The 144,179-nt window shown below is 42.2% G+C and overlaps 1 protein-coding gene across 1 annotated transcript; it reads right to left on the reverse strand.

The window, feature by feature from the left end:
- Nucleotides 1-37,985: 37,985 nt before the first annotated feature.
- Nucleotides 37,986-97,439, reverse strand: LOC124560007 (leucine-rich repeat-containing protein 15-like). The gene is made up of 3 exons (XM_047130916.1): nucleotides 97,151-97,439; nucleotides 49,733-50,157; nucleotides 37,986-39,783 (listed from the first exon to the last, which is right to left on the reverse strand). The coding sequence occupies exons 2-3, from the start codon at nucleotides 50,134-50,136 to the stop codon at nucleotides 37,986-37,988; spliced, it is 2,202 nt and encodes a 733-aa protein (XP_046986872.1). The 5' UTR covers nucleotides 50,137-50,157; nucleotides 97,151-97,439.
- Nucleotides 97,440-144,179: the final 46,740 nt, after the last annotated feature.

Here is a 144,179-nt window from a genome sequence, read left to right on the forward strand (position 1 = left end):
TTTTTGCACTGCCTCCCCCCCCCTCCCCGCACCTTCCACTACCCCTCCCTGCCACTCCCCCCTCCACAACAGACCCCTCCCCTCTGCTGCACGGCCAACGCCTCTACGACCGCAGCTAATTGCCAGCAGCTGGGCAGGTGACCTCGGCCCGACGTCCGCTTCCTATATAACTCCCGACACTTCTGCTGATTGCGTGGAGGTGAACTCGTGTACCCGTGTGTGTGCGACATAATGTGGTAGCAACTTTGACTCCGGACATTAGCGTCTCAAAAAAATCTGTAATGTACTTTCATCTCCTTGAAGCTGGATGTCGAACTTGCAAATTCGCATAAATACAATGAATGACGTAATTAGGTCTATGAAGGAAATGACAGCAAAAAGAAAAAGAGAGCCAGCTAGTCCCACTGGCACACGCTGCTCAGAGGGACATAGTACTTTGGAATGGACATAGACAAGCACATGCATAGGTGTGCACATCTGTTGTTGAGTTTTTATCATTATTTTGGAGAGAGAGGTGGAATCATTATTCTTCTGATTGACTTGCTGCGGTCCGCCACAAATTCCTAACTTGTCCCAACTGCTTCACCTCAGAGTAGTATTTACACCCTACATCCTCAATATTTGAAGGATATATGCTAAAGTGTGTACCGTTATTCATTTCATGTTTTTTACTATGCTTTTTATTATATAGCTGTGGGAAGAGAAGTACGATGTAAATTCAAACGTTTGTAAAATGGATGTTGGCCTCTGTATGGAGTTGCCAAAAGAGTTATACACTCGTGTACGATAAGTGAGAATGTCAGAAGTGTAGCTGTGTGTGATACGAGAAATTTTGAGAAGTCGATAAAACAAAATCTGTCTTTTTACAAGACGTGGAAAGTCAGCAGTGCAACACACGAGCATTTGCATTATAATAAGGTGTGTGATCTGAGAATAATAAGTGGTGGACTACATATAAATATTTTTAGGGAAGGAAATTATTTTATTGTTCAAACAAATTTCGGGCTTGCAGCCGGTCGTCGTTCAATACTTAGTGCGATTGAACGACGACCGGCTGCAAGCCCGAAATTTGTTTGAACAGTCAATTCGCCGGGAAAATTTTAAAATTCACAATTATTTTATTAATTAGAATCTGTAGCAGTTCAATTGTTTTAGTCTGAGAACGAGAAACAAGAAGAAAATATTGGTAAAAGGCAAGAGATGTTTGTAGTTGTGCACCTTCACTAAAAATTTGGAACCATTCTAGGATCCACTTGTGGCGGGTGTTCGTTTTTCATTTGACTGCCCCTCATTCTACGCCAGCCTGAGTTCAGCGCCTGCCAGAGAGAAGTTAGCGCTAATATTAGTCAGTTTCTGTTATATTGCATTCGAGTATATGATGAGGAAAAATGACTGCTGTATTCCTCCTTACATATTGCAGTCTCTCTTTATTTAATTTCTCAAGACCCCTACATGACATTTAAAATGGAGGCAGCAGCATTGTTGCACGGTATACCTCGAATACTGGTTCTCTAAATGTAGCCAACACTATTTCTTTTTTACAAAAGTCCCCATTTGAGTTCCCTCCGCATGTGCAACATCCATTTCATTTCCCTGAGTACTACACATTCGCATAGACTAACTGGTCTGCTAGGATCATACCTCCGTGTTTCTGAATTCCATCGAAGCCTGCTGTCAGGCTTGGTTGATAAGGGCTACGAACGTTAGAAAGGCAGTCCGCCTTCTTAGCTGAATGGTAACGTGCTTGTCTCCCATGCAGCGGCCCGGGTTCGATTCCCGGCTGCATTGGAGTTTCTCTCCGCTGCTGAACTTGGTGTTGTGTTGTCCCCATCATCATTTCATCCTCATCACCGGCAAGCGAGTCGCTCAATGTGGCGTCGATGGCAAGAAGACACGCACTCGGCGGCAGAACTTCCGCGGACGGGGCCTCCCGGCCAGCAATGACATACGCTCATTTCATTGGAAAGGCAATTTTCTAGGACAGAACGATTAAAATGATATTTAAGATTTCCTTAGCAGATATGCAGAACACTTTCTCTTAATATTTAGAACATATATTTGTCTTCGGTTTGCATTAAAATGGTATTCAGGGTTTCATTATTAACGGATGTGTACAATACTTTCTGTTTATAATTCCAACATCTCTTTGTCTTCTGTTTGCCCTCTCTGAATCACTACATACCCTCATTGTATTTTTCTTTGATGTATAAATAATGTGAGATATATTACACATTTCCCGTAGTCTTAGTATAGAATCGGGTTATTTCTCATGTTTAGCATCAATGTCTTATTGATTTCCTTACGGAAAGAATTGTCATTCATTACACGAACTGGAAAGGCTATTCATGTTGTTCTGCACTTCCCTAAAATCATCCTGCAATCATACTTCAAACAACAGAGTGTAGTCCTGAAACAACCTGAGAACACTGCTAACTGGATCTGATAGACCATTTGGTGTCTGGATATAGGTTAATTAACGTTCTATTATGCATTATTGAAGGACGCATACATTCTATTTTTGTTTTTTCCACAGTCTATGTGTACTGCCTAGTGCGATCACAGAGGCTGTCTTCTTAAAAAATTGATTTCATTATATACTCCCACTCTGAGGTTGTACAAATAGTATTAACAGTTTAGGCTTCTTAGAAAGACATTATCAGATGATCTACATGCTTGTAATAATCTTTATATATATATGTACGTACACTCATCAGAAAAAACTGGATCACTGTAGACAAAACAGCAGAAAAATCAGACTATTAGCAATAGAAACATAAAAATCGAACCAGGGTGTGACGTCAGATAGAGGAAGTGGGTAGTTAATTGAGGAAATGCAAAATGTCCGACGTTCACTCTGTACTCGCCTATGTTCCGTGTGCTAAAGTTTGCTTAATTTACGATACAGATTATGGAACTGACTGAATGTTATGAATAGCAGCGATAGCAGCAGACTTGGGGCACGGAGGCTATAGAAGTTTTAAGAATATGCTTACAATAGTTCACTATCTACCGTTGAGACTTACTAAGAATAAAAGACCTATTTTACCAACAAGGCTGTTTTTTTTTTCAAAAATTGCTCATATTCCTTTTTTGCAAGTTGAAATGATAACTTCGCACGTTTTAGAATGAAGATAAAATCCACAAAATTACGTTCGAGGAGCATATGGACTTAAGTGCCCATGGTGAGCGCTCTGATGTCTGTTCGTTCTGTGTTGGATGTCTGAGTTTTTCCGTTCTTTTAACCAATCCGTATTTTGTGTGCATGACTTGTATATTGTTGTTCTTTCTTTCCATATATTGTGTGTTTCTCGTATGATATCTGTAATACCGTTTTAGCAGAGACTTCATGTAAATATTCCAGGACTTCGTGAGCTTCTTCTCTGTTGTTGCTGAGTATTGCCACGTCATCTGCAAGTGCTAGGAATTTTATGATTGTCTTGTTTGCACGCTTCTTCCTAACTCAATTTCTTTTACTTTTTCTTCCCACTGCTTGATAATTTTGTCCAAGACTATGTCGAATACTAGTCTGACTCCTGTATCTATCTCAAATGGCTCTGAGGTTTCTCCCATAGATTTTATTTTGGATGTGGTGTCTGTTCTATCAGTCCACTAGTTTTTTCTGTCTAGTCCCTATTCGTCTAGTGTGTCAAAGAGATTCTGCCTGTCAGTGGATAGGCCTTTTTAAAGTCCACAAATGTAACTACAGTGTTGTTCGCCTGTCTGACCTTCAAGAGTGTTCGCAGATTCAATACAGTATCTTTTCTTTCTGAACCCTGCCTGGTATTCACCTATCTTTGTATTCACTTGTGGTTCCAGTCTGTTCATTAACATCTTGTACCGAATTCTTTTAGTGACCGATATAATGAGATCCCTCTGTAATTTTTAGGGCCTGTCATGTCTCCCTTTTTGGCGAGTGGCTGAATCAGAGCGCATTTCCATTCCCGTGCAATTTTCTCTATACTCCATATTTCCAAGAGAATTTTATGAATATTCTTTTTAATGTTTTGGTCTGTGAGTTTCCAGATCTCGGCAATAATACCATCTTCCCCTGGGGGCTCCGTTGTTCTTTAATTGTTTTATAATCTCCTCTACCTCTGTGATTGTAGGCGGCTTCCGGTGGTCTAGCAAAGGCGATTTTAGCTGAAAGACGGAAACATGAAAGGAAAAATAACATAGAAACCAAATATGCTGGAATAGCATGGAATGTGGTCTGGAAAAACATCAGTAGTGATGTTCTTTCGTCTGACGCGAGAATAGCGTGGTACAAGGTAGTCAATAACATCATCAGCACTAATGAGCGTCTCTTTGCCATCGGTTTAAGTGACACAAACCTCTGCAGCAAATGCAACCTCGTTGATAGTGTGCCTCATTGTTACACTTGTGGAGATCGGATTATCAACTGGAGGTGGACCAGGGAGAAAATTGCTCAAATAACAAGAACTTCAGCAAACAATGTACCGACTAACATTTTCTTCAGACCAGAGGAAAGTTACTACCCTCAGGCAAAAAATAACGCAGTGATTTGGTTAATGGGCAAATATATAAGTTATGTTTTTAAAAATATTGGGAGCGATGAACATATTGAATACAAGATGTATATGGAAAATGAATTCGAGAAAATACTCAAATATCAGAATCACAATAAGAAATATGGTAACATGCTCCGAATTGTCTTCAACCGAATGGGTATAGGTTAGAAACTGGATTCCTAGTAGAGAGGGAATGGATTGGGTCACGTTCCCGACCCTAACCTCACCTGCAAGTCACACATGAAAAATAAATCAGCAGTACAGCAGATACAAGAATATGGCGAGAAACATCTGGTGTCTGATATAAAGGAAGATCTTGAACTCCCTATAGATGCGTTTAGAAGGTTGGAACTGACAAAAATAACAAGGCAGTGAAATATTTTGCGATGTCGCTGTTCCGGACTTCTCTTCTGTCCATGTAATTTACCTGGATGGAACACACATCAAGGATTTACTGAATGATTAATTTGGGTCTGGGAAATGATGATGAGGAACCGGCTGCAGAAGAAGAAAATGTGCATGCTGATCTGCCACCAGTTGAAGGTGACAGTGAAGGTGCTAAATTGTGCTACTGTTAAAGACTCATTTTTTGAATGCTGTAATTTATGACTGCAATTATCTGTCACCTTATTTATGTCATTTCATTGTAGCCATTTTTGTTACTGTTTTTGGTGAAAAAAAAAAGCGGTTCAGGCGCTCAGTCCGGAACCGCGCGACTACTACGGTCGCAGGTTCGAATCCTGCCTCGGGCATGGATGTGTGTGATGTCCTTAGGTTAGTTAGGTTTAAGTAGTTCTAAGTTCTAGGGGACTGATGACCACAGATGTTAAGTCCCATAGTGCTCAGAGCCATTTTTTGTAGGCGGCTTCGAGTCTGGGTTAGGTAGTGTTTTCGTGAAGTGAAATTTTTCTTTGGGCTTCTCACAGTTGAGGAGTTTATCAAAGTATCCTTTAAGAATATTGCAATTTTGTTTAGTGTTTATTTCTAGAGATCCACTTGTTCTTCTGAAGCAGATATTTGGAGGCTGATAATCCATTATATTTCCCATGAATATTCTGTAGAAATTTCTCGTATTATTTTTCTTGAAGTCTTCCTCGATTTCATTTAGTCTATTTTTGTCTTATGCCCTTTTCACTGTTCTAATACCTTTTGAGGATTGTTTTCGGACTTTGTGGAAATCCTTCCATGTTTCTGTTGTTCTGTTGATGCTAAATTTCTTCCACGCCGTAACTCATCGTTCAACTGCCTGATCACAAGTCCCATTCCAACACCTATGTCTGCGTTTCCTGGGAGGCTGTCCCGAGCGCATTGCCTTCTGAGTTGTCTTCGCCAGGTCTGTCCAATTCTCTATTGTATTCTGATTAATTTCTTCGATAATTATGTCTTTGTTTATCTTTATGTATTCTGGATATGGTTTTATAATTTTGTTCTGTGTTGTCTTTCTATTTCTTGGAATTGACCTAATCTTTCCTTGTAGCAAGTGATGGTCGGACTCGAAGAATCCTTTGCGAGTTCTCACCTTAGAATTTCACTTGTATTTTTACTTGTTATGGCTACATGGTGTATTTTGAATTCTCCCCATATGTTTTGGGGCGTTTTCCACGCTATGAGTTATCGTCTTGTTTGGCTGAAATTGTGTCGACATAATTTTTAAATTAAAATTTAGACAGTACTTTATGAAATGCCCCCCATTCTTGTTTGTGCATTTTTTGTGATGTATGTGGGGCTGTGAATGGCTTGTATTTCTTTGCCTAGCTGTGCATTGAAATTTCCAAGTAAAATTTTGACATGTCTTTCTGGTATTTTGTTTGTCATTTCTTTCATGTCTTCCCAAAAGTCTTCGGCTTCTTGTGGTCTCTTCCTGTTGTGATCATTTGTATGTGCGTGTGCGTTGATGATTGTGTATCTTTTGTTTCCTGATTTGAAGGTTATTGTGGAGATTCTTTCTGATCCTGAACTGAAATCTATGATGCTGTCTATGACAGATTTGTGTCCTGCAAATCATGTGCCAAACAGTGTTGGTGATCCCCGCCTGACAGCAGGTTTTCCTTTGTATATCCTGTAGTATCCTTTGTATATCCTGTAGTTTTGCGTGTTGATATGGTTCTCGGCAGTAAAACGCGTCTCTTGCAGTGCGAGGATTTTGATGTGAAATTTTTCGGGGACAACAGTAAGCTGTTTAAGTTAGCTAATCTTAATCGTTGTCTTGATCTTGGATGTGCCAAATAAATGTTTGCGAAGAGGTTTCGAGAAGCTCCAACTCTTCTCTGTTTCATGATGTTCCTGGTCCTCCAGAATCTGACGGCCAGGAAAAAACAGTAAATTCGTGGGGCCTGGGGTAGTGGGTATGTTTCCCGTTGTTCTATCATGCGTTTTTCAAGCTGAAGGTGGTTGTGGTGAGCCCTGTTGGAGGTCACAATTGTTAAAGACGTTATTGTTGGGATCAGGACGTATTTGTAGCAGCCGCACCAATTAGGTGAACAGACGCTGCATGCCGGAACAGACACTAATGGGTTTAGGCCTGTGTTAGTATTTGGTCCGCCCTGGTTATTTCATTTCCCCAGCACCACCCATATCTGGGATGCTTTCCCCTGTCCGCCACCTGGGGAGGCGCCGGATGGGGGATCTAACAATCCCACACGGGCATTTTTTGATTATTTATACGAATTTTCCATAATGAAAACGGCAGCGACATATAAGACAACGCTTACTCAAATTATGGAGTAATGACGTAGTGGATCTTACTGCACGTCGAATTCCCTATAATTCAAATATTTTTCTTCAAGTAGCAAAAGTCCCCGTGAGATTAGGTGTGTTTCATTTCCTGTGACTGTCGGAACTTTCTTGCGTGGAACACATCCCTAGCTCAGATTCTTTATGACATTGTGGTGTTTTAGTTAGCAGTTAAGCGGAGTCAGTTAAATTGAGACTGATAGCGATGTATGTTTCCGGTTCAGTGCGAGAAATTTGGAAGTTAACGTAACGTATTGACGTTGCTACGGAGGTGATAGCGGGAAGTGTGTGGTACCGCTTTTATTCTCCTGTCGCGGGCTAAGGCGAGGCTGGTGCCGCTTCACTAAACTGTTTCGGTAATACTCAAATGTTGGCAACTGATCTGAGTCTGCTGATAAATTTTTCCCGTGGTTGTATAATTTCCTAGTGCAGTGAGTCTGCATATCTTATCTCCCTGAGACTGCGATGATGATCTTCACCACGACCAAGAGCTACGAAAGTAAGATACTCTCTACGGCGTGTCTTAGGTGTTCTTTCGACATTTAGGGGCAAATAAACAGAAAAACTAACACCTGCAATGAACGTGCTTAGGTGCCTAAATGTTTAAGCTATTCCGCTCTCGTATGATTTAAAACAGTTGCTTTAGCATTGTAGAGCACACCACGACGACAAGCACAGTGGCAGTGTGCATGAGTATCCCGTGGCATGTACAATTCTGTGTGTTGCAACAAACAATCCTGTCGGAGGAACATCTGCAACTGAGCATTATCGCAGAGGTTGAAAATACTGCTTCAGTTGCTTCTTTTTATTTAGATCACCACCGGTTTCGGGCTCGTAGAAGCCCATCATCAGCGCTCGCTGGCGATACATCGCGTCCCTTAACTCGTTCACCATGGTGCTCGGGGTCACAGCACACACCTGATGATGGCTATATTAAGAGCCCGAAACCGGCCGTGTTCTAAATAAAAAGAACCTTGCAACTGAAGCAGTATTTGCAACTTCAGCTCTACGTGTTGTGTTATTCTTTGTTTTTCAACTTAGTTTAGTATTCCATGCTGCACGTGTTAGGGAACCTGACGTACCTATACATGCGAGTATTAATGCAATGTAATATGTGGAAGTAAATCACTAACTCCTAGAAATTTTGGTGACACCAATGTGATATTATGTCAGTACAACCGCGCCGTATCGCATCCCAGCACACAGGCTCGTTTCTTCCGCGCCAGCCGCGTCGCGTTTCTTTTCACACTCGTAACGACAGACCCAACGATAAATGTGGAACCAGTTGCAAGCAGCGGGATCAGCAGAATCGCGATGAAACCCCCACCGTTCCAGCAATTTTTTTCTTTCGAGTTGGTTTGGTGAGGCCCACCACGAATTCCTCTTGTGTCAACCTCTCCATCTCAGAGTAGCACTTGCAACCCACGTCCTCAATTATTTGCCGGATGAATTCCAGTCTCTGTCTTCCTCTACAGTTTTTGTCCTCCACCACTTCCATTAGCACCATGCAAGTTAATCCCTGATGTCTTAATAGATGTCCTATGATCCTGTCCCTTCTCCGTATCAGTGTTTTCCACATACTCTTATCCTCTTCGATTCTGTGCAGAACCTCCTCATACCTTATCATACCAGTCCACCTAATTTTCAACATTCGCTTGTAGCATCACATCTCAAAAGCTTCTATTCTCTTATGTTCCGGTTTTCTCACGATCCATGTGTCACACCCATGCTGTGCTCCAAATTCTCAGAAATTTCTTGCTCAAATTAAGGCCTATGTTTGATACTAATAGACTTCTCTTGGCTAGGAGTGCACTTTTATGCCATAGCTAATCTGCTTTTATGTCCTCCTTGCTACGACCGTCATTCGTAATATCGCTGCTTAGGTAGTAGAGTTCCTTAACTTCGTCTGCTTCGTGACTATCAATCCTGTTGTTAAGTTTCTTGCTGCTCTCATTTCTGCTGCTTCTCATTATTTTCATCTCTTTTCGATTTACTCTCAATCCGTATTCTGTACTCAATACACTGTTCGTTCCATTCAGCAGATAATATAATTCTTCTTCACTTCACTTAAGATAACAATGTCATCAGTGAATCGTATCATTGATATCTCATCATCTTGAATTTTAATTCCACTCCTGAACCTATCTTTTATTTCCATCATTGCTTGATCGATGTATATACTGAACAGTAGGGGTGAAAGACTACATCCCTGTCTTACATCCTTTTTAATCCGAGCACTTCGTTCTTCGTCGTGCACTCTTATTATTCCCTCTGGGCTCTTGTACATATTGTATATTACCCGTCTCTCCCTATAGCCTACCCCTGATTTTCTCGGAATTTCGAACATATTACAACATTTTACATTGTCGAACGCTCTTTTCCAGGTCGAAAAATCCTATGAATATGTCTTTATATTTCTTTAGTCTTTTTTTCCATTATGAACCGCAACTTCAGAATAGCCTCTCTGGTGCCTTTACCTTTTCTAAAGCCAAACTGGTCCACATTTAACACATCTTCAGTTTTCTTTTCCATTCTTCAGTGTATTATTCTTGTCAGCAACTTGGATGCATGAGCTATTAAACTGATTGTGTGATGATTCTCGCACTTGTCATCTCTTACAGTCTTCGGAATTATGTGGATGATATTTCTCCACAAGTCAGATGGTATGTCACCAGACTCATACATTGTGCACACCAATGTGAATAGTCGCTTTGTTGCCACTTCTCCCACTGATTATAGAAATTCTGATGGAAAGTTACCTATCCCTTCTGCCTTATTTGATCTTAAGTCCTCCAAATATTCCCCGTCATAGAGGCCTTCAAGGTACTCTTTCCACCTGTCCGCTCTCTCCTCTGCATTCCCGTTGCACTCTTTTATGTTACCACCCTTGCTTTTAATTTCACCGAATATTGTATTGACTTTCCTATATGCTGAGTCAGTCCTTCCGACAGTCATTTCTTTTTCAATTTCTTCACATTTTTCCTACAGCCATTTCGTCTTAGCTTCCTGCACTTCCTATTTTTATTTCATTCCTCGGCGACTTGTGTTTCTGTATTCCTGAATTTCCCTGAACATATTTGCACTTCCTTATTTCATCGATCAACTGTAGTATTTATTCTGTTACCCATGGTTCCTTCTCGGTTACCTTCTTTGCACCTATGATTTTCTTTCAGACTTCTGTGATTGCTCTTTTTAGGTATGTCCATTCCTCTTCAACTGTACTGCCATCTGCTGAGCTATTCCGTATGGCTTTATCTACAGCCTTAGAGACTTGAAGCGTATCTCGTCTTTCCTTAGTACTTCCGTATCCCTCTTCTTTGCGTATTGATTCTTCCTAACTAATCTCTTAAACTTCAGCCTACTCTTCATTACTAACTACCACATTGTGATCTGAGTCTATATCTGCTCCTAGGCACTCGTTACAATCCAGTATCTGATTTCAGGATCTCTGTCTCACCATGATGTGATCTAATTGAAATCTTTCCGTATCACCCAGCCTTTTCCAAGTATACCTCCTCCTCTTGTGATTAATCAACAGAGTGTTCGCAATTACTAGTTGAAATTTATGATAGAATTCAATTAGTCTTTCTCCTCTCTCATTCCTTGACCCAAGCCCATTGTCTCCAGTAACCGTTTCTTCTACTCCTTCTCCTACAACTGCATTCCAGTCCCCCATGACTATTAGATTTTCGTCTACCTTTGCGTACTGTATTACTCTTTCAATATCCTCATACACTTTGTCTATCTCTTCATCTTGTGACGTCGGCATGTATATCTGAACTATCGTGGTCGGTGTTGGGTTGCTCTTGATTCTGATGGGAACACCCTATCACTGAACTGTTCGCAGTAACACACTCTCTGTCCTATCTTCCTATTCATCCGTTATATCAATTTCTGCTCCTTTTGATATTACCTTATACTCATCTGACCAGAAATCCTTGTCTTTTCTCCATTTTACTTCTCTGCTCGTTGCTATACTTGGACTGAGCCTTTGCATTTCCCTTTTCCGATGCTCTAGTTTCGCTACATCGTTTAAGCTTCTGACGTCCCAGCCCCAACTCGTAGAACGTTATCCTCTCGTTGGTTATTCAGTCTTTTTCTCATGATCACCTCCCCTTTGGCAGTCCCCTCACGGAGACCCGAAGGGGGAACTATTGCGGAATCTTTTGCCAATGGAGAGATCATCATGACACTTTTTCAATTACAGGCCACATGTCCTAAGGATACACGTTATGTGTCTTTAAATGCAGTGGTTTCCATTGCCTTCTGCAACCTCATGCCTTTGATCATTGCTGATTCTTACGCATTTAGGGGCAATTTCCGACCGCAAGGACAAGAGAGTGCCCCGAACCTATGTCCGCTCCTCCGCCCTCTTTGACAAGGCCGTTGGTAGAATGACAGTGGCTTCTTATGCCGGAAGTCTTCGGGCGCCAACGCTGATTATTAATCAAAATTTAAACGGTGGCGGGTTTCGAACCTGGGAGCAAGAACGTTATGATTACTAATCAAAGACGCTATCCCTTAGCCCATTGGCGCAGGTGACCACATAACCCTATATTATTATTCGCACAATTGGAAATCCAGTTCGCGTCAGCTCAGATATCGTCAGATGAAACCAAATACAGCTATGTCGTCGCAGCACTAAATGAAGAGCTAGCTGCGGAAGTGCAAGACATCCTCGCTGCACAGCAGAACATCGAACTGTATGCGTCTATTCAAAACGATTTAGTGACACGCCTATCCCAATCACATGTTTGATTTGGGGAGAGGGAACCAAACAGCGAAATCGTCAGTCCTATCGAGTTAGGGAAGGGAAGGAAGTCGGCCGTGCCCTTTTTTCCAATTGAACCATCCCGGAATTTGCCTGATGAAATCACGGAAAACCTAAAATAAGTAGGCTGTTTAGGTTTTTATGTTGGTAACGCCACGTAGAGCTCTGTATGAAAATCACTGACTGTGCTGTGCGCAATATGTGGCTGGTTGGCATTTTTGGAATATTTGCTGTTGTAGTGTTAGGCAGTTGGATGTGAAAAGTGCGTAGTAGAGATGGGCAAACTGAAACACATAACTGTTTCGAAGCAAATGAAATAGTACAATGTAATGTTCGAAACGCTATTTCGAAACATTGAAACAGTTTGTGTTTTGTAATGGTAGAGGCCTTCACATTATATCATCTTGAGTGTCTACTGTATAAATATTGTCATAAAAACACAAATGAGGTGCGAGATTGCCAGTTATATCGCAGACAGTATGAAACTTTCACTTGGGCGTCTTTGCAGTTCCATATTTCCTGTAGTAAATGCGCTGCTTTCGTGTCATGTGACTTTCATACTTCCCAATTGGCCGAGGTCAGACTAAATATGTTTGACATAACAGATTTTGCCAAACTCGTTTCCCTGTATTCTAGTGCATAATTATGATAGGTTTTATAAGTGATAATCTGTATGTGCTCTTGAAAAGGCAAACCATGAGATATAATTTATTGAGATAACATTCTGGGAAGCGAGACACTGAATTAACATTTATGAGTGTGCCACTCACATTTTTACTACTCACAGTTAAATTTTCCATTGTTTGTCACACAGAGCAGGATGCAAAGTGACTGATGCACACAGGTCAAAAAATTACCGTAACAGACTGGAGGATATAGCACAATGGTGAAGTACGGTAGTTTCTCATCAAACATTCACAAGTTACCTGGATATATCTCATAGTACGTACACTTGATAGAATTGGAAAACATTTCAAGGTAACTGAAATGCAGAGATAGATATGTTTCTTTAAAGTATAAAATTCAGACTAAAATTTAAAGCAATTCATACAGAGTAATCCCTTTGTGATACCTATATCATGGCAGATCTGCCTCTACACCACTTATAGTTCTTGCTAAAGAAGTTTGTTTGAGGTACAGGTACATGGAGTTCCCTCAAGTACTCACAGCAAGCAGATGTATTACCATTTTATTATAAACTTCCCCAGGAAATCAGAGATGAAGTTACGTTGCTGTTGAAATGCAATTATTATCACAGTATCTGAACGCCAAAACCAAAAGTATCGAAGTACCATTGTTGATTTGCCTGAGAATTATTTATCGTACACAAGTATCAAGATGCCTATAGTGTCATAACCAAACACAGCACATTTACAAAAATAAACACACAAACATATACATACACAAATTAGATAATTATTCTCAAACACGTAAATGAATAAATAACATACTAAAAAAAAATTAAACTCATTGAATGGTGAGCAAAAACGTGTCATCTATGTGCAACAAATTTGAGAAAAATGTTCTTGTGAGGTAGCTACATGCACAATTTAGTTGACTAAACAAAATACAATCATACATAAATTCAGTGCACTCGGTCCAGAGAAGAACAAAATCAACTGAAATTTTACTGTTTCATTTCTGAGTAGATCTGCTGTACCTATTCTAAGTTGTAGTTTAGAAATATCATTTTCGATACTTTTTCGCTTGAAAGACGGGATCGTCTGTCTGTTATTGTTTGCCCCTGCTTTGAAAATATGCGCTCACATGGAACAGAGGTGGCCATAATACAAAGACGTCGTTTCATTATTTCAAACAGTGTAGGAAACAACACATGATTTTCTTTCCACCACATCAATGGATCTGTGTATCAGTGGCATCTTCATGTATTTATCAAGCTCGACTATACTTGCAGCATGTGGATTGTCTACACTTTGTATCAAGCCACCTACAGCTTGGTCAAAATCTTGCCAAATGTTGCCACTGCTAGAGGTGAATGTGCTCACCATAACTGGTTTGGCTGGTGGTGGATTTTCTGTAGAACACCAAGTGGGTTTCAGTCGTATTGCACAGCTTTTGTTAATTATGGCATCTTTTGTTTCTTTTAATCGATGCCCAATTTTTGGAAAACCATGCTCCCTGAAGCGAGGATCCAATAATGTTGCTTCACAAGCAATTGTTTTATCTGCAAACTTTTGAACGAGGCGTGTACAGATTCCGTCCTCAAGTTTAGCAATTACTGTATTAGTGGCTTCATTGCTGTGATCTGAGTTTTTCAGTCTCAGACAACGACTTTGTAAACCTTTGCTTAATAAGACAACTTTTGACAAGGTTACATTTCTTTCACTGCTAATTTCTGTTGTGACTTGTTCAAAACGAGATAGTATTTCACAAGATTTTTCAATAACTGACCAGTCTTCATTGGACAGTTTTGTTTGTGAATCCACACTGAGGATGGAGACAGTGCTTTGCAAAGGCTCTTTGATTTACATTTCATACGTGGAATTCCATCTCGTAGGGCAATCTTGTTTCGGTGTTAAAATAGGGAAGCCCATTTGCTTCTGAATATTATGTAATTTCTCAAGTGCTTGAGGACTTCTTTTGAAAAATTCCACTATTGACTTCACTTTTGCCCTTGTGTCTGTAATTGGTTCAAGACTTGCTTGCACAATTAAATTCAGTGTATGTGCAAAACAAGGTGCATGCCACCATTTGCACATCAACACTGCCTTCACCTTATTAGGTGCATTATCTGTAGTGCAAGCTACAATTTTATTGGTAATACGACAAGTTGAAGTCACATTTTGTAATTCACTGGAAATGTTTTCTGCTGTATGCTTGTCATGGAATTTAAAACTGTTGTTGTTGTGGTCTTCAGTCTGAGACTGGTTTGATGCAGCTTTCCATGCTACTCTATCTTCATCTCCCAGTACCTACTGCAACCTACATCCTTCTGAATCTGCTTGGTGTATTCATCTCTTGGTCTTCCTCTACGATTTTTACCCTCCATGCTACCCTCCAATACTAAATTGGTGATCCCTTGATGCCTCAGAACATGTCGTACCAACCGATCCCTTTTTCTAGTCAAGTTGTGCCACAAACGTCTCTTTTCCCCAATCCTATTTAGCACCTCCTCATTAGTTATGTGATCTACCCATCTAATCTTCAACATTCTTCTGTAGCACCACATTTCGAAAGCTTCTATTCTCTTCTTATCTAAACTATTTATCGTCCATGTTTCACTTCCATACATGGCTACACTCCATACAAATACTTTCAGAAACCACTTCCTGACACTTAAATCTCTACTCGATGTTAACAAATTTCTCTTCTTCAGAAACGCTTTCCTTCCCATTGCCAGTCTACATTTTATATCCTCTCCACTTCAACCATCATCAGTTATTTTGCTCCCCAAATAGCAAAACTCCTTTACTGCTTTAAGTGTCTCATTTCCTAATCTAATACCCTCAACATCACCCGACTTAATTTGACTACATTCCATTATCCTCGATTTGCTTTTGTTGATTTTCATCTTATATCCTCCCTTCAAGACACTATCCATTCCGTTCAACTGCTCTTCCAAGACCTTTGCTCTCTCTGGCAGAATTACAATGTCATCGGCGAACCTCAAAGTTTTTATTTCTTCTCCATGGATTTTAATACCTACTCCGAATTTTTCTTTTGTTTCCTTCACTGCTTGCTCAATATACAGATTGAATAACATCGGGGAGAGGCTACAACCCTGTCTCACTCCCTTCCTAACCACTGCTTCCCTCTCATGCCCCTCGACTCTTATAACTGCCATCTGGTTTCTGTACAAATTGTAAATAGCCTTTCGCTCCCTGTATTATACCCCTGCCACCTTTATAATTTGAAAGAGAGTATTCCAGTCAACATTATCAAAAGCTTTCTCTAAGTCTACAAATGCTAGAATCGTAGGTTTGCCTTTCCTTAATGTAGCTTCTAACGTAAGTCGTAGAGTCAGTATTGCCTCACGTGTTCCACTATTTCTACGGAATCCAAACTGATCTTCCCCGAGGTCGGCTTGTACCAGTTTTTCCATTCGTCTGTAAAGAATTCGAGTTAGTATTTTGCAGCCGTGACTTATTAAACTGATAGTTCGGTAATTTTCACATCTGTCAACACCTGCTTTCTTTGGGATTGGAATTATTATATTCTTCTTGAAGTCTGAGGGTATTTCGCCTGTCTCATACATCTTGCTTACCAGATTGTAGAGTTTTGTCAGGACTGGTTCTCCCAAGGCTGTCAGTAGTTCTAATGGAATGTTGTCTACTCCCGGGGCCTTGTTTCGACTCAGATCTTTCAGTGCTCTGTCAAACTCTTCACGCAGTATCATGTCTCTGATTTCATCTTCATCTACATCCTCTTCCATTTCCATAATATTGTCCTCAAGTACATCGCTCTTGTATAGATTCTCTATATACGCCTTCCGCCTTTCTGCTTTCCCTTCTTTGCGTAGAACTGGGTTTCCATCTGAGCTCTTGATATTCATACAAGTGGTTCTCTTTTCTCCAAAGGTCTCTTTAATTTTCCTATAGGCGGTATCTATCTTACCCCTAGTGAGATAAGCCTCTAAATCCTTACATTTGTCCTCTAGCCATCCCTGCTTAGCCATTTTGCACTTCCTGTCGATAACATTTTTGAGACGTTTGTATTCCTTTTTGCCTACTTCATTTACTGCATTTTTATATTTTCTCCTTTCATCGATTAAATTCAATATTTATTCTGTTACCCAAGGGTTTCTACTAGTCCTCGTCTTTTTACCTATTTGATCCTCTGCTGCCTTCACTATTTCATCCCTCAAAGCTACCCATTCTTCTTCAACTGTATTTATTTCCCCCATTCCTGTCAATTGTTCCCTTATGCTCTCCCTGAAACTTTGTACAACCTCTGGTTCTTTCAGTTTATCCAGGTTCCATCTCCTTAAATTCCCACCTTTTTGCAGTTTCTTCAGTTTTAATCTACAGTTCATGACCAATAGATTGTGGTCAGAGTCCACATCTGCCCCTGGAAGTGTCTTACAATTTAAAACCTGGTTCCTAAATCTCTGTCGTACCATTATATAATCTATCTGATACCTTTTAATATCTCCAGGGTTCTTCCATGTATACAACCTTCTTTCATGATTCTTGAACCAAGTGTTAGCTATGATTAAGTTGTGCTCTGAGCAAAATTCTATCAGGCGGCTTCCTCGTTCATTTCTTAGCCCCAATCCATATTCACCTAGTCCATTTCCTTCTCTCCCTTTTCCTGCTACCGAATTCCAGTCACCCATGACTATTAAATTTTCGTCTCCCTTCACTATCTGAATAATTTCTTTTTTTCATCATACATTTCTTCAATTACTTCGTCATCTGCAGAGCTAGTTGGCATATAAACTTGTACTACTGTCGCAGGCGTGGGCTTCGTGTCTATCTTGGCCACAATATTGCGTTCACTATGTTGTTTGTAGTAGCTTACCCGCATTCGTATTTTTTTATTCATTATTAAACCTACTAATGCATTACCCCTACTTGACTTTGTATTTATAACCCTGTACTCGCCTGACCAAAAGTCTTGTTCCTCCTGCCACCGAACTTCACTAATTCCCACTATATCTAACCTTAACCTATCCATTTCCCGTTTTAAATTTTCTAACCTACCTGCCCGATTAAGGGATCTGACATTCCACGCTCCGATCCGTAGAATGCCAGTTTTCTTTCTCTTGATAACGACGTCCTCTTGAGTAGTCCCCGCCCGGAGATCCGAATGGGGGACTATTTTACCTCCGGAATATTTTACCCAAGAGGACGCCATCATCATTAACCATACAGTAAAGCTGCATGCCGTCGGGAAAAATTACTGCTGTAGCTTCCCCTTGCTTTCAACCGTTCGCAGTACCAGCACAGCAAGGCCGTTTTGGTAAGTGTTACAAGGCCAGATCAGTCAATCATCCAGACTGTAGCCCCTGCAACTACTGAAAAGGCTGCTGCCCCTCTTCAGGAACCACGCGTTTGTCTGGCCTCTAAACAGATACCCCTCCGTTGTGGTTGCACCTACGGTACGGCTATCTGTATCGCTGAGGCACGGAAGCCTGCCCACCAACGGCAAGGTCCATGGTTTATGGGGGGAGGGGGGAGGAATTTAAAACTGGATAACAAATATGACTTCAGATTGCAGTTTTCATCAATGAAGTGAGCAGTCACTGCAATATAATTCTCATTTTTCACAGATGTCCATCCATCAGTTGTAATGCAGATGTAGGATGCAGCTTGCACTGCAGATCTTCCTCGTACTAGTGTGCTGTCGAACACTTGAGAGAGTAAACTGTGGGAGAGTGTTTTTCTACTGGGAGGTACATAGTTTTCATTTAATAAATAAGTCATTTTTCTAAACTCTACACTCTCAACTACATTAAATGGAAGGTATTCTTTCAGAACAAGTCTTGAAATCTGTTCGTCTATTTTGGCTCGTTTGCATGAAGTCACTGGTCTTGATGCAAATCCAGTAATCTTTGTTTGTCTACCACACCTACCCAGAACTGAACTGGTGGAAGTGCTGAGTATTTCTTGTACAGATTGTTCATCTTGACGCACAGGCACTGCCTGCTAATATCCATGCACACAAAAGAAATCATTGTGGAGAATAGTCACATTGACTATAGACTCATGAATAAAGCCACATAATTAAAAAAAAAACTAAATATAAGAGAAAAAATTTTTTGTCCCTCAAGGTGTTTCAAATCATTACTATAAATCCACCGTGCTTCCCAGCCCTTCCCGTTCACTATTACATCATCAATGATGCGTCAATCACATTGCTTGAAAGTACATCCAATTTGCGTATATGCCTAAAAACTGTCACTCTACGCCTTTTTTAATTCAAAATGTTATAGGTTTACTTGCGTTTTTATTAAAAAACGATTACTGTACATGAACAGAGAAGCATATGTTATAGGAGATGTGTAACTTAACTGAATGTTTTTCACACTTTTATTATTTTGAATGCGAATGGTGTGCTTTATTTTATTGTTCGTTAGTATTTATAAAGCATATATTACGCCATTTCGGAATGGAGCAGTCAATTAGAAACGAAGCTTTATTTTCGGAAATCTTAAACGTCATGCTGTTATGTGTCAAAAAGATTTCGACAGTCTTGAAAGAGTTTGATGAAGTAGTATATTAAACGTATTTCCGTATCTGTGCCGTGCCCGAATCTCGTCCGAGACAAAGTGAAATGAAACATCACTGTTTCGATACAATTAGTCCGTTCCAAGCACAAGTGGACTGAAACAGCGTTATTTTGAAACAACGATACGGTTCTGTGGCTGACTCGAGATCGAATCTGGTCCCGTTATCCGACACAGAGCGGAATGAAACACCACTACTTCGAAACAGTGAAACATAGCAGTTTCGAAACACTGAAACAGTTCCACGTATCGATACACTGTATCGAAACATAGAAACAGTGGCCAAGTCTAGTGCGTAGCGTTGTGCAGTTGTAGGTGAGCCGCCAGCAGTGGTGGATGTGGGGAGAGAGATGGCAGAGTTTTGATAGCGGACGGTCTGGACGTGTGTCCGTCAGGAAAACGAAATTTTTAAGACCGGATGTCATGAACTGATATATATATATATATATATATATATATATATAATGATTTTTGAACACTATTAAGGTAAATACATTGTTTGTACTCCATCAAAATTTTTCATTTGCTAACTATGCCTATCAGTAGTTAGTGCCTTCAGTAGTTAGAATCTTTTATTTAGCTGGCAGTATTGGCGCACGTTTTATTGCAGTAGTTTGAGTAACGAAGATTTTTGTGAAGTAAGTGATTCATGAAAGGTATAGCTTATTGTCAGCCAGGGCCATTCTTTTGTAGGGATTGTTGAAAGTCAGACTGCGTTGCGCTAAAAATAGTGTGTCAGTTTACTGTTGATCAGAATACGTAAAGAGAGAAATGTCTGAGCACGTTCAGTTTTGCTCAGTTGTTTGAAAATCAAATAACGTAAGAGGTTTACCAGCACTGTCCTTCATAATTTTTGTAAGTGGATGTTTCACTAAGTCAGGAAGGCCGAGTTGCTGTAGAAATACACCACTGGTCTAAATGACGTCAAATTGCAACGGAATATTATCGGAGAAAGGGGGGGGGGGCGCATGGCAGAAAAAAATAGTGTGGAAATTGATCAACAGATGGCGCTGTATGTGTCAGAATACGTAAATGAAAACACTTGTCATGGGCATGACCCACTGAAGTTGGTATCAACACGCCGGGTACACGGCTTTTCCTCTTTTCGCGCCTGCGACGTTCGCCATGACTGTCTCAATGCAGGATCGCGCTCTGCTTGTAAAGCTGTATTACAAGAACGATGACTGTGCACACGTCGCTCTACAGAAGTTCCGGACACTGAAGGGTTTGAAAAAAGGCGTTGCTCCGATGACTGCCTTGAGTCTTGAGAAAATGATTCGGAAATTCAAAAAGACAGGTTCTTTTGATGTGCAATCTGATAGAGGAAGGAAACGAATTAATTCGACGTCAGTGGAAGGAGTGGTCACAGCAATGGAGCAGAGGAGACGCGTGGTCGGGTGCAAATGTGTAGTGCACGGAGAATTGCCCGAACATTGGAGATGCCCGTGAGCACGGTGCGTAAAATCCTACGAAACATCCTTCTTTGCTGTCCATTCAAAATTACCCATGTGCACGAGTTGCTTCCTGTTGAACTGCCAGCGAGAGAGACCTTTCCTTTAGAATTTCATGTGCACATGGAAGGGACAATGATTGGCCGTGGAAGATTTTGTGGACAGAGGAAGCCCACTTCCATCTGACAGGATATGTCAATACAGAGACCTGTCGAATATGGGCAACGGAAAATCCGCACGCAAATCAACCACTACCACTTCATCCGGAAAGTGTCACTGTCTGGTGCGGGTTTACGGCATCATTTATCATAGGCCATATTTTTTCGAAGAGACAGGTGATTCCAGTCCTGTTACCTGTACCGTCACTTGTAAGTGCTATGAGTGTCTTTTGCGCAATCACGTCATTCCAGCACTCCAACAGCGTGGATGTGTAGATTTTTATGCAAGATGGCGCACCTCCGCACATTGAAAATCCAGTTAACTAGCTGTTGAAGCGCCATTGCGGAAATGCTAGAATTACCAGTCGCCATTTCCCTACAGCATGGCCGTCCCGATCACCTGTGCAAACTTATTTGTATTGAAGGCACGCATTGCGCTACACATTCTGAACGTGATCCTGGAGACACTTCGATCAGTTGTGGAACATGCTGTTTCTCAATTTTAACATGTTGCAGAAAACGATGGACAGGTTACTGAACATGTTCTGCGCCAGTCACACGTAAATTAATAATCCGATTTGATTTTGATTGACACTTTTTGTGCAGTTTTTGGCCTCAGGACCGATCAATTAAAACCCGACTTTTCCCATCCGATGTGATATGACCTTGCCGTGGTGGATGGGCTTACGTAATTAACAGTATCACACATGTACACCCATGAACACTAAGTAGTACAGTTTGTTTAACGTCAAACATACACCTGAGGCGTTGTTGTATGATTCATTTGTCATTTGTAGTCAACCAATATTAAATTGTGATGCTTACAGCGCCATCTGTTGCTACATTTTGTAACTATTTATTTTTCTTCTGCCATACGGTTTCCGCCTTCTTCGACAATATTCCGTTGTAATTTGACGTCATTCTGACCAGTAGTGTTATTTCTAAAGCGGTTTGAAAGTTTAACTTTAATTATAATCACCCTATACAATTTGTCTTATGAACATTAAAATAGATCAAGGACGCCAATTTGAGGTTTACCTATTCAAAGCGTTGACCAACTTGTTGGGCTCTAAGCGCATTCGAATTGCTGCTTATATCCAGCAGCGAATGGAATAGTAGAACTCCTGCATCGCGAACTCAAGTCAGCCCTTCGGTGTGGTGTCACACCACATAAATTGGATAGAGACATAACCTATTGTGCTCTTTGGTCTCCGTACATGATTTAAGAGCGACCTGAAAGCTACAGCAGCTGAATTAGTTAAGGACAAACACTGCGCCTACCAGGGGAGTTCATGCACAATGCGACGAATGATGCGGCAGAGTTTGTAACCAAATTACGATTGCGCATCCGACAACTCGGGCCAGTGACACTTATCAAAGTGGACGACACCTGTTCATATTCAAAGATCTCTCCAGCTGCAACCATGAATTCATACGGAAGGGCACGGTGCGCAAGCCACTGCAGCCGTCTTAGGATGGGCCATTTCAAGTTCTCGGGAGAAGCAATAACACTTTTAAGATAGACATCAGAGATGTGCCCATCACCGTATCGACCGAAAGACGCAAACTGCCTTCTACGATATACAAGATGCAACGAAGACGGCCGGCTCCGCGACCACCAAAGATAAAGATGTATTACCTGAAATTACACATGTCCAACAGGATGCCGACTAGATAGACAGCCAACGGACGCTGTAACGAAGAAAGTGGCGCCGAGTGCAGTTACCCCATGAAAAGCTGGTATCACCGAGTACATTAATAAAATACCTGCTTTCTGCCATGTCCGATTCAAACTCAGATACCGTTGCCGTTGACACTTGTGGAGAAATGGGGGGGGGAGTCATGTTGAGCATCACACCACGACGACAAGCACAGTGGCAGTGTGCGTAAATATTCCATGACATGTGCAATTCTATGTATTGTGTTACTCTTTGCTTTTCAATTTAGTTTAGTATTCCATGCTTCATGTATTACGGAACCTGAAGGAACTATACATGCGAGTATTAATGTAATGTAATATGTGGGATAATCATTAACTCTCGAAGCTAACCAAAGCGTTTTTCGTCTTTTTATTGACTTTATCAAGTTCATGCATGCCAATTATAACTGTGGAGATGCTAATCTCAATATCTATTTACCTTTGCCTTATGTGTTAGTTAAATCACCCACATTTTTCAGTTTAGCAACAGCTGATGAGATTATTCGACTTTACAATAGCCTCCAAGTGTTTTGACTGGGTTAAGGCATGCCAAACACTATATGAGTCAAAATGAAACAATTTCGCTATTTACCGTCAAACATCTCAGCTACGTCTCTACGTCAGAGGGTTTACCTGAAACAGAGAACGATATTTACATAACACAACTTTAGATTACGTCCAGGAACATAATTTACGTCCCACCTACATGCCGGGCGTTGATCATCTGCAACTACTGTTTGTCGTTACCACGGAAAGGTCTTCGTCTGCTACACACGAAATTAAATTGTCTACCTACGTGACAAATCGTTCAGTGCCACTCAGTATTTAATCAAATTATGTATTCACGCAGCGACCTTAGAATCCACAGCTAGTACAGCCATTGCTTCAGAAAAGTGCTCATATTACCACTACGCTCGCGAGTCAGTGCTGCGTTCCATCCTATGTCATTGGCATATGATAGCTAAAAAACATAAATTGCAATGTAAAAGACGGGGATAGTGTGTTTTCTCCGAGGAACTACCTTTCTGGACTCAAAACCATAAATCTAATACCCTATGAAACACCTTACATGAAAACCATTCAGATTATTTAACGTAACTGACAAGAAAATATCAAGTGAATTTTGCAGGGTAACGTCGTGCCACTCCAGTAAGTAACTTGACAATCACAGAGTTGTCAAACATATTAGGCGATGTTGTCAATTTTACTAGCCACAGGAATAATACGTTTACACAACCGATGGTTTCCCTGACTGGGCGTGGAAGTGCAGAATTCAGCCTCTGTCTCAAAGATGCACTGCCAAGTTGACCAAGGCCGAAATATCAACAGCATTAACCAATAGCTCTTGTTCTCATTTCCGTAACTAGTGGTAGGGGCCACAGCGTAGATACTAATAACTCTCACATGCACTGACTGCAGCTGAAAATCTTAAATCAGTTACGGTCTGAGTTAGTATTGTTTTACATTCTTAGCAGATTGCGAACTGGAAAGATCATTCCAAAGAAGTGATTCACTGCTTTGGAGCGTCTACGGGGGTTGTACTGCGAGCGTTATGCGTACTTACACATCTTCTGATCTTGACAGAATTAAAAAAATATTTCTTGAGGGCACTGTCTTTAGTACTACCCCGAAATCAGAGGAACGCAAATGAGAATATAATAACATGGCATTGATTGCAAAACACGAATATACAAAGAGAAATTAAACTACAAGTAATATAAAGCATCACATCATTCAAGTGAACTGTCCAAAAAGAATAAGGAATTTTCACAATTACCGAAAAGACGCTCTGCAAAGGCATACAGAAATAAAAGTAGGAATTGTAAAAAGGAACACAATACGCTGTCAGCACAGTTTTTAATATGTCAGTCTAATGTAAAACTGTCATTCAGTCTATAATGATGAGAAAAATGGAAAGTAACTTCTGCCCATAATGATTACAAAACAGTCATTGCTGGTGCTGTGTTCATAAGAGTGAAAATGTTCTCATGAATAAATTGTTCAGTTTGTAGTGGCCTTACGACGGAAAGAAACGGAAACAGCAATAAGAAAGAGGTTATCTAGTTGAGCGTGGGGCACATTTGCAAAGTAATACCTCGCAGCCAGTGCTTTTTTTTCAGTTATTGCCTCATGTTTTGATACTAAGTTCTCTAGGCCATCACAGTATTTACACGAGAATCAGCGAAGAGCAATTGCTTGAACAGACTACTGTATTATGTGGCAATTTGCGAAATAAGGCAGCACTCATTGTTCGATCTCAATCCTTGAAGCTATCAGCATGTCCCAAAACAGTCATAAAGCCTGTAGACTTGTATGGGTTTAATAACGCCTTCAGCGCATTTAGTTGCTGGAGAAGCAGCTAAGTAGCAAATATTTTAACTGAAAATTTCGGGTAGGCAACTAGTACAAAATCAAAATCGACCAATAGGTATCTAAAATAGCGATTTCCCAAGTGACCTCAGGAAGGAAAAACATGAAAACGTTATTGGAAACTCGTAAAATGAAATTAAAATGTACATCGCTTAACCTCCAACTCCTGCAATGTTATCAGAAACTTCAGCAAAACAAAAAAGCAAGCCAAACCAAATAACATGGTTTATTCCTAGTTTAACCTGCCTAATAACGGCCATAAACTCCAATAGCTAGTTACTTGCTCTATAAGGCTGCCTTCGCTTAGCTACACCATCTTCTTCTTTATCCATAATGTGGAGAACAAAACTGTTGCTCGCCTATCAACCATGGAAGCTCCTTCCGCCGAGTCAAGCGCTAAATAACAACGCCCGCTTTCAGATGTCGGATACTGGTGATGAAACTCGATGCACACACACACACAAACACAACTTACTCTTGTAGTCTTTCCAAATTCGAAATGAACTTGACCAATTCCTGTGGATCCGAAAGCCACGTTCGAGAAACTGACAAACCACCGAGTAATTCTGCGTCCGATTTGCTGCTGAGGCCTCTCTTCTGTCCCCTACGTTCTGCCCCAGGTTCCCAGCCGTCCCTGAAATTTTTAAGTTCCATGCATTTTCGCTAATCGCTACAGTTTGTTTGGCATCTTGTCACATATACGGGCCTATAGGCTAGACTAGCCTCCTGTGTTCCTAAAAGAACATCGCGCTGCATTCTGACCGAAACTCAAGAACTCTCTCACCGTAAACATCAGAAAATTTCTCAAGACGTCACGAGAAACTTTCACAACGAGACCAGGGCTGCCGATAAAAGTGGATTCTCACCATTAATGGCTGTGGACAAACGGAGGCATTCAGCTTGCCAATCAATCTCAGCCCGTAGAGGTGGGAGGGGAAATTAAAGATGAAGAAATACTGGAAGAAATCTTTCACATACTGGGTGATCAAAAAGTCAGTATAAACTTGAAAACTGACTAAATCACGGAATAATGTAGATAGAGAGGTACAAATTGACATACATGCTTGGAATGACATGGGGTTTTATTAGAACCAAAAAAAAAAAAAATGCAAACGTTCAGAAAATGTCCGACAGATGGCGCCTCATCTAATCAAAATAGCAATAATTAGCATAACAAAGTAAGACAAAGCTAAGATGACGTTCTTTACAGGAAATGCTCAATATGTCCACCATCATTCCTCAACAATAGCTGTAGTCGAGGAATAATGTTGTGAACAGCACTGTAAAGCATGGAGGAGGAGAAGGATATTAGTGTTTAACGTCCCGTCGACAACGAGGTCATTAGAGACGGAGCGCAAGCTCGGGTGAGGGAAGGATGGGGAAGGAAATCGGCCGTGCCCTTTCAGAGGAACCATCCCGGCATTTGCCTGAAGCGATTTAGGGAAATCACGGAAAACCTAAATCAGGATGGCCGGAGACGGGATTGAACCGTCGTCCTCCCGAATGCGAGTCCAGTGTGTTAACCACTGCGCCATCTCGCTCGGTATACTGTAAAGCATTTCCGGAGTTATGGTGAGGCATTGGCGTCAGATGTCTTTCAGCATCGCTAGAGATGTCGGTAGATCACGATACACTTGCGACTTCAGGTAACCCCAAAGCCAATAATCGCACGGACTGAGGTCTGGGGACCCGGGAGGGCAAGCATGACGAAAGTGGCGGCTGAGCACCCGATCATCACCAAACGACGTGCGCAAGAGATCTTTCACGCGTCTAGCAATATAGGGTGTTTTTTTTTGTTCTAATAAAACCCCATGTTTCTGTTCCGACACTGACAATGTTGAGTGTTTATGGAAAAAGTTCAAGGCAATCGTAAAATGCGTTTTAGACAGGTACGTGCCGAGTAAAACTGTGAGGGACGGGAAAAACCCACTGTGGTACAACAACAAAGTTAGGAAACTACTGCGAAAGCAAAGAGAGCTCCACTCCAATTTTAAACGCAGCCAAAACCTCTCAGACAAACAGAAGCTAAACGATGTCAAAGTTAGCGTAAGGAGGGCTATGCGTGAAGCGTTCATTGAATTCGAAAGTGAAATTCTATGTACCGACTTGACAGAAAATCCTAGGAAGTTCTGGTCTTACGTTAAATCAGTAAGTGGCTCGAAACAGCATATCCAGGCACTACGGGATGATGATGGCATTGAAACAGAGGATGACACGCGTAAAGCTGAAATACTAAACACCTTTTTCCAAAGCTGTTTCACAGAGGAAGACCGCACTGCAGTTCCTTCTCTAAATCCTCGCACAAACGAAAAAATGGCTGACATCGAAATAAGTGTCCAAGGAATAGAAAAGCAACTGGAATCACTCAATAAAGTCCACTGGACCTGACGGGATACCAATTGGATTCTACACAGAGTACGCGAAAGAACTTGCCCCCCTTCTAACAGCCGTGTACCGCAAGTCTCTAGAGGAACGGAGGGTTCCAAATGATTGGAAAAGAGCACAGATAGTCCCAGTCTTCAAGAAGGGTCGTCGAGCAGATGCGCAAAACTATAGACCTATATCTCTTACGTCGATCTCTTGTAGAATTTTAGAACATGTTTTTTGCTCGCGTATCATGTCATTTCTGGAAACCCAGAATCTACTATGTAGGAATCAACATGGATTCCGGAAACAGCGATCGTGTGAGACCCAACTCGCCTTATTTGTTCATGAGACCCAGAAAATATTAGATACAGGCTCCCAGGTAGATGCTATTTTTTTTGACTTCCGGAAGGCGTTCGATACAGTTCCGCACTGTCGCCTCATAAACAAAGTAAGAGCCTACGGAATATCAGACCAGCTGTGTGGCTGGATTGAAGAGTTTTTAGCAAACAGAACACAGCATGTTGTTATCAATGGAGAGACGTCTACAGACGTTAAAGTAACCTCTGGCGTGCCACAGGGGAGTGTTATGGGACCATTGCTTTTCACAATATATATAAATGACTTAGTAGATAGTGTCGGAAGTTCCATGCGGCTTCTCGCGGATGATGCTGTAGTATACAGAGAAGTTGCAGCATTAGAAAATTGTAGCGAAATGCAGTAAGATCTGCAGCGGATAGGCACTTGGTGCAGGGAGTGGCAACTGACCCTTAACATAGACAAATGTAATGTATTGCGAATACATAGAAAGAAGGATCCTTTATTGTATGATTATATGATAGCGGAACAAACACTGGTAGCAGTTACTTCTGTAAAATATCTGGGAGTATGCGTGCGGAACGATTTGAAGTGGAATGATCATATAAAATTAATTGTTGGTAAGGCGGGTACCAGGTTGAGATTCATTGGGAGAGTGCTTAGAAAATGTAGTCCATCAACAAAGGAGGTGGCTTACAAAACACTTGTTCGACCTATACTTGAGTATTGCTCATCAGTGTGGGATCCGTACCAGATCGGTCTGACGGAGGAGATAGAGAAGATCCAAAGAAGAGCGGCGCGTTTCGTCACAGGGTTATTTGGTAACCGTGACAGCGTTACGGAGATGTTTAATAAACTCAAGTGGCAGACTCTGCAAGAGAGGCGCTCTGCATCGCGGTGTAGCTTGCTCGCCAGGTTTCGAGAGGGTGCGTTTCTGGATGAGGAATCGAATATATTGCTTCCCCCTACTTATACCTCCCGAGGAGATCACGAATGTAAAATTAGAGAGATTAGAGCGCGCACGGAGGCTTTCAGACAGTCGTTCTTCCCGCGAACCATACGCGACTGGAACAGGAAAGGGAGGTAATGACAGTGGCACGTAAAGTGCCCTCCGCCACATACCGTTGGGTGGCTTGCGGAGTATCAATGTAGATGTAGATGTAGATGTCATTCCAATCATGTGTATCAATTTTTACGTCTCTATCTACATTATTTCGTGGTTTATTAAGTTTTCAAATTTATACTGACTTTTTGATCACCCGGTATTTTTGGAAGCTAGCAATAGAGGGCAAGAGACAGATGAACTTAAAGAACAAAAAATTGCCATAAGAAGTCCGTCATAATTTATTTCTTTTTAAGTTTGAAGGCAGAGAGCAAATGTAAGAGAAATTTAACAATTAAAAATTATACTTGAAAGAAACTTCTTTCAATTAAAAAAGTAACTTTAAGGAAAGCTAAGTCGTATTTTATTATCATGGGTTTTCTATTCTTTTGTGTCGTCAGGCGATGTTCCACCGAATGTCTCTGACAGAAATCTGAGCAAAAGAACAAGTAAAGGAGACAAAATTTTTTCTGTGGTCTTATATCTTGTCCAGAATTCCACATTATTTCTGACCTCAATTGTGCATCTTGGCATAGAGTAAATGAGGAGTAGGACGTACTCGCCAGAAGCGACAGCTACCTCCCAGGCTTCAAGAACAGTCTGAAAGAGCGTCAGATGTAGCTAGTTGGTTTCGTGACCAGTTATCTGACAGTCTTCGTGCTACCTCAGCTCATATATTGTCCACTGGGTTCATATCAGCAGCCCGTGACCGTCAGTCCTTGAGGTTGATGCCCATATTGGACGGTTGCTGCTGAACGAATGAGAAATAATGCAAAGGGGAATGATTGTCCTGTAACGCGAATTATCCATCATTGTGTCTGCAGCTCGTCTCGATCACGGGGCCCCGGGTTCGATTCCTGGTCGCGTCGAGGATTTTTTCCGCTCGGTACTGCGTGTTGTGTGTGTGTGTGTGTGTGTGTGTGTGTGTTGCCCCCACAATCGACACCCAATTCGCTAAAATGGCGTCAAGTGAAACAACTTGTACGAGGCGGGAGAGCATCCCAAATGGAATCTCTCTATGAATCATTCCATACACGTATTTAGATTTTTTCTTCAATGTATAGCATTAGGGCTGAAGGAAGCTTCACATTCTTCACCATGTGGTTATAATGCCTGCTTCAGGAGTTCCTCCACTTCTGTGACGTACTCGTGCTTCTACCGCAGAAATTCAATTGCAGCAGGAGACCGATAGCCAACCAGTACTTTTTATTCGTCACGATATGTTGTACCTCGCCTTCTTTAAATCATTCTTGGGACACCGTAGTTCATGGAAATCATTTTCTCGTCAGTGAAAATTACTTTTTTTCTACACCGCGTTCAGATGGAGCTTCACAAATGCCAGGTGGTATAAAATATTTTCCTCTTTGAGTTCCTGCTTCTCAGCGGAACTTCGTGCGCGCAGTCCAGTTTCCCACAGCATTCGGCGAACTGTGTCACTGCAGCCGAGGAAGTCGGTCTCTCACCGCAACTGCTTCGCTTCTAGAAAGGGAAGCTGCCAGGCTCTCTGTCCTCGTGCTTTCTCAATTTCTCTGGTGGTAGTGCCTCTTTAATGTAACTCCTCCAACGTCTCTTTGCAGTGGCAGGTGCCACACGATGCCTCCTGCTACAATCCTAGAATCTCTTGCTGAAAACCTTCCTTCTTCAGTCAGTTCTTCTCGAGCTGAATGCTGTGAGTGAGCAATTGCTAGTGACTGCCCTCGATGAGATTTCTGCTTGCCGTTATTATATTGTTGCCTGGGGAGGAAGTAAACATATTTCCGTCAAAATGAGCGGTAGTTGTGTCAGACTGAGTTCAAATACTCTCGCTGATTTAGGTTTTGCCCTTAAACCAATGTGGCTGCGTCTACTGGAGGACGAACGGGCCAAAATGCTATGACGCTTTTTCGGAGATCATGGGTTCAAATCTCGCCCTTGAGACTGAAGATTTTGTCTTGAGTTTGTGATCGTCCATGTGCATCTGCGTGTGTCCTGTATTTTTGAACTAATTCATAAGAAACTTGCTTGAACTTTTACCAAATAATTGATGGCTACAGTAAATTGCTAAATGCCAGTAGTTAGAGATGTGCCCGAGGCCAGTTTCTTTTGATACACACGTCTAAGTAAAGAGAAAAAGTCCGTCTGACTGACCTCCTGTTACAGATAGAACTAAGGCGGTAAGACGGAGGTCGCTGGTTAATGTATTCCAAGGCATGTTGACTTTCACATGGTGTTTGCGTTGTGCTTTTGCGTACTCATTAAGTGATAGCTATGACGATGAAACACAGTGAGCGGTTCTTTGGCTTGATTGTCGAAGGCCAATTCCGAGAATATGAACCACTAGAAGGCGTATGTGCCCAAGGTCTAAATCCTAAACAAAAGGAAAAATTTGCAGCTTACATGTGGAATACATGTCAGACAGATGCTAGTCTTTTCTGAAAACATGCATTTATGCGTCGCGAGTTCGAGACTAGGAACACACCACTGACATGCAGAGGTTCCAGCCATCGCGCAGGTGGACGTATAACCCTCAGTTCCCAATACACAGGTAACTTCCATTCCCATGGTCATCCTTGAGGTGAACTAGTTAGGCCTTGGATAGTAAATGCTATTGAAACTTAATGGCTGTTGCGTGAGTCCACGGTACCTAGAAACTCAGAAATGTGCTACATATTCGAAACTCGTGTGTGGTAAATCACTATCTGCGTACTGCAGATGTTTGCTAAATTTCGTGCGGTTACAGCCAGGCTCACATTGAAGGACAGGCCGTTTGGGCGAAGAAAACTCCTTTAAATACCTTCACTATCATCAACATGATGACAAAAATAAATATCGGTTCAATATTCTACCTCTGCCGTAAGTCATAAATCCCCTCGATAACACATCCGTTAGTCATCCATCCACAATCAGCACCACGGACGTAATACAGTTAACTGAATGATGATGATGTTTGGTTGCTGCGGCGCCCAACTGCGCGGTCATCAGCGCCCGTACACTTTCCCAATCTGAATACAGTCCAATCTCGCCACTGATATTGATGATGAAATGATAAGGAAAACACAAACGCCCAGTCCCTGGGTGGAGGAAATCACCAGCCCGGCCGGAAATCGAAAACGGGTCCACGTGATACAGAGGTAGCAACGCTAGCCACTAGACCACGAGCTGCAGACAGTTAACTGGAGATAAAAGGTTGGAGTTCAACTCAAGACATGAGTAACACATCCAGTGGTGTGTTAAGTTTCTCTGTGTTTATTTGTTATATTTGTTACTAGCAGTTAGTGTCCTTCGAATGGTCAAAGGCCCCTTCCAACTCTGTCCACCGCTCTGTGTCCCGTGCTGTTGTTGGAATGATGGTTTATCACATGATTGACGCTCATCTCGCCATCTTCTTCCTTGTCTTCCCCTTCTAGTTTTTTCCCTTTAGGGGCGGTTAGCATATTGTCACTTTGTAAATAATCGCAGGGACATCCACACGGTATACAGTGTCCCAGAATTCGCGACCGAGGCATCAACTGTACATGACGAAAACCTAAATAATATTACAAACCCAATGAAGAAATTTGGGACTCTTTTGACACAGAATTGTTTGTGGAACTGAATTTCACGGTGTCGACAAAGCATTGAGTCCTAAGCAAGCATTTTAGTCATGAGAATGGAAATTCAAATAATAGTTCAGACTGATAAAATTTGTAGGTACACTATGTGATCAAATGTATCCAGACTTCTGGCTGAAAATGATTTACAACTTCGTGGCACCCTCCATTGGTAATGCTGGAATTCAGTATGGTGTTGGCTCACCCTTAGCCTGGATGACAGCTTCCACTCTCGCAGGCATACATTCAGTCAGGTGCTGGAAAGTTTCTGAGGGAATGGCAGCCCATTCTTCACGGAGTTCCGCACTGACGAGAGGTATCGATGTCGGTCGGTGAGGCTTGGCACGAAGTCGGCGTTCCAAAGCATCCCAAAGGTGTTCTATAGGATTCAGGTTAGGACTCTGTGCAGGCCAGTCCATTAAATGGATGTTATTGTCGTCTAACTACTCCGCCATTGGCCGTGCATTATGAACAGGTGCTCGATCGTGTTGAAAGATGCAATCACCATCCCCGAACAGTGGGAAACAAAAAGGTGCTTAAAACATCAACGTAGGCCTATGCTGTGATAGTGGCACGCAAAACAACAAGGGGTGCAAGCCCCCTCCATGAAAAACACGACCACACCATAACATCACCGCCTCCGAATTTTACTGTTGGCACTATACACGGTGGCAGATGACGTTTATCGGGCATTAGCCATACGCACACCCCGCCATCGGAACTCCACATTGTGTATCATTCGTCACTCCCCACAACGTTTTCCCACAGTTCAATCGTCCAATGCGAGGCGTTGTTTGGCATTTACCGGCGTGATGTGTGGCTTATGAACAGCCGTTCGATCATGAAATCCAAATTTTCTCACCTCCCGCCTAACTGTCAAAGTACTTGCAGTGGATCCTGATGCAGTATGGAATTCCTGTGTGATTGTCTGGATAGATGTTTGCCTATTACACATTACGACCCTTTTCAGCTGTCTGCTGTCTGTCAGTCAAAAGACGAGATCAGCCTATACGCTTTTGTGCTGCACGTGTCCCTTCATGTTTCCACTTCACTATCACATCTGAAACAGCGGACCTAGGGATGTTTAGGAGTGTGGAAATCTCGCGTACACACGTATGACACAAATGACACCCAATCACCTGACCACGTTCGAAGTCCGTGAGTTCCGCGGAGCGCCCCATTCTGCTCTCTCATGATGTCTGATGACTACTGCGGTCGCTGAAGTGGAGTACCTGGTAGCACAGTGCACCTTACATGAAACAGTATGTTTTTTGGGGGTGTCCGGATACTTTTGATCATATAGTGTGTATATATTGGTGCATTGCGATGCAACGTTTTGCTTAACTAGGTGAGCTACAGGTAGGTACAACGATTTACGACTTTTACTGTTTTCATTCTTTTACCGAGATGTTTTGTTTGTATTTATCGAAGTAATACGGAACTGAAAGCCCATTTATTGCACTTCCCTCATTACTCGATATGCGAACAACTGAATTCAAAGTCTTCTGTAAAATTTCTCATTGTGGGCATAATTTATTTCTATAAGTCGGTAACAAACTTCATATATTACAGTTAATATTTTCTGACAAGTAGGTGATCCAATAATGTTACGTTACTAATTTGATAAAACTGCCCCTTCATGGGAGCTTTAATGGCCGTTTATAGGCGCACTCGGTCGCTGTTGTCCGATGTATTCTATCGTTAATGTATTGGGAAAACGTAATCACTACTTATAAACTTAGGGGTAATAACTATTAGGTGTAGCTGTACGAATTTGCAACATTTCTCGCGCTGAACTAGTAATGATTGCATGTCTGGTTCTATCTTTTGAGAACAGCTCTCCAAAAATTGTTTTCGTGGTTGGATATTTTCTCTGACATAGGCATCACAGCGAAGCCAAATGCAGTTACGCCAGGTATTTCGTTCGCTCGATTCATTGTTTGGGTAAATATAGTCCGGATGCAGTAAATTCGTACAAACAATAAAAAATGGAAAACTGTAGCTTTCAAATCTGCGCCTTCAGATTACCACTGCACTGTTGTGGCCACAACACCATGAGAGACAGACGCCGAAGCACTCTCCATAAACACTATAGTCCATATGCTCGTCGAACGTAACTTTGTAGCTGTTATCTTTATTCCAGAACGTGAGAAGGCATCATTTCAAATTGCAAAAGACGAATACTGGCGATTCTAGAAAAAAAGAAATCCCTTGATGGTGAAACAGGTCTTTCATTCTTAGCTAACCCTGAACGGAATATAGTGAGCCATTATAATCGCATTCTTAAAACTTTTATAGCCTCTGTGCCTCATATCTGCTGTTATCGCTGTCATTTGAACATTCAGTCAGGTCCATAATCTGTGCCATAAAGTAAGGAATCCTTAGCACAAGGGACATCGGTGAATAAGTGAAAGTCGGACACCTGGCATTTCTTTAATCAATGACCTACTTCATCTGTCTGACATCACGTCGTGGCCCGGATTTTGAGCTGTTCTTTCCAAATTCTCTGATTATTCCATTGTTTTGTCTACAGTGCCGTAGGACTTTTGGTGTTGAGAGTAGGCACTACTTACGTATGTATGTATGTACGATCCACATCTCCTTCTAAGCCACTGGACCGATTTCAACGAAACGTGGTGCACATATCACTTACTATGTGGTCAGAAGTGATGTAGGGGTAAGGGATAGGGTCTCCCATACGGATAGGAGTGGAGGTGAAATTTTCTGGTACAGTTTCAACCAAATTTTGCGTATCTACATTTACACATACTGCGACAACACCATATGGCGCATGTCGGAGGGAATCTTGTACCACTACTAGTCATTCCTTTACCTGTTTCACTCGCAAACGAGCCATAATTTCTCTTATCTTACTCTCGTAGTTCTTACGTAAAATGACGTTAGCGGCAGTAGAATAATGCTGCAGTCAACTTCAAATGTCGGTTCTCTAAATTTGCTCAATAGTGTTTTGCGAAAAGAACGGCTCCTTCCCTCCAGGAACTCTGATTTGAGTTTACGAAGCACTCCGTAACACTCGCGTGTTAACCGGACCTACCGATATCAAATCTGGCAGCCTGCCTCTGAACTGCTTCGATGTCTTCCTTCAACCCGACCTGATGCGGATCTCAAACAGCCGAGCAGTACTCAAGAATGGGTCGCATTAGAGTTTTACACGCGGTCCGCTCTAAGGATAAACCATACTTTCCTAAAATTATCCCAATAAACCGAAGTCGACCATTGGGCCTCACTACTATCGTTCTTATGTGCTCGTTCCATTTCATTCTGCTTTACATTATGCTCAGATATCTGATCGACATGACTTTGTTAAGCAGTACGCTACTAATGCTGTATTCGAACATTACGGTATTGTTTTTCCCACTGATGTGTATTAACTTACATTTAGAGCAACTTGCCATTAGTTACACCAACTAAACTTGGAACCTGATCCGTATGCGCCTACCTTCGTTAACAGTATGGAGTGGGATACCGTGTCAAACGCCTTCAGGAAATCTGACATTTGTCTGTTGCTCGACATCCATGATTTGCAGGATATAGTGCGAGAGAAGGGCAAGCTCAGTTTCGCACGTGGGATGCTTCCTAAATACGTGATGATTTGTGTACAGATACTCTGCCGTCACAAGGAAATTTATTATTTTCGAATTGAGAATATGACAAAGAATTCTGCAGCAAACCGATGTTAAGAACATTGGTCTGCAATTTTACGGGTCAGTTCTTTTACCCATCTAATACAGGAGTCGCCAGCGATTTCTTCCAGTCACTTGGGACTTTGCGCTGGGCAGAGATTCCCGATAAATGCAAGTTAAGGAGCCAGTGACGTAGAGTGAAAACCTAATTGGGATTCCATTCGGATCTGGCGACTTACTGATTTCAACTCTTTCAGTTCCGCCTATTACGAGTACTATGCTCTCCATAAAGGACTCGGTGAGACGCTGAAACGACGGTATGTTTTTGGTTTCCTCCTGCACGAATGAGTCCCTAAAAGTGAAATTTAAGACTTTTTTACAGAATTCTATTGCCACAACACATTGGTCAACGAGTGGCTGGCAGAAGCCTTCGACCCCCTTAGTGACTTTAAGTGGGACCAGAATTTTCTCGCGTTCTCGGCAAGATCTTTTCCTACATGACTCATTATTTGTATTATTTGCATAAAAAATTCTGTGGAATAATGTACCCCAACCAACTTTAACGGGTGAGGCTAAGAAGCTGTGATGTATGAAAATATTAGACAACGGCCCATATTGGTATCAAATCCATAGCTTTCAGGGTCGTTAAGCTCAGTAATGGCAATCTCGGTGATGTTTCAATCCTAGGGAGTGGAAAGGGAGAAGCAAAGACATAGACATATCTCTGAGATGCCTGAAGCAATTTCTGTCAAACTCGGAGCAGTGATCATTGTTATCTGGAAAAATATCTATGAAAGTAAGCACTCAGAAATGCCTGGAGCAGTTTCAACAAAGTTTGGTAAACACATGATGCCTCATTATTTGCTTTAATTTGTAATGTGTTGCGACACAAAAAAGGAGCCTGTGTCCACTGGAGAGAGTGCGACAAGTTATCGCAAAATCACAACACACACGTATGTCATACTAACATGTAACATACTAACATGTACTAACATGTTTAAGCCTTCGCCGGCCAGAGTGGCCGAGCGGTTCTAGGCGCTACAGTCTGGAACCGCGCGACGCTGATGTTTTATTCATGCCATTGCAATTGTTCTACACTTTGGCTGTCCGCATCCGTAACGCAGAGGTAGCGTTACCGCCTACCACGCAAGGGGCCTGGGTTTAATTCCGGGCAGGGGACTGGGTGTTGTGTTTTCGTCATCATTGACACGCAAGTCGCCGAAGTGGTGGCAACTGAAAAGACTTGCAATACGGCGGCCGAACCCCTAAGGATATACCATACGAAACTTTTTTTTTTTTTTGCACTTTGGCTAAGAGTCGTAACAGTCTACACAAAGTCTTGACTATTATAAATTTTAGTGGTGTAGGATGAACAGCGGTTTAGCTATCTCTGACGTACTGTAATGGAAATGGCCGATAGGAGTATTTTTGGAAGTACAGGAAAATGATTTTTATGGTTCAAATTAATTGTATACACTCTAGACGTTTATTTATTAAAACAAGTACTCGGTACTTTATTGTCTTATACAAAACGTATAGATCACAGTCATTGGAAACACTTTTGCTAATGTAGTGTTTGTTGAAATAAATTAAGACGGGTCTGTAAATATTTTATTTGTTCTCAGTGCAGTTCAGTAAATATACATTAAATACAAAAATCTCAGGACAATATATGACGAATAACATTTCTGCATAACTGAAACGAAATAAATGCTTAACAGGCAATCAACTTATTCTGCGGTGAAAATATGGAACTTCTTCGAGAAAGAATGAATCGTCCCTCTTGTGTTGTATAGTAATTTATTGAAAACTTTCTCGAGTGTCCATGGCACTTAGAAATGAAAATAAAAGAAAAGAAAGAATGTGTGACACACGGTCATAAATTGTTGTCATTAACGAATCTGAATATGAGAGGACGATAAAAGTGAACACTAAGAAAGTACAACGAACGTAATGTTAACCTAAATAGTCCCGTTTCGTGTGGAGACATTCCTAACGGAACACTGTGAGCTAAAGGAAAAATGTTAAGGCCTCGTACTAGCTACGGGCTGCAGGCAGGGATGCAGAGGCCTGTGGGAGGTGGTGTGTTCAGTGCTTGGCGTGTCGGCGGGACCTGAGGAAGGAGAAGGCGCCGATGCCGGCGGCGAGCCCGAGCAGGGCGGCGGCCGTGGGCAGCGCGAACGCGGGCCTCAGCGCGCCGTGGCCGCCCGCCTGCCTGGCCGAGCGCCTCTCGCGCCGGCCCGCGGGTCCGCGCGCGGGCGGCGTCAGCTCGCAGCCCGCCTCGCGCACGAAGCGCGCCCACGTGCGCTCGTTGCTCAGCTCGCGGTGGCGGATGCGGCTGGCGGCGCGCGGCCGCTGTTTGCCCGGCTCGTAGTGGCACAGCAGGCCCTTACGCCGCGGCTTCGTCTCCGGCGGCACCGTGAACCCTTCCAGGATCGCCAGGTTGCCCTTGCCCACGTTCGCCCAGTTCCACATGTCGGCGATGTAGCAGTCGCACTTCCACGGGTTGCCCGTGAGGCGCAGGGTCGAGAGGTTGGGGCTGTGGGCAAAAGTGCGCGGAGATATTTTGGACAAGTTGCAGTAACTCAAATCCAAAACTTCGAGGCTCGGTATGGTTTCCAGGAAGTCGGCCTTCAGTTCGCCGCCGCTGCGGGAGCCTAGCAAGTTACCTCGGAGGATGAGCGTCGTCAGGTTCGGTGTCGACACGAAGAGATCGCGCGGCAACTGAGTTATATTGCAGCGGCTGATGTCTAGGACTCGTAGCCCGGAGAACTGTCGGGGTAACAGAGGCTCTCCCTCCTCCACAATTAGTGGATTGCCAGCCAGTCGCAGTTCTTGCAGATTCGTGTAAGACTGGTCATTCGAAAACACTTGTGCGTCGGGCGGATGCTGCAAGCCGCAGTCGTTGAGCTCCAGTACCTCGAGTTTGGTCAAATTCTGGAAGAGGCCGTATTCCAAATCAGTAAGTGGGTTGTTAGACAGGACTAGGCGCTTCAGATGCGTCATTTTGGAGAAAGTATTGGCCGAAATATGGGACAGATTACTGTTCGCCATGTTGAGCACCTCCAACGATTCGAGAGGTGAGAGAATCCCCGTAAAGGCGTCATTGAGAGGGTTGGAAGATATGTCCAGTTCGTGAAGCGAGGTTAAGTTGTCGAAAGTATTTTGTGGGAGCTGTGTGAGGCTACAATTACTGAGATAGAGACGTTGAAGTCTGGTCAGCGGCTCGAGCGCCTGTCCGAGTACTTCTGATGACAGGTGGTTCCCTGACAGCATTAGAGTACGCAGCTTCGTCGCGTTAGTAAACGGATTTTCGGCGAGCGGCCCGTGCAGATGACAATTCGTCAGATCTAGAGTGTCGAGGTAGAGTAAACTGTGTCCGAGTGTGGTTCCGACGTCCAGGTCGCGCAACTCGTTTTCCCCCAGTATAAGATTTCGTAAGTATGTGTTGTTGGCAAAGGCGTCTGCAGGCAAGTAAGTGATGGCGGAGCGCCGGAGGATGAGCGTTTCCAGCAGCCGCATCGGCCCCAGCACCAGCGTCCAGTCGACAAGCGTCAGGCGGTTGTAGGACATGTCCAGCGTCTTGAGGTGCGCAAGCTGGGCGAAGGCCGTGTCGGACAGGTGAGACAGGTTGCAGTTGCTGAGGTAGAGCGTCTCCAGCACAGTGAGAGGGTCCAGGATGCCAGGGAGCAGCGTGCCCAGCGGGTTGCCGGACAGGTCGAGGCGGCTCAGCGACGTCAGGTTTGTGAAGAACTGCGGCGACAGTCGAGTCAGGCCGCACTCGCTCAGGTCGAGCGTCATCAGCGTGCGTGACACCAGGAACGGAGAGTCCACCGGCTGCAGCCTGTTTCTACGCAGGTCCAATGTGATGAAGCCGGGACTGTCCCTGTTGGCAGAAGTATAGCAGTGTAATTAACTCTCGCAACTATTTACGGCACTACGTGTGTTAACTGCAGTTAGTTGCGCTTAATATGCTTTATACAACGTTTTTACACAATCTTTGCGTTTTCAAAAAGCTGCCTCAAATGGTACTGAGCACTATAGGACTTAACATCTATGGTCATCAGTCCCCTAGAACTACTTAAACCTAACTAACCGAAGGACAGCACACAACACCCAGTCATCACGAGGCAGAGAAAATCCATGACCCCGCCGGGAATCGAACCCTGGAACCCGAGTGTGAGAAGCGAGAACTCTACCGCACGACCACGAGCTGCGTACTGCGTTTTCAACATTTAGGTCTAGATATCCCTCACGGTGAATTACAGTTAACAACAGCTCGCACAGGTGGATACATATACATGGCAGAGATTACTTATCCTCGGACCTTCAGTTAAGGTTTCTATCAGTTTCTTTAATGTACAGACCCCGCCGTCGGAGGTTCGAGTCCTCCATCGGGCACGGGTGTGTGTGTGTGTGTCGTCCCTAGCGTAACTTAGATTAAGTTAGATTAACTAATGTGTAAGCTTAGGGACCGATGACCTCAGCAATTTGGTCCCATAAGACCTTACCACAAATTTCCAATATTTAATGTACAGAGCATATGATGAATGATTAATTCTATATTTCAAATTTCAATGGTCTTGATGGAAATAAAATGCAATTACAACTAGAAGGTTACCAGCTGCGGGTAGCTAACAACCTTGCTCATATCTAAGGAAACAAACAGAAAAATTGTCTTACAGTAAAATGTGAACACTTAGAATATTTTAAAAAATACACATTTTTTAATAAAAGTGTTAGAACATTAAATTGAATCTTCTCTTTACTTGTTAAAAACATTCAAAAGCCTAGATCGCATAAATACTTCTTTATTTAAGACAACCGGTTTCGACAGGTCCTAAAAAATATTTTTGTTATGAAACGTTTTCATTTTACACTGAACTTCAAGCCAAGTTGTCATTTGTATAAAAATCAGCACATTATAAAAGGTTTGTAAAAACTGAAACATTTGAAAACATAAAGGACCTTGTGGAAAAAGTCCATGTCCAGATATTTGTTACATCGCAAAATCACACTACACATTAGCACATCTCTTTAAAAAAGTGACCTAAACAGTGAAAATCCACTTTAAACACCATATACGGTACAATTGACTCAGTTGAATGAGTCGGTTGTACCTTAGCGCGGATTAAAGTTGACTTGCTCGGTTGTACCTTATGTGCTGATTAAAGTTGACTGAGTCACCTGTACCTTATATGCCGCAGAAATTGGATTTTCGCTGTTTAGATCATGTCCAGCTTATGTAAACACATCTGCGACTGTGTCCTGTGTTTTTGTGACGTAGAAAACATCTGTGAGCGGCTGCACAAGGTGCTTTATGTTTTCAAATATCTTAGTTATGACAGACTCTTTATAATGTGCTGATTTTTATCCAAATGACGAAAACGCGTGAGGTCCAACGTAAAATAAAAACGTTTTATAACAAAAAGATTTTTTAAAACGTGAATATGACATCAAGACTGTCAAAAATAGTTGTCTTAATTAAAGAAGTATTTAGAAGAACTAGGCTTTTGAATGTTTTGCAAACATTAATAATAGGAAGAAACCTACCATTTCGGGCTGTAAGCGGTACCTAAGTTCAGCGTTAACCACAAAAACATCTTTACTAAATGTATGTTGTCAACATTAAAAGGCTGGTCAAAGCAAAACCATGATTTGCCATTTATAACTGACAGGTGGTGCACAAGGACACACAGTTACAAGTTTGAGAAACTAGAAGGACTAATGATATCAATACATTTTTCACTTATTGAGACAAATACAAATACGTACAGGTAACAACTTAGAAATGAAATTCACTGAAATTGTTTCAGAATTAAATAATATCACAATTTATCAGAGAGTAGCAAACAAAACAAAAGGTAAACCAAGAATTATAATTTCTATAATTGGAATAAATGTAAGGACAGTGTTTTAATATCAACATTGTTGTTAGTACACGAAAAATCAGTCTAATCAAAAAGGCCGTAAATTCAACTAAAAACCTAGGTATTACAATTACGAACAACTAAAATTGAAAGGAACACATAGAAAATGTTGTGGGGAAGGCTAACCAAAGACTGTGTTATGTTGGCAGGACACTTGGATACCCGGCCGATGTGGCCGAGCGGTTCTAGGCGCTTCAGTCTGGAACGGCGCGCCGGCTACGGTCGCAGGTTCGAATCTTGCCTCGGGCATGGATGTATGTGTTGTCCTTAGGTTAGTTAGGTTTAAGTAGTTCTGAGTTCTAGGGGACTGATGACCTCAGCTGTTGAGTCCCACAGTGCTCAGAGCCATTTTTGAATACTTGGAAAATGTAACAGATCTACTAAGGAGACTGCCTACACTACGCTTGTTCGTCCTCTTTTAGAATACCGCTGCGCTGTGTGGGATCCGTACCAGATAGGACTGACGGAGTACATCGAAAAAATTCAAAGAAAGGCAACACGTTTTGTATTATTGCGAAATATGGGAGAGAGTGTCACAGAAATGATACAGGATTTGGGCTGGACATCATTAAAAGACAGATGTTTTTCGTTGCGACGGAATCTTCTTATGAAATTCCAATCACCAACTTTCTCCTCCGAATGCGAAAATATGTTGTTGACACCGACCTACATTGGGAGAAACGATCACTACGATAAAATAACGGAAATCAGTGCTCGTACGGAAAGATATAGGTGTTCGTTCTTTCCGTGCGCTATACGGGATTGGAATAATAGAGAATTGTGAAGGTGGTTCGATGAACCCTCTGCCCGGCACTTAAATGTGATTTGCAGAGTATTCATGCAGATGTAGCTGTAGTCTACAATGATCCTTGATTTAGGCACCACCCTCATGCATGCTACCGTAGTACAGCCGATATCGAAGCACGAGCACAGGAGCAATAGGAAGACAGTGAGTCTTTGTTGGCAGTCTTCCGTGTAGAAGACATTCAAGAATTCAAGATTTAGAGTTTCCTGCCTACAGACACATGAATGATATTAAAATATTAAATTTGGACTATTTGAAGTAGGTCATCGAAATACTAAAATAATAGTTCTGAACGAGCGTTGCGTATTGAGTATTTGTTCAGAAGAATTTTTGTTGTAACTATAAATTTCAGTTTCTTCCAATAGATCGAACCGCCTTTCCTTGGGTGTGGTGTGCGGCACTTTCGTATTATGGTTAATACCTTGCAGCAACGAGAGTTCAATCAGAAATATTATTTTAATATTTTCGATCACGTAGTGCAAATTTAGTGTTTTAAAATCATTAACGTGCCAACAGACAGGAAAGTGTAAATCTTGATTGGAAGACTGCCAATACAGACTCGCTGTCTTCCCCATGGCCAACTGTGCTCTTGTTTAAACAATGGCTCTGCTACGTAAGCCTGTACGAGAGTGGAGCTTCAATCGCGATTGGCGTTTAACGACAATTTTAATTTTAATATTAGATTAAATCACTGACTTTATCAATTTTCGTTTACTCCAAACATAGAAATTAGTATTGGTTAAAAACGGTCTTGGTTGCAATTTTAGTTTTTTATTTTTCAACGGCGCGATTCGCCTTATTTAGGTATCTTCAGGATATCTACATAGAAAACAGAGAACAAATACATCTATTTAAGAATCGCGATCACGTTGTGTAGACTTGGATAACCTATAAGCATGTATAAACAGATCAAATATTGAAAGAGCATATACCTTAATTTGGTATTTCTTAGAAGAATCTTTTAGTCAGTGTAGCGAAAGGGCATCGTCGAATATATCAGGCCAACATCGCCTTCGTTAAACTCAGTAAAAACTAGAAACATACAATAGTAAAATCATTACCATTTCTAGATGGACGCGAGAGACACCAAGATCTGCATAACGCGTTCCCGTTCACAGGAGCGAGTACCAGAGTAAGATGGGGGATCAGGTAGTAGTAAGATGTATTTTTGTTCTCTGTTTTCTATGTAGACAACCTGAAGATGCCTAAATAAGGCGAAACGCATCGTTGAAAAATCAAAAATTATGTTCTTCATCTTGATATAACCTTTTTTAATTTCATATTTATGTTGGAATTTTATGTTATCGTGATATCGGTACTTTTTGCCTCTCGAAACTGTGACTGTGTGTCCTTGCGCGCCATCGGTCAGTTGCAACTGGCACACCATTGGGGTCGTGGCCAAGCACGCACACCGATTAATCGTCCACTGGTTTTATACGCTAACGGTTACGCCTTAAGCAGCCTTTTAGTATTGTCAAGTATTGCTGTTTGGCTTGCCTGTGTGACGCTATTACTGCGGCTAAATTGTATTGGTCGAGCGGCAATGGGAATTTAGTAGTATAGTATTAGGTTACCGATTATATACTGAAGCGTCAAAATTTTAGAAAACACAATAGAGATAACAGTGAAACATTCTACAGCTATAACGATGACGCCTCAAAAATGGGAAAAGAATGGCTATACTGACCCATTTGATGAATAGCAGAAATGGAAGCTCCAATAAACTGCAAAACAGGTAGTTCACAGACTAAACTACGAGAAGCCCATAATGACGTAAAATGAATTAAAGGAATAAAAGATTTCTCTGTTATACAGAGAAATGCCAAGCATACTGGCATTTGTTTCCAGAGCAGTAAATCACATTTCCATTGCAATTTAATACATCATCCTGCCTTATCACGCAGAGATGAAAGCTTCCGGGTTAGGAAATGATTTGATGTTACTTCGATGATCACAACAAGTGATCAATATCATTTCCGAACAGTATTGGAGATAAATAATTCAACAGTTTCATTGTAACAATTTAGATGTTGGAGCATTACTGACTTAATAAGTGGATGGTTTAACATGTTACAGCGCCTACAAAATTATTAGTGTCGCAGAGAGTTTCGAAATATACTCCACAGGACAGTGTACAGTGCATAGTGGAGATTACTTTGCATTTATTTCAGTCATTCTTTGCCATATTACGCTCGTATGTGGAGCAAAGGAGAAACTGTTGTATATGTGCCACTTAAGGGACTTGATCTCTCATATACAATAATCACCATCCCTACGAAAGGTATATACTACGGAGAACGTAGAATTTTAAATCTACATCGCATATTGGTTCCTCGAAATTACGCATGACTGGTCCATGAGACGATTTCTCTCTTGCAACGATTAACATTAAAGTTCCTCGAATATCTCTTCTACACTTGCGCGTATGGGCTATGCGACCTGCTGCGATTCTAACAGTGGCTGTGAATTCATTCGATGTCTGCTGTAATATCTGCTTTGGAGACTCCAAACGAGGAGTTATGCTCGAGAATAGGTAACACTAGCGTCTAATGTGGTTTGACTTACAGAGAACTGCACTTCCACAGAATTCTCTCGATAAATCTAAATTTTCCGTTCGCTCTCCCTGTTATAATTGTTCTCCAAATTACTTACTGTAATCTCACACTAATTACGAATAAATGTTTATAGCGGGTTTTAAACGTATGTAATTTTATATCTTCCTATGATCAAAGCAAGTATGTGCCAGGAAAAAGAATGTAGCAGTCTGCCTGATAAAGCGTATTCAGAGAAGAGAAATAAGTTACATTTTAATAATACGAGGAACTACAATTCCTTGAAATATTTGTTGGCCAACCGTTTTTTCAGAAAAGTAGGTCACATAGGATGAGATACTTTGTAATACAGAGCTGAATCTGATGATAGTCACCGGCCGAAATTAATTGTTTTTAAACATTATGCTTGCACTGTAATAAAAACCTACTTAAGTTATCGCCTACACTTTTACATATTTGCGTCTTCACTTGACATATCGCTCACCTTCCAATATGACGTACGTTATGCAATATTGACATGTATTCATCATAATGGAACGAAGGGGTTTTAGGGTTTTCTTGTCATTTTCTTTCTAAGGCGTTCAGAAAAGGCGGGCACTACAAAATACTACTTACCGGTTATCTCTGTGGAAAAGCTAGCGCACTACTGGCCATTAAAATTGCTACACCAAGAAGAAATGCAGACGATAAACGGGTATTGATTGGGCAAATATATTATACTAGAACTGACATGTGATTACATTTTCACGCAATTTGGGAGCATAGATCCTGATAAATCGGTACCCAGAACAACTACCTCTTGCCGTAATAACGGGCTTGATACGCCTGGCCATTGAGTCAAACAGAGCTTGGATGGCATATACAGGTACAGCTGCCCACGCAGCTTCAACACGATACCACAGTTCATCAAGAGTAGTGACTGGCGTATTGTGACGAGTCAGTTGCTCGGCCACCATTGACCAGACGTTTTCAATTGGAGAGACATCTGGAGAATGTGCTGGCCAGGGCAGCAGTCGAACATTTTCTGTATCCAGAAAGGCCCGTACAGGACCTGCAACATGCGGTCGCCCATTATCCTGCTGAAATGTAGGGTTTCGCAGTGATCGAATGAAGGGTAGAGCCACAGGGCGTAACACGTCTGAAATGTAACGTCCACTGTTCAAAGTGCCGCCAATGCGAACAAGAGGTGACCGAGACGTGTAACCAACGGCACCCCATACCATCACGCCGGGTGATACGCCAGCATGGCGATGACGAATACACGCTTCCAATGTGCGTTCACCGCGATGTCGCCAAACACGGATGCGACCATCATGATGCTGTAAACAGAACCTAGATTCACCCGAAAAAGTGACGTTTTGCCATTCGTGCACCCAGGTTGGTCGTTGAGTACACCATCGCAGGCGCTCCTGTCTGTGATGCAGCGTCAAGGGTAACCGCAGCCATGGTCTCCGAGCTGATAGTCCATGCTGCTGCAAACGTCGTCGAACTGTCCGTGCAGATGGTGGCAAACGTCCCCATCTGTTGACTCAGGGATCGAGACGTGGCTGCACGATCCGTTACAGCCATGCGGATAAGATGCCTGTCATCTCGACTACTAGTGATACGAGGTCGTTGGGATGCAGCACGGCATTCCGTATTACCCTCCTGAACCCACCGATTGCATGTTCTGCTGACAGTCATTGGGTCTCGACCAACGCGAGCAGCAATGTCGCGATACGAGAAACCGCAACGGCGATAGGCTACAATCCGGCCTTTATCAAAGTCGGAAACGTGATGGTACGCATTTCTCCACCTTACACGAGGCATCACAACAACGTTTCACCAGGCATCGCGGTCAACTGCTGTTTATGTATGAGAAATCGGTTGGAAACTTTCCTCATGTCAGCACGTTGTAGGTGTCGCCACCGGACCCAACCTTGTGTGAATGCTCTGAAAAGCTTATCATTTGGATATCACAGCATCTTCCTCGTGTCGGTTAAATTTTGCGTCTGTAGCACGTCATCTTCGTGGTGTAGCAATTTTAATGGCCAGTAGTGTATTCAGCACATGAAAAGAATTTTCGGCGTAACATAAGTCGCACTTGTAAATCCAGGGCATAAAAAAAAGACAGATCTCATCAAATTGCATGTGCCACCCGATAACTGTGACTTACAAATCGAGCGACTTGTGCGGCTCAGCTTAAATAATATTAGAATATCCAGCTGAGCCTATCAACAGCCCTCCTATCACGTGTACAGGGCATGAAACACACATATATTTTCCAGTTCAATCGCCAGAACTGGTAATCGCCTCCAACAAAAATCACTAGAGAAGCACTCGACTGGATGTGTACTACCCACTCATATTGGAAAGTGACGGATAGGAGAGCTATACGTTTCAATCACATTAAAGCGACCACCACCTATGTTCGACGTTAACGTGCATTAACGACTCATAGGCGGCAGGTGGCAGCACTAGCAGTGGAGGGTATATAAAAAGTGTAGGGGTGAAGCGGTCAACAGAGTAGTAGTCGTAATACGGAAAGGAGCGATTTATCTGAAGTCCAAATGGGCATGATAATTGGCTTTCGGGCCAAGGGTCGAAGCATTTAAGAAGTTTGTAAACTGTTCGCGTGTAGCATGGTTCAAGTATACGGTGCATGGCGAAATGGCGCTATCCACAACCAGTACAGACACAACTGTGGTGTGGGGTGGAAGACAGCTGCGGAGGTGTGCAACTTTAGAGCAACTAACAGCCCATTTGAACTAAGGGGCTACCAACAGTGTCTCCTCAAGGATCGTTCAGCAATCGCTGCAACGTATGGGCCTCCGCAGCAAGCGCCTGAGTTCTGTTCATCGGCGACAAAGGCTGGAATTTGCGCGACAATATCGCAACTGGACGTCCAACAGCGGCGACAGGTGGCCTTTTCAGATGAATCGCGTTTGATGCTCCAACGGCGTGAAATGTCTGAAAGCAAACACCCTGCAACAATAGTCGGAATGGTCCAACACAGAGGAGGGAGCGTTATGGTCTGAGGACTCTTATCGTGACATTGCATCTACATCCTCATCTACATTTATATTCCGCAAGCCACCCAACGGTGTGGGGCGGAGGGCACTTTGCGTGCCACTGTCATTAACTCCATTTCCTGTTCCAGTGCGCGGGAAGATAGACTGCCGGAAAGCCTCCGTGCGTGCTCCAATCTCTCTAATTTTATATTCGTGATCTCCTCGGGAGGTATACGTAGGGGGAAGCAATATATTCGATACCTCATCCAGAAACGCGCCCTCTCGAAACCTGGACAGCAAGCTACACCGCGATGCAGAGCGCCTCTCTTGCAGAGTCTGCCACTTGAGTTTGCTAAACATCTCCGTAACGCTATCAGGCTTACCAAATAAGCCTGTGACAAAACGCGTCACTCTTCTTTGGATCTTCTCTATCTCCTCCGTCAACTCGACCTGGTACGGATCCCACACTGATGAGCAATACTCAAGTATAGGTCGAACGAGTGTTTTGTAAGCAACCTCCTTTGTTGATGGACTACATTTTCTAAGGACTCTCCCAATGAATCTCAACCTGGCACCCGCCTTACCAACAATTAATTTTATATGAACATTCCATTTATATGATCATTCCGCTTCAAATCGTTCCGTACGCATACTCCCAGACATTTTACAGAAGTAACTGCTACCAGTGTTTGTTCCGCTATCAGATAATCATACAATAAATGATCGGCGATCTCGTCATATCGGAGGCCGCAATGGAACAACATAAGTATGCATCTATCCTTGGGGAGCCATCCGGATTGGCCGTGCTGTTCTAGGAGCTACAGTCTGGAACCGAGCGACCGCTACGGTCGCAGGTTCGAACCCTGCCTCGGGCATGGATGTGTGTGATGTCCTTAGGTTAGTTAGGTTTAATTAGTTCTAAGTTCTAGGCGAACGATGACCTCAGAAGTTAAGTCGCATAGTGCTCAGAGCCATTTGAACCATTTTATCAAAAATGTTCAAATGTGTGTGAAATCTTATGGGACTTAACTGCTAAGGCCATCAGTCCCTAAGCTTACACACTATTTAACCTAAATTATCCTAAGGACAAACACGCACACCCATGCCCGAGGGAGGACTCGAACCTCCGAAACCATTTTATCCTTGGGTATCATATCCACCTCTATAGGCAATATGTCTTTGCTCCGCACGGTGGAATCTACTAGCACGACAATGTGACGAGCGACACCTCTTGCAGTTTACGTGAGTGTTTCGAAGAGCATCAGACACCGCAGCTGACCACGGTACTGGAATCGGCATGGATCCACATCCTTCTCGGTACCTTTCAGAACCTCACTAACTCTCTTCCAGCACGTCCGCGCTGCAAAAGGTGGTCATTCAGGCTTTTGACAGATGGTTACATTACTGTGACTGGACTATGTATAACTAAAAATCCATTTGTTTCTGTAAACTATCGGGCACCTTTTTGGAGAAATCGTTATGAACGTAACACATATTTATTGTCTGGGTTAGAGTATGGAGAAATTATCCAATTGAGGATGAATGACAGTTTACATACCGGAAAGCGTCGGGATCGACTCTGACGATCTTGTTGCTCGAAAAGTCTGCATCCAGCAGGTAGCCAAGCCCCTGGACGTATTCTCTCTTGAGCTCAGTGAGGTTGTTGCCAGCCATCTCGAGCGTGCGTAGCTTGATGCCGGGAGGGAAAGTCTGGACTTCGGACAAGTCGTTGTCGTTCATGTTGAGGATGTAGACATTGATGCTGAGGCCCTCTTCGAGCGTGGGCACGGCGGTGAGGTTGGAGCCGGAGCAGTCGGTGACCCAGTTGATGCGGAAGTAGTGGCAGTCGCACTCCTCGGGGCACTCCAGCTCTGGCAGCTCGCAGCGGCAGGGCACCGCCAACACCGCAAGCAGCGCCAACACGGCAGCCAGCGGCCGCCAACTTCCACTCTGCGTCTTCATCGTCGTGTCAGCTCAGGAGTCCTACGGCAGACGCAATGTGCTCATTCACAAGGGAAGCACTTTGGGTACCCTGAACGTAAATTTTGCAAAATCTCAGGATGAATAAAATACAGGGAGCGAAATGTTATTTGCAGCACATAGAGAAACCAGTACAAGTTTATATGCCAACTAGCTCTGCAGATGACGAGGAAATTGAAGAAATGTATGAGGAGATATAAGAAATTATTCAGATAGTGAAGGGAGACGAAAATTTAATAGTCATGGGAGACTGGAATTCGATAGTAGGAAAAGGAAGAGAAGGAAACGTAGTAGGTGAATATGGATTGGGGGGAAGAAATGAAAGAGGAAGCCGCCTGGTAGAATTTTGCACAGACCATAACTTAATGAAAATAACACTTGGTTCAAGAATCATAAAAGAAGTTTGTATACATGGAAGAAGCCTGGAGATACTGACAGGTTTAAGATAGATTATATAATGCTAAGACAGAGATTTAGGAACCAGGTTTTAAACTGTAAGACATTTCCAGGGGCAGATGTGGACTCTGACCACAATCTATTGGTTATGAACTGTAGATTAAAACTGAAGAAACTGCAAAAAAGTGGGAATTTTAGGAGATGGGACCTGGATAAACTGACTAAACCAGAGGTTGTACAGAGTTTCAGGGAAAGTATAAGGGAAAAATTGACAGGAATGGGGGAAATAAATATAGTAGAAAAAGAATGGGTAGCATTGAAGGATTAAGTAGTGAAGGCAGCAGAGGATCAAGTAGGTAAAAAGACGAGGGCTAGTAGAAATCCTTGGGTAACAGAAGAAATGTTGAATTTAACTGATGAAAGGAGAAAGTATAAAAATGCAATAAATGAAGCAGGCAAAAAGGAATACAAAAGTCTCAAAAATGAGATTGACAGGAAGTGCAAAATGGCTAAGCAGGGATGGCTAGAGGACAAATGTAAGGATGTATAGGCTTATCTCACTAGGGGTAAGATAGATACTGCCTACAGGAAAATTAAAGAGACCTTTGGAGAAAAGAGAGCCACTTATATGAATATCAAGAGCTCAGATGGAAATCCAGTTCTAAGCAAAGAAGGGAAAGCAGAAAGGTGGAAGGAGGGTCTATACAAAAGCGATGTACTTGAGGACAATATTACGGAAATGGAAGAGGATGTAGATGAAGATGAAATGAGAGATATGATACTGCGTGAAGAATTTGACAGAGCACTGAAAGACCTGAGTCGAAACAAGGCCCCGGGAGTAGACAACATTCCATTGGAACTACTGACAGCCTTGCGGGAGCCAGTCCTGACAAAACTCGACCATCTGGTGAGCAAGATGTATGAGACCGGAGAAATACTGTCAGACTTCAAGAAGAATATAATAATTCCAATACCAAAGAAAGCAGGTGCTGACAGATGTGAAAATTACCGAACTATCAGTTTAATAAGTCACAGATCCAAAATACAAACGCGAATTCTTTACAGACGAATGGAAAAACTCGTAGACGCGGACCTCGGGGAAGATCAGTTTGGATTCCGTAGAAATACTGGAACACGTGAGGCAATACTGACCTTACGACACACCTTAGAAGAAAGATTAAGGAAAGGCAAACCTACGTTCCTAGCATTTGTAGACTTAGAGAAAGCCTTTGACAATGGTGACTGGAATACTCTCTTTCAAATTCTGAAGGTGGCAGGGGTAAAATACAGGGAGCGAAAGGCTACTTACAATTTGTACAGAAACGAGATGGCAGTTATAAGAGTCGAGTGGCGTGAAAGGGAAGCAGTGGTTGGGAAGAGAGTGTGACAGGGTTTTAGCCTCTCCCCGATGTTATTCAATCTGTATATTGAGCAAGCAGTAAAGGAAACATAAGAAAAATTCGGAGTAGGTATAAAAAATCCATGGAGAAGAAATAAAAACTTTGGGGTTCGCCGATGTCATTGTAATTCTGTCAGTGACAGCAAAGGACTTGGAAGAGTAGTTGAACGGAATGGACAGTGTCTTGAAAGGAGGATATAAGATGAACATCCACAAAAGCAAAACGAGGATAATGGAATCTAGTCGAATTAAGTCTGGTGATGCTGAGGGAATTAGATTAGGAAATGAGACACTTAGCGTAGTAAAGGAGTTTTGCTGTTTGGGGAGCAAAATAACTGATGATGGTCGAAGTAGAGAGGATATAAAATGTAGACTGGCAATGGCAAGGAAAGCGTTTCTGAAGAAGAGAAATTTGTTAACGTCGAGTATAGATTTAAGTGTCAGGAAGTGGTTTCTGAAAGTATTTGTATGGAGTGTAGCCATGTATGGAAGTGAAACATGGACGATAAATAGTTTGGACAAGAAGAGAATAGAAGCTTTCGAAATGTGGTGCTACAGAAGAATGCTGAAGATTAGATGGGTAGATCACATAACTAATGAGGAGGTATTAAATAGAATTAGAGAGAAGAGAAATTTGTGGCACAACTTGACTAGAAGAAGGGTCCGGTTGGTAGGACATGTTCTGAGGCATCAAGGGATCACCAATTTAGTTTTGGAGGGCAGAGTGGAGGGTAAAAATCGTAGAGGGAGACCAAGAGATGAATACACTAAGCCGATTCAGAAGGATGTAGGTTGCAGTAGGTATTGGGAGATGAAGAAGCTTGCACAGGATAGAGTAGCATGGAGAGCTGCATCAAACCAGTCTCAGGACTGAAGACCACAACAACAACAGAGAAATCAGGCTGCACTTATACGAGTCAAAGAACATGAAAGGCAAGTAGTAGTTGAGATTTGTGTGAAACAAAGTTGTAACCTACCGACGATGTTATTCAGTCTATACAAAGGGCAAGCAGTAAACGACAACAAAGAGAAATCTGGAAAGAGAATTGCAGTTCAGGGAGAAGAAATGAAACATTAGCCATTTGCATATGACATTGCAACTCTATCAGAGAAACAAAGGACTTAAAAGAGCAGCTGAACGGAATGTAATGTGTCTTGAGGCGAAGCTATAAGATGAACATCAACAGAACTAAAACAAGGGTAAGGGAACGTAGTCGAATTAAATCAGGAGATGCTAAGGGAATTAATATAGCAAATAAGACGCTAAAAGGAGTAGATGCGTTTAGCTACTTGGGCAGCAAAATAACTGATATTGGCTGAAGGAGAGAAGATATTAAATGCATATGGTAATAGCAAGAAAGCATTTCTGTAAAAAGATATATTTGTTAAAATTGAAAGTAAATTTAAGTCTCAGAAAGTGTTTTCTGGAGGTGTTCGTCTTTAGTGTAGCCTTGCGCGGAAGTGAAACGTGGCCGATAACAGTTCAGACGTGAATCGAATAGAAGTTTTTAAAATGTGGAGCTAGAGAAGAATATTGAACCTTAGATGGGTAGATGATATAAGTGCTGAGGAGGTAATTTATGGTACATCTTGCCAAAACAAAGAATTTGCTTGACAGGACACTTCAAGTAATTTGGTAATGGAAGGAAGTGTATGGCTAAAAACTATAGTAGTCCAAGGCTGTAGTCCGTAGCTCGTGGTCGTGCGGTAGCATTCTCGCTTCCCACGCCTGGGTTCCCGGGTTCGATTCTCGGCGGGGTCAGGGATTTTCTCTGCCTCGTGATGACTGGGTGTTGTGTGCTGTCCTTAGGTTAGTTAGGTTTAAGTAGTTCTAAGTTCTAGGGGACTGATGACCATAGATGTTAAGTCCCATAGTGCTCAGAGCCATTTGAACCAAGGCTGTAATACGCTAGGAACGTTCAAATGCATATAGATTGCAGTAGTTATACGGACATGGAGAAGCTTGCACAGGATACACTAGAGTGGAGAGAGTTATAAAACCGTTTCCGGACTTAAGTTCACTGCAGCAACAACTTATCGGCAAAGAAAACCAACGTCTACTGAACAGCAGGCCGAAGTGGCCGTGCGGTTAAAGGCGCTGCAGTCTGGAACCGCAAGACCGCTACGGTCGCAGGTTCGAATCCTGCCACGGGCATGGATGTTTGTGATGTCCTTAGGTTAGTTAGGTTTAACTAGTTCTAAGTTCTAGGGGACTAATGACCTCAGCAGTTGAGTCCCATAGTGCTCAGAGCCATTTGAACCATTTTTCTACTGAACACTCTCTGAATATAGAACACGGGATGGACAGCAAATATATCTAACAAGGAGGGACTCCATCGGTGTGATCGACTTTTTGAAAGCATCTGTACGGTGAGATCCCATTTACCCTGGTGGGCCCTCGTTTGCGAGTAATTGACGAAAAAAATTCGTAATTTCACGTGATCCTCAAGAACGTTTAAAAGGTATTGATTTGTAAAATGGTTGCTTGTTGTAATGGATAGTGTAAAGCCTTCACTTGCAGAAGGGTGTGGGTTCGAATCTCGCTGGGTGCTTTCAACATTTTTATTTTTAAATCTTTATCAGTATTTTTATTCAATTAATTGGTGAAAAGAAATAGAATAAAAATTACTTTTAAACAAATTAATTGGATAAAAATGATGATCAAACTCATTTCGATAAAAATTAAAAAAAATTAAAATACGTGATTACAATTGACCCCGCAACCTTCTGCACGTGAAGATCTTATTCTATCCATTACCACACAAAACCAGTAGTTTCGATGCTACTTTTTAACATTATTAAGCTTTATCAAACACTCTGAAATTGTTTTCGTCAATTACTCGCAAAAGAGGGCACAACAAGGCGAATAGCTGCAGGGTGTGATACCTGGAATCTTAACCTACATCACTGTGTAGACGGTTTCAAAAACGTCGATCCCGACGCTGGGAACCTCTCCCTGTTAAGTTCTCTTACTGTCTCCAGTTTCTGTTACCGCCTTCATCGATGAGGCTGACAACGCCCACACAAGTGATACTTTAATAGAGACGCAGATTACAACTTCAAAATTCTCAGGGTCCCTTGTTGATCATGTCAAACTAACTACGATAGATTGAAAGTACAGCATGAGAAATAAAAATCCACAGCTAAGCTTCTTCGGTTGACCAGCCGACGGGCTATTTTCACTGTCTTTCAGTACAGTATGCAATTATCATGGTTCCGGAGAAAAGATGACTGCTAAGTGCCTGTGCAGTTAGTTTCACCTCGACAATTACCACATTACTGGGGTCTGTCACCAACAGTAAACAGGGCTGCCTAAAACTGACGAGCAAGGGCTCCATCGGAATATTGGGAAGTTTTGGCGATAACATCTGATACATCTGACGTAACACCATGGTCTCAAATGCCTATTTTATTGTCAAAACAGCATCGCTAGGTAGTGCCTATCAGGCATCTAGAGTACATTTCTGCACAATCGCAAATACTTAAGACATCCCAGCAGTTCCCTCGGACGCTCGCAAGCCACATGTCTCCTGGAAACCTATGGTATTCCGCGATGTTAGAACAGGATTGGTACTCTTTGGACAGAGCATTGACACATTAGACAAGACTAATTTCGAGTAGAAAACAAGCTCCCAAAGATAATTCAAGCAAAAACGTTGTTGACATGATTAGATATGTCCTGCTGGTTTCAGCATAACTCTTTCTTCAAACTACTGAAATAACATATTCTGAGATGTACTATACGTGTGTTCAGAAAATATCGGGAATTTTCTATTTTTTGAAATAATTTTATTTATTCGCCTACATTAATATTATCTCTTTCAAATTAGTCCCCGTTAGACATTATACACTTATGCAAAAGCTTTTTCCAATCCCCGAAACAATTCTGGAACTCTGTCTTAGAGATAGCAGCAGTTTCCTCTTTCAGCGATGCGGTGTAATTCGCATCTGAACGTGTCACACTACGCCACTCTACGATTCTCTTCATTTTTGTAAACAGAAAAAATTTACAGGGGTCTGGGTCTGCATCTGGCGCGTATGGAGGCATTAACATCAGTAGTGTTGTTTTTCGTCAAAAATTCACGAACAAGCAATGAAGTGTGAGCAGATACATTTTCGTGCGCAAAAGCCACGGATTTTTTCGCCACAAATCGCGACGTTTTTTTCGGATTGCTCCTTAGTGATCGTCTGACCTTTTGGCAAGAAATCATGATGCACTATGCCGTTAAAATCGACGAAACCAGCGAGTAGAACCTTGACATTCGATGACACTTGCGAGATTTTTTCGGTCTTAGCGATCCAGAACGCCGCCACTGGGACGATAGAGCCTTAGTTTTGACATCATACCCCTACGTTCATTTTTCGTCACTTGTTACGACACGTTTCAGTAGTTCTGCATCTTCGTTGACTTCATTTAGCGACCCCTGACCAATTCCCATTCACCGCTGTTTTAGCCCGAAATTCAATACCTTTGGCACAACTTTTGCTATCACTCGTTTTTTAGCCAAAACACCCGTAAAGATTTCATGGAACGAGCCAACTGATACGCCAACATCATCAGCAACTTATCTGATTGTGATTCGGCGATCGTTCATAACCTTTTTTTTTCCAAATGCTTTCATCGATTGTTGGTGTGCTGATGTGTCCAGAACGTTCGTCATCTTCAACTTCTTACACCAATCACAAACGCTTGTTTTACTCATAGCGGACTCACCAAAAGCAATATTCAAAATTTCTAAAACTTTGTTGCATTTTATTTTATTTTATAGCAAAATTTAACGCAAATTCTCTGACCAATTTTTAAAATGAATCAATAAGAGCCACTCATAAGCAAAAATACATGTAGCCTACATGTAGCCTTCTTGACAACTGACGACAGACTAAACCAGGCTTCAATGTGTTTGCCAATATAACAACAAGAAAGCGCGCGAATCGGACTTATTCAAGCCGCGAAATTACCAAATTCCTTATAGGCCTACTTTTTGAACACGGATCTTATTTTCTTGAATGAAAAGAATAAAAAATGTACTAAATGCTTTTAACAGAAATGAAATTCAAACTCAGCGTTATGAACTGAAATTCCATCTGAACTAAAATTCCACATGGCGCTAACAATGATACAAAAATTACACGAATTTTACAACGAGACTACTGCACATACGACATTCTTAAGGATATCTCGTCAACAGAGTACACATTTTATGGATTCTGACCCTCTTCTGAAGAGACAAAGCGTTTCTCTGAATCCGAATTTCTACCGCAATGTTGGCAATGTATGCAGAACTCGCCAATCGTTTATCGTTGCTCTGACGGTCAGGTCTGCCCATTCGATTAGCACGCTCTGGCTGCTTCGCCTTCAAGGCTATCGGAGGTTGCGCTAAACAGCTGGTGCCCTTCTGCACAGCTTGTCCGCGAGCTCAAATTCAAAATGGTTCAAATGTTTCTAAGGACTTTGGGACTTAACATCTGAGGTCATCAGTCCCCTAGACTTAGAACTATGTAAACCTAACTAACCTAAGGACATCACACACATCCATGACCGAGGCAGGATTCGAACCTGCGACCGTAGCAGCTGCGTGGTTCCGGACTGAAGCGCCTAGAACCGCTCGGCCACAACGACCGGCTTGTCCGCGAGCCAACTCGAGAAACATCTAACTCGATAGGACTGAATTATTTGTACATGCCACAATCACTGTCAGGCTTTGGTGGAGACCGCTGTGAAACTGATCTGTTATGGATACTGCATGATTAGTGGTAATTGTTCATACCACTGCCCTAATGGATGCTTTGATGGCAAAAGATGTACTGGCTCTTGATCCTGTTCCATGTAGTATCTGTTGTATTAGGAATAGTAGAAGAAACTGCACTACTGTCATTGTTCTGATGTATATGAAGCTATGACAAACAACTCCCTTCCAACTACTGTAGAGCAAACAACACAACGTGCGCTACAGACAGCTGCACTACCCACTGCATGTATTGTATTGCATTAGGCTGTTCAATGGTAGCTCGTTTTGTTTTTGCGGGTGTGGCATTGAGAAGAATGTCAGTTTTAGCAATTTAGGCTGCGGAAGAGAATAACTGTTAACAAGAAGGCACGACAACAAGAACATTTATTTATTCTAAAGGGAAGAAAGAACACAGAGTCATACAACTCGATTATAATACACAATTCTACTTACTGCCTCAGGACAATCACTGCATGAAAACACAGGTGACAAAATGGTTCGCCAGTGTGTCCTCCGCAGGTGGAACTACAAGCGGGAGTTACGGTAAAAGAGAAGTCAGAGTGTGACGTCTCGTCGATGTCAGCGTCACTAGGGACGAAGCGTTATCTGCCAGCTAACTATGCTAGATAAAATCGGTCGTGGTGCTGAAGAAGCCATACTGGCATTCTTCTTAACGAAGTTACGGAAGATACTGTTACAAATTTATCAGAAATTACGCTTTGGGTGATCATATTAAAAAATCTGCTTTTTAAGTTAGTAGCGATGTTCCTGCTTTAAAAGCCTTATACAATCAACTTTAGGAGACAGTGATAACCTGAACGGGAGTGCAATATAGCAAATCAGGCGGAAGTTTATGTTGTACACAGAGTTGACGGTACTCAAATGGATTCGTACGATAAGAATTTAATTGCAAACAAGTTTGCTATTGACACCATTTATCTTATATTTAGTATCACGTATGTCGACTAGAAATCACGCTGTCTTTAACACAACTAAATATTCGAATGAGGTTTGAGAACTGGGCCTTAGCCAATGTTCCGTCGTATAAGCTAACACTGGGGAAGAAAATCGGCCGTGCCTTTCAAAGAAACCATCCTGGCATTTTCCTTACGCAGTTTAGGGAAATCAGTGAAACTAAGTACGGATGATCAGACGCGTATTTGAAGCGACGTCAACCCGAACACGGGTCAAGGCAACTTTCGTGCACAGCGTACATCGACAGTAACTTCCGTACACAAACTCCAACAAATATATCTTTTAGATGTAATCGACAGAGATAATGCTAAAGGTCTTCCACAGATGATATGCTCTTCTACAGAAAGTATTTATCAACAATGGGTACTGCAGCTATCTGTAGCGCACGTTGTATTTTTTCTCTAATGTGCTTATATATATTTTCCAATGGTGCTAATTTTCATGAGCAACTATTTTATTTAAGTATACCGTCAAAACATCTGAAAATTCACTGGTTTATTTTCAAGTTTTTCGTTTAATATTAAAAATATAAAAATCATGATACAGATTTTGAAGATAAGTGTCCTCTACACAAAAACTGGTTCAAATGGCTCTGAGCACTATGGGACTTAGCTTCTGAGGTCATCAGTCCCCTAGAACTTAGAACTACTTAAACGTAACTAGCCTAAGGACATCACACACACACACGCCCGAGGCAGGATTCGAAACTGCGGCCGTAGCGGTCGTGCGGCTCCAGACTGTAGCGCCTAGAACCGCTCGGCCACCCGGGCGGCTCCTCTACACAAAAGCATATCATACTCTGTAGTAGACCTAATACATTATCTCTGTCAAGTACATCTAAAAGCATCTTTGAAACTGTTTATGTAAGTTACGCTCTACGTATATTTGCACGGAAAACTATGTGCGATGTTTAGGATGGTTGAAACTCTGCACAAGTGGGTCATAAGAAAACTAAGTACGAGATCTTCCAATTTTCGACACTAACTGTTTCAGGGTGTATACGTGGACAAGGAAAAAAAAAATCCCGGATTTTTCGCGGATTTCCCGGTTAAAAATACGTTTTCTCCCGGGTGACAGTATATTTTCCCTTATCAATCCATTGAATGGTTACGGTTTTATACCCGGGCGTACAATATCCCGGCACTTTAAAAAACGAAACTCAGGGAAAAAGACACGTTTTCGAAACATCTTTGATGTGCAGCAATATGTACGCTGCTTATTTTCGTATTACGAAAGAATGCACTGGAATTCCACCAAACACTGCATGTTACTTTCCGAATCATTGAAATCGAGATTTCGATGCGCTTTTGTAGGCCGTACGTAAATCATGTCACGTGATCTCGCCAGCCGATGACAGCGGATTTCAAAGCATAGGACACGTGATGTAGTCAGCCAACAGCAACATCACTGTTAAGTAGCACGAACACAAAAACAGGGAAAGTTAATAGTTTAAATTAATATACGTAGTGTTGCTACTAGAAAAGCAAAGTTTTCACATATAATATTGTTCTCAAGCTGCAAGAGAAGCTAAGCTTTCGCATATACTTTTGATCTTTTTTGCGCGTGTTACACTTAAAGATTGATCACACAAATGTGGCAGTAAAATTTTTAATAATGACGTCAATGTCTGACCTTCAGGGTACGAAATTATTCTAAATGGCGCGTCATCAAAGAGTTAATTTTTAAATGAGAGTCAAACGCTCTGTGATTTAATAAATTCATGGTACATTCCTGCAAATGGTTCAAATGGCTCTGAGCACTATGGGACTTAACATCTATGGTCATCAGTCCCCTAGAACTTAGAACTACTTAAACCTAACTAACCTAAGGACATTACACAATACCCAGTCATCACGAGGCAGAGAAAATCTCTGACCCCGCCGGGAATCAAACCCGGGCGCGGGAAGCGAAAACGCTACCGCACGACCACGAGCTGCGGACACATTCTTGCACATAGTTCAACTTACGTAAAAGGATATTTACTTTGAAAGGAACGCTTTTCAAACCACTATTCGCAATATTTTCCCGCGACCAGTTAGAAATAGGTTCGTTTCAGCAGTTGCCAGAAAGCGCAGATAACAGGCGACACCGAGCTTGGGTAGCTATCACGACGTAGGAAGGCCGTATGTACGTATGTGTAAAACATTGAAAAATCATACATTATGTCATAAAAGAAACAAGACATCAGAGGATACTGCAAGAGCATCGGAATTTCGTGAACAATATTAAAATGTGCACATTTAAAATGCATACTTAAAGTGCAATTCGTATGTCCGGATTCCCAATGAGGTAGATCTCGACCTGATATTAAGCTTTCCAGTGTGGTTTTCGGGTTGTAAATTTTCTTGGAGAACGAGTACTGTATTATATAATGTTTGGTTCTTTATTATGACATAATGCCATCTGTGCTAGAAAATGCAAACGTGCACTTCAAATGCATCGAACAGTTGAAATTAGCCAGTACTGTGGAATTCAACATTTCGTTTCAAATACATTGACTACCTCTGCGGAAAAGGTTAACAAAAGTCAAATTTCTTTAGCAAACAGACAAAAACAACTTCATTGTTCCGTAAGGCGATTAATGCTTGACTGTCAGAAAGGTGGAAACAGAATAAAATCTGTAACTAATGACATATTTTAGCCTTTCGTAATTAGGTGAATGTGTTTTAATTCACTTGTTAGCTCCCGGCCACATATATCCGTTTTGTTTTCATTTGACGTGAGAGTAAACGAAGGGGAAACAGCAAACTCACTAAATGTTAACACGGATCACGTGGAGACAACCCACTATAACTCAGACTGCTCTGCGCATCAGCCCCGGATCTACGACATTTGCAAACCGAGTCAATACTAAAAAAATCGAATTTTCAAAATATGTTCATCTTGTAGCGCACATCTTTCTGAAAAGTCTGAAACATAAAGCATATGTATTCGAGGAAATGTAAGACATATTATTTGGTCTTAAGTACGCAAAAGTGCAGTGCCACGCCTCTTCGTAAAGCATTTTTTACCGCACGTCCAAACTATATTCAGGCGAGTGGAAATTGAAATGTCCTGTGGTGCCTCTCCTGTTCCCAGTCGGCCGGTTTGACAGGCTGCCCCTCTTAAAAAAAATATTGCAATTAATAGCGGATGGGATTATTTGTAATCGAGAGAACAAGAACTCTTCAGAAAATCTGAACTCTTTATTGCCTATTAGTTAATAACATGGTGTTTTGTGTGACATAAAATTAAATATAGAATATATAAACCCAATACTGGCAAGAGATAAGCAAGAAATTACACATTTGTTCAAACCTTAGCTACTAGCGTTTTTTTTTTCTCTCTAATCTTGCTACAGCTTTACATGGCGTGCTTTCCTTTCTGTGAACGAATCTATTACCTCATCAAAATTCGTCAAACGTTTTGCCACATGAAAAATCGAATTGCTATCTAATACTGGAAACGCCGTTAATACAAATAATACCCAAGACTGGTGTGGTTTCTCGATCTGATTACGTCTATTTTGTCACTGTCTGCTACATAAAACAAAATAGGCCCTTCTAATATGGCAGCAATTTTGTAACACACCAAATAAACGAAACTGTTTTGGCACAAATGGCCATTTTTATAACACGACAGAATATAATCCACGAAGTACCAATATCAAATGCCTAGGCCTACCACAAGCAAAAAGCTTTATGTTAGGAAATAGTTTCACATTTCACTCATACGCACTACCTTCTCAAGCATGAGATCGAAAAGTAGTGTTACGAAATTTTTATATAAATATGGAATCGTCTTATTCTTCCATAATTTGTGTCATGTCCCTGTTTCTCCTTCTTCCTCGTTCTGACAATCTTGTCATCACCAATTCTGTAGCTATTGCTGCCATTGTCAAAATTTGTTCGCCAATTAACTTCACTAACCCCGTCAGAATCACAGGTTTAGTTATCCCGCGATTATTTTCCGGTTGGACGTTATTACATGTTCGAACAACATGTTTTCCGCGTTACTTCCAGAATAGAACTTATGCGTCTGCTAGTCGGGGAATGTACAACTGGTCCTTACTAGTGTAGCGATCTGGCCACAAATTTTCTGTCAAAATTTCATTTTTTTGGATACACCGAGTGAATAATACGTAATCTTTCTCACCTGTTATTCCTGTTAAGTCGTTTATTTCCATTCTGGTAGTCTGAATCTATGGATTTCTCTAGTAATTATAACAATGCTGATTATTTGCAAACCCAGTCAACCACATAATCAGAGAGTAATTGGCATTCATCCGTTTACTCCCTCAGCTCGTATTGCCCAGCCCCCTTTTATCTGCGGAAAATATATTTCTAGATGCGATGACGATTCTCCTGATAGACACATCACGTACACTATGCATGCATTCAAGTCAACTTATGATTCATTCAGAAATCAATTGTGTTCAAAAATGTTCAAAAACCAACAGGAAAGCGTTTCAAAATCATATGAATAATCGATAGACAAACGTGCGCTGGATGCTAGGCGCTTTGTGAAACAAGTTTTTTTTCCTCAAGAATATGAATTGGCGCCCCCTTTTTCCGGTAGCATCTAGCTGCTTGCTGCGACTGCTTGCACAGCCAACAGCCACATTCCTGTAGCCAGAAGCGGGAGAAACTGCTACTCAAACGTGACTCAATTGCGCATGCGCGTGAGCCCGCGCGTAACTGCTAAAACAAATCGAATGTAAAAAGTTGCGACTTGACGCTCATTGGACGCAATTTGTTGTTACGAAGCAGTGCATAGTCTTCCTAAAGCCTTTGACACATTTTCAACTGGCAGATTTTCAATTGGCACATTTTCAATTGGCAGACGCTTGCATGAGCACTGTGTGTCGTTGTTGTATATGGCGCATTTCCTTTGCAATTTAAGTTATTTTCGTTTTTTTCTCTCTTTATGTTTTATTGTTGAAGAATTATTCTGCAGTAGCGGGATACAGTAATATCCTTTGTTAGAAATCGGTTCTTACCAGTCAAAATTACAAAAATTTAACTAAAAACTCGAACAATGAAAAATTCCCGGAATTCTACAAATATCCCGGGTTTTTCCCGGTTTTCTCCCGGATGAAAAAATTACCGGGTTTTTCCCGGATCTCCCGGTTGTCCCGGGTCGTACACACCCTGTGTTTATAAAGATCGATAACGAACTAAAAATAGCCGTTTTTTTAATATATATTGCAGTAAAGTCAACAGACCAAAGCAGAACCTTACACATCAAAAACATTACGTAAAAATAGCATAGTAAACAGACAAAAACGCACGTGAAAATGGGAATCATTTCCCGAAACGTGTCATGTAAGATATAAGCAAAATAAAATCATGACTCGTAGTAGTAAAGTTATTTATAAGCAAACCCATTACTTTCACAGTCGGAGTCTTTCACAAACCATTTATAATGAATCAAATTGCTGCGCTCTGCTCGATGGTGTAGCTAAACGTTCAGTTGGTTGTACCGTTGCAATCTAAGTAGCTGTAAGTCATGCAAATTTCTATGGAAGAAAGGTCATCTTCATTAAACCGCATCGCTGTTGGTATGCAATAGCTGTGGCAATATTTCTACGGAGAACAGTGAGTGAATGCGGCGCACCTGAAGTGGTTCGTGTGGCGAAAATCAGTCTCTTCATGAAATTTTGTTTTGCGGGAAAGCGCAAGAGTGTAGATCTAAATCGAATCGGAAGATGCAGTGGATCCCATTTATAGATTTTTTTATGAGTTTAAACATAATCTTGCACGGCCCCTCCCACCAGAGGTTCGAGTCCTCCCTCGGGCACGTGTGTGTGTGTGTGTGTGTGTGTGTGTGTGTGTGTGTGTGTGTGTGTTTTGTTCTTAGAATAAGTTAGTTTAAGTAGTGTGTAAGTCTAGGGACCGATGGACTTAGCAGTTTGGTCCCTTAGGAACTCACACACATTTGAACATTTTTTAAAAACACAATCGCAAAAGTAAGATAACAGACGTCAACGGCTCAAATGAACGAATACGCCACATCAAGCACGAAGACCTATAGATAAAATTTGGATCATGATCATGTTGGCACTTTAGTCCTAACAACAATGAAAACAAAGGCGCTGAACAAAGGTATCGAAGAAAGTGAAAACAATTTTCTCGTTGGTGACGGCTAATGTTCTTTAACGTGTTTTTGTTTAATTTTTTTTCGCAGTAAAATCTTGGCAAATTACTTAAAAAAAAGGAAGAACAGTAATTGGACTGGTTTAAGATTCTTTGTTAGAACTCCTGATGAAGTACTCGCTGAGAAACGACAAAGAACGGCTAATAAAAAAATGCTCTTTCGCCTGACATCGCATTGTTCATACAGCGGCAACCATTGTCTTCCAAGTGCTTTTGTTGAGATTTGAATTGGTTCTTCGTTCTGAGATACCTCTATGCGAGTTCTATTATTCCCCAACTCGAAAACAATGGCGAATGAAATTTTGATCCAATGAGGAAACAATCACTTGCATACATTGAAGTATTTAACATACGTACCACAGCTCTAAGAATACAGGATCAACCAAGGAACGACAGAATCATAAAACATGACGATATTTTACGGAGTAGGACAGAACGTATTATCCGAGGTAACGGATAAAGTGGATCCCCTTTACAGTTATGGAAGTAGAAATGAAGTGTCTTTTTAAGAAAATGGTTGTCTTGCTCCTTCCCCAGTTTTATCAAACTATTCTCGCTATTATAACAAAAAGTAGTCAAATTTTTTAAAATTCAGTTTTTAACAGATAATTTTGTATTGACTAACGCGTTCTAAAACTATGTGTCTTCTTTATGCTTAACAGTATGAGGATATAAACGAACGCCATCGTAATATACAGGAACAACATCAAAGCGAAAGATCAAAACGTAACTAGGTGTATAGAGATATGCAATCCACTATTAGTGTTTCTTGTTAACTGATATGATGATTACTGAAAGTAATTAGGGAAAAAATTCATTTGCTTGTGAATAATTTGTACTTATCGCCAAAGTGACGCATTTTACAGTTACGAGTGTGTAGCGGAAAGCAAAACAAGAAACACGTAAATAATTTCTTTTTTTGTTCTTTCGTGGAATTGGCCACCGATTTCAAAATTCTATTTGGAACTGAAATAGATTTTTAATTCGCTGAGTTAAATTCGTTACGATTGATTCTAGATTGTTTATGAGGGAGTTGTCCAGTGTAATTTTATCCCTATCGTATCACTGGCGTCGTTCCCAATGTTCCTATTAACGCCGCTACATTGCCAATTCATGTGAGAGCAATGCCACGCAATGCATATTTAAATCTTTTCTAATGCACATTTCGATTGATTCTGTAATTCTATTAATCGACAATGATAGTAATGTTATTTCAAAACGGGATTTCATTAAACAGAGTGATTTGCTCGTCTGCATTGCACGAGAGTTGTGATTTTACTCACCTCTACGGAACAAAAAAACATTTTTTGTGTTATGGAGACAATGGGTGACTATGTAAATGAAGTATTATCAACAGTTTTATGAAGTTCCTACAGCTTTTCGCAGACGCTTGCGTATATTGTGTTGGAGCGTGTGTAATGGCATCACTTCCGATGATTGCAACAGATCATAAGCAGAGCACATGCGGCGTAAGTTACTGTACGTTATCACTCGTTATAAAAGCATCCTTCTGTAACAAAGTTTAATACATCTACGTAGTGAATAGTGACATCGCACGGAGCATTTGGAGGTTTCTTTCTTTCTTTCCTTCCATTAGGATAAAATGCATCGTGCAACATGGAAGGCGGGGTGGGAGACAAGGAGAAGACTTCGAGGAAAAAATATTACAGCATTAAGAAACGCAATGAAGATGACAACCAAGTCACACCTCTAAGTAGCCGAAAGTGGGCCACTGAATGATATAAGAAATGAATGTGTTACCGACCATACCCGATGTTAGACGAAACTAGTTCATCCTAAAATCGGGTTTGGCCGGTAACAAATACAATAATTGAGAATCAACACCATGTTACGTAGCAAACTTTGCAATGTGTGTAGTTAGGGCAGGCTTTTCTTTGGCATCAGGAGTTATTTGTGAAAATCAGCGCCGTAGACAACTTGCATCACATACATTAAAGATCCTCGAGATTTACAAAGAATAAGTACACTTGGAGAAAAGTGAAACGAATACGAATACTAAAGACCATCACAGCTTTGACTACGAAAGGTAGAATTATTCCTGTAATGTAACTTGATACGGCGTGAGGCATGCTAAGAAAGGACGAACCGCTCGCAGCAACCACCGTGCAGAGTGCCAAGTTATATGGCACAGTTAGTAGTACTTTCATTCTGATCTTACGAGGGAAGCCAGAGGGTTACTGATTTTGCCCCGTTTCTGCACGGTTGTAGTATTTCCTTAGACGTAAGAAATGCTGCTCGATAGGAAGTGCTACACAAGCGTTGTGGATAAATCAAGGTTCAAAACTTTGTGAGCCTGTTGATAGCAGTACGAGGTTGCTAGCCATCGTGCAGCTGCGTTAGTGTATCGGGCTAAGGAGGCAAACTGGAAGTCTGCCCGTATTGTGTTTTTTTTTTCTTTTCTAATCTTACACCAGACACTAGTATCAGTACAACAAATCACGCACCTTCGGAAAGAAACAGTAATAACAATGATAATCATGATGGCGTATTCGTGACTAGGCATAATAAGGAATCGTGATGAAATTAACTCCACCCCTCCTACCGTGACCTTAACCCCAGGTTTTGCAAATGTAGTGCTACCTAGGCCGGATGGTTGATTGCCTGGCGTAGGGTTATGATTTAAATTCAGAGAACAATGTTGTTGTCGTTGTTGTTGTGGTCTTCAGTCCAGAGACTGGTTTGATGCAGCTCTCCATGCCACTCTATCCTGTGCAAGCCTCTTCAGCTCCCAGTATCTACTGCAACCTACATCCTTCTGAATCTGCTTAGTGTAATCATCTCTTGGTCTCCCTCTACGATTTTTACCCTCCACGCTGCCCTCCAGTACTAAATTGGTGACCCCTTGATGCCTCAGAACATGTCCTACCAACCGATCCCTTCTTCTAGTCAAGGTGTGGCACAAATTTCTCTTCTTCCTAATTCTATTCAATACCTTAGTTATGTGATCTACCCATCTAATCTTCAGCATTCTTCTGTAGCACCACACTTCGAAAGCTTTTATTCTCTTCTTGTCCAAACTATTTATTGTCCACGTTTCACTTCCATACATGGCAACACTCCATACAAATACTTCCAGAAACGACTTTCTGACATTTAAATCAATACTCGATGTTAACAAATTTTTCTTCTTCAGAAACACTTTCCTTGTCATTGCCAGTCTACATTTTTTATCCTCTCTACTTCGAGAACAATGTTAGGCAAGTGAATATCTATTCCAAACTCTAGTATAAATGAAACGATTTAAGCAGTGCACGCCAGATAAGTTCTCAAAAGACACGACTTGATCGACAAACATCATCACAGGTTATCCAATTTGCACGAAATATTTATGAATTATACACAATAACACCATATCAGTAGTTCCTGAGATTAGACAGAAGACGGCTACAGGGAACTTTAATACGGACAGATTCAAGCGCACATTAAAGAGTTATCCGCAATGACGTCATTACACTTATAATTGTGCACTGAGAACCGCAAGGGCGAAATGTTTTCGGAAAAATAGGTGTCTGTTAAAATTAGATTTGTAGATAAAACACCACTGTTACAGGTCTGAACTGTTTTTTAATCAAGTCTCGCCTTACCACAGTCCCTATCAAAAAGTAATGTACGACTTTATATTATGAAATATTAATTAATGTTTAGGATCATATTTATTATTAAGGCTAAGTCACTTAATTTGCATCTGTAGGCTAGCGGCCATGGAGCCCTTTGACAGTTATAAAATTTGTAATTAATGTGAAATTAGAATCAGAACATATAAATGCATCATATGCGTCGGCCGCTGTGGCCGACCGGTTCTAGGCGCTTCAGTCCGGAACCACGCGGCTGCTACAGTCGCAGGTTCAAATCCTGCCTCGGGCATGGATGTGTGTGATGTCCTTAGGTTAGTTAGGTTTAAGTAGTTCTAAGCCCAGGGGACTGATGACCTCAGATGTTAAGTTCCATAGTGTTTAGAGCCATTTGAAGCATTTTTAGCAATCATATGCACAGTTACGACATATTCCAACATTTCCTCGTCCTCGTCATCATTTTCATTAATCACGTTCTGTGGTTGGATGTTCAGATAAAACTACCGATATACCTACGATTACGAAGTACTATTACTACGTATGTGATATAGACACTAAATTATGTTGGCAATGCTAGGTAACAATTGAGGAGCAAAGAGCAACATAATTACGTTTTGTGCTTTGGGCCCAAATGGGAATGAACGTCCAAGAAATCGGTGACAACGCTTTTCGTGAATGTTTATATATACACTGTGGGCCTATAGATATAGATAAAGTTGGTTCACTAGAAGGTCATTACATGTCAGGAACACGCATACATGCTGTAGTCTTAAGATTCCTGACGCTGCGGTTGAGGCCCTAGTGGTTCTTAGCGCCTCAATTATTCGTTGTCTTTGGTAGACTGAAAGCATTTGGAGTGGTTTTCATCATCAGGGTATGAGAAACAGCGTGGATTGTACCAAGCATATCTTATAAACTCCACTTTTTGACTCATTCAATTGAATTTTAGTAAGTTGACGGGCAGTTCACCTCATTAACAGTCGTAAAGATTGGCAGTTCAGAAATATTATTTTACGTAAACCATGCGTATTTTAACACAGGGACGGATCTTTCAAATGATGCAGTATCAGGGAGTTAATAGTAATGCAGTCTTTCAGCGAAGACATTTCCCTCTTGCCCTGCGGTAATGTAGAATCATTCTGGAATCGTTTCTGGAAATTTTTGACCAGTTGCGCCATCACCGTTGCTTGACGACTGGAGCTGTCGTACAGTATTCAGCATGCTCCCAAAACTCTGAATATAGGTTTCTCACAGAAGCTTGACAAGCACAACTTACTAGAGCACCATCTGTTATATTTAGGTCTGAACTTCAGTTGTGCTAAAGATGAGCAAAATCGGTGATCTGTTGAAGGTAGGCTTCCTCTGTTAGATATCTGCGACGTGCTAACAGTTGACGCACGACAGAAGTTCATTTCGGTATTTTCCAATGACTGCAGATAACAGGATATGAGCCACCATCAAAAGCCGAAGGCCAAGAGACGAGAAATCATCGTCGATGCCCGTCACTGCCTGTCAGCAGATTCGATGAAGAATTGTCTCCTCAAACTCGGAAATTCAGAGACCTCGAGGTGCATGAGAGGTGAGAACAACATCAATCAGTCCGATTTCCTATGCTGATACTCCGTCCTGGACAGTGCGTCGACATTCGAAGGCGGCGAACTAGTCGGCGTATCATTCGTTCTAGTTTATCTTAGCAACTGAGAAACCTTTATTTAAAAACAAAATATGGTATATACCCAATTGCGAGTTTCTCTGTTAAAAGAAAATACTTTGTAATTTCTAGTGTGTCCTATAAATTATGCGCGTCCACTTTCTGACTTACAGTTTTTCACCGAAATGAGACGGCAATAGAAGTCAAAGTGCGTTCTTCGTAGCACTTTGGCTTCACATCCAGAACATCTTTGGAGAAGAGAAAGAGGGAAGATTAGAATTTTACGTCCCAACGACATCGAGGTTATTAAAGACAGAGCACAAGCTCAGATTGACCAAGTATGGGAAAGGAAATCGGCTGTGCCCTTTCAAAGAACCATCCCGGCATTTTCCTGGAAAAGTTTAGGGGAATCACGGAAAAGTTCACTCTTGGATGGTCGGACGAGTGTTTGAATCGTCGTCCTCCCGAATGTGAGTCCAGTGTGCTAACCACTGCACTATCTCGCTCGGTTTTATATCGGACATCTGTTTGAAATGGTTCACTGTGAACATTCATAAGTGCTGTGTTACTGTACTCGGCTATTCACCAGCTGTCGTAGTTATGAATGCTAATTGTGCTGGATAATACGCAACCTTATGCGTACTGTCACTTGCCGAAATCCTTGCTTCAGTGTCGTGAACCACAACAGGTGGACCATTAATGACGTTCACATTATGTGGGATACCCCGTGCATGAAGTTACTAATTTCATTTACTTTTTCTTTACTCATTGTGCCAAAAGTACTCTCTTGGTGTGTTCATTTCTGTACTTACATAAGAGCTACAGGTGTCACGGCAGTTACCTGAACGCTGGAAGAGTGAACAACGAGGCGCAAAATGTTCAGTCGCCATATGTACGAAAACTAGCTACTTGCAATGTATACGGCAATAAAGCTGAAAACAAGTCCAGTAATTCAGCTGAATATTATTTCAACTTTAGGTAGTTTAACAATGTGCAACACTTAGCAGCAGTTGTAACATGTTTTATGGTCAGTTGTAAGCATCGTATTGTCAAGAATATGTCAGTAGTTAGGTACAGGAACTATATGTTTTAGTTCTCTCTGAGAAACAGTGTTTTCTGTAGGGCCCCCGCAGCACGCAGAAGTACTGCAACACGACGTGGCATGGACTCGACTAATGTCTAAAATAGTGCTGGAGGGAAGTGACACCATGAATCCTGCAGCGCTGCCCATAAGCCCGTAAGAGTACAAGGGGGCGGAGATCTCTTAAGAACAGCAAGTTGCAAGGCATCTCAGATATGCTCAATAACGTTCATGTCTAGGGAGTTTGGTGGCGAGAGGAATGGTTTAAACTGGAGCCACACTATAGGAATTCTGGACGTGTGAGGTGTCCCATTGTCCTGCTGGAATTGTCCGTCGGAATGCACAAAGGGCATGAATGGATGCATGTGATCAGACAGGATGCTTACTCGTACGTGTGACCTGTCAGAGTCGTACCTAGACGTATCGGGGGTCACATATCACTCCAACTGCACACGCCCCACACCATTGCAGACCCTCAACCAGCTTGGTTCAAATGGTTCAAATGGCTCTGAGCACTATGGGACTTAACTACTGTGGTCATCAGTCCCCTAGAACTTAGAACTACTTAAACCTAACTAACCTAAGGACATCACACACATCCATGCCCGAGGCAGGATTCGAACCTGCGACCGTAGCAGTCGCGCGGTTCCGGACTGCGCGCCTAGAACCGCTAGACCACCGCGGCCGGCACAACCAGCTTGAATAGTCTATGCTGACATTCAGGATTCATGGATTCATGAGGTTGTCTTCATACCCGTCCATTCACTCGATACAACTTGAAACGAGATTCGACCGACTAGGCAACATGTTTCCAGTCATCAACAGTCCAGTGTCGGTGTTGGCAGGCCCAGGCAAGGCGTAAAGCTTTGTGTCGTGCAGTCATCAAGGGTACACGAGTGGGCCTTCGGCTCCGAAAGCCCATATCGGTTGGCACACTCACCCTTGTTGATGGCCCAGTACTGAAATCTGTAGCAATTTGCGGAAGGGTTGCACTTCTGTGACGTTGAACGATTCTCTTCAGTCGTCGTTGCTCCCGTTCTTGCAGGATCTTTTTCCGGCCGCAGCGAAGTCGGAGAGTTGATGTTTTACCGTACACTCGTGAATTGGTCCTACGGGAAAATCCCCACTTCATCCCTACCATGGAGATGCTGTGTCCCATCGCTCTTGAACGGACTATAACAACACGTTCAAACTCACTTAAATCTTGACAACGTGCCATTGTAGCAGCAGCAAACGTTCTACAAACTGCACCAGACACTTGTTGTCTTATATAGGCATTGCCGACCGCAGCGCCTTATTCTGCCTGTTTACATATCTCTGTATTTGAATACACATCCCTATACCAGTTCCTCTGGCGCTTCAGTATATATTTCTCCGCTTAGAGACACCCATTGCCAAGGTTTCTCTATCAGTTTACAGGTGCAGATAATGTGGAGATTTGGGACACCTGGTTCCCCATGACGAGACGTGACGTGGTTTGTGTGTGTGTGGTGTGTGTGTGTGTGTGTGTGTGTGGGTGTGTGTGTGTGGGTGGGTGGGTGGACCTCAAATAAGAATCTATGCTGTCCGACATAAGCTAGCGAAGAAAGATATATTACGTTATACGAAAAAGCAAATTATGGATTACGTTGTGGAATTAAAACTAAATAAATATAATTACTAGCCACCAAGTTAGTAACATCATCGTGAGAAACAACACTTCTTCAACATCACCTTCAGGAGGTTAACGCACCCTCGTCCACTCCTCCAATAGCGAAAAAGGCCCCTCTATTTCGGTATGAAGTAGCTACACATGCAGCCACTAGAATGCTTCGAAACCGTTGCAAAGTTCATGGAACAGTCTGTTACACACCATCTAACCATCCAGAAACATCCATACGAGTAATTTCTTATTTCCAATCTCATACTATCGTCACCACTGCCCGCTTGTAGGACGAATGAACGTTCTAACCTGCACGACAGTATGCTGTTGCCAGTGCTAACGGAGCAGTCAGTATGAAACTGCAGTGACTGACTTACAGATTCCTTATGGAAGTAGAAGATTGACGCGTGTACTTTAATAGCTAGGATTAATAAAAAATGTTGTAAAATTTTATGTCACTGAATGTAAAGAATTGTATTCATGTCATCGTGCTAACAGCGGGACTGACGACAGTCGAAACGCTAGCTCATGAGCTATTGCAATAACATTGATGCTCATTACATCTTCAGCCAAGGCGCACAGGAATGTTTTCAACTAACGTCGGAAAATTCCGAAAGGCGCCAAATAATGTATTGGAGGTTTCTGATTTCTGAAAATGGCTTGAGTGAGAAGGAAAAAGAAAAAAGGGACGGCATGTTTACGCGGATGAACAGGCACAACGTGACATGCTGGATATAAGCAATCAAAGCAGTGAAAAGAAAGATAAAGTGGTGGGGTCATCGGAATTGCAGGATTCTCATATGATTTGGGTGAATTCACAACGATATTTTAAAATGTATTGGTAATAATCTTGGACAGTAGACACTAGTGTGAGCTCTGCTTCAGAAGGTTACACTCACTGGCTACCGTAAGTAAATATTATATCTCTCCGAAAGAAAGTCGTCATCCATATATCTCACCAGCCATCTTAAATTGAAGGTCGACTAATTCGTTAACTTGGACAGAAACTGCCAAGTGATAATCACCGCCCAGTGTGACAACGTGACTAATCAGTATTTTTATTTATTTTTTGCTGTCGATCTATTTCTTCGTTGTTTTTTCGCCAATGGTTCTTCGTGATTGCCGCATGACATCTTTCAAATTTCATCGCTGAGAAATCACTCAGTTTCTTTATTACAGAGGGTGGCCAGTCCCCTCACCGAACACACTGAGCTACCGTGCCGGAAAAGGGGCCTAAAGAACAATGAGCTGACATCAACTATAAGTTGTCAGGGAAGCAAGTTAAGAGCTTAAGCTAAGTTTCGTAATCTATTCTATCACAGTACTTATGTGTATGTATGAATAGGCAGGAAAGGGAAACCTTTAACGATGTTAGGGTTCCGCTACACCATTCCCCCTGCTCTGAAATATGAGGAAAGTAAAGCGCGCTACCATAATAAAACAGTATAAATTTGCTTTATAATGTTCTTTTACATCACATAACCAATGTCATTAGATAAAAGTAGTCTAAGAAGTATAGCTCACTTGTCAGATGTTAACAAAACCTATGTCTTTCGTTCACAGCGTATGACAGCACTGAATATGTTAAATTACAAAAAATAGCGCTAGTTTGTAGCGTCCATGACCTAAAGAGAAAGGAAAGGACGTTAAACCCTCCATATTATATCGACGTAGAGTTCGTTAAAGACTGGACTAGCTTAGTTTGAGAACGAGGGTCGGAAACGGCCTTGGTATTTTACGAATAATTATCTCTGCTTTTGTTAGAGGTGATATAGGAGAAGCTCGCGAGATCAAAATCTGGATGGTCAGTGAGTAGGAAATTTTAACCAAGATTTTCCCGAACACAGATCCAAGTAATCCCCTCCTTGCTCGATACGCGTATTACAGGAGAAGAAAACAGGTACGATAAAGAAGAATGATTAAAAAGTTTAAATTCTAATATAATTCGTACTAATTTGTAGAGTTTAAGCCATAACGACTCAGCCACTGCATGTTCTATACAGCCATGCCATGCATGCTAAAGATCTTTACTGTGTTGTTGTTGTGGCCTCCAGTACGAAGGTTGGTTTGGTGGTGCTCTCCACGATAGTTTCAGAATAACTGCTGCAACCTTCAACCATGCGAACCTGCTTACTGTATCCAGGCCTAGGTCTCATTCTACAAATTTTTACCCCACACACTTCCCTCCAAACTGACTATTCCTTGAAGCCTTAGGATGTTTCGTATCAAACATGGCCTTATTTTAGATGCGCCACAAATTTATTCGTTTCCAAATGCGAATCAATATGTTCCTCCTTATTAGTTATTAAATCTACCCAGATAATCTTCAGTATTCCTCTGTAGCACCATGTTTCCAAAGCTTCTATCCCGTTTTTCTCTGAGCTACTTATCCTCCACGTTCACTTCCACGCAAGGCTACACTACAGACATATCTTCAGAAAAGACTTCTTAATGTGTAAATTTATATTCGATGTTAACACGTTTCTCTTTTTCATTAACGCTTTTCTTCCTATTGCCAGTCTGCATTTTGTATATCCTGTCTATTGCGGCCTTCTTCATTATTGTGGTGCCCAAATAGCAAAACTCATCAGCTACATTTAGTGTCTCCTTTTCTAATCTTTACTGTAAGAGGTATTAAAAGCAGCAGCGTTAGTTACTAGCTTTTAATGCCCATGCTGGTGAACTGTTTGTTAGGATATACAAAGTAGGCCACAACTGAGTGGAAGAATGACTTAAGTTTCATTGTAGGTTTGAGCGCAAGGCAGATATTAAGTTCAAACGCGAGATGATAGTTATATAGGGATAGGTTGCAGAGGCATTGAAGGTCGGAGATGATTTACACCGCGAAACTAACTAGCAAGTAGGCCGCTGTAGGCGGCGTTGGGGTCCTTGACCACAGCGAGATAATCCCACAAGTTGGCTGCGCGTAACGACCGCTGAGATGGGCGCAGGTGGGGCGTTGCAGCCCCCACAATGGAGGTCAGCCTGCGCAGATAAGCCGGCCCTGATCTGTGCCCCGGACACTTCCCTTCACGGCTTCCCGGCCGCTCCTCGCACTTGCCGCCCATATACTACGATGCTGCACTAAGACTCTGCTTCCTCCGAAGCCATCGTCCAAACCTAGACCTCAATCTCCCGCTACTCTTGTAGTAGACTCCGTTGTCGGTCTTTGCTGCGTCGTGTTTCGTTGTTCGCCATTTAACCTCATTTACCTTTCATACTGGTTTTCTTGCCCTTTTTGATCTACAGCGTCAGCGCAAAATGAGAAAATTCTTGAACCTACAGATATAAAATCAATACTGTAAGCAAGAAACGGAGGAGAAAACCCTCATCTTTCACAGCCATTTAACTGAATATGCCGAAACAAGTGACGTGAAGAAGAAATGCGTTTCAGCGGTTTCACGCATCGCACCAACATTAATAAACTGTTTCCCTAGCAGATGTCGATACATGGCCACACAAATGATGAACATGCCCGATATTATTCGGAAATACCAGTATGATGAAAAGATGTGATGATTTAATATATTTGCGTCATCTGGATGTAAAGTAGTCAACCACGCAATGTTGATGTAATTGCATTAATGAAAATGAGTCTACAACGGCGTATACTATTCTGCTCTAGACTATGGCAAAATGGAAGCCAGATTCGCTGGCGCAATCTGTTGTGCACATTCTTTTCAGCACCGGTGAGTATTTAATATCTGTAGTCATAGAAAATTAATACGTCCAGGTAACGGCTAGTTCGAGAAAAATAACACGCAGTTCAATGTAGCCTGATAATGAAAAACACCAAGAAATTAAATTTTGTAGTTAAGAACATTGGGGTCTTTAGCACTTGACGTATACCTAACTTTTGTTTCTTGTTGTTTTAGTTAAATTACCACGCGTGGATGATCAACACGAAACTCTAATACGCCCATGTACTGTGGTGGAATTCCTCTAGATGGTTCAAATGGCTCTGAGCACTATGGGACTTAACATCTGAGGTCATCAGTCCCCTAGAACTTAGAACTACTTAAACCTAACTAACCTAAGGACATCACACACATCCATGCCCGAGGCAGGATTCGAACCTGCGACCGTAGCGGTCGCGCGGGTCCAGACTGACGCGCCTAGACCCGCTCGGCCACACCGGCCGGCGGAATTCCTCTAGACATCCAGCTATAATTGTGCAACATCAGTTCACAGTGAACTGTTTCCTGCTTGTGGAATCAACACAAAGACTCTGAGTAACGTATTTTAATGTCTTTAGAGGATTCGGCGTGGTGACTGCGGTATCCAGGGTCAACCACGTTCACGTTGACTGTCCATTCATTGATCAGTATGGAAGAGCCATTACCAAAGAATGATATTACTTGTGCTTGGTCAGTTTAAAGCGTAACACGTATGAAGAGGTTCAGTTACATGAAATGCGCACAGGGTACAGCGGGGCTATTCCGCTCACGGGGCTAATCCGCCTGAAGTAGAAGTGTTGCAACAGTGGGCTAGTTCCTCACAGAGCCAAAGTCGTTTTGCCTTTAGTGTTGATAGTATTTCTCTGTCGCCTCATGTCGTTTCAGTAAGGGTGTTTTCTGTGACGTTACTGACAGGACAGAAAAACAAACTCTAGAGGTAAGCGAATTGTGACGGCTTATTGCCGTAGTTAAATGATTCAACCAAATTAAGGTATGCCATGCAGAATAACGCGAAATTTTAAATTCTTATTGTTGGTTGTATAAGAACAAAGATTATGCAGTGTGCTTATCAACAAATATTACTGGCTTTTACACAAAGGTCTGATTTGCAGCGTCTTTCGAAATGTCTGCACATGGAGTGTTTTTCGCCCCGTACACAATTGGCTACTTCCGCTCAGTCAAATTATTAGCTTAATTGGTATTTTACTGCAAATGTCTAGAGAACACGTCGTCTTGGTTTCGTTTCAGATGGTCCATACATGAAGAAGGAAAAAGCCAAGCGCTTAGCAGTCCGCAGTTCGTGGTCTAGTGGCTAGTGTTGCTGCCTCTAGATCACGGGATCCCGGGTTTGATTCCCGACCGGGTTGGGGATTTTCTCTGCCCGGGGACTGGGTGTTTAAGTTGTCCTTATCATTTCATCATCATCATCATTCGTGAAAGTGGCTCGATCGGACTGTGTAAAAATTGAACTGTGAAAAAATTGGGACTTTTTACGGGCGCTGATGGACGCACATTTGAGCGCCCCACAAACCAAAAATCATCACATCACCAAGTGCTTCAAGGTCCGAGGAAGATTTCAAAAGAAGCAGTAATAAGTGTTATAGGCGGTTCCTCCGAATAAAGTACCAATACTATGCTACGTTGTTTCACGAAGTGTGTCTGGCTGCAAAAGGGCGAAAAAATGTTTACATTTGATCATTGCTTGTGATTTTGACGCTGAAATACTCTGGGAGGATTAGCCTCTTGACTGGATGGAATAGGCCATCCGTTTTTTATACATTGTGGTTTCTGCCTTCTTCAAACTTTGTAAATGTAAACGAATTTCGACCTTTTGTGTACTGGAATGTATTCGCAATTAAAATACCATAACTGTATCACCGAGAGATTTTTTGAAAGTTTCATGTCATTTTCTGTTGGTTAGAACTGAAATGAGCGGAACAGCTCTGCTGTACCCTAAAGAGGTGCCAACATAAGGCGGATCACATGGTGTACATACTTCAGTTGAGAAGTTTGGTCAATTATAATAACAGTGGGATCACACGCTCCACACGCTGTCGGGTTTCAGCGACTGAAATCTCATAGTTCTAGTGTGGAAATGTGGTCACTGTATGTTGAATAAGCGATACAATGACCAGACTCTAAGGGTTTACGAAAGTACAGTCATGTCATGGAAATAAAAATGTTGCAGTGCAATGAATCAGGTGGATTCTGTACGGTGTGAATAGTACTTATAGCCAAAAATGCTTCTGTCAACAAAACTCCATTTTGCTAGTACTTAATATTACCGAACTACTGTACTTTTCGACCGAGCTTTGCACAACTGTGCCCTGTACACAGCACATAACATTCGAGGACAGAACAGCAGAAATGTTGAGTCTTGTCGACTATTAGAACAGATGTTTTCTTTGTTTTTGCCCGAAGACAACTGGCTTTCGTCTCCGCGGTTTGCATTCGGGAGGACGACGGTTCAGTCCCGCGTCCGGCCATCCTGATTTAGGTTTTCCGTGATTTACCTAAATCGCTCCCGGCAAATGCCGGTATGGTTCCTTTGAAAGGGCACGGCCGACTTCCTTCCCCGTCCTTCCCTAATTCGATGAGACCGATGACCTCGCTGTCTGGTCTCCTCCCCGAAAACAACCCAACCCTCTCCGCGGTTTAATGGTGCCTACAATAGTCAATAAGTTACACTTAATGCAGATGTGGATGCAAAATTAAGTATTATTTCGCAACTAATCATGATTTCTAGTGAGGAAAGGCACTTTATTTATGGGGGTACACATTAAATAAATTGGAAATACGCTGTCAGTGATTTTCATTCTGATGTGTGTGAAGAACATTGGCAGTAACGGCCTTCGAAACCTCGCTGGTTTGCGCCAAGTGTGCTATGACTGAGAGCAAGCCCCAGGTGGCCGTCGCATGTCGGTATCATGGACGGATATCTCAGCAGCGGACCGAGATTCGCCAAGGTTAGTCAGTTTTTCAAGAGCAGCTAAAAAGCAATATGAGCGTTGCGCGTTCCGAAACAGTCTTGCCCGGGGCCGCTAAAACTAATCATCCTTCTCACGGGACCACGAGTCCGGGTCAAAGATATCAGGGCCGAGGATCGTGCTGAATCAATCATTCGCGTCTCCACAAGGACAGCAGAATAGTGAAAGCAAATGTTCACAGCCGAGACGAAAATGTACACTGCGTGACCAATACTGCTACACTTTGATGTGGATCTTGTGGTTAGCAAACAATGTGCACTGACCAAAATCGTAATTCCGTCGATTTGATTACTTGCCCGCCATTCCTGTACCCGCCTTGAAAGTGAGATGCCTTACTACAATTAAAAACAGATGCACCCATCAGTATTCCCGTGATAGTCAATCGTCTCTAATCACGGAATTACGCTACAGACACTACCATATTGCTTGCCAATAACTGACACTTGCTGAGGAACAAATGCCAGTTGCTGCGGAACAAGCAACATTGCTACGTGTCACCAGAGCAATGACAGTAAAAAGAAATGAAGAGGGAGGGACGTGTAAACAGCAGCGAAGCCTGTGCACGAGCGCTCAGTGGGAATTCGACAGTTCATGCTGTACGGTGTCTGACAACGGTTGTTCTGGAATCGATTACTGCGATATTGCTTGTGGCACGGCAAAATGTCTATAAGGCATCATACGACTTTACGATCGTAGACGAGCAGATTAGACGGCCTTGAAGACGGTCAAAGAGTTTCTACTGTGGCCGCGGTAATGGGTGTGTTCAAAAATTTCGTCGAGAGTTTTAAAAAGGCCACTGAAGGTGGTGGTTCTAGACGGACCACCACACCGCAAGAGAGTCGATATGTGGCCCGAGTGGCGAAAAGGAAGACATTTCACTCCTAGGCAGATCGCAACAGAACTTGCCACCACTTCCGGTTTTCATGTCTCTGCTAGGTCCATTTTGCGGCGATTAAACAGGATGGTTTATATGCTCGTAAGCCCGTTAAACGCATTCCACTTCAGTTACGCCATCGACGGGAAAGATTTCATTGTTTGGGAGCAGCAAGAGGGGCCCAGAGTGATGTTCTCCGGCGAATCCCGCCTCGCTGTGGCAAGTGGTTTTGGCCACCAGTTGGTGTGGAGAGAGAGAGAGGAATGCGAAACACGGCACAATGTTCATCAACGTTATCGATATGGCCTAGGCTTTAAAGTGTGGGCAGCCATTATGCACAATAGACGAAGACCACTGTGTGCCTTTGCCAGAGGTATCGTTACAGCACAGCGGTATTGAAGGGAGATTATTGTGGATCATTCCATCCGTTTATGAATGCGGTACGTCCCGATTTTCTGTTTATGGACTACAAGGACGGCCCACGCAGAACCACTGTGGTATCGGACACACTGGAAAGTGAAAACACTGAATGCGTGGAATGGCCTGTTTATTCTCCGAACCTAAACTCTATGGAGTATGCCTGGGATGGCCTTGGCAGAAGTGTTTCTCAGCGAACTTGCCCCTCCTCGAACCGTGCAAGAAGGGACAAGTGCCTTGAGGCAGAAGTGGGACAATATCCCTCAAGGATTCCCTAACAGTTTGGCAGCCAGCAAAATGTGCATTAATGTCCTGGGGGTGGGGGGTATTCCATACTGTGATTCCGATATCACCCTTTATACTGGGAGTCTCAGCTGTGCAAACACTAGTGTTATTTATTTCTGTTTCCTACTTTCTTAATGAATTAAATCTGTATTATTTTTCGTTATTAATCTATCACTAAATCTCTATAACGTACATACAGTGTTTCATCTCGTCCAACATTGTCTGTGATTATTCCTGTACAGCAATGTCTCTGTTCCTTAGCAATTGTCAAGCAGTGTATACTGCACTGCAAAAGCTTTTTAAACCACTCTGCCTGTAAGTAAACGCTACGACCTTACGGGTAAATGCATCTAAAAAAATGTTAGAGGCAAGTGGAAAAGTCGATCTGCAGCTATCAGACAAGTCGGACGGGCCTGGAATTACCCAGCCGATGTAGTCCCCAGATGTCGACCATGTGTACCTTATACAGGATGTTTTGAAAAGATTCATCCTGTTTCACAATACTGTATCTTCTCTAAATGAAAGAAGGTAGTGTGCGTCGACCAAGATGGGGATAACACATCCGCATATCATAGACGAGCACAGGAGGGACTCCAAAAATTCGTGTTTTGTGCTGTATCCCGAGAAAAGATTTACGGCCCGTTCTTTTTTCCGGAAAAGACGGTTACAGGAATCATGTATTTGGATACTTCGGAGATCTGGTTTTTCTGCAACTGCAAGAATCTGCCTAAAATTTCGCTTTCACACAGGACGCAGCATCAGCACGAAGGGGAATTTCTTGACAAAGAGATGCGTCAGCGATGGATTGGCCATAAGAGTTGTATGGATCTCGCGTCGTGCCATTGTCGCACGATCTCACAGTGTACGATTTTTTTGATTGAGGTTTGTGAAAAACATCTTTACTTGTCTGCTCTTCCAATAACTTTCCATTGATTGCGAGGGTGCGTAGCAACAGTGGTGGATATAGAATCCACAGAAAAGTTCGCAAAATTGCGGAACGAGTTTTACTGTCGTCTGTATGTTTGCAGTGCGTCCGGTGGAGGGTACTTTCAACTTTTCTGAAACGGAAATCAAAACACTGATCCTAAACGTAACTGTAAAAAAGGTTGTACGTGCCTGCACGGAAAAGATATACTATTGTAAATTAAAAACTTTGAAAAAGACTTTGAAATCTTGTGTGTGATTTAAAAGTGAACCTAAGTTTCTATCTTCATTCATAGGGAATGCAATAACTTGTGAAATCGTATCAATCTTTTTGAAAGACCCAGTGCTTTGACTGCCTGCTAACACATCACCTTGAAGTCGAAAACTGGTCTTTACGAACAGAGTTCAAATGAATAACTTCATTTCGTCCGAGACGGAAGACGGTTTTAGCAGCCATGACCTACAAGTTACTGCATAGGTGGAACAGACAGATTATACTGACTTCCGTTAGAACTGTAAATGTCTATACTCCTCACAAAGACAAACTTTTTCATAATCTACATGGTCCAGTCACATTAATGCGACCAAGGCATATGTTCAGAGTCAAGTGCAATAACCACTCACAGACAGGTGGCAGCACTAACAGTGGAGGGTAATATACAGCGTGTGGGGAGGAGGGAGGAAGCGGGAAACAGGGCAGCCGTTGTCGTAATGCGGAAAATGCAGCGATTTATCTGACATTCGAAACGGCATGATGATTGGCTTTTGGGTCAAGGGCGGCAGAATTCCCGAAATGGTTAAGTTTGTAAACCGTTCACATGCCACTGTGGTTAGTACACCGTGCATGGCAAAATGGCGCTTTCTAAAACCGGAGCCGAGGGGCAACTATGATGCAACACGGGCTATATATGATAGGAGTGAACGATGGCTGCGGAAATGCGTGCAACTGCTGAACAACTGACTGCTCATTTAAACCAAGGGTTCACAAACACTGTCTGCTCAACAACCGTTCAGTGCGCACTGCTGCGTACGGGCCTCTGCAGTAGGCGCCTGGAGATTTGTACGGCCGAATAGAAGTGCAACTGTTGAGCGACTGACAGCCCAGATGAATCAAAGGTTCACAAACAGTGTCTGATTAACAGCCGTTCAGTGCACATTGCTGCGTATGGGCCTCTGCAGTAGGCGTCTGGATCGTGCACTCATGCTGACTGTTGTTCATCAGCGACGAATGCTGGAGTTTGCACGCCAGTACGGCGACTGGATTTCGAGTGAGTGGTGACAGGTTGGCTTTCAGACGAATAACGCTTTCTGCTCCCTCGCACAGATGAGTATTGTCGTGCACGGTGTGAAAGTCTGAAAGAAAACATCCTGCAACGTTATGGTCTGGAGTACGTTTTCGTGGCAATCCGTGAGTGATCTCGTCATTCTGGAATGCACAATGGATCAACACAAGAAAGCAACTAGTCTTGGGGACCATGTCCACCCCTAGATGCAGGGTGTTTTTCCTCAGTAGTACAATGCAGCACGTCACAAACCTCGCAGTGTACGTGCGAGTTTCGAAGAGCAGCAGGATGAGTCTACCATAATCCCCTGGCCACTAAACTAATGGAAATTCTGTGGGACCACCACATTGATTGGGTTCTGTGCGCCATGGCTTCGCAACAGAGAAAACTAGTGCAATTGGTCACAACGTGGCTCCACATTCGTCAGTACCTTCCAGAACCTCGTTCATACTCTTCCTGTACGTCTCAAATGGTCTTTATTCAAGCTTTTGACAGGGGGTCACATTAATGTTCAACGTTAACACGTTGACCGCCAAGAGGCAACTGGGTGCCGTGGTCAAGTCTGGCGGTGAACGTCCATCATTGTGTGTGCGGCAACAATTATTCCATTCTCATATTTTATTGTCAAACGAAAATCCATAATACACTTCCTTAAAAATTAATTATTAGCTAAGTGCCATGATCAGCTGATTTTCTAGCAACCCGAAACAAGTCATTGTACCATCCAACTTTATCTAACAAGTGTGTCTATTGTGTATAATATTTTCTTGTAGTACTGTCTGCTGACACGAGTGTGTACCCGAGCAATTTTATTTCACCTTTCTTACATTCTGCTGATAACAGTTGTTACTTCTACGATTTGCGTTATAACCGTCATCGTAATCTTTGTCATCTTACAGTGATACCTGTATTATGCTAAACATTGTCTTTTGGAAACATCGAAATTCTGGGTTTAGTCACTAAATTATGGGCTTCAGCTTGTAGTTTCCGATACATCAATTTTTCAGCTGGGCAATTGGACAACTCACAAGCCACGGATCTGGCCTCCGTGCAGTTGTTCGGCATGTGAAAAAATATAGAAGGCGGTGCAATTAAAACGGTTCAAGTAGGCCGAGCATGCCACTTGGGACGTTCGATCGAGTCGCAGAATCTTTACGATCCAAGTGCGATAAAGAAAGCTTAACATAAAAGTACCTCAAGACAGTATTATTCTTCCAGTGAACCCAGCCTTGCTCAAAAAGGAGGGTCTAAAATGACGAAGACTACTCCACAAACACTAAGCGAAACCTGCAAAAGAAACGAATATATGAATTGATAAACCAATCGTTCATTCAATAAAATATACAAAAGCCAAGTTCTAGGGATGTAGAAGAGATACAGAGAGATGCAAGTATCATTAACGCTCACTACTGTTGCAAACTGTGATTGTTTCCAGCAGTTAGTTACCTCATAAAAGCTGTAAAGAGTTCTGAAACTTCGTTATCACATTTCTGGGGCGATATCAGCGCATTTCATTGCTGGCAGCAATTTAGTGTCCGACGCAATGCTCGTTCAATCTCTGAGGTTGTGCAGGCACTGGGCTTAACAACTGCCACCATGGGTATTATTTATTTTTTATTTACTCTTCATAATTACAGTCTATTATCTGAAAATCTAAATATGTCATACAAATAACATTTCCTTGGATAGCAATAAATTATGTATGAACTATTTATTTCTGATAATTTAGAAAAAGAAGAAAAAGGAAGAGAAAAAATGAGTAGTGTGAATGCCTCGTTTCGGGAAAACTACAGTCACTGTTAGTGTCAACTGCCATTGGCAACAACGCATTGCTGACAGAAGTCCCTGTTAACTAAAATGGATTGCAACAGCACATGACTACGCTATAGTTAAGAGAATCATTTGCGAACTGACTACTGGACAACGACAGCTGGTGAGCAGCGAGACCACTCAGAACCATCACCTCGCAGTAGAGTATAGAAGCCATAACCCCAGAAGAGAACCTCGGCTCAAAGCACTTCACAAGACAAAGAGAATAGCACGACTGCAGTAACGTTTATTGGAAGCTCAAAGCAAAGCAACAAGTCGGTTTGACTGATTAGTCACGGTGTACGTTGGTACATGGCATTGGCAGGATTTGTGTATAATATTTGATCAAAAGTACCCTGACATCTATTAGTTAACATTAATATGGGACATGTCCATCCTTCGCCTTTCTGACGGTTTGAACTCTGGTGGGGACACTTTCAATGACGTGTCTGAATGTCTGAAGGAGTGGAAGCCCATTCTTCCTCAAAAGCCGAAATCAGAGAATGTATGATGGACTTTGGGGTCTGGACCAAAGTCGACGTTCTAAAGCGTGGCAACTACACTACTGGCCATTAAAATTGCTACACCACGAAGATGACGTGCTACAGCCGCGAAATTTAACCGACAGGAAGAAGATGCTGAGATATGCAAATGATTAGCTTTTCAGAGCATTCACACAAGGATGGCGCCGGTGGCGATACCTACAACGTTGTGACATGTGGAAAGTTTCCAATCGATTTCTCATATACAAACAGCAGTTGACCGGCTTTGCCTGGTGAAACGTTGTTGTGATGCCTCGTGTTAAGGAGGGGAAATGCGTACCATCACGTTTCCGACTTTGATAAAGGTCGGATTGTTGCCTATCGCGATTGCGGTTTATTGTATCGCGACATTGCTGCTCGCGTTGGTCGAGATCCAATGACTGTTAGCAGAATATGGAATCGGTGGGCTCAGGAGGGCAATACGGAACGCAGTGCTGGATCCCAACAGCCTCGTATCACTAGCAGTCGAGATGTCAGGTATCTTATCCGCATAGCTGTAACGGATTGTGCAGCCACGTCTCGATCCCTGAGTCAACAGATGGGGAGTTTGCAAGACAACAACCATCTGCACGAACAGTTCGACGACGTTTGCAGCAGCATGGACTATCAGCTCGGAGACCATGGCTGCGGTTACCCTTGACGCTGCATCACAGACAGGAGCGCCTGCGATATGTACTCAACGACAAACCTGTGTGCACGAATGGCGAAACGACATTTTTTCGGATGAATCCAGGTTCTGTTTACAGCATCATGATGGTCGCATCCGTGTTTGGCGACATTGCGGTGAACGCACATTGGAAGCGTGTATTCGTCATCGCCATACTGGCGTATCACCCAGCGTGGTGGTATGTGGTGCCATTGGTTACACGTCTCGGTCACCTCTTGTTCGCATTGACGGCACTTTGAACAGTGGACGTTACATTTCAGATGTGTTACGACCCGTGGCTCTACCCTTCATTCGATCCCTGCGAAACATTACATTTCAGCAGGATAATGCACGACCGCATGTTGCAGGTAGTGTACGGGCCTTTGTGGATACAGAAAATGTTCGACTGCTGCCCTGGCCAGCACATTCTCCAGATCTCTCACCAATTGAAAATGTCTAGTCAATGGTGACCGAGCAACTGGCTCGTCACAATATGCCAGTCAGTACTCTTGATGAACTGTGGTATCGTGTTGAAGCTGGATGGGCAGCTGTGCCTGCACACGCCATTCAAGCTCTGTTCGACTCAATGCCTAGGCGTATCAAGGCCGTTATTACGGTCAGAGGTGGCTATTCTGGGTACTGATTTCTCGGGATCTATGCATCCAAGTTGCGTGAAAATGTAATCACATGTCAGTTCTAGTATAATATATTTGTCCAATGAATACCCGTTTATCATCTGCATTTCTTCTTGGTGTAGCAAATTTAATGGCCAGTAACGTATGATCCACTGTGTTCAGGCCGGAAATCTGGGCAGGCTACATACAGTCGTAGTGCTAACTAGATTGCTTGCAGCGCTCTGGAACGCACGAGTGATTCCTTCCGCTGATGTTTCGCGATTTTTATAGCTTTGTTCCGCAATGCTGAACAGTTACTGTCCTTTATTACGTGAGGTCCGCCTGGTATTTGTTTATCTGCGGCTGTTCCTTCGCGTTTCCATTTCTCAGTCACATCACCAACAGTCGACTTCGGCAGTTTTAAAAGGGTTTAAATGGCTCTGATGGATTTGCTTCTCAGGTGACATAAATAACTAGTCCACGTTTGAAGTCATTTAGCTTTTTTGACCGACTCATTATGCTGTTACTGCTTCTCTGCCAGACAACACAATATTCCGCGTCTCCTTTTATACTGGCAGGTCAGCTTCTCGTGAGATTTAGTGGTCAATTCCGCGCCACAGAGGGGATGTCCGCATACTTTTGATCGACTGGTGTATGTCTTAAAGTCACTAAAGATTATGCATTCCCCTTGCTATAAAGGCATCTTCAGATTAGTGATGGAATTCTTCTTGTGTGAGTGATGCTCACATCGGATGAAATGAGGCCTCTGTCACCCTCTGTGTCATCCATAAACGACACAGAACGAACGTACGGTCCAAACGTGTGCACCCGTTCGTGCAGTATAGCATCCCAAAGATGATGCGTACCTTCAAAAATACAGTACACTATCCCTTTGCTTCAAAACTGTCAGACAGATTTGAAGAAAATTCTAAGAATAGTTTGTTTACAGATCACTATGCTTGAGTTATACTGAGCACATTCGGAACACCACTTAAGAGAAGTATGAGCCTTGGAGCCACGAATCAACAAATTCGCATAATGTTTTTTGGGCAGCATTTGATTGGTCATGGAACAGGATCACCCTCTCCTCCCTTCCACTCTGGCTGTTCCCTTCCCTGCAATGCTTTAGGTAGTTCATTGATTCCATGCCACAATGTGCCGCTGCTGCCCTAAGAGCAAAAGTGAGTATTGGATGCTAGAGGTAGAGTTGGTTATGTATATGCATTTCAGTAAGACAATATTGGACTACACTGTGCTGCTTTATAGGATAACAGAGAAGTTTATTCCTTACCCTCACTATGTAAATGGTCCTGCCACGCACGTAAATAAATACAAATTAGCTGTGTACCTTGATAGAAGCATCATTACAGACAATAACAAACATTTGTATGAATGTGTGGTGTCTGTTCTTTTGCGTATAACTGATTCGTCCCAATGGAATATGAATCCACAATTTGCAGTGCAGATGGACATTTACAATCGCCGTCCGGTGGGAGTCCAAAATTAACGAGCATGGATGACATTAACGGGGACTGCGGATAAGTGGGCAAGGTGGAAGTGAGAGCCGGCCAGGGAGCGTGCCGAGTCTGACTGCCCATTTATGGAGACTCTGTCCAGGTGGCTCAGTGGTTAACACAACTGCCTAGTAAGCAGGAGACCGTGTTCGAGTCCCAACCCAACAAACATTTTCACTCATTTCCACTGCTTTCGTGTAAAGTCCTGATGCAGCTGATATCATATAGGACCAGTGGTTGCGCATATTTTTTAGTTTTAGGCGGAATAATTTGTAAAACTACGTTTTTCCCTTCAGACTTCCCATAGTACTTCTTCATCGTTATGTACAGGGCAGTAGTCACAAAGTACTAGTGACTTTGTCACCAAATGTCGACTGAAAACTGACAGAAAAAAATTCTTCAGATGTTCTTTCATCATCTTCCTGCTTAAACTTGCATCTACGAAGACATTTGTAGGGCACTGTCTTTCTGTTTGTTTTGCCACAAGATGTCCTGATTGTTAATTTAGTTCTCTGAAGTATATATAGAGTTTGCCTGTCAGTCGTCCATCCACTGTTACAGCAACATCGATTTTGTAGATGTATGCTGCACCATCAAATGATTACAACGCTGAAACAGTGTTTCTCTCCCCTTTAATGGATAACATTCATTCAGAAGAAAACTCATACCTGAGCTGACTCTGATCACAGTTCTGTACAGAGCCCATTTGGATGTTTTCTGTCGTGTTATGCACAACAACTTTAGCAACAAATCTTCGAGCTCTTTGAGTCATCTCTTCTTTGCTGTACTTATACTTTCGACCTTGGACCATAGTTACAAAGCGTGGTGTTATTATATTCTTCTTTTACAAATCAGTAATAAATTCGAGTGATGCTGCATAAGTAGATGGTAAAGGCCACTTCCGCTCCAGGCCTTCTCTTTCCTTTCCTTTATCCCCCTCCACCATCAATTTATATAATAACAAACATATGAGGTGTCTCATTAATTCAATTACAGTCCTTCCTAAGACCACGAAACCTTCGTAAAATGCTTGCTTGTTTATTTTACGTATAGGTCATTGAGTATGCCTTCATACCAAGAACAATTTCGGTGAATTGCCCATCCGATGTGGCAGACGTGTGCCTGAATGGTAACAGTTAACTATTACGACTGTGTGTTAAGTGTAGCGTTATGCATGTGTTGTTGACAGTGAGAGTGAGTCGCACTTATCCCATTCTTGTTGGAACAACACCTACATGGGATTCGACAGTTCAGTTCAAGTTTTAATGCTTACATAAATCTTACATAAAACACACTTTTCGGTTTTTACTGCGGAAGCGATAGCCATTTGAGCTGTCCTCAGATTAAGCGCGGCTCCAGAATCTGCTGATACTGTGGGAATTACACTGAAAATTTGAATTGCAATCTACTGAAAACCCAATGTGAAGTAATAAAATATGTATTCAAATACTGGAAATTATACGAGAAATATGGGACTCTCGTTTCCATGGGCCCCAGTTTATGTAGGATTGGTTTACAATGACAAGGCCAATTAATCAGCGAAGGAGGCAAATGTCTCTGGCCACGTAATGAACGTCATTCTACTATCGTTCGATTTCAAGTTATGAATAAGGCAACTGGCCGCGGGAGAATGGGCAGAGAATTGGCATCTTTCCATCTGCCGTCAAGATCAATAACATGCCGCCGTCAAAATCAATAACATGCTGCAATCCAACTTCCCCCTGGTTTCGAAAATTTCAGGTGGGAGAGAAGCGGATAATGAACTTGGTACGTATGCACACAAACCACGACTCAACTCCTTCCCTCTTGGAAAGGATACGCATTAGCCTAATCTTTACTATGACTGTCAGAAGAAAGACACCACTTGCTGCTTGCCAGTGGCTTTTTCAAAGCACATAAAAACCGTTTACTACAAAACCTTGTAAAACTGACGTACCCCTTTCAACAAGAGCTCTTGATTTATTGTGTCATAAATATCCTAAAATATACAAAGCCTTTTTTGTTTTATACGAGAGGTATATATGAAATATGGTGTATTAGTCGTAGATGTACGAACACACTAATCTCCAGGTGTTTGTTCCCAAAGACTGCTGAGTTCCTTTTATACTCTATTTTGTCTATAGTTTGTATGTCACGATTCCTTAGCTATAAGTAGTGTACCAATTTAGACAATGTAAAACAATACTAAATCACTGTTTAAAATATCCGGACTTTTCTGTATATTCGAGTTTATATCTGTAATAAGTTGTTGACATGATTAAAAAATCCCATCCGAATAAAAGTGACCTCAGAGCTTTAAGTTCCCATTCAGCTGACAGATCATCATAAAAAGTGTCACGTGCTGCCACTTCATGAGATATTGTACAGAGATTAATCAGCTATCTGTCCTCCTCTTACTGCCTCAGTGCGGGCACTGAAACTTTCTTTTGTCGGCAGGATTCAAATTTGTGTTATCTCCACCATACATCCGCACATCAGCAAACTTGGGTACAAAAGAGAGATGGGTAAGAAAATATCGTTTATTTAGTAGTGTGGTTGTCATTAGCAGCATCAGTTTGATTTCTCTTAACAATTCCTCTACAGAGGTACATTAGCACCCCCATACTTTAGTATCAAGATGGATGCAGATGAGCTGGCGTGGATATCACAGTAAAACAGTGCAGATCGCTGTCGTGCATGTGTGAGGCGTTGTGTGGGGAGAGCCACTGACACAGTTGTCTACTTGCCTGCGGCAATAGGCCTCGCCCAGTTCTTTTGCAGACAAACTATGTGTCCTCTGGCCTTCGCCTCACATCGTGCTCTGTTTTTGTGCGCTTAATCACTCACTTGCCCACAATGATCGCATTGCGTTTGCTTCATGCTCGTCTCTATGCGGTGTTTCGACACTATGCTCCCCCGTAGATTGACTTGCATTCTAGTTTTTCTCTCTTCCCGGGTTCAGCTCCCCAGGATTGTAGCCAAGCCTATGACAGCTAGTACGGTAACATTTTGTGTTGACAGTGATGGTATCATGGCACTGTTGTGGTTGTGCAAATACAAAAATGGCAATGACGATGGGACGGCCCAAGTGGTGTGGTGCATGTCTGTTGTGCTTTGGGGTTCAACGGTGTCCAGGGATCATGCTAGCCACGGCAGAACAAAACTGTCGAGTAGCCATCTCTTCAGAATTGCATCCTCATATACTACAGTTGCTGAAGGCTTTGTTCCAGCGTCAAGTGTACTAGCCAGCCGGCGAGTGATTGCAATATTCAACATCTTCTGCGGGCTTGTGCAACCTGTGCACAGAACCAAGCTGCACCGTTGCATCAGTGTTGTCCCCTCGTCCAAGTCCAGAGCACCTACTAGTCATGGTATACATCGACTTTGTGGGCCCTTTTTTTGAGAAGTATGTGAGTGGTGGTGGTTCATGCATTGTCAAATTTCCAGTATGTGGCCAAATTGTCCCCCATAATGTGAGTGGAGCTGTTCACTTGCTGTCAACCAGTTTTGCTGTTGACGGCACTCCCTGCACCAATGCCTCTATAAACCGATTTTTTTTTCATTCGTAATGGTGTCCAGCATCTGACTAAACCCTGGTGTAGCCTGAATCCAACTCAGAGGTTGAGAGATTCATGCAAACAGTTAAACCGAAATAAAAAATGTCCATGTCTACCTTGTCACGCGATGGTGTGCTGTCTAGTTTCCTTGCCACATACTGGGCAATGTTGGTTAACACGTGCAGTCCAGAGGAATGTTTGCGATGAGTGCCACGAAAGGAGTGTTTGAGATCCATCGCACCCCAAGTCGAACGTCCTGGACTATCATGGTCCGCTGGGTTTTTCTAACAGGGCTGCCATTCGGAATGGTCTTTCGGCAGGGTGGCTGACGGATGTCACAGCGAGCCAAAAAGGTCGGCGTTCGTTTGCAGTAGATGTTGGCTGGAGACAGCTGACCTATTGTTCCAGTCATTTGCGTATGCGACATGCTGGCTCTTCGGCGCTGCTCTCTCCAAGCCAGCTGCGTGATGGGGCTCGTCACAGCATTGTTCCAGTGAGAGGTTCCCAACTGCTGCAGTGTGCTCACCTGCTGCCGTTCCCACCGCGCCGTCTGCCGTCTTATCTTTCCACAGAATACGGCACAGGCAACGATAGCTCCCAAAACAACCACTGTGCAGCCAATGTAATTCAAACTGGATCCATCATTTCCCCACTCACCACTACACGAGACCTCATCCCCGCCAATGCCAGCAGAACAAGTGCTACCCCAGCCTCTGCAATCTTCTACTCCTCCAGCGGAGCCAGTTGCATCGGCCTTGTCTCCCTCGATGTTCGATCATCTACTGGGTAATCTCAAGCCCTCTCAGATTTTGCGCCAGAGGTCGCATAACAAACCTAATCTTTTTGGTCTTACGTGGCCTTTTCAGGGGGAAGGTATTTAGTTTCCCTACCAGCGGGTAACGACATGGATGCATACGAGCTGGCATGGATATCACAGTGGAACAGTGCAGAATGCTGCCATGGAGGGAGGGAGTGAGGCGTTGCATGGGCAGAGCCACTGATCCAGGTGTTTACCTGCTGGTGGAAATAGGCTTAGTCCAGAAGTTCTTAGACATCAATTACCTCGGACGTGGCTTTTGCCTCGTGTCATGCTCTGTTTTCCGTCTGCTTACTTATTCGATTATGCTGGTCACATTGTTTTTGCTCCGTGTTAGTGTCTGTGCAGTGTTAACACTGCTCTCCAACAGATTGTCTCGCATATAGAGATTCGTTTCCTCTTCGCAGGTCCTGCTCCCTGGGCTTGTGGTCAAGCCGCTGTCGGTTCGTAAGGTAGTATGGCTAATCACTGTTCAAAACCATCATAAAACACTTGTGATGTGTGATATTTTCTCATGGTTTTATTCGGCGATCTGTGTCACCCCACGATGTCAGGTCTTACAAAAAGTACAATTTCCTCTTCATTTTTGTTCGGTGGTATCAACAGGCGACAATATCTATGAAATTGATTGCCACGTACCACATTTTACCTCTGACACAAAGTCAGACTGTAATCTTAGTAAATTCGGTAACTGACAGGTCAAGATTATTAAATCTGTCGTCTAGACTCGAAGATACTCCAGCATTATAATTTTTATTGCAGCAAACCTTAAAATAGCCCTCAACGACTGTATTATCTAATTTTCATAAGTGAATGGAAATGTATATTTGACAATTTGTAACAACAATCTGGACATGTTTGAAGATGCGCGTAAGATTACTTTCTCTTTGCTTTATTCGTCGCTGGTATTAGGCAGCGGAATGATTTCTATTAGTGTCGGCGATACATGGTATACTGATTAACAGAATAAACGTACTGAAGGTTTGAACCAACGCATTTCGCTTGTAGTTATCACCGATCTAATCGCGTCTAACGGATTGCGCATAATTTAATATCACGCCGAATGAATGTTTTGGTGGGCACTATAAGTGGAAGTCATAGAATAAGACGCAAAATGGCAGAGTTGCTACACAGAAATGGCGTCGGTAGGAATCAGTTCCGAATGCAGTCGGGACCCAACAAAGAGTTGCGTAACGCAGTTCGCACGTTCTAAAATGGCGCGCAGGCTTGCTTCCGCTGTGGCCAGCAAGCTGGCGTGCGTTTATTCGCGTTGTCGTCTGGAGCGACCTCCATTGACTCTCGAGGTCGACCGCAAATGTAAGCTAAACAGATGGAGGCCGCATGATCGAATCTATCACAGTACTTACATGCCTTCTAATCCACCTTGCGGTGAAATGCACATGGCAAATGACAATATCCTTAACAAACCACTGTTCGTTACGTAATCCTTACTACACCCTAAGATGGGGCATACAGCAAAGCTTGTAGAACGTTACAGTAACAACTTCACCAACCATAAAAAATTTTCTTTCTCAGACGTCTTAATTCCAAGTTAACCAGGATTTTTTTCTGTTATAAAGTAATCAGCGATTTTCTTGAAGTAATTTACTTCGGTAAGACTTAAAAACACTGCAATTATTTCACGTTGTAAATTCGAAATTATAACTTACTACATCCACGATTAGATTTTTGCTATCTCTCGTGTCATTATTTTCCACTTCTACTGTTACACCTGTTGCATACTATGACAAAAAAGCTTAGTCGTTATATTTATCGTAATATATCATATAGAAAGTGTTATCATGCTAATTCCATATGTTTAATACAATTCATATTGTCATACACAAAAAACAGTTGACCTATATGAGTGACATTCGAGGATTATCGATAAAGAAAAGTGAGATGACGAAATGAGAAAGTGCCACTTTCACATTACGTAGGATGTCTAATCATGAACGCAGTAGTAGAATGTAAGAAGTAGTTTCACATTTTCAGGCCTTGTTCGGCTACAGCTGTAATTTGACTGCTTGTTTTGAAGAAAGCGTGCATTAACTACCTCACCATACAAAGAGGTAACGAGCAAGGTGACGTAGTGGTTGGTACTGGAACCGCATTCAAGAGAAACGGGGTTCAAATTCTCATCCACCCATCCTGATTCATATTTTCAGTGGGCTCCCTAAAAACGATTAAGTTGAGTGCTTGGAAGATTCCACTGCAAGGTCTTCTGGCGTTTTTCGTGCGCCACCCACACCAATCCGTTGTGCTCTGTCCCTAACGACCTCGACCGACGAAGGTGGCAGAGTGATTATGACACTGGTGTCACATTCGGGAGAAGATACGTTCAATTCCCCCATCACTCATTCAGATGTAAGTTTTCTGAGCTATACTTTAGGCAAATGCCAGAATGATACCTTCAGAAATGACACGGCTGATATCCATACCCATCCTTACCCAGTACGAGCTTGTGCTTAGTCTCAAATAAATCCATCGTCGAAGAAACGTTAACCACTAATCTTTACTTCTTTTTCTAATGACGTCGTTTTCTACACGATTTTAAGCCCTAATTTTTCTACCATTTTACTGCAGAGGTCAAGCCAGCCTTTTATGTGGCTATTATTTTACCTATTAGCTACCACCTTCTTCTGTGTGAACAAACAGACGACAATACTACTAAAGCCTTGCATAAACATCACTTCGGACGATTTGTTATAATGAGTACACTGCAAAATGTTTACGTGTACACGTAAACGTTGTGAATATTACGAAATAATCCACGCTGCCTTAATGAAACGCACAGTTTCAACCGTCAGAACTGTATTTGCATGCATGCAATGATGTGGAACTGGGTGCCCGATGTGCAGCATAAAGAGGCAGGTGACCTTCAGCTTCCGCCCGCGCCGCGCAAACATGGGAACCAATTGTTGATCTCCTGCGTAAACAAGTACGATAATATTTGTAGGGTCACCTGTTGCAGTGTGCTGTAGCAATGATAACCTAAAGACTTTGTTGCTAATTTACTCGTCGTAAGGCAGTCGTAATAATGAGTAAGAAATGAATTCAGCTTAAAATTGTGCAGTGGGTTTAGTCTGCACTATACACTGCAAAACCATGTCTCTTTCAGAAGAATTACAATTGATCAATAAACCGACTTGGGGACAGAAGTTGCATTTTTGTCGAAGAAAGGTGATGCACTGAAAGTTAATTTTTCAGTAGTACAGACAAATATTTCGGAGCCTTGAGTAGTAATGTTATTTTGGTTTGCTCCTTGTTTATAAACTACACGCACAACAACTCGATGTATTGCGAAATATGTCAATATGTGACGAACTCAGTAGATCAAGACAGGTGTTGCAAGTGATTCTACGGCTACATCCTGACCATTTATCTAAGAACCTCTTGTCGAATTAGTAAACGACTGTTGTTCAAATAACTTGGCAGAGCCTCTTCGCAGGTATTAAAATTATAATTTCGACATCCGAGCTACTTTCTTTTCTTGATAAATAGGTCACTTTCCGAAATAAGAACTACGTACCACTGAATAACAAATTTAGAAATGATGCAGAACGAAGTTATACTTCAAAATACTGAGATCTAACCGTACGACTGAGTGTGGCCTTTTCAGCAATAAGCACATAGATAATCGCTGTACAGATAGACATAATTATTTCACCGCTAGAGACTACTATGTAGTAGCACTTATTTGACAAACACATATCTCCAATAACTGCATCTCTACACACTGTTCGAGAACTGAAATCTACGCCCATATTACTTTGAAAACAAATACATTTGAGATTAGGTTTAAATTAGTCCTGTAAGGTAGTACCAAAAGTTGTATATTGTAACCAAAGTTTACGCAATAAATTCGAACAGTGAGTTTCAGGGTTTAATATTTCCTCTTCAGGTATATGTCTTCTATATTTGGTTCTAGCATTATTCAAAAATAAACCAAATTTGAAAATACTGTAGACATGTGCCCAAGGACTGGGTACTGAAACTCCAAATGTTTTACACGAGTTACTGCTTATGTCGGGACTAAGACCGTTGTACAGTTTTGTTTCTAGGCTACCTCCACATTTGTAGAAATTATTGTTTCTTTTCTAAAATGTAACGGTTCCTTTGACGGCAACAGATCAGCTAACAACTGATTGGCCGTGAATAAGGTTTTTTCGTGACACTGGTTATCTGGCTCGCCTTGAGCAACGAAAGACTGAAGAACACTTCCTCATTGACCTCTGCCTGCCACTATTGAGGAATACTATATGCCTGTCTAGATTAACAGCTAATACGCAGATAGTTCGAAAGGCAGCTGCTACTTACAGTCAGTAGAATACCAGCAAAGAGTCTCAGATAAGTAGCGTAGTGCACTGTAGCGTGAAGTTCACCTGGTAGTGTACTCCGGACAAACTGCAGTTCATCGCACAGCCTAGGGCAAGTCCGTCCTACATGGCAACACCGTGCTGCAACGTACCTAAGTAGGTAGTGGCTCTGCTCCCTGCAGTTCTCGTCCTTCCCTCTTCCCGTTCCTTTCCGCTGGCGGCGGAGCTTCTTCGATACCCGGCTTTCAGTCAACAGCACTCATACTGACACTTTCTCTCGACTGAGATCACAAACGGCTTCGGCACTGGATGTCCCGCTGGGAGCGACGGGCGTACGGCACAGTGAGGCTGGAAATCAGCTGGAATTGTCGGTAGCAGCGGCTGCGGCCGCGACCGTCGCTATGCGTTCGCAGCGCCAACTGGTTCGCCGTGAGAGGCGGGCGGCGGCGTCGCGGACATGACTGGTACCACGTGACACCACGCAGTGAGCTGGCGGCCGACGTCACGGCGGCGTGGCTGCCTCCAGCCTTCCCACACTGGCGCTCGAGGCTCGCTCTTCAGCTAAAGCTGGACAAAACAGTCCGAACGCTCTTCTAATTTTGACAGCCAAAACTGCCTGAATCCTCTGCAGCGTGTTTACCTACACAGATGAAAATATATTGTGTTCCAACATTATAGTATACACGAACATGAAGTATAGCACTGGCTCAGAAAAAATCGTTCTTGTGAAACACACTGATGGCTCTTTATTCGCACGAATAATGAATGTCATCGACAGGGGACGTCAAGTTAGTTTCATGTTTCTAGATTTCCGAAAGGCTTTTCGCACTGTACCTCAGAAGCGGCTTCAGATCAAACTGAGTGCCTGTGGAGTATCGTTTCAGTTGTGCGGTTGCATTCGTGATTCCCTGCCAGGGAGGTTGCAGTTCGTAGTAACTGGCTGGAAATCATCCAGTAAAATTTAACTTTATGCCAGGGTTCCCCAAGGTAGCCTTATAGGTCCTCTGCAATTCTTGATCAATGTGAGCGATTTAGGAGACAATCTTAGCGGGTATCTTAGATTGTTCTTAAATTTGTTTCCACAAGCAGTTACTCCGTACTTCTTGCCCTTGCAGTAGTGGTCCTTCATATTTGCATATATCTCGTCTAGAAGAAGTTTGGCAATTGCTGCTCCAGTTATCAGCATTTTGTTTATGTAGTTCCCTCGCAATGTTTTCGTTGCTGCAAAGTTCTCTATACGTACTACTGGCTTTCAATAATTATGCAACAATTTTTTTCTTCTTGCCCTTGCGGTAGTTCAAATGGTTCAAATGGCTCTGAGCACCATGCGACTTAACTTCTGAAGTCATCAGTCGCCTAGAACTTAGAACTACTTAAACCTAACTAACCTAAGAACATCACACACATCCATGCCCGAGGCAGGATTCGAACCTGCGACCGTAGCGGTCGCTCGGCTCCAGACTGTAGCGCCTAGAACCGTACGGCCGCTCCGGCCGGCCTTGCAGTAGTGATCCTTCATATTTGCATACATCTCGTCTAGAAGAAGATTGGCAATTTCTGCTCTAGCTATCAGCATTTAGTTTATGTAGTTCCCTTGCAATGTTTTCGTTGCTGCAAAGTTCTCTTTACGTGCTACTGGCTTTCAATAATTATGCAACACACTTTTTTTCTCTGCCAATTTCGGTTGAAAAAATGAGGAATTTGTTTTGTATGACATTGTATAATGTTCCTGCTTCAGCCAGATAATCACATGCGCTTTGAAAAGTCTACGGAGACCTGGCACTGAACAAAAGCATGGTGAGTCGTTGGGCGGGACGTCTGTCATCACTGCAACAAGGTCCTAACCTGTCCGACCTCCCGCTTGCCGGTCGGCCGCACCCAGCTGTCACTCCTGCAATATTGGAACGTGTGGACACTCTCATTCGAATTGCCACAAAAATGAAAACAAACTTCTTCACGACAACGCAAGGCTTCACACAAATCTGTGCACCCGAGAGGAGCTCACAAAACTTCATCGAACTGTTATTGCCCATCCGCCCTACAGCCCAGATCTCGCATCTTCCTACTTCCAACTGTTTGGCTCAATGGAAGATGAACTCCAGGGGAATCAGTAGGTGGATGATGGGGAGATTATTGATGCATCAAGACGTTGCCTCTGACGTCAGCCAGTAGAGTGGTACTATGGGGGCATGAGCCCCTCCCAAGAAAGTGAAGTGCGGCCGTCGTATTGAACGGAGATTATGTTGAGAAATAGGATGTTGTAGCCAAAAGAGTGGAGAATAATATGTTGTATTGGACTTCTGAATAAAATCAACCTGCTTTCAGAAAAAAAAAAAATGTGCGCATTACTCACTGAAAGACCCTCCTATGTTACGTTCAGGCAGGCACATTCGCGGTAGTGCTCTTCTTACTAGAGGGAAAATTCTTTTCAATATCCTCCTATGTCTAGCAGTAAGCTGATTGTTCTTTGACTATAGTTTTTATCTATGGATTCTTTATATCGTAGCGAGCAGGATGCTTAGGACAATGAACTGGTATTCGCAAGAACTGCAGTTGAAACCCTTTGTTAAGGATACGGCCGACTTCCTTCCCATTTCTGTCGACTCTGAGTTTATGCTCCGTCTCTAAGGACCGCCTCTTCGACGCTCCGTAACGTACTGATTACCACTCCGCAATTTTACTTTTACGGTCTTCAATGGCAATTATACTTACCGTAGAGTAGGTTATCTCCACATACATTTTCTCTGCCCGGAGATTAAGTGTTTGTGTTCTCCTCATCATGTCATCATCATTCTTGAAAGTGGCTAGATTGGACTGTGTAAATATTGAGACTTTTTACGGGCACTGTTGACCGCGCAGCTGAGCGCCCCACAAACCAACCATCATCATCCACAGACATGGAGCGCTCCTATCCAGAAATTACGACCATGAAACTCTTGTGCCTCATTCGTGGATGTGGACGGCTCCTCCCCTTCCCCCTCTCTACTAGCTGCGAACTTCTCAGTTAAATAGATTTTCGATCTCGGTTGTAATATGTGACGCTGTTTTACTGTTATTTACCACGCATTCATAATATTAGCGAGGCTGCTATTTGGTTCACGAGATCATATTGCTGTGTCCGTAACAGATGCTCTAGCTAAAGGCGTACAAAAAATTGTCCTATTTGCCACAACAATTTCTTACAAGCCGCTTACGGTCTGTTGCGCACAGAGCCTCTGAATACAATGTCGCAATGAATGGTAATCGTCTGAGAAGCACAGTATTTCCATTCCTTTTTCCGTCCTCGCAGAACTTAATTAGTGCTTCCGAGGCAACTACTACGTCCGTTTGCCAACAGTGAGCTGTCGCATCAGCGCGGAAAAGTTACATCCTGGCATCAGCTGGTGCGTAGAATCTGCACGTTCGTCACCGCGTTGAGTAACACCAGGCAAACCCCACCGCGAGTGCCTACGTAATCGTCAGATACAGTTGCGTTTGCGTGCCGTCGCGTACCGAGTGATGAGTCACAGTGGAGAGACACAATAGACAGTTAAGGTAATTTTTTCTGAGCGTTCGTCACGCAATGAATCAACAAGGCAATTTCCTAGACTGGATGTAACAACCAGAAGGCCTGCAGCTATATGAGCTCCTGTTGCAGCTGTGCTGGGTCGCATTTCGCAACACCGGCTTGAGAAAAGAAAGAGGAAACGCTAACAATGTCCAACATAATTTGTAAAAATATGAAAACCATTCACGGATGAGGCCATAGGCCTGTCCCGACTGACCGATTGCTGCTTAGAAGGCAGTACGAGGAGCGATCTGCGATCATAGGACATTGTTCAACATGTCGCCAGTCCCAGCTGTTACTGCCAGTAGATAAATCTTGATCATGCCGCTGCTTTTTATTCGAGCAGCTCCTCATTTGGTCTCATAAGGGCTGAGTCACTCCGAAAAAAGTATGTGTTTCATGATTATTCTCAGCTGCAAGTACTTCAAAATAAGGCTACAACAAGCACACACACATCGAAAATTTTGCAAGAGGATTCCAGTGAAGAAAATATGTCTCAGTTCCTTTATAAGACACTCTCATGTTACTTCCGTTATCATAAACTTGTCCGTGGCTTTCACTGATAGGAACCGAGTGTTTTGATGATATTAAATGTGCGAATCTACGAATTCCAAAAGCCGTCAATTTGCTTCATATTAAACAATTTCGTTACTGAAGTAGATATAATGTAGGATAGATGCTGTCTGTCGTAGATGATTTCAATCACAAGTTGCGTGAACAATAATTGCAAGTGATCAAGTCTTCTCCTTTTCTCTCCATACCAAGACGGCGTTCCTCACATAATGGGTTCAACTAAGAATAAATTCATTCTGAGTATCACTTGACAGATAATGCACTTGTAAATGTTTTCCAGCTTCTTGTGCGTCTCTGACCTTGCTAATGTGTTTTGCAAGAACTGGATCTTAGTAACGCAAAACCTCTAATATTCCGAGAGAATTTCCATTAACTGAATCTCCAGTTTTCTGAGATGAGCATTCGAAGGCCAAGCCTCTTTGACCAAGAAATAATGTCACATACGTAAAATGAGAGTTCCTATGTAAGTTGGCTATTCTACGGACGAACAAAAGAAGAACATTACCTCCGTGCTTCCGAGCATCAGCATGACCAATGTACCACTATCGTGTCATTTTATTTCTCCACTTTAACGATCCTTCCAGGACAATTACATACAAATAGGTATGATTTATTTTGTCTTTGCTCTTGAATGTAAAATATTTTCTATATAATTCGCGTAAAATCATCTTGTGATGGAATCAGAAGAGCCGCGTGTTTCAGCGTTGTTGGCAAACATAATACATTATAACAAGTTTCACGGCTGTTGCCGTGCGCATTTGTTGGAGAAATGTTTTCCTAGGATTTCAAAAACATGTTTAAAGAAAGCGGATTTTCGACTCGATCACAAGGTGATTTTAGCGCACGATGCCTAAAGAAAATACCGTGCATTCAAAATTAAACAAGAAATATAATTGTATGCAACTGTCCTGTAAGAATCATAAAAGTGAAAACTGAAGGGGAAAGCAAGAGCTAGACTGGCTATTCAGATGCTGAGGTAATGTTCTTTTATTTATTCTATGATGCAAAATTTATTTTACAATCCAAGCCCTTGAGAAACCTGGGCCCGTCATGATGCTTGGCCTACGAGGACTTGTGCCCCCTCCCTCTCCCCTCTCGTTAGACACGTCCAGGCGTGGACACCCAACAGACATGAAGCAAACACGTCCAAAGTGTCTCCCGGTCAGGCCACTGCTCTGGTCGACCGAGGTAATGTCTGATCCCTCATCTGTGGCTGGCAAGAGGTCGTTTCAAGGTGTGGCAGTCAGCGGAAGACTTTCCATGGGACCGACCGAAAGGCCTCCCTGGTTCGTGTGATAAACAAGTTTCAGGCGCTGTCTGTGGCTTATAAGAATCCTGAGGCAGGTACAGTAGTTTCTTCTGTAGCAAAGGAAGTTTATTGACCTGCAAGGTCTGGGCATTCACAGTGAATGGGACTACTGGTAGCGTGATAGACCCTCGTAGGGATATGGCTGCCAAAGAGAGGAAGAGATCCCCTGTGCACTCTGTGTGCCTACTAGGAGGAGTTATACCAGAAGTAGAACGAGTCCTTCTGGATGGCATGAAGAGTACAAGATGCAGACGTGTAGGTGGTGGCTCATTTCGGTACTAACAATGTGTGTCGTTTTGGACAGCAAGAGATTCTCTATGGTTTCCGATGGCTATCTGAAGTTAAAAGAACAGCCAGTCTTTCTTGCAAGATGAAGATGGAGCTCACTATCTGTAGCATAGTAGAAAATTTGGCCGGTCTGATTGTGGAGCTACAGTACAGAACCAAGTACAGGGTTAGAATCAGATTTAGACGGCTCTGAGACCGTCTAGGCTGCAAATTCTTGCATTTTCGTCATGGGATGGAAAGGTGTCGGGATCTGCTTAATAGATTAGTGGTGCATTACACACAAGAGACGGCCATTCAGGTAGTGGCGGCTGTGTGGAGTGGACTGGGCGGTCTTTTAGGTTAGAGAGTCACGGGAATTAAAAATCACGGATTCAGTCTAAAAACGGTGCACATCAAACACAGGACAAGGGCAGGTTTAGGAAATATCGGTGTTCTAGTTGTAAACTGCCATAACTGTGTTGGGTAAGAAAGGAGCTCGAAAAGCTCATAGAAAGCACTGAATCAGAAATCATTATATGTGCTGAAAGATGACTAAAACTGGAGCTAAGTTAACCCGAACTTCGACCAAGGACTTTATGTCCGAAAGAACTGACGCAGGTTTGATCCTGAAACCGCTATGAATCAAGACACAAAGGAATTAAAGGCTTTAGCCATCAGTGGCCACTGATTTATATCAATGGGACAAGTTGAAATTATGTGTCAGACTAGGATTCGAATCTGGGTCTCCTGCTTTACTCGGCAGGCGTACTGACGACTACGCCATCCGAATACAGTGGTCACCACAATCACGCGGACTACCACAGAAGGCCTCCCATCGGACCCAATTCTTCAACTTATACCACAAAGTATCGATGTAGTGCCCGCTCATTAGCCTCATAACTCGCGGCATCTCGTTGATTCCTATAAGACTTCGAGCTTGGTGTGCATTTGCACCGAAGGGATTGTTAACCATCACCGCCATAATTATATGGTGTCTGTTCTCTCGGACATGTCTTTAATTCCTTTGTGTCTACATCAAATTCAGTTGATGGTGCATGTTTGTTGTTGTTGGAAGTAGTGACGTTGAAGTAGACAATTGCTGCGAATTAGTAAGGGTAGAGGTAACACTTGACAATAGGAAAAAAATAATGACTGTTTCCTTGTATCAATTCCTCGACTCAGGTTCAACCACAATTTGAATCTCATTTCTAACAGGTACTTGACTCATACAATTACAGTTGGTGGTGACTTCAGTCTTTCCACGCCATGTTGCAACAAAAACTTGTTTAAAGTCGGCTGTAGGTATATAACATCATCCACAATTGTACTAAAAGCTTTCTCCGAAAGTTAGAGTAATTTGTTAAGGAGCCAACTCGAAGTGTAAATGGTTGCGGTAACATGCTAGACGTCCTGAGCAAACAGAGATCCATGAATAACTAAACACGAAGTGGTTCTAGCGAGACTAAGTACCGTAACACCCAAATCCATCAAAAATAAACACAAAAATAATGCATCCAAAAAATGTAGGTAAAAATTTGCTTGTCGACTTCCAAAGAGACCGTCTCCACTCCTTCCAAGCTAACCATGAAAGGGTCGACCAGAGCTGATGGTAAAAATTGAGCTTCCATACCAAGTAAACTAATAAGAAGCGGAAAGATAAGCCATGGTACACAAAACAGGTGAGGCCAATGTTGCAGAAACATGGGAAAAGCATGCCATAGCTAAAGGACCATGAAATCTTCAGGAATGAAGATGTTTTACAGAAGCTCGAAACTTAGCACTGACTTAACTGTGCGAAATGAGTTTAATATTTTCACAACGAAACCCTGTCTCGTAACCTGGTAAAACAAAATATCAGAAGAAATTCTTATCGTATATAAAGTATACAAGAGGTAAGAACCCATCAATACGGTCACTGCGAGATGGCAGTGGTAATGTTACTGACGACAGCGCCACTAAAGTTACTAAACATTATTCCGAAACTCTTTCAGCAAAAAAGATGCAGTAAATGTTCGAGAATTTGAATCAAGAACAGTTACCAACACGAGTAATTTAGAAGTAGATATCATCGATGTAGTGAAGCAGCTTAAATCACTTAGTTAAAGGCAAGGTCTCTGGTCCAGTATGTATATCAGTTACGTTTCTTTCGGTTTATTTCGATGAAATAGTTCCATTTATTAGCAGTCATATATGACCTCTCACTCTGTGAATGATCTGTACCTAAAAAGCGGAAAGTTGCACAGGTCACACCAATATACAATGAAGGAAACAGAAGTAATCTGCTCAATTACAGACCCGTATCCTTGACATCGATATGCAGTAGCGTTTTGGTAAATATACTCTATTCGAACATTATGAAATACATCGAAGAATACATTTAATGACCCATAATCAGCAAGGATACAGAAAATACCGCTCTTGTGCGACACAACTCTCTCTTTATTCACATAAAGTGAAGGGTACCATCGAAGGTGGATTTAAAGTTGATTCCATATTTCTAAAATTCCGCAAAGTTTTTGACATCGTTGCTCACAAACGGCTTCTAATAAAAATTGCGTACCCCCGAAACATCCCTCAGCCTTGCGAATGGATTCGTGGATTCATGTCAGAAATGTCACTGTTCGTAGTAATTGACGGGAAGTTATCGAGTGAAACAAATGTGATAGCTGGGGTTGCCCGACGAAGTGCTATAGGCTCTTTGCTGTACCTAATCTATATAGACGATTTAGGATACATTCTGAGCAGCACCTTAGATGGTTTGCAGGTGATGCTGTCGTTTACCCTGTAATACAGTCATAATAAGATCAAAATGAATTACAAAAAGCTATGGACAAGGTTTCTGTATTCTCTGACTTTGGTGATAGGGAATAGAGAGCAGTAGGCTCTTGCTCTGGAAGGGCTAGGTTGAATCCTGGATAAAAGCGGGTATAGGCTCTTTGCTGTACCTAATCTATATAGACGATTTAGGATACATTCTGAGCAGCACCTTAGATGGTTTGCAGGTGATGCTGTCGTTTACCCTATAATACAGTCATAATAAGATCAAAATGAATTACAAAAAGCTATGGGCAAGGTTTCTGTATTCTCTGACTGTGGTGGTAGGGAATAGAGAGCAGTAGGCTCTTGCTCTGGAAGGGCTAGGTTGAATCCTGGATAAAAGCGGGTATTTTTCATCGTTCCAGTCCTTCGAGCCCAGGCCCCAGGTCCGTTCAGCCTGGTATCAGTTGAGTACTGGGGGTAAAAGGTTGCTGGGGTGATGGGCCCGCAGCGCACCCCTTCCCAGCGTCGCGGCCAAGATACTCTGCACTCCACCTGCAGTCAGGGCTCGAGGCTCTGAGCACCATGGGACTTAACATCTATGGTCATCAGTCCCCTAGAACTTAGAACGACTTAAACCTAACTAACCTAAGGACATCACACAACACCCAGTCATCACGAGGCAGAGAAAATCCCTGACCTCGCCGGGAATCGAACCCGGGAACCCGGGCGTGGGAAGCGAGAACGCTACCGCACGACCACGAGCACCTGCAGTCAGACCAATAGTCCTGTCACGGGCTTTCGCCACGAACATTACCTTTTTTATGCCTATGGTGTGAAAAGTGGCAATTGATCCTAGCAATAAAAAGTGTGATGTCCTCTACGTGAGTGCTAAAATATCTGATTTATTTCGGTTACATGATATATGACACAAATTTAAAAGTTTTCGATTCAATAAAAGTCCGCTTTCGTAGCTCATAAGTGGAAGGCTTCAGACTCGGCCAACCATTCGGCTCATATTTGGTAGGCCGCTTGTGTAAAAACTGTGAAAGAATCTAAAATATTTTGGTTCATCACCCCTCTGTTTTTGAGAAAACTATCCCTAAAGTTGACGATGCGTAATCGTGTCACAAATGACGGGATCGGAAGATAATTGAAAACTGAACATTTTTCATCATCATATACGGGACGCACAAACGCATATTTTCCTAGAAGAAGTGCAGCTGGCGTAGCGACCAAGGCTCTGGCTAGGGAGAATAGAACCTATGCTCGATTCCCAGATGTATTAAGCAGCTTTTTTTTCTATTTGTATTTTTTATGCAAGGAAATTACTAGTAGTAGTAGTTGTTGTTGTTGTCTTCAGTCCTGAGACTGGTTTGATGCAGCTCTCCATGCTACTTTATCCTGTGCAAGCTTCTTCATCTCCCAGTACTTACTGCAACCTACATCCTTCTGAATCTGCTTAGTGTATTCATCTCTTGGTCTCCCTCTACGATTTTTACCCTCCACGCTGCCCTCAAACGCAAAATTTGTGATCCCTTGATGCCTCAGAACATGTCCTACCAACCGGTCCCTTCTTCTTGTCAAGTTTTGCCACAAACTCCTCTTCTCCCCAATTCTATTCAATACCTTCTCATTAGTTATGTGATCTACCCATCTAATCTTCAGCATTCTTCTGTAGCACAACGTTTCGAAAGCTTTCATTCTCTTCTTGTCCAAACTATTTATCTTCCATGTTTCACTTCCACACATGGCTTCACTCCATACAAATACTTTCAGAAACGACTTCCTGACACTTAAACCTATACTCGATGTTAACAAATTTCTCTACTTCAGAAACGCTTTCCTTGCCATTGCCATTGCCATTGCCAGTCTACTTCGACCATCATCAGTTATTTTGCTCCCCAAATAGCAAAACTCCTTTACTACTTTAGGTGTCTCATTTCCTAATATAATTCCCTCAGCATCACCCGACTTAATTCGACTACATTCCGTTATCCTCGTTTTGCTTTTGTTGATGTTCATCTTATATCCTCCTTTCAAGACACTGTCCATTCCGTTCAACTGCTCTTCCAAGTCCTTTGTGCTGTCTCTGACAGAATTACTATGTCATCGGCGAACCTCAACGTTTTTATTTCTTCTCCATGGACTTTAATACCTACTCCGAATTTTTCTTTCGTTTCCTTTACTGCTTGCTCAATATACAGATTGAATAACATCGGGAAGATGTTACTACCCTGTCTCACTCCCTTCCCAACCGCTGTTTCCCTTTCATGCCCCTCGACTCTTATAACTGCCATCTGGTTTCTGTACAAATTGTAAATAGCCTTTCGCTCCCTGTATTTTACCCCTGCCACCTTTAGAATTTGAAAGAGAATATTCCAGTCAACATTGTCAAAAGCTTTCTCTAAGTCCACAAATTCTAGAAATGTAGGTTTGCCTTTCCTTAATCTATTTTCTAAGATAAGTCGTAGAGTCAGTATTGCCTCACGTGTTCCAACATTTCTGCGGAATCCAAACTGATCTGCGCCGAGGTCGGCTTCTACCAGTTTTTCCATTCGTCTGTACAGAATTCGCATTAGTATGTTGCAGCTGTGACTTATTAAACTGATAGTTCGGTAATTTTCACATTTGTCAACACCTGCTTTCTTTGGGATTGGAATTATTATATTCTTCTTGAAGTCTGACGGTATTTCTCCGGTCTCATACATCTTGCTCACGAGATGGTAGAGTTTTGTCAGGACTGGCTCTCCCAAGGCCGTCAGTAGTTCCAATGGAATCTTGTCTACTCCCGGGGCCTTGCTTCGACTCAAGTCTTTCAGTGCGCTGTCAAACTCTTCACGCAGTATCTTATCTCCCATTTCATATTCATCTACATCCTCTTCCATTTCCATAATATTGTCCTCAAGTACATCGCCCTTGTATAGACCCTCTATATACTCCTTCCACCTTTCTGCTTTCCCTTCTTTGCTTAGAACTGGGTTTCCATCTGATCTCTTGATATTCATACAAGTGGCTCTCTTTTCTCCAAAGATCTCTTTAATTTTCCTGTAGGCAATATCTATCTTACCCCTAGTGAGATAAGCCTCTACATCCTTACATTTGTCCTCTAGCCATCCCTGCTTAGCCATTTTGCACTTCCTGTCGATCTCATTTTTGAGACGTTTGTATTCTTTTTTGCCTACTTCATTTACTGCATTATTGTATTTTCTCTTTTCATCAATTAAATTCATTATCTCTTCTGTTACCCAAGGATTTCTACTAGCCCTTGTCTTTTTACCTACTTGATCCTCTGCTGCCTTCACTACTTCATCCCTTAGAGCTACCCATTCTTCTTCTACTGTATTTCTTTCCCCCATTCCTGTCAATTGTTCCCTTATAGTAGTAGTAGGAGTGTTAATAAAGTAAGTGTATAAATAAGGAATAATGACAAAATAGACAAATAAATTTCTCGAAGAACTTGGATTAGCAAAGAATTAAAATTTTCAGCCTTATGTGAAACTGCTGCGAAGACGAACACTCTATGCGCGTTATCATATAACGGAGAAAAACGAACCCTTGTCACAGTAGGTACTATACATACAATAACACATTCGAAAACGGAACAATATTCCATCACAGCGTCTGGAAAATTCCTGCCTAAAGATTACTTGTGCTTATATGAAATTAGTGATTAATTTGGTCCTCGGCATACAGAAGATGTCAACCGTAAACTGACTCGTTAAACAATGTTTGCTTCACTTGTTCCAAATCTTTGAAATGGACAAATTCAGTTTACAAAACATACCGTGAGAACATTTTAAAACTATAGCTTGCTGATAACAAATTTTGTCTGTTAATGGATTAATGGTCTGAACAAACTAATACTGTCGCGTATGCTAGCATGTTTACAGATGACTAGAGCCAACCGACTTGCACGGTAGAAGTGATACCTCCAAACAGCACACCTGTTTCTACATCTACATGGATACTCTGCAAATCACATTTAAGTGCCTGGCAGAGGGTAAACCTCTGTGTTGATTATTTTTATCGTCGATTTAAAAACTATATTTCGAGTCTTAAAAATTGCAATCTGTTTCTGGAAACGCTGTGGGAACTGCAAAATTGCACGAATGCAATGACGATTTACACCATAATTCATGATCAACATAAAGCACCTATTTTTCTGGAAATATTATCGTATGCGTGGTAGGCATAAAAATTTAATTCTCGAAAAAGAAATATTTTTAAATGTCAACAAAGTCTGTTTCCCGCCAAATGTAGTTTTCTGAAGATAACATTTATTGGCTGTTCTTCGTGCTGCATGTTTATTTCCTTCGAATGCTCATATAACAAGTACCGTCCATATAGCTGTTCGAAGGAAACTGAAAATATGTAACAGTGTTAGTAAAAGAGCCATTGTAAACCGACCAGGATTACATTTTTAATTATTTACTAGTGCAAGTCAGGAATACAGAAATACAAGTCACTGATGAACAAAATAAATATGAAGTGCGGGAAAGCTGAGATGAAAGGGTTGCATAAGCAATGTGAAGAAATCGAAAAAGAAATGATTGTCAGAAGGACTGACTCAGCATATGGAAGAATCAAAATAACCTTCAGCGAAATTAAAAGCAAGAGTGGTAACATCAAGAGTACAGCGGGAATTCCACAGTTTAAATACAGAGGAGAGAGCGAACAAGTGGAAGGAGTACAATTAAGGCCTCTATGAGGGGAAAGATTGGTCTCATGTGATAGAAAAAGAAATAAGAATCGATTTAGGAGCGATAGAGATAGGGAATCCAGTCTTAGAACCAGAATTTAAAAGAGCTTTGGAAGACTTAAGATCAAATAAGGCAGAAGGGATGGATAATAATGGATAATATTCTATCAGAATTTCTAGTAGCACCAAAACGACTGTTCACGTAGCTGTGTAGAATATATGAGTCTGGCGATATACCATCTGACTTTCGCAAAAACATCATGCACATAGTTCCGAAGACTGTAAGCGCATTATCCCACAATCAGCTTAACAACTCAGGCATCCAAGTTGCTGACAAGGATAATATAAACAACAACTGAACAGAAAATTAAGGATATGTTAGATGACGATCATTCCTTTAGAAAACGTACTAGCGCCAGAGATGCAATTCTGACGTTGTGGTTGATAATGGAAGCAAGACTAAAGAAAAATCAAGACACGTTCATAGCGTAAGAGTGTAAGACAGGGATGTAGTCTTTCGCCCCTACTGTTCAATCTATGCACTGAAGAGGCAATGATGAAAAAAAAATAAAGGTTGAGGAGTGGAATTAAAATTCAAGTTGATAGGATATCAATAATGCGATACGCTGATGACGTTGCTATCCACGGTGAAAATGAACAAGAATTACGTGATCAGCTGAATGGAATGAAGAGAATATGGACTGAGAGTGAATAGAAGAATGAGAAGTAGCAGAAATGACAACAGCGAGAGTTTAACATCAGGCTTGATGGTCACGTACATGAAGTTAAGGAATTCTACTATCTAGGCTGCATAATAACCAATGACGGACGGATCTAGGAGGACATCAATAGCAGACCAGCACTGACAAAAGGGGCATTCCTGGTCAAAAGAACTCTACTAATATCAAACAAAGGCCATAATTTGAGAAAGAAATTTCTGAGAATGTACGTTTGGTGCATAGCTATATGGTAGTGAAACATGGACTGTGGGACAACCGGAAGAGAAAAGAATCGAAGCATTTGAGATGTGGTGCTAGAGCCGAATGTTGAAAATTAGGTGGACTGATAAGGTAAGGATTGAGGAAGTTCTGCACAGAATCGGAGAGGAAAGGAATGTGTGGAAAACACTGTCAAGAAGAAGGGACAGTATGGTAGAACATCTGTTAGGATGTAGAGGAGCTGTAGAGATTAAAAACCGTAGAGGTAAATTGAGATTGCCTTCATCCAGCAAATAATTGAGGACGTAGGTTGCAAGAGCTACTCTGAGATGAAGAGACTGATACAAGAGAGGTATTCGTGGTGTGCCGCATCAAGCCAGTCAGAATACTGATGACTTACAAGAGGAAAAAAAAGTGCGAGTTGTTTGAGTAATTTATTTGTCTCCCTTGCTGTTATTCCTTGTTGATTTCCTTTCCATATTGTCCTTCGTATTATTACCAGTTTCGAAACGGGAACTGCACAGAAAAAAAACTGCAGAATCCACTTGGGAATGAAAGACGGAATCTGTGCTCCTCAGCCAGATCCCTTCGTCACTTCGTCAGTGCCGCTTCTGCTGGACGGCGCTTGCCTTACAGGTAAATGGTAAAAGTTTCTTACCTCTATTTCTAGGTCAATATGCTTTGTGGACCTCATACATGATAATGAATAATGCTCAGTTTTCAATTATCTGCCGATTCTGTCAATCTCGAGTCGATTGCGGGCCATAAACTTTAGACGCAGTTCTCTAAGATACGTTGGGGAGGGGGTTGTTGAACCAAAATATCTTACGAGTATATTTTAGTATATTTTAGTATGTACACAAGCAACCTTCCAAATATGAGCCGAATCAGTTGGCCATTTCTGAAGTCTTGGTTGTGACCAGTGTGTTTGGTTACTACGACGAGGACTCGAGTTCGATTCCCGGCACTGCTAGAGATTTTTCCGTGGTGGGAAGACTGTAACGGGGTGCACTCAGTCTTGTGATGCTAACTGAGGAGCTACTTGATTGAAAAGTAGCGCCTCTAAGGTCAAGAAAGTCGATAACGACCGGGAGGCGGTGTCCGAACCTCAGGACCTGGTGCCCCACCGTAACACAATCGAATGACGTTGTTGGCAGAGGATGACACGGCGGTAGTCGGTCCAGATCGGCGCTTATGGGACCAAAGTCCGGAGCTTTGCTTAGCATCCTTATCAGATAGGACTGACGGAGGACACCGAAAAAGTTCAAAGAACGGCTTCACGTTTCGTACTATCGCGACATAGGGGAAGGAGTTTCACGAATATGATACGCGATTTAGGGTGGCAGTCACTGAAAGGAAGGCGTTTTCCGTTGTAGTGAGATCTTTTCACAAAACATGAATCAGAATCTTTCTTCTCCGAATGCGAAAATATTTTCTCTACTCCCACCTACACAGGGAGAAATCATTATCGTAAAAAATAAGAGAAATCGTAGCTCGCACGGTACGATTCTGGTGGTCATTTTCCCCAGTTACCACTCGACAGTGGAATGGTAGAGAAATGGTCTGAAAAGTGGTTGTATGAATGCTCTGTCGAGTACTTAAGTGTGAATTGCAGAGTAGTCATGTAGGTATAGGTATACTTGATGCGCTGTGTTCTCTTCCTTTCTGATTTTAGATTGTTTTCTTCTTTTGTTCTTGCAGGAGATCAGCTGCGGGAGTTGCTAGAAACCAGTTGGAGATGGTGTAGTGAGTGTTTGCGAGGCTGGTTTTTCAGTCCAGGGATCAGATTCGTTAATAAACGTTTCCCAGTAAATATGCGGTGCAATATATCGCTTAATTCGTCTCGCGTGCTGCGCAGTCCTAATGGTGTGGTGATATTCTTTTTATTTCTTAAAAAAAATTGAATGGAAAATAGAAGAAATAGGCCACGAAGAAAACAGATCCACGTTCATTACGTAATCCGTCGTGTCTTGACCAGCAACGCAACAACCGTTCTACGTTTTTCCCGCACGTGTAGGAAAAACCACAAGACCGCCAGTAGCTCGAGGAAACACGAATCAGTGGGCATGGGGATTCTGCTCTTTGTTACCACAGTTTTCTGCAATCGAATGTTGTCAACTGTACGTATCAGTGACCTGAATGTATTCGAGCAGCGAAAAGTTTGTCGGCAATGATAGAAGCCAACTGGGATGAACAACTTGGTCGAATGATAGACTGGCGTCGCTTACCGGTCAAGCTGCATATTCGCGACAGGTAAAGTTAAGACACAGGTCGTTAAAGCTTCGTCTTCAGCTATTTATAAACGGTATCAGTCGTTTGCGATCACAAATCCGCCACGTAGAATCTTCGACTAAGTCTGCATACACAGCGGCACCGACAACGGTCGCGACACCATCACCAGAGGCCGCCGGATAGCATCACTTGCCAGCTTGGTTACACTGCCACGGATCTCCTGCGTCAGTGTGTTTAGAGATAAATCCTGCATTCTGGTTTTTACTATTAAAACTACGCTGAATGCACATGAATGAGTTACGAGGGAGGATCGGAAAGTAACACACAATAATTTTTTCTCCCCTCGTATTGCAGCTGGAATGTTGAAATTTCGCGACGATGTAGTTTGAAGTTTTTTCTACAGAGGGTATTTTGTTTTCATGTGTAGCTCTTGTGAGAGAAGCCTGAACTATGAACCAAAAATGACGCACAATTACTGTCGTTAGCCGGCCGAAGTGGCCGTGCGGTTAAAGGCGCTGCAGTCTGGAACCGCAAGACCGCTACGGTCGCTGGTTCGAATCCTGCTTCGGGCATGGATGTTTGTGATGTCCTTAGGTTAGTTAGGTTTAACTAGTTCTAAGTTCTAGGGGACTAATGACCTCAGCAGTTGAGTCCCATAGTGCTCAGAGCCATTTTACTGTCGTTAACTTGTGAAAAACAGAGAAGCGTAGTTCGATATTTATGGGCCAAAGGCCATAAACCGATTGAAATTCTTAGGGACACGTGTGGCATGTATGGGGACGACTGTATGGACCGTAGCTATGACTCCAGGTAGCGTGCATTCTTCTAAGGGGACCGTGTGACCCTTAGTGATTCGCTGTGCTCCGGGCGGCAGGTAACAGTTGCAGCCCCGCAGAATGTCGAATCCATTGAGGCAGGAATTTTGAACGACCGGCATGTGAAGCTGCGAATCTTATTGCAGCAGTTATTTCCTATGGTGCGGTGTGCTATATTGTTCATGACACGCTGAAATTTTCTAACGTTTGTGCTCTTTGGGCGCCTAAGGACCTGATAGACAACCACAGGGGCCTGAGATTAATGGCAAGCTTGGTTCACTTAACGCGTTACGCCGTAGAAGGGCATGACTTTCTGAAAGGAATCATCATTGGTGATGAGTCATAGGCGTATCACTACACGCCCGTAGCCGAACAGCTCCGTATGGAGTAGAAACATGCTAGTTCCCCAGTATGAAAACATTCAAAGTGATTCAATCTGCTAGGAAAGTAATTGTGACAGTGTTCTGGAAGATGTATGGTGTGTTATTGGTGGACTTTGCTGTATGCGGGATCACTGTGAATGTTGCAGCCTACATTAAAACCTCGATTAAGTTTCCCGCCCTTCGTGACAGACGCCACACTTCTTCGTGACAATACTCCCCCATGTTGATGCTCATGTTCGTGATAAAATCGCCCTATTTGGGTGGGAGATGCTCCAACATCCGCGATACAGCCCGGCCTTTGCAAAGTCGGACTTTCATCTGTCTGGTTACATGAAGAAATTCCTGGCCGGCCAACGCTTTGCAACAGATGCGAAAGTGAAATCAGCAGTCCTCAGATGGCTATACTCCAACTAAACGTGCAGGGAATATCGAAACTGGCACTACGAGGGGGAAAATGAGTTGAGAACGTTGGTGGCTATATGGAAAAGTAGTTAAAACACGCAAGTTCATTTGCATTTTTTTATCTATTTAACTTTTTGGTAATAAAATTATTGTGTGTTATTTTCCAGTCTTTCCTCGTGTTTCTTTCGACAGTAGAAAGTGGCGAATAGCACACATTGTTTCCTCAGTTACTGGAACAAACAGTCAAGTTTTGCGAATATATGAGAATGAAGAAGGAAATGTTCTATTCCATGCTCAAGATGAATAGTGGTGACACTGAAATGGGATCCAACTACAGAAAATGCATTTCAGCGATAGCGCAGCTGGTCATAGCCATATGATAACTGCTTTCGTTCATTCTACTCAACAACGTGTACAAAAAAATTGGGTTGTTCTACACTACTGGCCATTAAAACTGCTAGGCAACGAAGATGACGTGCTACAGACGCGAAATTTAACCGACAGGAAGAAGATGCTGTGATATGCAAATGATTAGCTTTTCAGAGCATTCACACAAGGTTGGCGCCGGTGGCGACACCTACAACGTGCTGACATGAGGAAAGTTTCCAACCGATTTCTCATACACAAACAGCAGTTGACCGGCGATGCCTGGTGAAACGTTGTGATGCCTCGGGTAAGGAGGAGAAATGCGTACCATCACCGTTTCCGACTTTGATAAAGGTCGGATTGTATCCTATCGCGATTGCGGTTTATCTTATCGCGACATTGCTGCTCGCGTTGGTCGAGATCCAATGACTGTTAGCAGAATATGGAATCGGTGGGTTCAGGAGGGTAATACGGAGCGCCGTGCTGGATCCCAACTGCCTCGTATCACTAGCAGTCGAGATGACAGGCATCTTATCCGCATGGCTGTAACAGATCGTGCAGCCACGTCTCGATCCCTGAGTCAACAGATGGGGAGTTTGCAAGACAACAACCATCTGTACGAACAGTTCGACGACGTTTTTAGCAGCATGGACTATGAGCTCGGAGACCATGGCTGCGGTTACGCTTGACGCTGCATCACAGACAGGAGCGCCTGCGATGTGCACTCAACGACGCACCTGGGTTCACGAATGGCAAAACGTAATTTTTTCGGATGAATCCAGGTTCTGTTTATAGCATCATGATGGTCGCATCCGTGTTTGGCGACATCGCGGTGAACGCACATTGGAAGCGTGTATTCGTCATAGCCATACTGGCGTATCACCCGGCGTGATGGTATGGGGAGCCATTGGTTACACGTCTAGGTCACCTCTTGTTTCCATTGACGACACTTTGAACAGTGGACGTTACATTTCAGATGTGTTACGACCCGTGGCTCTACCTTTCATTCGATCCCTGCGAAACCCTACATTTCAGCAGGATAATGCACGACCGCATGTTGCAGGCCCTGTACGGGCCTTTCTGGATACAGAAGATGTTTGACTGCTGCCATGGCCAGCACATTCTCCAGATCTCTCACCAATTGAAAATGTCTGGTCAATGATTGGCCGAGCAACTGGCTCGTCACAATACGCCAGTCACTAGTCTTGATGAACTGTGGTATCGTGTTGACGCTGCATGGGCAGCTGTACCTGTACACGCCATCCACGCTCTGTTTGACTCAATGCCCAGTCGTATCAAGGCCATTATTATCGCCAGAGGTGGTTGTTCTGGGTACTGATTTCTCAGGATCTATGCACCCAAATTGCGTGAAAATGTAATAACATGTCAGTTCTAGTATAATATATTTGTCCAATCAATACCCGTTTATCATCTGCATTTCTTCTTGGTGTAGCAATTTTAATGGCCAGTAGTGTATTTTGCACGAAACACGCTACACGGAGTTTATGTGCGGCATGAAATGTTCACACGCGGTATCTCCTAAAATAAATCATTCACAAAGCTCAAACTTTCTCAAAATACTCAACACTGTCGTCGCTTTTTATCAACTATACGAGAACCGATCAAACGGCAGATTTCTTCATTGGTACAGATTTGATGAGCACGATTTAACATAGGTGTTTACCAGAAGACGGTTCCCGAGAGACTATCGACGCACAGATCTGTGGCACAAAGCCCTACTCAAACGCGCGGAAGGTGCTGAATTCCTATTGGCTAGTCAGCCGATCAGATCATCTTGAACATTTCTATACTCATGCTGTTTCTAATGTCAACCAATCATATTACCACAAGTAATTTAGACTGGAAGTACTGTAATTCGGAAACTAAAGAAAATTCAATAAAAACAAAATATGACTCCTTCTCACAAAATTAATTACTAACAAATTTTATACTCCAAACGCCCCTTTAGGGTGCCCTTTACAAAATCAAGCTCACTCGGATATACGTCAAAAATTCCCTTATTACGCAACAACCTTCTCACGCATACATTTACACAGTTTTAATGCAACATCACATTCTCACTTTACGTATGTTCTCCATTCACTCTCTGTCTCTCTAAAAACACTCTCACAAGCTAAACACGATGAAATAATATTTTTCCAAAGTATTTCTGATTACCTCAGTAATCTGTGGAAATGAAACTAAAGCAAATTCCAGAAAATTAGATTATATGAACCTATGCCCTTGGTTGTAGTTTTAATTGATAATATAAATGAACACCTTACAGTCCCTAACTAGGTTTCACAATGCCAGCACAGCTATTATGTCTTTTAGTAAAAATTTGTCTCAGTAGGTATTCAAGTTATTGATTTGAAATTTTAACAGTATAGTTGTATTATCCATAGACTTTTGTATAGTAAATATGAAAAAGATTGATTAATATTTAATAATACTTCTTAAGATTATAGACAGTGTGTAACATATCGCACGCAGCTTTCGGCAGGTACACTTCTCGCTCGGCCCAGTAGCCAGTGTCAGCTATGTGTCGGCGTGAGATCCAAAACCCACTCTTCTCCCGGCTTCACAGTAAGCTACACTTTCAATTCAAGGTGACAACTCATAGTAATTTGCTACGTTACACGTCTTCGGTCGATGTCGGTCATTGGCGGAATCCCCCGACATCGTCGCCACAGTGATGGAAGGCTAAGGGTTACGATTTAAACTAATGACTGAAATCCACTATTACAGCCCTGGTAGGAAAGTACCTCAACCTCATTCCAACTAGTGTGTGCCTAACAGATGGAAGATACATGTTACAAACTACACTGTACTAAACTCCGTCCAAAACAGGCCTTGGAAGGCCCAACGGTACCGACCGGACGCCGTGTCATCCTCACCCCACAGGCGTCACTGGATGTGGATGGGGAGGGGCATGCGGTCAGCACACCGTTCTCCCGCCCGTACGTCAGTTTACGAGACCGGAGCCGCTACTTCTTAATCAAGTAGCTCCTCAGTTTGCCTCATACGGTCTGAGTGCTCCCCGTTTGCCAACAGCGCTCGGCAGACCGGATGGTCACCAATTCAAGTGCTAACCCAGCCCGACAGCGCTTAACTTCTGACGGGAACCGTTGTTACCACTGCGACAAGGCCGTTAGCCAAATACATGTTACAGAGTAACGCAAAGAAGGAAGGTGTAACGTTCCATCGACGCCATTAGGGTCTTAGCATACGCTCTGGTTAGTGAAGAATGGGAAAGGAAATCGGCCGTGTCTTTTTCAAAGAAAACACCTGAGTATTTGGTAGAGAAATTTAGAAAACCAGACAAATAAAAAAAAAAAAAGATTGGCAGACACGGAACTCAACACTGGTAATCCAGAATACGAATCCGTCGTCTTAACCACTGTGTCAACTCAATCGCCAACTGTGCTCAGAGGATTCTGGTATGGAAATACCTACGCGCGACGCAATCAATCACATTTCTCACAAGGTGTGTGTCAGCAGTGGGCACGAGTTACAGGTATGTTGTATTGCAAATGGAGCGTGTAAGCGCCTTTTAGCTTGCAATGTGACTGCACACGTCTATTAGACTGCATCCGTGATGCTTATGTACTGTCTTAAGCGGATGCAAAGGTGGTGACGTCACTCTACACGGCTGTTGCGGGCGTGGCCTTGCATACAAAGGCTATTTTTATCTTCGGATCGGAATCCCACGTTTCGTATATTATCTGGAGACAAATTAATGTTCTGTACATCTACAACCGACTCTCGATAATAACTGACGTTTCTGTTTAAGGAAAGTTTTAGTGATCACGATGGAATCAAGAAAAACTCGAAATAAGCGTGTAAATGCAAAAAAAAAAAAAAAAAATATTGTAGCAATTTTAATAGTATTTTTTTGTTTATGAAGGGAAGCAGAAAATATGTACTGGAGTGTAAATTAAACTGAAGCTATTTTTTATGTGTTTCATTAATTTTTTTATGTTAAACTTCGAAGAAAACATCACATAAAAATAACATAAATACACAAGAAAACTCCGTTTCTGTTTTGATAAGAGATCAGTTATGTTTTTCTGCTTCTTATGACCTCAGTCTGACATGGCAAAGCTGATTTGCTGTTGTGTTCAAGGCCTAAAATATGTCATAGTTCATTTCTGTTCTAAGGACGTATATGCGTCACGTTTCCAAAGCTTCAAGTGAGATGGAATCTGTTTTACTTCTTCTTCTGTGTCATCATCTCCTTTCTTATCACATGGAGAAGTCTAAATTCAATGTCACAGCATCGCAGACTTCCACATGATCTGAAAATTTATGAAAATATTAAATTTCATATTTACTCCTGCCAGGATGAGGGCTCCGATCTCTATTGTTGATCCTGTGGCTGCTTGATGAATCCGTATCCCTTGAAATGTTTTGAAATAACTGTCAGCAGAAATTCATCAGCAAAAGTCATCGCTACCAAAATTTTCGCGTTATACCTCTCATCATTTTCTGTGCTATCCAACTTCTTTGCAGCCCCAAGTTCTGAAATTCTGAATAATTCGCTTGTCAAGCGGTTGTAATATCGAAGCTGTGTTCGCTATGAAACAATGAAATCTCACATTATCCAAAGAGGTGGGTAATTGTCAACTACACAGACTTCCAGAACAGGATTTTTCGCTTCGTGGTTTTTTTTTCCATGTCACTGTCCATGGTCAATAGGCACTCGTTGCACAACTCTGTTGTCATCCAAATCTCTTGCTGTACTTCTGATTCTTTGATGTCTTTTTTACAACTGAGTTATTGAAACGCTGGGGTGGTGGTTGGGGAGAGGTAAGGCAGGGGTACGACACTTTAAAAAAAGTTTATTATAAACAATTAAAATCTTTACAATAAGAAAAACACACAAATACAATCCTTAAAAATGCATGGGAAGGAGATAACAGTAAGCTACGGTAACAGTTTTAAACAGCTGCAGCGCAAGTATTTAATAGAGAGTTACAGATCAAGGCCAATCAAACTAAAATGCCTTAAGGCCCAATGAAAAAATGAAAACCATGATGAAGCCTCTACAAAATTTTAAAATACTAAGATCTTACACATAAGGAACTTAAATAGTATTTTAAAAGGAAAACATGTACAGGATAATTGAATTAACGGCCTGCAGCTATGTAAATAAGCTTGCAATTCGTGAAAGTGCTTTAGGATTTGGCTGAAATTTGGCGAAAACACACAAGTCCATTAGTAACGATACGGCGAGTTTTCCGGCACAATTTGAAAGCAAACAGAAGCCGAACTTACATTAAAGGTTGGATCTGGACGGCCGGCCGCGGTGGTCTAGCGGTTCAGGCGCTCAGTCCGGAACCGCGCGACTGCTACGGTCGCAGGTTCGAATCCTGCCTCGGGCATGGATGTGTGTGATGTCCTTAGGTTAGTTAGGTTTAAGTAGTTCTAAGTTCTAGGGAACTGATGACCAAAGATGTTAAGTCCCATAGTGCTCAGAGCCATTTGAACCATTTTTGAGCCTCTGGACGGTGTTTCTTATATTTACTTAAAAGGTTTAAAAGACACCAGTTAAACAAAGGTCAACATGATTTAAATAATTAAAGTAAAATAAGTCTGACAAGCTGTGAAAGCATTAAACAATGTACTAACAAAATAAAATTGAATGAACACTATTTTCATAAAACGCAAGACCCTACATAATATGTAAGGCATGTAGATTATTGGTAACCTTAACAATGGTTGCCTTGAACTCTACTTTAATATAATACCGAATATCTTCATCTACATCCACATCCATACTCCGCAAGCCACCTGACGGTGTGCGGCGGAGGGTACCTTGAGTACCTCTATCGGTTCTCCCTTCTATTCCAGTCTCGCATTGTTCGTGTAAAGAAGGATTGTCGGTATGCTTCTGTGTGGGCCCTAATCTCTCTGATTTTATCCTCATGGTCTCTTCGCGACATGTACGTAGGAGGGAGCAATATACTGCTTGACTCTTCGGTGAAGGTATCTTCTCGAAACTTCAACAAAAGCCCGTACCGAGTTACTGAGCGTCTCTCCTGCAGAGTCTTCCACTGGAGTTTATCTATCATCTCCGTAACGCTTTCACTATTACTAAATGATCCTGTAACGAAGCGCGCTGCTCCCCGTTGGATCTTCTCTATCTTTTCTATCAACCCTATCTGGTACGGATCCCACACTGATGAGCAGTATTCAAGCAGTGGGCGAACAAGCGTACTGTAACCTACTTCCTTTGTTTTCGGATTGCATTTCCTTAGGATTCTTCCAATGAATCTCAGTCTGGCATCTGCTTTACCGACGATCAACTTTATATGATCATTCCATTTTAAATCACTCCTAATGCGTACTCCCAGATAATTTATGGAATTAACTGCTTCCAGTTGCTGACCTGCTGTTTTGTATTGTAGCTAAATGATAAGGGATCTATCTTTCTATGTATTCGCAGCACATTACACTTGTCTACATTGAGATTCAATTGCCATTCCCTGCACCATGCGTCAATTCGCTGCAGATTCTCCTGCATTTCAGTACAATTTTCCATTGTTACAACCTCTCGATACGCCACAGTATCATATGCAAAAAGCCTCAGTGAACTTCCGATGTCATCCACAAGGTCATTTATGGATATTGTGAATAGCAACGGTCCTACGACACTCCCCTGCAGCACACCTGAAATCACTCTTACTTCGGAAGACTTCTCTCCATTGAGAATGACATGCTGCGTTCTGTTATCTAGAAACTCTTCAATCCAATCACACAATTGGTCTGATAGTCCATATGCTCTTTCTTTGTTCATTAAACGACTGTGGGGAACTGTATCGAACGCCTTGCGGAAGTCAAGAAACACGGCATCTACCTGTGAACCCGTGTCCATGGCCCTCTGAGTCTCGTGGACGAATAGCGCGAGCTGGATTCCACACGACCGTCTTTTTCGAAAACCATGCTGATTCCTACAGAGTAGATTTCTAGTCTCCAGATTATACTCGAACATAATACGTGTTCCAAAATTCTACAACTGATCGACGCTAGAGATATAGGTCTATAGTTCTGCACATCTGTTCGACGTCCCTTCTTGAAAACAGGGATAACCTGTGCCCTTTTCCAATCATTTGGAACGCTACGCTCTTCTAGAGACCTACGGTACACCGCTGCAAGAAGGGGGGCAAGTTCCTACGCGTAGTCTGTGTAAAATCGAACTGGTATCCCGTCAGGTCCAGCTGCCTTTCCTCTTTTGAGCGATTTAATTATTTCTCTATCCCTCTGTCGTATAAAAGAAAACTGGCAAGCATGACACAAAAGAACAGGTCAGGTAATCGTCCAAATGGTATAGCAAAAGCGCCTCTTGCGCACATTGCAAACCAGCCATGTTGCTCGGTAAAGTGGTGAGTAGAAAAGAAAATTTGAATATTAATGCACGTTCGCACAACTGGGAATATATGACTAGTATCAAAACACAAATGAACGCCTTTAGCTCAGTACTCCAGGGCCCACATTCCGTATCGTTCACACTGATCGGCGCGGTACGTTAGCCTCCGTAGTGACGTCATTTTCAGTTCGTCGGACAAGTTTCCTCTGAGACACCGATTGGTCCACCGTCCGATTTTCCGACAACTATACCAAGAGGTGGTCAGGTTTGGGTATGGCCACTCATACAGTTCGCAGTGATTTGTTTACAGCTAGAAATTGTTATTTTAGAAATATTTAGAAATATTGAGTGGTTTTAATTACGTTTTACTGAAGAATCGCCAGCACGCATCCCAGGGGAAAGTGAGTTGATAATAGACTGTTTTCTTTTCTTAGAAATATGGTTTATATTGTTGTTACATTTTCGGTCAATATTCTCACAAAATAACTGTTTTTTATGTAATTAAGAGTTTAAAAATCATTAAATTTCAAGACGCCAGCTATGCTTACGTATATGACATGAGTGTTAGCACAAATTACTAATGAATTTTCGTACTTTCTCCCGCAGATGGTTTAGTTATTAACTATCGAAATGCATTCACAACTTTTAAATAACAATGGAAGTTTGTGAAGCCTGATAGTGGAAACCTTCCACAATTTCGTGAATTTACGGCTTATGCCCGCACCGTTCTGCACCAAAGTCAGCCTGCTCTCCTTCTTCCTTTAAATCAGAATAATAGGGCTTGCTGTGTACTAGATGTGGTGGCTAAGTACCTAAGTGCAATGTTAAAGGGGACTGATGACCTTCGCTGTTTAGTCCCCCTTAAACATCCAACAACCACCACCACCAATGTTAAAAGTCATAGGTTCATGTTCTGCTGGATACAATTTTTTTTTCTTCTTTCTGTTTGTAACCCATTCTAAAACTTGGTTATTCATGAAAGTTAAGTATTTTTTTGCAATATTCGTTGTTATTTACATGTTAGAGCACGCTTCTTCAGTAATGAGTATCTTCGATTTCGTGACTCCTGTATGTTTAAAAAACGAAAGGCGAAATTGCTACAGATGAAGACTGCTGTGCTTGAAATAACCGACAGTGGCATTTATCTTGTTTCTTGTCACAACTAATTCACCATTTTTCCAGCGATTTCCGAGTATGTAGTTAGAAAGGAATCTAAGAGCACAATTTAAATTACTGCCAATGAAACTATCAACAATCATCTTTATACTCATGGTTGTCACAAGTATTTAGCTGTGATCGAATGCTTAACAATAGCAGACATAGATGAAATATCCGTGCCATAATACTTTTAAACTATACCACCATATATGAAACATTTTGATTCATCAGATGTATCTTATAAACCAAGACGAACTTCAATAGCTACACTCGTTTCTTGCTCTCCAAAAGGTGTATTTGAAATTTTTTTAAGACTCAAATCGTTGATCTATCATATAGGCTACTTCATCACTTGGATAGCTAGGAGCGAGTTACAGCCACTTTCTACGCATGTTCTTATTCTTTGACACTCTCTTAAACAAATTTTCAGGTATTTTTATAGATATATATGTACAAAAGGGTACTACATCATTCCTAACACACATTTTGAAACGTAAAATCCAAACCAAGATGCCAGTGTGAATGAGAATAAAATGACATATGACGTTTATGACAATTTCCAGAACACAGTCAAATGCCCTATCGTTATTATGCATGCTTGGAAACATGTGGTCCTCGAAATCTGAGCAGTGCTACATACTCTACACACACTTTTCGGTACTGTGAAGAATGGTGTACCTGTGTCGGCTGCTAGCCGCTTCGGGATCGTGGCGCTGTGCGCACTGCAGTGCGCATGTGCGAATCTGTGGCAGCTTGGTTTTGATTGGTTGTCCCTAGAACCATGTGGATCACTTCCGAAGTGCTTACAGAATAACGTTGGCGCTCTCCTTCGAAACAAGGCCACTTGGTGCGCCCGCCTACCGATCCAATAGGCAGAACGGCCGAAAGATACAGAATAAGGCCCCCAGGCCAGACCGTCGGTTCGCATTAATGTTTGGCCAAAATGGAGCGTCACACTTCCTTGGTAAATGCGCACCTCCAACAGCCGCTGTTGCCGACCAGTCACTCCCTTCCGCACACAGCAAGCCATGGACAGTACAATATCTGCATTCTCCATGGCTACATGTGGCATCTTGTGGCCAAGTGCCCCATGGTCTCCCAGCAATGGGCCAGAGACGAACATGGGGCAGATGCAATCGATACAAAGTACCGAAGAAATCGCAGTCATGTGGCACAGTTATGTGCTGTTGTGAGTTACGAATTGATCAGTAAACAAAGGAGTGACATGAAGAGCTGAAAGACGAACAACTACTGACGCATTTGATGAATCGATTCGGATGACTGGGTGTTAGGCAGTCGCGGACTTCGAATTACAGAGTTCTTTCAAGGTCGTCTGCCAGACTGTTGCTTCGATGCATCGATTGTACGAAGATCCATAGGATTTCTTCGATTTATCGAAGTTTGTCAAGCGACTGGGCAACTGGTTTGGTTTATCAAGAAATTCGGTTTATCGAAGTTCGAATTAGCTAGATATTGTTTGCATCTACATCCGTACTCCGCAAGCCACCTAGGGGTATCTTAAGTACCCCTTTCGGGTCTCCCTTATATTCCAGTCTCCTATTGTTCTTGGGAAGAAAGATTGCCGGTATGCCTCTGCGTGGGCTCTAATCTCTCTGATTTCATCTTCATGGTCTCTTCGCGAGATATACATAGGAGGGAGCAATATACTGCTTGACTCCTCGGTGAGGGTATGTTCTCGGAACTTCAACAAAAGCTTGTACCGAGCTACTGAGCGTCTCTACATCTACATCTACATCCATACTCCGCAAGCCACCTGACGGTATGTGGCGGAGGGTACCTTGAGTACCTCTACCGGTTCTCCCTTCTATTCCAGGCTCGTATTGTTCGCGGAAAGAAGGATTGTCGGTATGCTTCTGTGTGGGCTCTAATCTCTATGATTTTATCCTCATGGTCTCTTCGCGAGCTATACGTAGGAGGCAGCAATATACTGCTTGACTCTTCGGTGAAGGTATCTTCTCGAAACTTTAACAAAAGCCTGTACCGAGCTACTGAGCGTCTCTCCTGCAGAGTCTTCCACTGGAGTTTATCTATCATCTCCGTAACGCTTTCGCGATTACTAAATGATCCTATAACGAAGCGCGCTGCTCCCCGTTGGATCTTCTCTATCTCTTCTATCAACCCTATCTGGTACGGATCCCACACTGCTGAGCAGTATTCAAGCAGTTGGCGAACAAGCGTACTGTAACCTACTTCCTTTGTTTTCGGATTGCATTTCCTTAGGATTCTTCCAATGAATCTCAGTCTGGCATCTGCTTTACCAACGATCAACTTTATATGATCATTCCATTTTAAATCACTCCTAATGCGTACTCCCAGATAATTTATGGAATTAACTGCTTCCAGTTGCTGACCTGCTGTTTTGTATTGTAGCTAAATGATAAGGGATCTATCTTTCTATGTATTCGCAGCACATTACACTTGTCTACATTGAGATTCAATTGCCATTCCCTGCACCATGCGTCAATTCGCTGCAGATTCTCCTGCATTTCAGTACAATTTTCCATTGTTACAACCTCTCGATACGCCACAGTATCATATGCAAAAAGCCTCAGTGAACTTCCGATGTCATCCACAAGGTCATTTATGGATATTGTGAATAGCAACGGTCCTACGACACTCCCCTGCGGCACACCTGAAATCACTCTTACTTCGGAAGACTTCTCTCCATTGAGAATGACATGCTGCGTTCTGTTATCTAGGAACTCTTCAATCCAATCACACAATTGGTCTGATAGTCCATATGCTCTTTCTTTGTTCATTAAACGACTGTGGGGAACTGTATCGAACGCCTTGCGGAAGTCAAGAAACACGGCATCTACCTGTGAACCCGTGTCTATGGCCCTCTGAGTCTCGTGGACGAATAGCGCGACCTGGGTTTCACACGACCGTCTTTTTCGAAACCCATGCTGATTCATACAGAATAGATTTCTAGTCTCCAGATTATACTCGAACATAATACGTGTTCCAAAATTCTACAACTGATCGACGCTAGAGATATAGGTCTATAGTTCTGCACATCTGTTCGACGTCCCTTCTTGAAGACGGGGATGACCCGTGCCCTTTTCCAGTCCTTTGGAACGCTACGCTCTTCTAAAGACCCACGGTACACCGCTACAAGAAGGGGGGCAAGTTCCTTCACGTAGTCTGTGTAAAATCGAACTGGTATCCCATCAGGTCCAGCGGCTTTTCCTCTTTTGAGCGATTTTAATTGTTTCTTTATCCCTCTGTCGTCTATTTCGATATCTACCATTTTGTCATCTGTGCGACAATCTAGAGAAGGAACTACAGTGCAGTCTTCCTCTGTGAAACAGCTTTGGAAAAAGACAATTAGTATTTCGGCCTTTAGTCTGTCATCCTCTGACCATTTTGTGCACAGAGTGTCTGGACATTTTGTTTTGATCCACCTACCGCTTTGACATAAGACCAAAATTTCTTAGGATTATCTGCCAAGTCAGTACATAGAACTTTACTTTCGAATTCATTGAACGCCTCTCGCATAGCCCTCCTCACACTACATTTCGCTTCGCGTAATTTTTGTTTGTCTACAAGGCTTTACTATGTTTATGTTTGCTGTGAAGTTCCCTTTGGTTCCGCAGAAGTTTTCTAACTCGGTTGTTGTACCACGGTGGCTCTTTTCCATCTCTTACGATCTTGCTTGGCACATACTCATCTAACGCATATTGTACGTTGGTTGTGAACTTTGTCCACTGATCCTCAACACTATCTGTACTTGAGACAAAACTTTTGTGTTGAGCCGTCAGGTACTCTGTAATCTGCTTTTTGTCACTTTTGCTAAACAGAAAAATCTTCCTACCTTTTTTAGTATTTCTATTTACGGCTGAAATCATCGATGCAGTAAACGCTTTATGATCGCTGATTCCCTGTTCTGCGTTAACTGTTTCAAATAGTACGGGTCTGTTTGTCACCAGAAGGTCTAATATGTTATCGCCACGAGTCGGTTCTCTGTTTAACTGCTCAAGGTAGTTTTCAGATAAAGCACTTAAAAAAATTTCACTGGATTCTTTGTCCCTGCCACCCGTTATGAACGTTTGAGTCTCCCAGTCTATATCCGGCAAATTAAAATCTCCACCCAGAACTATAACATGGTGGGGAAATCTACTCGAAATATTTTCCAAATTATTCTTCAGATGCTCAGCCACAACAACTGCTGAGCCAGGGGGCCTATAGAGACATCCAATTACCATGTATGAGCCTGCTTTAACCGTGACCTTCACCCAAATTATTTCACATTTCGGATCTCCGTCAATTTCCTTCGATACTATTGCACTTCTTATCGCTATAAACACGCCTCCCCCTTCACTGGCCAGCCTGTCTCTGCGGTATACATTCAAATCTGAGTTTGGGATTTCATTACTGTTTATGTCTGGTTTCAGCCAACTTTCTGTCCCTAGTACTATATGGGCATTGTGACCGTTTATTAATGAGAGCAGTTCTGGGACCTTTCTATAGACGCTCCTGCAGTTTACTATTAGCAAATTAATATTGTTATTCCCTGTTGCATTTTGCCTACTCCTACCTTGCCGCGTCTCAGGAGGCGGCTTGTCGGGCCTAAGGAGGGAATTCTCTAACCTAAAAAACCCACATGTGCACGCCACACGTACTCCGCTACCCTTGTAGCCGCTTCCGGCGTGTAGTGCACGCCTGACCTATTCAGGGGGACCCTACATCTCTCTTGCTGAGTCTTCCACTGGAGTTTATCTATCATCTCCGTAACGCTTTCGCGATTACTAAATGATCCTGTAACGAGGCGCGCTGCTCTCCGTTGGATCTTTTCTATCTCTTCTATCAATCCTATCTGATACGGATCCCACACCGGTGAGCAGTATTCAAGCAGTGGGCGAACAAGTGTGCTGTAGCCTACTTCCTTTGTTTTAGGACTGCATTCAGTCTGGCATTTGCTTTACCGACGATTAATTTTATATGGTTATTCCATTTTAAATCACTCCTAATGGCTACTCCCAGATAATTTATGTGCATGTGTACCCTGCAAGTTGCCATACGGGGTGTGATGGTGTGTATGCGGTGCACACAGGATCAGCCCTATCTTTTTTCATCATGGTTCTGCTCACTGTTCATTGATCATGTACACAAATGGTACTTCACATAATATTACATCTGTCTTCTGTTGAAATTCAGCTGACAGTTTTGTACCAAACGCTGGTCATGTTCAAATTTTCCTGTATTCTGTAACACTTTTCTTATGATTTGACATCGCTACATACAAATTGAAACACCCAATTTGTACGTTTTAAACATGTTATTAGAAGATAATATTTTCCCATGGGTATTCATGTTTCATTTATGTTGTCACAAATTCCTTATCTAGTAGTAAGACAAGAGCCTTGAACTCTTGAAAATGACAGTTCAAACCTTATTTTCTATGATCCTTCTAAAACTAGAATATTTTGAGCAGTTGGCATCAAAATCGAATGTACGAGGGTTGAATGAAAAGTAATGCCTCCACCTTCGTTAACTGGTTTTGGATGAGAATATTTTAATAAATCAAATGCAGAAATAATCCTCAGACTGTGATCTTTAATTACCAATATTGACTTTTCCACATAATCACCGGGCAATTGGATACATTTCTGCGAACGATGAACAAGTTTTCTGAAGCCGCCACGGGAGAAGTTGACACTCTGTTTCCGCAACCATAGTCTCACAGTTTCCTCAACGTCTTCATCAGAACCATAATGATGTCCTCGCAGATCGTCTTTCATTATTGATTCTCGTAACGTGAGAGGAGTTCCTGGCAAATTTCAAGTATGTGTACTTTCATTTCAGGAGTCAGCATCCGGGGAACCAATCGTACACAGATCTTCCGAGAGCTAAGCAGAGCACTAATGTGACCCACACGTTCTTGTGAAATGCCGATTGTGCTTGTAAATTCTGTCTGAGTGATAAGACGATCGTCCTGAATCATTCTGTCAACATTTTGCTTGTGAAACTCGGTGGCTGCTGTCACAGGACGTCCAGCTCTTTGTCATGCAGTTCAGATGTTCCCTCCTCAACATCTTTAAACTTACTCGCCCAACGACGGACAGTACTCACATCAACACAATCACCATAAACTGCTTTCATTCTCTGATGAATCTCCTTTCGGGTGACACTCTCTCCCGTCAAGAATTCAATGACTGCATGTAGCTTACAGCACATTGACCGACCGTCTGCACAGGGTTCTATACTTCATACTGTAACAACACAACCGTTCAATGCTAAGGCTTCCCGCCAACTGGAGCTGTAGAGAAGAGGCTACGGAACAAGCCAGTATCTGCTGCATACCAGTGCTGCCAACTGTTGAAGATTTAGAAGGTGGAAGCATTACTTTTCAGTCAACCCTCGTAAGACTAGTCTTCCGATTGTGCAAAAAACTAATGTTACTGGATCATCAGATGATGACAAAAGATATCAAATGGTTTGTGTATTTAAAGAAAAGTGAGAGATGCCCAAACAGACTGCCGTATCAGCAAGTCAACGAGATCATACTACTTTTCTACTAGTTCAGAGACGTCTTTCACAAGTACTGGTTCACAAAGACCACTACCATCAATTTCTGATGGATACTCAACCCACATTTCAAGTAAATTGGTTCGGAAAGCTCAGGAACACAATGAAACTGTCATGAAGCTCCCACTTGACACTAACCATGTGTTACAATCCCTCGATGTTTCGTTCCTACAAACACTCACCTGCAATACAATGCCTCTGACAGTTATAATGTAGCTCTTGCAGTAAGTGTGATATTTCCGTAGATAGCCACAATAGAAAAAACATAACTTACATGGAGTATAGACTGGCTGCGTCCAGTTACTCCAAAAAATATTGAGGCAACTGGGACGATGTGAAGAGAATGCTTTTTTAATAATTTTTCTTACTGTGAGACATTTAGGCATTTTTGAGAGTTTTGGGAGTTTTTGAAACAGAGCATCTCAATGAGAAAATTTCGTTCTGTAATAAAATACCACATTAAATATTATCTTGAATAACATTTACCAACAAGAAGGCTTTAAATAAAAAGGTTTAAAATCATGTTTTAAAATAACGACACATTTACCACAAGCTTTATTCTATTGCACATATACGTAATATTAACGACATCATTACTTACTTGTAGTAAGACACATGAAGCACACGAACAACCGCAACACAATAATTTGACACACCTTTATATTCTAAAGATTCTTCGTTTGCTAAGATAATTCATACATTTTACTTCTAAGATAACAATATATACACTAAAAATACAAGCATAGTTATTTTGTGGTACATGTAATATAGTGTGATTATTCAGTATGTAAATTTATTCAGCTTTTTTAAAGAAGCAATCTATCGGTAAACTCTTTTGGTAGTACTGGATAATCATTTCTTAGATTTCGTTACTATAAATGGAACAAACCTGGAAGAATGGAAGCCGGCCGATGTGGCCGAGCGGTTCTAGGCGCTTCAGTCTGGAACCGCGCGACCGCTACGGTCGCAGGTTCGAAACCTGCCTCGGGCATGGATGTGTGTGATGTCCTTAGGTTAGTTAGGTTTAAGTAGTTCTAAGTTCTAGGGGACTGATGACCTCAGATGGTAAGTCCCATAGTGCTCAGAGCCATTTGTAACATTTTTTTGTTTTTGAAGAATGGAATTTTTTTGTAAGGAAATTTACGTAATTAGTTTCTAACCACTCACTGAGCAACTTTTAACCATGTACTGTGCTACTCACGAAAAATTAAAATTCTTTATGTAATTCAATTTGATGCCTCATGCCAATAGTAAAAATACAGTGCAAGTTGATGTGGTGAATAGAGAAATGTGAATAACATGTGCCTGACATGTTAATTAATCAGCCTCTAAAATAGCGAATTAGCAATCCATTGATTGCTAAATGATACATGAGTCACAGTCAATTCAACTTATTCTGTTAAAGATATTCATTAGACAACTGACAAATAATAGCAACGTATTAAAAGCTTGGCCCATCTGACAAATAAATTAGGAGGAAAGATTATGATAATCATAACTGCATTCGCGAACTTGCACTGTGATTGTCATGATGATATTTGAAAAGACAGATAGTTCTACGGAAGGGATTACTCCCAGGTTTTCTCGTCAATAATGATTAGCAATGAGCTTCTGAGTGTTCAGTCGAGTTGTTGTTTGCATTTTCTGCATAATATTTTGACGACAGTGAGCCGTCTTCTTTACGTGTCAGAGTTTGGTTATTATGTGTAGCGGAAGGAATGGGAAGGTGATGAAGCGGGTAACATTAACAAGGTATTTCTCTGACGCATTCATAGATAGCAGCACTTCTCCATGCAGTTGCAGAGACTCAAGCGATGAGTTACGAAGTTCGCCGAATGGGATTTCGGGACTGATTGTTCAGCGAGACGTAGCAACAAAGTTCTGTTTTCATTACGTGAATTTGTAAATTTTGTACTTCGCAGCGCAAGGAATTACTCGAGTATTGTAATTTTTTTTCGCTCTTCCATAAAGTACACTCAGAATGCAACTCGTAATTTAAAGATCAATATATGGTGCATTTAGTTGACGATAAACTAGGGTAATAATAATCGAGATCAAAATGTAAATGGCGGCATGGGATAAGATAACGAATGGGAGGTGGGGGGAGGGGTCACAATAGGATAAGTTTGCTAGTTCGTCATCTTACCAGACATATTTTGGAGAAGCCGTTTTTCATTAACAGCCTTTATCGTCATTTAATAATTGATTTTGAAACTGAGCTTTAGATGTAGTTTTTTTTAATTTTAAATTCTAATCTATGGTTGTCATCTGTTAACGTTTTAAATTTTATAAACATAATGCCAAGAAATTTTATCAGGAAAACTGACGGGAAAATGGGATAAGGAGGCAATGAATGCAACTATTGCTTAAGTCAGAGATAAAACCTGTAGTGTAAATACAGCAGCAAAGAAACATAACGCGCCAAAGCCAATTTTGCGGAAATAGTTGAAACAGAGATGTGACCACAATGGGGAAGTTGTACGTGGGCTACTGTCGTAAATTTTTTTTAAAGAAATGGCTTAAAAATAATGCATCTTTAGAAATTTGTGGATAAAACTTTCTTTTGTTTTAGGAGTATCCTCGAAACTTAGCAACATTTAAGTAAATATTTACCGACCATCAAATAGAAGAGATGAGACGATAAGTGATTGATTTCGAAAAAGAGCAACGGTTCAATAAGGATAAGAAATCCACTGGAAATGACTTCGTAAAGTATTTTCAAAATATCTGCAAAATAACTCTGAGGAAGCCAGTGGCAACGTCAGTAGCTCGACTCCTTATCTTCAGTCGAATTGACATAAAGAAATTTTATGAAACACTTAAATAATTTAAACTGAATTATTTGTTCAAAGTCCGAATATCTACAACATCGATGAAACGGGATTTTCTCTAGTGTCACCGAAAACTCCTAAAGTGATCTCACGCGTTGGTTCCTGCCGTGTGATTAAAGTTTCTTCTACTGAACGAGGAGTAACAGTCACGGCTTAAATTTCACCTTTCCTCGTTTTTTCCAGGGTAAGAACGAATCCTTATTTTTTAAACGGGAGACCCCCAGGCACCATTGGAATGGCTCATGAATCAGGGTGAATGACTGCTCAAAATATTCTCAAGTTCTTATAACACCTTACCAGTCATACTCACCCAAGCAAACAAATTCAGTCCTAATTTCACGTGTTTCTCTGGAGATCATTATTTTCTGTAGGAATAATGCGCTATGCCTACTAGGATTTCCAGCCGTTCGATATGTCTTTCTATGGACCACTGAAGATTGCCTATTGTCAAGTTTGCGAAGATTATTTAGTGTCTAACCCAGGACTCTCTGATTACAACCCGAGAGGGAACAGGAATACTTCGCAAAGCAGGCAGAGTGAGTAGTGTACAGATTGCTGTTAACGGGTTCACAACTACTGGCATTGATCCGAGATAGCAGCATTTTTACATATGACGACTTTCAAGCATCATACAACACTGACATTTTTTAAAACAATCAACACGTTAGACCTGCCGCTGGTAAGCAGCTCATTCCTTCACCCCTTCCTCCAGACCCCACGGTGTCAGCAGCCCCATCACCGCAGCCTACCATTTCCTCACTGCTCCTCCACGCCGTCAAATTCCTCACCGTTTCCTCCGCAGCTCCCCAATTGCTCAGCTCTTCCTCCAAATGCGATTGTCAGAAAAAAGAAGAGAACAGACAGGAAAACGAAGAAAGAAACGAAAGAAAGTGCCTTCTGGAAGCCCTGTGAAGCGAGTTCTGTAGCACAAGACGGAAGAATAATAACTGCAGGAAGGAAATAGCCATGAAAGATTGAAAAGAAAATCTGAAACATTACCTTCAAAGAAATCCAAGTGTTCCAAAGCACGAAAACGTCCTAGAAAACTAAGGAAAACTAAAAGTATCAACTGGACTACTCATCACCATATGAGTCATCGCAAGATGTTCCTTACTTGGATGACGACAAATCTGATACTGAAACAATACTGTGAGAAGATGAAGAAGACTGCATCATTTGCGGGGAACATGGAAAGGATATTTCACACTTGAGTTCCATTTGAGAAGATGAAGAAGACTGCATCATTTGCGGAGAACATGGAAAGGATATTTCACACTTGAGTTCTATTTGAGAAGATGAAGAAGACTGCATCATTTGCGGAGAACATGGAAAGGATATTTCACACTTGAGTTCCATTTTGAGCAATCGGTTAATGTATCTTTTGTGTTTCATCTTTGACTTTGTTGTATAAACGTGTCATGTACATTGTTTCTCTGAATTTTTAGAATAAAACTTTTCTCTCTTAATGTAAACGTTTATATACTGGTTATGTTACTCACCCCCATTCGTCGTCTTACCCCTTAAGGGGGGGGGGGGGGGGGTAAGATCACGAAAGTTACACTTTTTGTTGGAAAAATATTTTTCATAATTCGAGAAGTGATAGCAGCATTTAAATATTTTTACTGAATGTAAGAGGTTAAAATAATTGTCTCTTTAAATTTAAGATTTTTAAATTACTTTTTTAACTGTGGGAGAAATTCTGCAGCTTACGCCCGTCATCTTACCCCGCCTCACCCTACTCACTGCCTGGACGCCAACCAGACTGTGAGCTATTGTTTCTCTTACTTCATTATTTGTGGCGACGTTCGATTCCCGATGTCCAGTGCACCCTTTGATGCTCTTTTATGTTACAGAGCGTGCACTGATACTCTGTAAAACTCATTGAAATTCCGCCACCATCGCATCCATCAGAGCTGAAAAACGCTGAGAGAGTTTATGTATAGCTTAGTATCAGTGCGTACTCTGTAAAACAAAAGATCATCAAAGGCCGCGGTAGATGTTGGGAATTGAACACGGCTACACATAGCGGTGTGAGACCAGCAACAGCTCATAGTATGGTTGAAATCCAGGCAGCGAGCACACATAATAGCAAAACTCGCAGCACCTGAAGAAGATAGCTCAGTCAGTCATGATACACTGTGCGCAAAATGGAAACAACTCACCTGAGCACCTGGAAGCTCAGTATTAATTAGGAGGGAATACATTGCACCCATGGTCAGGTCAGTACACTGAACATTGAATCTAAATGCTTGTCTTCAAAGAATACTAGAAAATGACTTTAATGTCCTTAAACATCATCTCACGGTTGCAGCTCAATCTCATCATAGTAAATTGGACGTGTAGGCTCAAATGGCTGCAGAATCATGCATTAGCGCCTCCAACGACCCTCGCTAACGGCAAAGTGCAAATTGGCCTTCAGTACATCAACTCTGGCAACGGAAGGCCATCGGAGGCTTTAGCAGAAACGTCTAATGCCAGAGGCTCCCGAGTCTCTCGAAGATCAAGTAATTTTTCATCGAATGTTTACTAAAAAGAAACCTCGCAGTGCCACGTTTTGTGTCTCTTACTGTAGGTTGTTTGGCTGGGCTTCAGAACTTCCAAGCGCCAACCGGTAAAAATGTTCCTTAGATCATGCTAGTCCCCTTCTCTATGCTATCGTCTAGTCATTTAATTTGTAACCAGTAACCATCTCTCTCGCTGACCAATGTTAGATCCTCGTCGGTATGATGGAGCTTCTCGATCTAACTTCTAGTTTATTGATGACAGTCAACACCTTCAATTCTTATGTTGCGTAAACATTTAGTTTTTGTGAAGTCAAATGCCCAGCGGCGTCTTATACTTTTAAAGGCCTATTCCACTTTTGGGATGTTTATCTGTGACATCCAGTACCTTCGGGGCAAAAATTCAGCTTTCTACTTCTGTGCACGGTAGTGCCTTTTGTTAAATTAGCGTTCGTACTCCTTTCGCTCCTGAGTTGTAAAGTGGTCACAACTTGGAGGAAGGGGCTTACGCCACATGAGGTATTATGCTCGACATCCCAGTGGGGCATTACAAAAGGCTGTCCGGTAGCTGCGAGCCACTGACTTGTGCCTCCCCACCACGTCCTCCTATGAAATGGCTCGAAGGGTGGCAGCCTACTTCACCCCTCTGGAAACCTGGTGCTTCAACACCGGTACAAATGTTTTGACGTCCCTCATTTATATAAGGCATGAAAATTCGAATAAAAGAGTAAATGAGGAGTAATGTTAGATTACTCACGATTACTCACTTCCCAGCAATCACCAGTACTATTACGTATCAGATTACTCGGCGTCGATTAAAATTCCACGCTAATGGTTCTTTCATTCGAATTTTACATATATTACGGAACTGTTTCCAAAAAAAATCCCGTAACACCAAGAAGATCATTTTTTTTATATCAGGGGAATAGTATCTTGTGTCTTTAACGTAGATGGCTATTGCTGATTTAGAATAATTATCCACATGATAGGCATGACTGTATCTTTTGTGAAAGTCTCTCAAAGTTTGGCATACATAGGGGGCTTCCCATACAACTGCAAACTATTTTGTGCATAACTGACTGTGTATGACTATCTGTCCGCTTGTATGTTGCGCTTGAGTGTGTGTTGCAGTTTGTTTTGAGCGACTTTCAAGAAAGATAGAGTGAACACAGAAATGCTTATCCCACAAATAATTATTCTACCTCAGCAGTAGCCATCCACACTGAAGACCCAGAAAACTAGTTCCTTGATATAAAAGACGATCATATAAAACATAAAATGAACAAGGGACATCAAATAGAATTACATGTAGAATTTCAAATTTTCACTAACGACACAGTACGTTGTAACAGACTGCCCAATGACTGATTAGAAGCTAATAGTGTAAATTGCTTTAAAAATTTTCCACTATTGAATGCCTGTTCCATTTATGTTTATCGAGTATTACCAAATGCAAAAACTGGCAGTTAGTTCCAGTAATAAAAAGCTGCACGTTACTGAGTAAGTAAACAAATGCGTATTATAACATGTGCCGTGACGTAAAAATACCCTCGTTCTCAGAAGCTAAAAGTACGCATTGTCTGAGGAGGCGAAAATCTTTGACATTTGAACAGCTGTGTGAAGTGATGGTATTGTGTTTGTTAGTCCACTTTGTGTTCCAGATAAGGGTACATTGCCACAACATGTGATTTCAATGAGATTAGTGAAATATACCAAATGCTGCACACTAAAATAAACTATTCTCTCTGGACAGGGACAATAACATTCGGAATATAAAATCGTGGCGCAATCGGCAAAAAGTCTTATCATCACTAGATACGCACTAGCAATTAATAATTGAAATGCCTTTGATCATTTCGTGCCTCCACAACTGAATAGTGTAATGTTCATCTCCGTAATTTATTTTATGTTTGTTTATTGCGCCACAACTTGTTTCGTTCTAAATTAATATTTTCACATGACTTGCAGGTCAGAAACGTAGATTAGGCATAAATGTACACGTAGTCTACGATACGCCATGCACATTAGAAACTAAACCACCTTTTTAGTAACTAATCATCATAAAGTGGCAGAAAAGTGTCGGTGATGACTCGATATTTTTCAATCATGACACCAGCATATTTCTACCGCTTTGTTTGAACTGGTTATGAAGACTGTTAGTGAATTTTCGACGTACATATCATATATTATGTACTGTTTTATTAGCTTTCAGCCTAATCTATGGATTGTTGAAATGCAGGTCAACTGAATACGTTCATTTACTGGATTCGCATTTGGGAGCACAAGATTCAAATCTGTATCCAGCAATACAAATTCAGGTCTTCCGTGATTTCACTAAATCGCTGCAGGCACATGCCAGATGATATCTTTGAAAGAGCACAGTCGATTTCCTTCCCTATTATTGAAATAATTCGAGCTTGTGCTCCATCTCTAATGACACTGATGTCCATGGGACATTAAATTTTAATCTTCCTTTCTTCCTTTTTCAGTACTCATTTAGAAGGAAATCGGTTGTGGCGTTATGAACAACTCTAAAAGACAACTGTGGTGATTTTTAGTGCATTAATTAATGACAAAATTTTATTAACGTTGATTAATAATAAAAAAACATTTCAGCGAGTGAGGTGATCTTTCAGGTTTTCTCGACATGATCGACTGATAGTGAGCTTCTGGGTGTCCAGCCGAGTTGTTTCTATTTTCAGCACAATATTTCGACGATTAACCGAGCCCTCTTCTTCAGAAGCTGCGACTTTTATGGATACTTGCTGCCTGACTCCAACCAGACCGTGAGCTAATGTTGGTGTCACGCCGCTACTCATTCTGGTAGGACTTTTAAGTCGACCTTTATTTTGGTGGACCTTATTCAACTTGTGTACATTTTGCGACATCTCGTCGCCGTTCAGTGAAGTGATACTATCTCTCAAATTTTCTCAGTGTGGATGATTAATAGTGAGCTTCCGGATATTCAGCTGAGTTGTGCACACAACAGCAAAACTCGCAGCAGCTGAGAAGATTGCAGCGTCGGTCGTCGAAAAATTATGCAGAAAATGGAAACAATACCTCAGCTGAACTCTCGGAGGCTCATTTTTAATATTGAGGCACCTGATGATGGCAGGATGCTGTCGAAAAAGGTCGTGCCAATCAGTGTTGGACAATAAAAGTGACTGAAGCTGAGAGATTGTTACAGTGTAAACTGTTAACAATGATATTTATAAAGAGCAAAATAGAACCGTTATCGGCTTCGAGCAGACATGTTCTTTAGCAGACGGCTGATGGTTGATTCTGCAACAATGAAAATCAGCCAACACAATATGCAAAGCGTTAGGTGTACGTTCAAAAATGGTTCAAATGGCTCTGAGCACTATGGGACTTAACTTCTTTGGTCATCAGTCCCCTAGAACTTAGAACTACTTAAACCTAACTAACCTAAGGACATCACACACATCCATGCCCGAGGCAGGATTCGAACCTGCGACCGTAGCGGTCGCGCGGTTCCAGACTGTAGCGCCTAGAACCGCTCGGCCCCTCCGGCCGGCTGGTAGGTGTACGTTACTTTAAACTTGAACAGCCATCTGATAATGAACCTTTCTGCACGAAACCAGTAATGGCGCCAACTGTTCGTAACAAATAGCATTATTAACATTAACTGGTTGAGAATGAACGTGAAGAATACGTTCATCGTGATGTCAACCGACTAACGCCATCTTCTTACTGGAGCGATAATATAGTTAGAAAAGTATCGTGATGAGAACACCATTCCTGACAGACCTGTCGAGAAAGTAAAAAGGATGACAACTCTCTAGAGTCCTGTCTTTTCCATCCCACACTCTCAGGCACTTTCTACGCAGTCTGTTGGCATGCGTTTTGAGCGTGGCAGTACACAACAGGCTGTAAAGCACAGTACATGGCAAGCACATAGGGAATATGGCTGGCTGCATCACCACATGAATGATTTATGACTTCTGGGGAAGCGCACGAGCAAATAACAGGGTGGCGCGAACTGGGGCAATGAGGCGCAACGGTCTGACAGGCCAAGCCACGAACACCAGTGCATTTCCTGCCAGGACTACATTGTACTGAGGTATGGCGGCGTGAAAAGCGGGCACTCACTTCTTCTCTCTGCAGATATTGTTCATCTACAAGAGCGACGATTTTCTGCACCGATCTCGTGTCGCTCGAAGCGGTAATGTACGTCACTTCAAAACTGCCAGGTCGTATTATTTTAACCATCTAGAAAATGCGACTGCGGGAGCTCACTATATATTTTCACGAGAAGTGTAAGGGCAAAGGGATGATGAACTGTCTGTGCGGATTTTTACTGTCATAGAAGAGGAGCTTTAATTGTTTTGGCTTGTACACTACTGGCCATTAAAATTGCTACACCAAGAAGAAATGCAGATGATAAACGCGTATTCATTGGACAAATATATTATACTAGAACTGACATGTGATTACATTTTCACGCAATTTGGCTGCATAGATTCTGAGAAATCAGTACCCAGAACAACCACCTCTGGCCGTAATAATGGCCTTGATATGCCTAGGCATTGAGTCAAACAGAGCGTGGATGGCGTGTACAGGTACAGCTGCCCATGCAGCGTCAACACGATACCACAGTTCATCAAGAGTAGTGACTGGCGTATTGTGACGAGCCAGTTGCTCGGCCACCATTGACCAGACGTTTTCAGATGGTGAGAGATCTGGAGAATGTGCTGACTAGGGCAGCAGTCAAACATTTTCTCTATACAGAAAGGCCCGTACAGGACCTGCAACATACGGTCGTGCATTATCCTGCTGAAATGTAGGCTTTCGCAGGGATCGAATAAAAGGTAGGGCCACGGGTCGTAACACATCTGAAATGTACCGTCCACTGTTCAAAGTGCCGTCAGTGCGAACAAGAGGTGACCGAGACGTGTAACCAATGGCACTCCATACCATCACGCCGGGTGATACGCCAATATGGCTATGACGAATACACGCTTCCAATGTGCGTTCACCGCGATGTCGCCAAACACGGATGCGACTATCATGATGCTGTAAACAGAACCTGGATTCATCCAAAAAAATGACGTTTTGCCATTCGTGTACCTAGGTTCGTCGTTGTGTACCCCATCGCAGGAGCTCCTGTCTGTGATGCAGCGTCAAGGGTACCCGCAGCCATGGTCTCCGAGCTCATAGTCCATGCTGCTGCAAATGTCGTCGAACTGTTCGTGCAGATGGTTGTTGTCTTGCAACCGTCCCCATCTGTTGACTCAGGGATCGAGACGTGGCTGCACGATCTGTTACAGCCATGCGGATAAGATGCCTGTCATCTCGACTGCTAGTGATACGAGGCCGTTGGGATCCAGCACGGCGCTCCGTATTACCCTCCTGAACCCACCAATTCCATATTCTGCTAACAGTCATTGGATCTCGACCAACGCGAGCAGCAATGTCACGATATGATAAACCGCAATCGCGATAGGATACAATCCGGCCTTTATCAAAGTCGGAAACGTGATGTTACGCATTTCTTCTCCTTACACTAGGCATCACAACAACGTTTCACCAAGCAACGCCTGTCAACTGCTGTTTGGGTATGAGAAATCGGTTGGAAACTTTCCTCATGTCAGCACGTTGTAGGTGTCGCCACCGGCGCCATCCTTTTGTGAACGCTCTGAAAAACTAATCATTTGCATATCACAGCATCTTCTTCCTGTCGGTTAAATTTCGCGTCTGTAGCACGTCATCTTCGTGGTGTAGCAATTTTAATGGCCAGTAGTGTAGGTTACAGTCGAGGTGGGCGCTGGGGTGGTTATTACTTCAGAAACGGCTGAGTGGTGAACCGGTTATTGTCTCTGCATGAAAGCACTATGTAACTAGTGGTATTATTTAGGAAAAGTGTCGTGTAAATTGGGGAGGTTGCGTCGATGTACGAGGTGACAATTACCACGACAGTATGAGAAAGCCAAATGTGCTTTATTGAAACAACCCAATGTCCAAACCACTTGCCACAAGACCCGCGGCTGCAAAACTGGCCAGCGTTATGGGACTCGGAAAGAAAAGAGTGGTGTCTGTTTTGATGTTAATGACAATGCAACAGGAATGAAGCTATGAATTTGGTCGACAGCGACGAAATTGGATTTTTGTTGGGAGAAAGTGCTGCTTTCACCATGATCATCATCAGGCACTAAACGCAAAGCCTAGATGATGTAGCCAACCTTTACTGTTTCTCGCTACGTTTACTACTTGATTGTAGTTGGTGCAGTTCATTCCACTAACAAACTATACAATAAGAATGTTCTGGGACTGATTCCCTATTTTTTCCCAGAATTTTTCCTTCTGAGATGCTTTTATGAAGCTGTTGTGTCGAATTGGGCGTGCAAATAATTTAGTTTCTCTTCTCTGCATCGTGTTAATCAAAATCCTTATCTCTTTAATTTCTTTTAGCACTCATCATTAGATTTCGTTTCAGTCCAGGATGTTTTTGTGGTTCTTATCCATCACTTCTAAGTTTGTAATTCCTTGTTTCTCGAGAGTCCACCCTTCACAAACATATTATATTCTTTTCTTCCTTGGTTCTGTATTAAGGTGGCTGTTTATTAAATTACTCTTATTTCTTAAGGCTTGTTTAGTCATTTCAGTTCCTCTTTTAATCTCAGTTCTACTTGTTATGTATTATTTTACTTCCTAAGTATCAATATTCATTTTCTTGTGTTAACTTTTTATTTCCAACTTAATGTTTTCCCTTACTTGTGCGTTTGAGCGTTATTTTAGCCATTTTTTTGTTGATTTTAGGTTTGTGGTCGTGCAAGGCATCAGTCAAAATTTTTAAATGTAATTCACGTCCTTTCTGAATCTGCTAGGACTTCCACACCATAAGTAAATCGTCATCATCATCAGTGTTCTGCCAAAAGGCAGTTTTTCACATGGTAGTTCTCCAGGCTGTCCGGTCTTCTGCCATCTTCTTCAGGTCTGCATAATTTCCTCTTCCCTTTATGCCGTCTATCATCTTGTATCTCCTTCTTCCTCTCAGTCTTCTCCCACAAACCAGTCCTTCCAGAGTATCTGCTAGCAAGCACTCCCTTCTCAATGAATGTCTCAACCAGTTCTTTTCCCTTTCTCTTATAATCTTCAGTAGACATCTTCTCTCACCAATCCTTTCCAATACTTTTTCATTACTCACTCTTTGCATCCAGGTTATTCTCTCCAATCTCCTTCAGATCCACATCTCAAATGCTTCAAACCTTTTTTCATCCTTTCGTCTCAGCGTCCATGTTTCTGCCCAATATAGTGGCACACTCCAGACAAAAACTTTTCCTTAGATCTTTATCTAATTTGCCACATAACAGTCTCCTCTTTCTGTGAATGCCTCCTTCGCTATAGCAGTTCGAGATGTCACCTCACTCTCCGCTCACTTTCTGCCACTAATACCATGTCATCAGCAAATTGTATACATTCTATTCTATTTCCACCAATACATATTCCTTTTTTCTCATCTAAGCCTTTCCCAATAATCTCTTCAAGGTATGCATTAAACAACAGTGGGGAAAGGCAACAACCTTGTCTAACATCTCGTACAATGCTGCTTCCTTCTGACATTTCATTTCCAATCCTTATCCTTACTTTCTGGTGTAAATATAGATTCTGTATCAGCCGTCTCTCTTTCCAATCTACTCCTTTCCTCTTCAAAATATTCTATAGCTTGTTCCACTGAACTCTGTCAAAAGCCTTTCCCCTAAATCTATAAAAACAGCAAAGATTTCTCTACCTTTCTCCATATATCTTTCCCCTATAGTTCTTAAAAGGCCTGCAATCCCTCTATCCATCTTGCCATATAGCCTTCTATACAACACTCTCAGCAACACTTTAGCTGCACAAGAAATTATACTGACGGTTCTACGCTCTTCACATTTTTTAGTGTTTCTCTTTTTCTCTATTGGTATGATAACTGTTGCAAGGAAGTCCTCAGGCCATTCCCCTTTGTCTTATATCTCATTACAGAGGTAGACTGTTTCTTTTCTTGCCTTGTTTCCCAGACTCTTCAGCAGTTCTGCTGGCAAATCATCAGCTCCACATGCCTTCCTATTCTTCATCTCCTTCACTGCCTTTTCTACTTCTACTTCCAAGATAGTGCATTCTTTTCCATCTTCCGGCACATATTGATCCTCTTCAACCTTAATTTCGCTTTGTGTTTCATCCTCCTTATACAGACATTCAATATATTCTTGCCATCTGTTCAAAAGCTCCTGTTGGTTCTTCTGCTAGAGTACCATCCGCTCTTTCTATTTCCATTTTAATCCTATTTCTTTTACGTTCAAAACCTATCTCACTAGCCAGTCTATACATAATTTCAGACTTTCCCTCTTTCTCCATTTTCTCTAATTCGTCGCATTTCTGTTTCATCTATTTTCCCCTTGCTTCTTCAGTTTCTCTTCTTAATTCATTATTCAGTTTCCAGTACCTCTTTGCCTTCTTCAGTTTCTCCATTTTTCCACTTTCT

This window comes from Schistocerca americana, chromosome 1 (genome assembly GCF_021461395.2).
Source record: "Schistocerca americana isolate TAMUIC-IGC-003095 chromosome 1, iqSchAmer2.1, whole genome shotgun sequence".
Lineage (NCBI taxonomy): Eukaryota > Metazoa > Arthropoda > Insecta > Orthoptera > Acrididae > Schistocerca > Schistocerca americana.

Bases quoted from the DNA above. Each gene is read 5' to 3' on its own strand.
- LOC124560007 (XM_047130916.1), bottom strand. From the start codon at position 50,136: ATGAAGACGCAGAGTGGAAGTTGGCGGCCGCTGGCTGCCGTGTTGGCG. The intron at 39,784-49,732 runs GTATGTAAACTG...TTCTGCCAACAG, and splicing joins GTCGATCCCGACGCTTTCCG to GGACAGTCCCGGCTTCATCA.